Source organism: Oryctolagus cuniculus, chromosome 4 (assembly GCF_051225735.1).
Source record: "Oryctolagus cuniculus isolate XC-2025 breed Fujian yellow rabbit chromosome 4, ASM5122573v1, whole genome shotgun sequence".
NCBI lineage: Eukaryota > Metazoa > Chordata > Mammalia > Lagomorpha > Leporidae > Oryctolagus > Oryctolagus cuniculus.
The window spans coordinates 167163593-167307331 of NC_142870.1; the positions used below are offsets into that span (position 1 = coordinate 167163593).

At 47.1% G+C, this 143739-nt stretch overlaps 1 protein-coding gene across 2 annotated transcripts; it reads left to right on the forward strand.

The window, feature by feature from the left end:
• The first annotated feature begins 22122 nt into the window (after positions 1-22122).
• TGFBR2 (transforming growth factor beta receptor 2) lies at positions 22123-109825 on the forward strand. 2 transcript variants are annotated; one of them, XM_070071692.2, is made up of 7 exons: positions 22123-22277; positions 58159-58327; positions 64912-65102; positions 88883-89682; positions 91188-91329; positions 104164-104291; positions 107192-109825. In XM_070071692.2, the coding sequence occupies exons 2-7, from the start codon at positions 58170-58172 to the stop codon at positions 107369-107371; spliced, it is 1599 nt and encodes a 532-aa protein (XP_069927793.1). In that variant the 5' UTR covers positions 22123-22277; positions 58159-58169; the 3' UTR covers positions 107372-109825.
• The last annotated feature ends 33914 nt before the right edge of the window (positions 109826-143739 follow it).

Here is a 143739-nt window from a genome sequence, read left to right on the forward strand (position 1 = left end):
GTGTACTAGAGCAATCCCTTGTGTTTGAAGACAGAATGAGTAAGGCGTTTCTGCTGCTTGTGGCCTGAAGCTTTCTAAGAAATGACACAGAGGCTAAGGGGCTTTGGTCAACCTGGGTGAGCAAAGGCAAATAGCAGGAGCTATCCTATGAAGGGCAAGTTTTGGTGACTGGTATAAGACAGAGCAAAGGGATCTCGCCCTCAATGAAAGACAGAGGGTGTTTCCATGATTAGCATAATTAAGAATATACTAGAGGGGTCTGCGCGAGGTGCAGCAGGTTAAAGCCCTGGCCTGAAATGCCGGCATCTCATATGGGCGCTGGTTCGAGTCCCGGCTGCTCCACTTCCTATCCAGCTCTCTGCTATGGCCTGGGATAGCAGTGGAAAATGGCCCAAGTCCTTGGGCTCCTGCACCCGCGTGGGAGACCTGGAAGAAGCTCCTGGCTCCTGGCTTCCGATCGGCGCAGCTCCGGCTGTTGTGGCCATCTGGGGAGTGAACCAGCGGATGGAAGACCTCTCTGTCTCTCTCTGTAACTATGTCTTTCAAATAAATAAAATAAATCTGTTTTTTTTTTTTTTAAAGAGTATACTAGACATTTGTTTCTATGAGGTCTTATTTGATAACCATCTAAGAAACTTTCGGAAGTTAAACTTAGTGAATAGGGTTCATATCCACTGAAGAAACGGCAAGATTTTTTGAGAGAAATGGGGTAAGGGAGACAAAGAGTTGAGTCAAGCATCATTGCCACCATCTTAAATTATGACGGAGAAATAACTTGATCTCTAAAGGGATTTTTTGGGATATGGGATTCCTTGGAATTGAACTTGAGTTCAGGAAGTGATAAGATTGATAACCCAAGGATCTTGAGGATATAGATCAAAGCAGTAAGAGCTCAACCACTGGGTCCTACACAGTAGCCATTCATCACAGGTGGCCCTGGAGCCTACAAAATGTGGCTGGTCTGGGGGCAGATATTTGATCTAGCGACTAAGCTGAGTTGGGACACTCTGTCCCTTATCAGAGTACCTAAGTTCAAGTCCTGGCTCCACTTCTGATTCCACCTTCCTACTAATGCACACTCTTGGATGGCTCAAGTAATCGGGTCCCTGCCACCAAGTAGAGAAATCTGGATCAATTTCTTGCCTTCCAGCTTTGGCCTGGTCAAGACCCAGCAGTTGGGGGCATTTGAGGAGTGAACCAGCAGATGGGACCCTTCTCTGTCAGTCTGTGTTTCTCTGTGTCTCTCCCTCTCTATCTTTCAAATAAATTAAACATGGTTAGTTTGAACTGACAAAGGCTGTAAATGTATAACATACAATGAAGATCAAGGGCTCTGTACAAAAAATAATATGAAGTATCACTAGTAAGTTTTATATTATGGGTTGAATTATAATATTTTGAATATGTTATATTAAACAACACATATCATTAAAATTAATCTTACCTGGAGCCAACATTGTGGCTCAGTGGGTTAAGATGCAGCTTGCAATGTCCATATCCCAAATGGGTGTCCAGTTCAAGTCTAGTCTACTCTGTTTCCAATTCAGCTTCCTGCTAATCTGCCTAGGAAGGTAGTGGAAGATGATGTAAGTACTTAAGTCTCTGCCTCCCATGTGGGAGACCCAGATAGATATCCTACCTCATGGCTTCAGCCTGGCACAGCCCTGGCTGCTGCAGACATTTGGGGAGTGAAGCAGCAGATGGAAGATCTTGCTCTTGCTCTTTCTTTCTCTCTGTCACTCTATCAAAATAAATAAGTAAATAAATAAATCTTTACAATACATAAAGTGACTCTTACTAAAGTTTTTAATGGCTAATAGAAAAATTTTAATTACATACTTCGCAACTCTTTTAATCCAGTTCTTTCTTTTTTTCCCTTCATGGGCCTAGGTATGATGGCTGGAGCTCCATTTGCTATCTTGTCACTATAAAAGCAAAAAGTAGAAAAGTAGCAGGTGTTTCTGTTGTAGAGCCACCATACTAGCCCTGGAAGGGCTATCTCCAGGATTATTTTATATCAGAGAAAAATCTCTCCTCACATTTTTAATTCTATTATTATTATTACTTGCAGTTTTGTAACTATTTGACGATAACCCATTAGTTCTCTTTCATATCAACTGTAGATTTTTGAAAATGGTGACAGGTACATAAGAAACCAAAGTACTGAACTTGTTTGATGAACCTTCAACGGCACTGCAGTTTCTGGACAACCTCATCTGGATGTGGTATCGGACATTCCTTACTGCTTGGCCCAGACAGCTGTGTTGAGCCTAGTGTCAATCACACATTTGGAGCCCCAGCTTCTTCATAGCACATTTCTATCTCTGTATAATGGCAGCCTTTCGCGCCACCCTTCTTTGTGGAAGCTATCTGCAGGGCATAAGTTGGAAAGAAAGAGCATGAAGGATTGTGGGAGATGGACAGCAATGGCTGCACATAAATTTTTCACATTTTTAAAAATGGATAAATGTGTGCAACAAAAAATCTTTGTGAGTCACAGGCCTACAAGAGAGGATAGAGGCCAAGATTGGAAATGAGGAATGCACAAACAAAAGGAAGTGAATCAGGCCAGACGGGAGTAAGGACAAGAGGAGGGAGAGGAGGAATCTCTTTCAGAACTATGCCAACTTCCAGTAAGTGCATAATCAGAGCTGGCCCCAAGAGGCTCTCCTCTTAAGTTCCTTTAGGAGTGTTCTACAGCTTTCAGGATTAAAAACAGAACTCCTTTATAATCAGACTTGGGATCCCAGTTTGGTCTCACTTCCTACCACTCCCCCTACTTTGTTTTGCTCCACTATTCCTTTTGAACACTTGTGCAAACATGACTTCTTTATCAAAAGGGCAAAGTCGAGTGGAAGAATCGGAGATGAAACAGATAGGCAGAGTTACAGTCATTCAGCTCCAGCTTGTGAGCAAGACCAGGTAGTTAGTTATACAACTATCTGGTGTTGAGTTTTGATTGCGACAGGTTGTAAAACTCTTACTGTAAGAGTAGAGCCAAGTTTTCACAAGGACAAATAGAAGAGCCCGTTTGTTCGGTGGCTTTGTGCTGTTAACTTCAAAAGCAGTCTTAGGGCTATTAACTCACTTTCAATCTAACAGTCAAAGTATGAATTTGTTCACAATTGTCTCTTGCCTGTGAACTTCCTATATGGCATATGGATATCAGTTTTTGAAACAGAATATTTAAGATGAATTTCTACTTTTTCATTTCCAAAAAATACGTAACATTTCCCCAAAGTAGAGCTCCCTCAAATAGTTTGAATTTAAAGACTTGAACTCTTTATAAAAAAAAATCTTAGGGATGGGCATTTGGCATATTGGTTAAAATGCTATTTGGGATGCCTGCATCTCACGTCAGAGTGGCTGGGCTCAGGTCCAGCTTCCTGCTAACACACACCCAAAGATTCAGCAGGCTACGGCTCAAGTGCTTGGGTCCTCATCACCCAGGGGGAGAGGCCTGACTTGAGTTCCTGGCTCTTGTCTTGGACTTGGCCCAACCCTGACTGTAACAGGCATTGAGGAGTAAAACAGTGGGAGGGGTCTCTCTTGCGCGCTCTCTCTCTCTCTCTTCCTCTTCCTCTCTTCTCAAACAAATTAAGAATAAATTAAGAAATTTTTACTGTAGCCGGCGCCACGGCTCAATAGGCTAATCCTCCACCTGCAGCGCCGGCACCCCAGGTTCTAGTCCCGGTCGGGGCGCCAGATTCTGTCCCGGTCGCTCCTCTTCCAGTCCAGCTCTCTGCTGTGGCCTGGGAGTGCAGTGGAGGATGGCTCAAGTGCTTGCACCCTGCACCCGCATGGGAGACCAGGAGGAAGCACCTGGCTCCTGGCTTCGGATCAGTGTGGTGCGCCGGCCGCAACGCGCCAGCCGCAGCGGCCATTGGGGGTGAACCAATGGAAAAGGAAGACCTTTCTCTCTGTCTCTCTTTCTCTCTCTCACTGTCCACTCTGCCTGTCAAAAAAAAAATTTACTGTAAATATTTGCCAAGTTCATTCATTCATTCAACAAATATATCCAAATTTTAAAAACTCAGTGCCTTCATAAAGAAAACAAAAACATTATAATTAAACATGTGTGCATGTTAATAGATCATTTCACACAACATTTCATATGTAAGTTAAGGAACTGAGCTCCAAGTGTTGTGTGACTTCACTTTCCACATGGCGCATTTCAGTGTCCCCGTCTCAACGGCAAGGTTACACTAGTCTCATTTCTTTTAGAAGTTGAGGATTTGTATGTATGCCCAAATCATTATTTCACTGATACCCAAAGAAAAATTAGTTGTACATAGGAAAACTCCCTTTTCTTCCTATGTTAATATTAATATTTGACCACTTACTATAATTTACACCAAGTAATACAGTATCAGTTAGAACCTTATAATATTTCAAGGCTAGAACTAGAAAAAGGCATATGTAATAAATGCTGTGATTATAATACAGAATGAATTCTATAGTTATTTTACTCATATTTTCAATGTAATCTTTTAACTGGAATATATTTTAATTTAAAATGCAATTAAGATTATATCAGTAAGAATGCTTGTATGCATACAACAGAAAGCCTAGATCTGATCAATACAGTAAGGTAATATATGGACCCATGTGGTTGGGAAATTCAGAATTAAGGCATAATCCAGGTTTGACCTAGAGGTCTCCACTGTCATCAGGTCTCATTTTCCCTTGAGGAGTCATTGGAATATGCACCACCAAAGAAGATAAATCTGTATTTCTATGGTATATTATGCATTTGCTGCTAAGATTTGGACATTGTTTGAGTGCGTTCTCCATGAATTTATGTGTGGGAAGCTTGGTCCCCATGTGACAGTGTGAAAGGCAGTAAGCCTAATAGAGACAGGGCCAAACGCACAATCGTGGGGGCACTGCCCGTGGAAGGGAACGCTGATGTTGTGGAATGATTTCTAAAGACATGGAAACATTAGGAAAGACCACACCTGGTCCCTCCCTGCTCTCGGGCTTCCTGTCTCACAGTGCGATGCATGCCTTTCCCACATGCTCCAGCAGTGATGACACCTGCCATGGGAAGACACAGTGAGGGGACCCTTGTCAGGGCCACCACCGTGTTGTTCAGAATTTCAGCCTTCAGAATTCTGAGCTGAACAAACCTCTTTGCAAATCACCCCGCCTCGTGTGTTCCATAACAACAATGGAAAACTGACTAATGCACTTACCTTGGCATCGTGCTCATACAAAATTACGAAAATATATCATCTCTAGACCAGAAGAATCCATGGATTGCATTCCATAAAACTAACCCATAAACAAATTGTAGCCTAGGAGAGGAGACAGCTAACTGAGCAACAAATGAAATATTGTTTGATAACTACTGTGAACAAAACCAGATTTGATCTCTGCCCCACACTTGTTGTGAGGGCTTAGATACATTCCCTCAACAATAAAATGGGAATGATGGCAGTAGATCATTCATGAAGCGTTCAGCTACAAGTAATACCAAACCTAACTGAAACCGTTTGAGCAGTAGAAGCTTCAGTTACCTAACGTTAGAGAAGACCAGAGTGCATTAATGCATCCATGCGATGAGATCAGTAAGAACTGGATTTCCAATAAATCTTAAAAAAAAAAAAGGGGGGGGTGGCGTTGTGGTGCAGCAGGTTAATGCCCTGGACTGAAGCGCTGGCATCCCATGTGGGTGCCGGCTCTAGTCCTGGCTGCTCCTCTTCCAATCCAGCTCTCTGGTATGGCCTGGGGTAGCAGTGGAAGATGGCCCAAGTCCTTGGGCCCTTGCACCCACGTGGGAGACCCAGAAGAAGCTCCTGGCTCCTGACTTCGGATCGGCACGGCTCCGGCCGTTGCGGCCAACTGGGGAGTGAACCATCAGATGGAAGACCTCTCTCTCTCTGTCTCTCCTCTCTCTGTGTAACTCTTTCAAATAAATAAATAAATCTTAAAAAAAAAAAAAAGAACTGAATTGTCTCTGGCTAGGTTGGTGTTTGCTTTCATCATTCCTCCTTGTATTTGTGAAATAGCTACAGGGGATCCAGCTGTTTCCTCCTGTAACTCAGGCTGAAGGCCCAGCAAGGGAAGCCTTGGATCTCTCTCGCATTTTCTCCAAGTAACAAAACCCTTTGTCAGAAGCCACTCTTCTCCGTTCTACCCAGCCCCAGCTCTCGCAAACTTCCTCTTATTTGGCCACAATTGCACCACATGCCTGTATCTTAATCTCCAACTGGTGAAGTCGGGGACGGGGCATGATTGGCCCCAAATAAACAGCATTTTCCCTCTGAAATATTGTAGGGAAGAAGCTGCTTTCTTGCTCAAATGTGTGGAAACATTAAACACACACACACACACACACACACAAAACAAGCAAACAAAAAGACTTGATCAAAATCTAGAAGGAGATTCAGGAAGAAAAAAACTATGTGAAAAGGGTGTTGGAGCAAGCATGGTCAGACAAACTTGGGAAAGCAACCAAAAAACCTACTAAACCATCCTCACAGTGAGTTTACGAAAGGAGCTTAGCACAGTGGATAGTATATGCAACAGCTACATAAATGGTTATCTAAGAACGGTGTGATCAGGGAAGCCAGCCACAAGACGAGCCACGCTGAGCACGGAAAACAGAGCCAATATGAAATTACCTAGATGAGAAATAGCAAGAGACGAAGACAAGCCAGAGGCTATGACGGTGGAGGAGTGAGACAATTAAAGAGACGCCAAGTGCTTGGTATGGGGTGTGGAGGAGGACTCTAGAAAGACTTTGAGTTTTCTGGCATGACAGTGCCAGTCTCTGCAGATGTAGTATCATTGGCTGAGGTGGGAATACAAGAGAAATCCCCATTTTGCCTGGTTATGGATGGAAATGATGGGTGTGAGGTGTCTTTGGGACATTCCCATGCAGATCTGACTACAATACAAACTGTTAACACTTATTTATCAGAATACCATTCATTCAGTCAGCAAATATTTATGGTACAACTCTGTGCAGTTGGGATAAGCTCAACCATTGACTGGCATTCTCTTATGCAATTTTCCCAACAGTGCTTTGAGATAGTTGCCCAAGGATCTCTAGCCATTGCATGCATCCATTCACTGTTGCCTCACGGATAGTTAATTACTTTGTTGGCAGCCACATCCTCAAACACAGACCTGCATTGTATGTGTTAACGCAGGAATCTTTTTAATCTATCTCCTCTTATAATTAGCATCAGCCCTTCATGCGCATGAACTGTTTCTCATTTCATGTACACTGGAAACATAACAATGAAATTCTTGAAAATCTATTGATTGCAATAGGTTGATAAAATATCAAACTAAAATACTTGTAAAAAATCTTAATGTTACATGCACACACCCATATTTAACATTTAAGAGTATATGCAAGTTATAAAATTTTCATAAACATCACATTTGGTTCTCAAGGAAACGTTGATAGGCATAATTGTTTAAACTTTCATTTTGAGACTATTGTAGATTCAGCTATAGCAAATAATGTAGAAAGAGTCTAAGTACCACAAATCCAGTTTTCTAATTTAATACTGTTGTAGAACTATAGCACATATCACAACCAGGATAGTGACTCTGGTGCAGTCAAGATCGCACTTCTATCTTTTCTCTATGTTGCCTCTTTACAGTCACAGCTACCCCCTACTGCCTTCCTGCTCCTTAACCCCTGAAAACCACTGAAATCTGTTTTCCATTTTTATATTTTTTGTTATTTTCAGAGTGTTACATAAATAGAAGCATACAGCATGAACCATTTTGAAAGCAGCTTTATCCCCTGGACATATTCCTCTGGATACTTATCCAAGCTATTACATGGTCACAGTTCATTTTTTTTTAAGATTTGTCAATTTGTTTATTTGACAGACAGAGTTACAGAGAGAGAGAGAGAGACAGACAGAGAGAGAAATCTTCCTTTTGCTGGTTCACTTCCCAAAATGCTGCGAAAGCCAGGTCTGAGCCAGGCTGAAGCCAGGAACCTGGAATTCTACCGAGTCTCCCACATGGGTGGCAATGGCCCTCAGAACTGGTGCACCTTCTGCTGCTTTCCCAGGCACATTAACAGAAATCTGGATCAAAGCAGCGCCCGTTTGGGATGCTGGCGTTGTGGGCGCCAGCTTGACCTGCTGTGCCCCAGCGCTGGCTCCAGTTGATTCCTTTCTATTGCTGAGTACTAGTCCTTCAGTGTGACTTGTTTAACCATGTACTAGCTGAAAGACATCTGCATAAGTTCTGATTTGGGGCTATTGTGAATAAATGCAATATAAACATTACTGTCTATTTTTTATGTGAATACGCATCTTCATTTTTCTGGAAAAATTGCCTGGGAGTGGAATGGTTGAGTTGCATAGTCATTGCATGCTTAGTTATTTGAGAAACTGAAACATTGTTTTCCAGGGCATCATGTCATGATGACATGAAAGTCAGATACTGTTATGATCTCACAGGTCCCTGGGGCTCTGTTCATTTTGCTTTGTTCATGGTTTTACATGGTTTATTACTTGTTACAGTCTTTGTTACTTGTTACATTACTTGTTACAGTCTACAGGTGTGATTGTTTGATTGGCATGAATAACTGCGGAAGTATCACCTCTCTTTTCATCCTGACCCTCCTTGCTAATAAAGAGTCATCTTGAATATTCCATCTATGTACGTTTAGAGCCACATTGGATGGTGCTATGCCATGAAGTATAACTTAGAAAACTCTAAAGGAAAATGGAAGTGTTTTGTATTTACTCATATCTTTACTCTGCACTGTACTTTCTGAATTTCCAAAATTTCTTCTTTTGTCATTTTTTGTGGGAAGCCAGCAGGCACCTAATATTTTTTTAAAAAAATGTTTTATTAATTTATTTGAGAGGCAGAGGCAGAGAGAGAGAGGGGTGGGAGGAGAGAGGGTTCGTCCATATGGTGATTCACTCCCCAAATGGCTGCAACGGCCAGAGCTGGGCCAATCCAAAGCCGAGAACCAGGAGCTTCTTCCCTGTCTTCCATGCAGGTACGGGGCCTACACACTTGGGCCATCTTCCTCTGCTTTCCCAAGCCATAGCAGAGAGCTGGATCGGAAGCGGAAAAGCCAGATCTTAAACCGGTGCCCATATGGGATGCTGGCACAGCAGGTGGTGGCTTTACCCGCTATGCCACAGTGCCAGGCCCACACCTAATACTTTTAACTGTCTTTCTTTTGGGATCATGCACAAGGCGGCGGCAACCATGGGGCTATCAGGTAGAGCCAAAGTTGAGCTTGAATGAGAAGACACCCACCTCTAGGGGGCCACTGTTCTCCCCCCACCCCCATGCTCTTTTCCCCAAGGACGGCTGTTCAGGGCAGAGTGCTGCATTGGGGTCTTCCGTGTGGGAAGATACCATGTGCTAATAGGTCATCATCATGTGGATGTGATACAGCAATGGCTTGGGGCACTTTGGCTCCTGAGAGCACTCTTAAGCTCCTTTGGGAATGGATGTAAATATGCCAGGGTGTACTCCAAGCCACCCTGGAGACTGGGGTGACAGTGGGACTTCAAAGAGAGACATGTACTCAGGCAGAAAAGAGACCTTAAGACAGGAGGAATGGAGGAAAGAATATGGCTTTGAAGCTTGGTTTTTACTAGCTGCGTAGTCTTGGGAGAGTCACTAATGTCTTAGGACATCATCTGTAACATAATCCCCATCCTTACATCATTAACAATAATTATAAATAACAATCCCTTCTACCATGTGGTTTTTCATGAGGAGTGAGTATGATCATGCGTAGAGAGAATCTTATGATCTGGAAAACACTAAGACAATATTAATTTTATATCGAACTAGACATTTTACACTTCTAAAAGTAGAATGTTGGGGGTCTGTGCTAAGTCTCTACCTGCGGCACCAGTTCGAATCCCTGCTGCTCCTCTTCTGATCCAACTCTCTGCTATGGCCTGGGAAAGCAGTGGAGGATGGCCCAAGTGCTTGGGCCCCTGCACCTGCATAGGAGATCCGGATGAAGCTCCTGGCTCCTAACTTTGGATCGGCGAAGCTCTGGCCATTGCGGCCATTTGGGGAGTAAATAAGCAGACAGAAGTCCTTTCTCTCTGTCATTCCTTCTGTCTGTAGCTCTAGCTCTCAAATAAATAAATCATAAAAATAAATAAATAAATAAACAAATAAAACCAAAGAAAAATTAAAAAGAAGTATAATGTCTCTACAAAATTGTTATTTTTTCATACAAATGTTTACGTAAAGGACTTGTGATGAAAACTTGTATCAGTTCTAGGACAAAAGCACAACCTAGTTTTCTCTACTGAGAGAAAAATATCCTAGGGAACATGAGTGTTCCCCATAAAAGCAGTAAATATGTTTCATTGGAGCAGCTGGCTGAGATGAAAGACGCAGACTATAGTAAAAGATGCCTATAAAATCATTCAAATAAAAAATAAGGGTTATGCAAAGAGCCTACCATTTTGATTGTCTTTCAGGAATTTGTTCTGGGTGTGGAGGCAAAATGATAGCAATAGTTTTGAAAGGCAGGCTCTCTACCTGCTTCCTCTGGTATCCTTAAAAAAAAAAAGGTAGCATTTTGATAGCCTTCAGGTGAGGAATGACTCAGTGAGTGGCAGATAGCTTAATTGTATTATGACAGAGATAAGCATTTACCTTGGCAACTCCATGCAATAAGCAATGAGCCAACTTCAGGAAGGAGGCAACTCTTTGAAATGCCTGAAGGCCCAAGTGGCACATACCTTCCCCCTGACTCTGCAGGTTAATCCTTAGTGACCTCTTGAGCCTTGCCCAAACAATGAAGCAAGGGCATAAGCACACACCTCTGATCCACCAAAGCTGAGTGTTTTATGACCAAATATTCTTTGCAATGGTTCTCAGGAGTTAGTTTCTGCATTTGCAAACTGCTGCTGTGAATTGACCCAAGTGAATTTTCCATTGACAAATATTTGGCTAAGTTTTTTAGATGGGAGAAGTTAAAAGTGGGTGAGAACTCTAGGTCTCCTCCCATTCTTGCTACCAGATATCATTTAACAATTGAATTCTGCCACATGAACTAATGTTTATTAGCAAACTAACAGTGACTCATTGTCTAAACAAATGAAGACTGCTCTGGGTACGTTCACACACTCTGAGAGCATTTTGTAGGACATGGTCACTTTGGAAAAATATGAAAAAAAATCTAGCAACAGTTAATATGAGATCGAATGACAGTATGTTCCAAAAATGGCTGAACATAGTACTGGGCACCTAGGTCTAGGTCTATGCAATCCTTTAATATCCTGAGCACCAGTTACGCACCAAGGAAGTCATTTCTGACCTCCATCATGTCAGTCAACACACCCTCTGGAGCTGACCAATGACAAAAGAGGCTGAAGCAATGGCCAAAGTTGCCTAGTGATGCCGTGTTTTCATAAGAGATTTCCAAAGTCTGCCACTGACTATGAAATATTGATTTTTGTTTAGGCTACAAAATTGTTACCAGAATATCTCCAGTATTTACTAAATAAAATTGGCACACAAGCATTTCGTATGCTCCAAGATGTGTGGTACCATGTTTAAAATGTGCATTAAATGCAGTTCTTAAAGTGTTTACTATTGGCCGGTGCCACAGCTCACTAGGCTAATACTCCGCCTTGCGGCGCCAGCACACTGGGTTCTAGCCCCAGTCGGGGTGCCGGATTCTCTCCCGGTTGCCCCTCTTCCAGGCCAGCTCTCTGCTGTGGCCAGGGAGTGCAGTGGAGGATGGCCCAAATACTTGAGCCCTGCACCCCATGGGAGACCAGGATAGGTACCTGGCTCCTGCCATCGGATCAGCACAGTGCGCCGGCCACAGCGCAATGGCCGCGGCGGCCATTGGAGGGTGAACCAACGGCAAAGGAAGACCTTTCTCTCTGTCTCTCTCTCTCTCATTGTCCACTCTGCCTGTCAAAAAAAAAATAAAAAATAAAAAAATAAATAAAATGTTTAAAAAAATTTACTATCATCATTTTTCTGACATCAACTAAGTAAATCAATCTTAAGAGATGTCATAATTTTTTGAGAGAGACAAACTCTCTCCTATTTTCTGGTTCACTCCCCAAATAGCCAAAGCCAGGAATGAGGAATTCAGTTCAGGTTTCCCACGGTGAGCGGCAAAAATCCCAGTAACTGAGCCATCACTGTTGCTTCCCAGGATGTGAATTAACAGGAAGCTGGAATTGAGACCTGAGTATCATAACCTCCAGGCCAAACACCTGCCCTGAGACATGACTTGTAACTAAATGAAGCTATTGTTAAGTGACTTGGTACTTTCATGACATGAACAATTGCAAACAGTGTGTTGTAATTAAAGTAGTAATGCTATGTTTGATTAAGTGACTAACTTCCAAAGTTGGTGGTATGGTTTGGCTAATAACTGAATATTAAACTGAATGATGACAGTGCTTTAAAAGGAATATTGAGGGCCTGCATTGTGGTGTAATGGGTTAAGCCACTGCCTCCAACACTGCCATCCCATATGGGTTCTGGTTCCATTCCTGGCTGCCTAGCTTCTGATCAGTCTCTTTGCTTATGGCCTGGGAAAGCAGTGGAAGATGGCCCAAGTCCTTTGATCTCCTGCCTTCATGTGGGAGACCTAGATGAAACTCCTGCCTCCTTGGCTTTGGCCTGGCCCAGCCCTGGCTGTCGCAGCCATTTGGGGAGTGAACCAGCAGATGGAAGATCCCTCTCTCTCTCTCTCTCTCTCTCTCTCTCCCCCTGTATCTCCCTCTCTCTCTCTGCACAACTCTGCCATTCAAATAAATAAAATAAATCTTTAAAAAGAGAGACATGCAGAAAGAAGAGAAGACACATTCAGAGGAGGATAAACTTGTCCAGAATTTCTAAGGAAGCAAGTTTGGAAAATGTAAACTGTTGTGTTGCAATTTTCCTTTCCTAAAAAAATTAAGAATGTTTTATGAAGATGAATCTGACTAATGTAACTGTCAAGGCTGTAAGTTCTCTCTCTGGTAGTGGAATCTACCCCTACTTGTTTCCATCATCCCCCCCCCCTTTTTTTTTTTTGACAGGCAGAATTAGACAGTGAGAGAGAGTGAGACAGAGAGAAAGGTCTTCCTTCTGTTGGTTCACCCTTCAAAATGGCCGCTATGGCCAGTGCGCTGCACCGATCCGAAGCCAGGAGCCAGGTGCTTCTCCTGGTCTCCCATGTGGGTGCAGGGCCTAAGCACTTGGGCCATCCTCCACTGCATTCCCCGGGCCACAGCAGAGAGCTGGACTGGAAGAGGAGTAACCAGGACAGGATCCGGCGCCCCAAGGGTGCCGGCACCGCAGTTGGGGGATTAACCAAGTGAGCTGTGGCACCAGCCTCATTCCACTTTAAGGAGCATTCTAAGCTGGTGTATAATTATACGAAAAGCATTTTCAGCCCTATTTTGTAGCTGGGATTGAGGGTGATGCTGATTTTATTTCCCAGGTTCACAGCCTTCAGAGTCCCAGTTCTTTTTTTTTTTTTTTACAGGCAGAGTGGACAGTGAGAGAGAGAGACAGAGAGAAAGGTCTTCCTTTTGCTGTTGGTTCACCCTCCAATGGCCGCCACAGCCGGTGCGCATCGCGCTGATCCGAAGCCAGGAGCCAGGTACTTCTCCTGGTCTCCCATGGGGTGCAGGGCCCAAGCACTTGGGCCATCCTCCACTGCACTCCCGGGCCATAGCAGAGAGCTGGCCTGGAAGAGGGGCAACCGGGACAGAATCCGGCACCCCGACCGGGACTAGAACCTGGTGTGCCAGCACCACAAGGTGGAGGATTAGCCTAGTGAGCCGTGGCACCGGCCAAGAGTCCAAGTTCTTGAACATTACAGATTACAGAGCTTAGTCACAGAATCATAGTCTCATTCATTGGTATTTATGAAGCCATCAACTTGGATCAGGCACAAGAAGTGAAAGATGTGAAAGACACAGAGCCTGCCTCCGCATCCTCACGGCCTTGTCCGGGAGACAGAGATGGTAGGAGAGAACAGAGCTGCTCAGAGGACACGTCGTCTAAGCTGCAGCCAGTCTTGCTGTGATAGAATTCTGTCTCTGCTGCTCCTTAACCTCTCTAATTCAGTTTCTCCATCTGTAGAATGGGTACAGTAATACTACCTACCCATGGGATTGTTGGACAGGCTAAAGGCATTTTGTCACCAAACACTACAGCACATAGTAACACACACACTGGACATCACCTGTTGAGATCCGCCTTCCACAAGGGCATCGCTGTGTTTCACTGCATGCCAACTCAGACACCAATTCCTGTCAAACCAAGCAAACTTTTCTCAGCTTTCTTATGTATTGACTTTCCTCCGCCCCCACAGCCATCACTTTCGTTTAGATGCCTGTCATTTTACACTTGTTTTCCTGACACAGTGTATGGCTGGGGGTGCATCTTCCATACTTTCTAATCCCTCACTTGAAAATCATACCTAATGGCCAGGGATCATCTCTCTTCTCCAACCAAAGTCTCCTTCAGTGCCTTTTCATTGTCTTCATTCCAACATGAAAAATTTGGCCTCTCAGAACTCGAGTTATCCTGGGCCCCCTTTGCTTACTGACATTTCCTATTAGTCTATAAACATGAATACATGCTATGTTGAAATCACAAAACTCTTGCATTTGCATATTGGCCACGTACGATCACATTTAACACACACAAATACAAAAAAGTAGATGTAATTGATCATTTCACAAGCTAGCTGAAGCAGCTATGCCATTCTTACTTCTTGGTTCATGCAGCTACGAATTTGGTACACAGGTTGACATCACTAAGGTGACTAGGAACACCTTCCTCTTTCAGCTTCATCAGCGAATTCCTCTGTATTTGTCAGAAATGATTGTGGCTGGCTCTGAGTTTATATAATATCAATTCATTATTTCTTACAATTCTTCAATCTGGCCTGGGATAATCACTTCGAGGGTTCTGCTCCCCCGGTGTTTCCTGGGCCAGGAAGTCCAAGATGGCTTCTTCACTCACGGGTCTGCTGCTTCGGGTAGGCGGACAGGAATAGCTGGCTGGACACCTCTTTTTCCATGTGGCCTCTCACATGGCACGCATGAGTTCCTCACAGCAGGGTGGCGCAGGTGCTCCGACTACTCACCCGGAAACAGTCTTCTAAAAGAGGAAGTTCCTCTTTGAGGTGGTCCCAGGATGGGCACCACATCCCTTCCACTCTATTTGGTTGGTGAAAGCATGTTCTGACTGTAGCCTGAGCTAAGGGAAAGTGCCAAAGGGCCTCCCTCCGACTTCTCAACACAGAAGCACAGTGAAGGAAGCAAGAGACCATAGCTGTCTTTCGACAGCGTCTACCACACTCCAACAAAGTCCACATCAAGGGAGTCACTGTGTTGACTCAGAACTTCCACTTTGTGAAAACTTGATCTTCTCTCATGGTTGAAATGTGATCGAAACGTCTCCAATTCTGATGAATTTTAATGAAGGCAACAAAAAGGAGTGAGGGCAGAGTGTTTTCAGGTGCTTCTTTCTTACTATGCAGAAAAAAAATATGTTCCCGTAAGCCCTCATTGGGTTTGTTCCTGCATCTCTGGCCAGAACTTGATCATACACTCCCATTAGAAAAGGTTGGGCCTATCCTTATGATGTAGCTGCCCCAAGTTGTAAGTAAAATTGGACTTCTAAAAACAAAGTAGAAGAGGAAGAATGGATCTTATTAAGGAAAAAATGGGGTGGGCCCTAGTGTATAACTGAATTTGCAGATGACTAAAAATTTCTAAATTAAAGACATATTGTCTTCCTGTTCTCCAGCCCACAAAAAACACACCATGGTCATTTCTGCCTATGAGGATCTTCATGTTCTTACCATCTGCATGCTTATTTAGCCTCACTTTTCATGAGTCATCTCTTTTCAAATCCCTTATATATTTTAGCTATTGCCTCCAAAGTTCTGGATGACAAATCATGCCAACGCACAGTAATTTAAACAATGTTTACTTATTCCTAACACATGTATGAGTTGGCTGGGGATAGACTTGGCACGATGGAGATTGTGCTTGGAATGGTTAAAAAAAGCAGATTTTTCAGAATACTTAGATGAGTCTGCATCTGTTCCACTGTCTCTCATCCTTGAATCAGCAGGCTTCCTTCTCAATGTCATGGCAGAATTGCAAGCATGCAAGCCCATTCAAGCAAACATGTCAAGCTTTCACTTGCTTCATGTCTGTTAACACCCCAATGGCCAAAGCAATGACACAGGTCACTAAGGTCAAAAGGCAGAGAAATACCCTTTGCTGTCAATAGGAAAAACTACACAAGCAGAAGACAAAGAACATGGGTTCACGCAGGAGTGCAGAATTGGTACTGGTGATCCAACTCCAAATCCCTTTAAAGGTATACTCTAGGCATTCTGAAATCTGCATTTTCAACCACTCTGAGCTTGCACAAGTCCTTGTCTACGTTGCTGACCTGGGTCTGTAATGTCCTCCTTGCACTTGCATTTGACCATCCTTCAGCACTAGGTCTTCTCTTGCTCTCAGCTTGGAGCAGTGGCCTCTCCTGTCTCTTCTTGTAGTATCATTCTGACATTAACAGTATCATGTTTAATAATGCTATTTATTTATCTATGTCTCACGTTAAATACATACTCACATAAAAGTAAACTATAATCCTTGAGTTAAGGTTTGGATTATATTTTCTGGTTCTTCATATCTTTAGAGTATTGGGGCCATAACAGAGAATCAGATGCTAACTGGAGGAAATTCTATCTTCAAGTCAGCAGGCAGCCATTGAATAACTGGTATCCTGGTATTTTTGGGTGGGACCATTCTGGCAGCAGTGGAGGATGTAGTACAATGGCATGACACTAGAGCATCAAGAACATGTGGAAACTGAAGTAATCCCATGTGAAATCCAGAGAGATGACACTTAACGGGGTCAGAACTGTGGCGTAGCAGGTGAAACCACTGCCTTTGATATTAGCATCCCATATGAGTGCAGGATCATGTCTTGGCAGCTCCACTTCCAACCCAGCTTCCTGCTAATGTCCTGGAAAAAGCAGCGGAAGACTTTTCAAGTACTTGGGCCCCTGCCTCCCAAGTGGGAGACCCAGCTGAAGCTGCTGACTCCTGGTTTCCCTAGCCCAGCGCTGGCCATTATGGCCATCTGGGGAGTGAATCAACAGATGGAAGAGATGGAAGATCTCTCTCTCTCTCTCTCCCTCTCTCTCTTTCTTCCTGTCTTTTTATAACTCTGACTTCAAATAAATAAATAAATATTTGAAAAAAATGAGGAAACCCTTGAGGCTATGTCAGTGGTGGGGACAAGAAACAGAACATAGTCAAGATTTGTTTAGAAAATACTAACTACATAGAGCCCAATGCCTAACTAGTTCTGGGAGGTAAAATAGAGACAAACCCTTAACCAATTTTATGTTTCAGATTTGGGTACCCAGCTGGGGGTAAGAACTTTTTCCTTTATACAGGAAATGTACAAAGGGGTTATACATTTTGGAATTCAATATTAGAAGGATGAGCATGTGATGATAGTGGAACATCTTTGGAGAGTCATGTAGGCAACTGCATTCATTGTAGCTTAGGTGACAAGTCACAGGTTCACCATTAGACTTGGAAATCATCGTTTTCTTTTTTTTTTTTTATTATTTGACAGAGTTATAGACAGTGAGACAGACAGACAGAGAGAAAGGTCTTCCTTCCGCTGGTTCACTCCCCAAATGGCCGCTATGGCCGGAGCTACGCTGATCCAAAGCCAGGAGCCAGGTGCTTCCTCCCAGTCTTCCATCGTATTTTTGAAGTGAATCCATAGAAGTAAGTATGTTCTCTAGGAGGACTGAGAGAAGGTACAGAGACAGGCGAGTGAGTAGAAGCATGTGATGGGGAAACCCTATAAAGATATTGAGAAGGAGCAAGTGGATAAACAGGCAGCAAACAGGGCTTCTTCTTCTGCTAGGACATCCCTAAAAGTCTCCCACAGGCTGGGTGACTTAACAGAAATTCATTTCCTCACAGCTCTGGAGATTAGAAGTCCAAAATCAAAGTGTCAGAAAGATTGGTTTCTCTGCAGAAGACACCTCCTCCCACTGTCTTCACGTGGCCGGCAAAGCCAGGAGCCAGGAGCTTCATCCTGATCTCCCACATGGGTGTAGGGGCCTAAGCAATTGGGCCATCTTCTACTGGTCTCTCAGGCTCACTGGCATGGAGCTGGATTGGAAGTGGAGCAGTCAAGACTTGAACTGGTGCACACATGGGATGCCAGCATTGCAGGCAGTGGGTTAACGTGTTATGCTACAACGCTAGCCCCGTTCTCTTGTGATCCCAGTTAACCTCCCTTGGTTAACAAAACTCTCAGGGAGGTGATGGATGGCCACTGACTTCTTCCTGGTGAATCTGTCTCGTGGCAGATGGGGCAGTTCAGAGAAACACGTGTTTGCATTTGCTGCTGTTCCCCACAGGTCTTCTGCCCAGGGCCATCAGTACCCAAGTGGCATAATTTGGGGTGGTATTTCCTGAACACTCACACCAGTCAGGGGTTTGGGATCAACCTCCTGATCAATCTAATCCTGAATGCAGATCCGAAGCTAAACAGGCCTGAATTCAAACCTGGGCTCTGTCTCCCACTAGCTATGTGACCTTTGCCACATACTTAATCTTTCTAATCCTCAAATTCTTCATCTGTAAAGAGAAGATTAGCACAGCGCTGCAAGGACATGCTCCAAAATGTCAACAAAGCTTATCTTTGGGTAATAGGGTCAAGAATCCTTTTTAATTTCTGTCTTTGGCTTATCTATACTTCGTATTTTTTCTACTTACAATCATATATATTGATTTTTATATGAATATTTATACTTCCTTTGTGATTAAAAAGTTATTTCTTTCAAAAAGAAACATTACCACTTTCTGTAAACAGATGGCCTAATTGGACATTCTGTTAATATCTGTGAAACACCGCAAACAAGGGAATGGATTAGCAAAATGGATAGTCTTATTTTTCCCACTCATAAAGACAAGAAACACATATGGAGTATTTGTAATCCATAGAGTAAGGTTCTAAGTTGCAAAGAAAATTTGCTATTCTTTCAAGGACTTTATAATTGATAAGGTGGAATTCTTAAACTATAAATGGATGACCATAATGCATTGTATGTCAGAATGGGACAAACCCCCAACTTCATCCCCACCCAAAAATAGATTCAATAACTTCATACACCCCAGGTCCTCTGTCTGGGAAAGGAGTGGTCCTGTTAGGCTCCGGAAATCTCAAAATGCTTCCCGGAAAAGCCGGCATCATGGATAAACCATAAAGGAAGCTTGACCTTCACTGATTAACTGTGGTCTCAGTGGTCTTTGGTTTGCTTCACACAAAAGGACAATGGGCCAAGAGATAAGAGCTGAGAAAGCTGAATGACTGATTTACACAGAGAGGAACCTCCATGTCAACTGCTTTAGCTGCCAGTTACTAACCTCAACAGCTGCACAAAGTTCAGGGTGGTGGAAGTTCTTCCTGCATTACAACTGAGAAATGCAGAGCTTAAATCACCCACACTTGAATTCCGTTCAGTTGTTTGTATGTGTGTAGCCTATAAAACTGAAAACATTAAATTGTCAAGTTGTTTGGCTCCATATGACAGTCCTTGGTGTGTGTGTTTGTGTTGTTGTCATTGTCGCTATTTGCAAATGGCCCACTTTTTGCACGTGTTTTAACTTCCTATGTGAATACCCACAAAATTATAGTGGTAATGTATTTTGCTTCCATTTCATAGAAAACTGAAGATTAAATTAGAAATGCCAAGGCACATGAAATTAAAGTGAACATGAGTGATGTAGGATGAGAAAGACCACCTTAAACTTCCCATCATGGAGTCAAGTACCTGGGACCCGGCCTCCAATCATGTAACACATCTGTTTGTGATACCAACAGAAAAGAAAGCCTTGGGAATCCATTGGGCATTTGTTTGCTTCAGGTGTTTTGGTGAGTAGAGAAGTACATTTATGGTGTCCAGAGGAACTTGGGCAAATCTAGGGAAAGAAAAAAAGCCCACACACTTCTCCATTCTTAGGAAAATGAGGTATTGTTGACATCACCCTCTGCTGAAATCTCATGTTTATATTTCAAATTATTAGGTAACAGAATGCCTCCTCCAGAGCTGTACAGCAACTAGGACAACTGAGTACTAGTGTCTTTTGCCTCTTCATTATCTTAGCCATCCAATGATTCCACAAATATTCATTAAACACCTGTTCTGTGTTAGGTGCTGGGCTACAATAGTAAGTTAAAGGAAATTTACAATGCCTGCCCTCAGGAAATTTGAAGCTGAGCGGGTGGATAGGAACAGAAATGAAAGAAAGACACAAATAATTAGAGTTGCAGTGAGTTCTACCAAAAGAAGGGCCTGTGGTGCCAAGAGAACTTAGAATAAAGGATGTACTTATGAAAGTCGGGGGAAGACCATCTATCAAGGAAGTCGTGATTCAATCAGGGAAGAGCTGCAACCGGCCGGGTGAGTGGAGAGAAGAGGAAATCCACCCTGGGCACGAGGACAGGGAGGCGTGTTCATAGAATGCAGAGGACTCTGCCTGCAAGGAGGAAAATCCACAGGAAAGGGTAGAGGAGAGGCGGGGGCTTCAAGTGCTGCTGGAGGATCCGGTTTCTAGCTTCTCTCTGTCTCATAAGCAGTGGGCAGCCATTCAGTGATACTGACGAGAGGGCTGTTATAGATGGGTTTGCTGGGCAGCCATTCAGTGATACTAACGACAGGGCTGTTATAGGTGGGTTTGCAGATCGAGAAAACTGACTCTGGCTCAGGTTTGAGAAACTCAATGAAAGGACCCCTGATGCAGGAAGAGCAGGTGGAAGACTCCTGCCCAGGGGGTGGCAGTGGCTCATTCTGGGTGGCTGAGGAGGCCGTGGGAAGAAGATTTCTCCCTCAGTCGTTCTCCAGTGCTGCGGTGGCTCCAGCTTTGGCAAGATTTCTGATGGCCAAAAAGATGCTCAGCCCTCCTGATGGTGCTGCACTCCCTCTGTCCTGAACAGGAGACTTTGGGACCTGATGTGTTCCTAGGGCACAGGCAGAGACAGCGTTGCTGCTGGAAGAATCAAAGCTTCAGGTTCCAGCCCCAAGCAGACTGACAGGGTCGAGTTTGGAGCTAGGTGTGTGTTGGGGTGGGGGGGAGTGGGGGTGCATTTGCCTTTCTCCTGGCGAAACTGGCACCTGCTTCTGCAAACTATCTCGCCCTCAGATAAAGCAATTTGTTGTAGGAAGTGCTGGCAGAGTTGACCAGATGGCTGCACACATTATGTCTTTGAGACCTGGGGCTGGGCTGATCCCATGACCCATGATACAATCAACACACAACTGAAAGAGAAGGGGGCTTCTAAGAGCATTTAACTACCAAACATGTAAATCCAGTGCCTTGGACAAACCTGGGTGCCCTAGCAAGCAGAGAAATCTGAACGTTGACACGGTCCTGTTTGGCACTCTTAGGCATTCTACACACCCAAGGCCAAGTATTCTCTTCTGTCAGCTCCGTTCCTGGAGCGCAAAGGGAACCATTCAGGTGACTCCCAAGCCACTTTTATTTTACATTTTCTGCCAAACTTAAAAATAACGTTCTCTGCCATTGTCGCTCTGTGATGAGTGATCATTCACAATTATCCACCACCCACCTGCAGAGAGAGATGGCTCAAAATGAGGGGCAGTACAGGGGTGGAAAAGCAGAATTTCCTTCTGAATCGGGATCCACACCTTAGCAAGCCCCCCGGGTGCTCACCAAGCACATTCAAGCCTGAATGTCATCTACTGCGACACACATCGCACAGGGTGATGGCACAGGCACGCTGGTACTCACAGCGAACACAAAAGTTTCCTGGAACAATACTAATGAGGGGGGAAAAGCGCTCAGAATTCACTAACTGGCTTTCAGGACTGCTTGGAGTCTCCACTTGCAATTAGAAAGAGTGGCTCTCAAAAACCCAGGAACAAGCCAAATAACGCGGTGGGGTGGTCGGGGTGGGGCTGGGGGCGCTTGGTGGTGGGCTGCGGAAGGTGTAGATACCTGGCATGCACAGACTTTGTGAAGCCCGTGTCCTGGCTCGCTCCGGGGAAGAGCCCGGGAGCCAGGAACTCCTGGGCGGCGTGGGAGGGCTGCGAGGGGCAGCGCACACCGGGCCAAAGTCCGCGCAGGAGCTGGTCCGGGGGCCCTGATTGGCAGGCCCTGAGCGAGCGAGGACTGGAAGCAGGGAGAGAGCGGAGGCTCTGGGCGGCGAGAGGTCCTGCCCAGCTGTTGCGAGGAGTTTCCTGTTTCCCCCGCAGCGCCGGGTGAAGTTGAGTGAGTCACTCGCGCGCACGGACAGACTACACCCCGCGCGCGCACCCGCTCGGGCCGGGCGCCGGCCTCCTGCGCAGCTCCCCTCGGCCGCCGGGGGCCTCCGCCGGCTGCAGGCCCCCTCCTCCCGGCCGGCCGGCGCCACATCTGGCCCGCACATCTGCCGGGGCCCGCGCGGCTCGGGGGTCTCGAGAGGGCGCGGGGTGGGGGTGGGGGGTGGTCCGGGGAGGCGCCGTCCGCTGCGCTCTGGGCTCGGTCTATGACGAGCGGCGGGGTCTGCCATGGGTCGGGGGCTGCTCCGGGGCCTGTGGCCGCTGCACCTCGTCCTGTGGACGCGCATCGCCAGCACGATCCCGCCGCACGTTCAGAAGTCGGGTGAGTAGCGGCCAGCGCCGCGCCGAGGGCGCCGGGGGCCCCTGCGCTGCGCTTGACAGTCGGCCGCGGGCACTGCGCGCTGGGGCGGAAACGGGGAAAGTGGCCCGCGCAGCACCCACGCAGCCCCAGCGAGGGGAAAGTTGGTTCGCAAGGGGGCGCGGGGCCCGCGGGGGGGGCCCCTTTGTGCGAGCCGGGGAGGCGCTGTGCCGGCCGCGGCCCCGCTGAGCCCCCAGTCCCGGAAAGGGAAGTTTGCGAAGTTGGTGATCCAGAGGCGGCCGGGCAGAGGCCGCGCACCTGGGCCCCGGGCGATGCTGCGGGCCCCTCGAGGCTGCCCGAGCCCTCCCCAGCCCCCAGAGGCCGGTTAACCCCGGCTGGAGCGCCTGAAAGTGGCCCCACGGCCCGTCTCCCACCCATCGCCCCCTACGCGCCCCAGGCCGGTTCTTGGCCCCGGGTTTCCTGCATGCATGCCGGAGAAGCGGTGATTTGCAAAGGAAAGTTTTCGGGCGCTGGAGATGGACAGGTAGACGAGGCCTGCTGGGTTGCCCGGTGCAGGCGTGGGTGCCTGGAGCGAGACGTGCCTGCCTCCAGGGAGCTGACTCCTTTCTTTGCAGTTGTCACTCGGGGCCGGCCGAGCAAGCGGTGGCTAGGGTCCTAAATGGGCCGCCCACCTGATCGCTGTCTCTGGAGCTTTCCAAGGGGGGGGGGGGGTAAAAAATTGCAGGAATTTGGTTCTTAACGACTTGTTATGGAAAGTGCAGAAGCCCCCAGACGTCAGAAGCTGGAATGTTTGCGGCTAGGAGGCACTTAGCCTTCTGCAGCTGGCGGCCCTGCTCCGGGGAGCTTCGGGTTTGGGCGAGCCCTGTCCCTTTCCCAGGCCTCAGTTTTCTCATCTGTAAAATGACGTGGTGGGAGCTGGATCGTCTCACATCCCCTCCATCTGTGACGTCTGAGCAGCGCCTGCACCCTCGCCCCCCCACCCCCCCGGCACCCTTGGGTGACTGGCAGATACTGCGCATCAATTTTGGTGGAAAGGTGCATGAAAGACCAGCTCGCCCAGAGGCAGGGGGTTTTACTTGCCCCGTGACACAGGCATGCGTACCTGTAGAATTGTCTAGACTAAAAGGCAAGACGCTCTAAAGGGTGCATTTCAAAGTATGGAGGAAGACCGGGAGCTTTGGAGTGTGTGGCTCGTACTGAGGGTGGCATGGAGATCTGAGTTTTTAATGGACTCAGAAGGAGCCCTGTGGCATGCAAAAAAAAAAAAAAAACCTTCTGACACAGATATGAATTCTATGGTTTATGCAATCACAAAGCTTTGCTCTTGGCTGCTTTCTTACACTGAAAAAACAGAATGTTCCACCGTCTCTGGTTTGACTGCAAACTCTTAAAAACTGAGTTATATTTTGCTAATAACTTCTAAAACACCGCTAATTTTCTGTCTGCATTAAAAAAAAAATCCTCGTTGAAACGTTGGTTCAGATGACAAAGATTAGCAGGCCCTGATTTTGTTAGTTAACTTTTGTTTACGAGGATAAGATTTATGATTTGCAAATTCCAGACTCAATAGTTCCGTGAGTCAGTTTCATTTCATCTATACACACACTTTTAAACAATTAGTTTAAACGCCTGCTGGCTTTTTATTTGGTTTTTGAACAGTTGTGCAGAGCCTAGAGATACCATATGGTGATGGAATTGAACTTTCAAAATGGTTGCATGAAGGAATCATTCTGAATTTTACTCATTTGGTCAAATTAAATTTTTCAAAGATGGTTGAGGTCTGGAGACAGCTCTAGAGTGAAGATGAGCAACTTAATTCCACTTGTATTTTAATTTTCCACTGAATAGTTTCAAGACTGTTCTAACGTAATCAAAAAACCGTGAGAACATTTACAAAATATCTTAATGTAAGACAAAATATAAGAGTTGGTTTACAGCCACCTATTAGGTCACTTCAAAAAGCTACCTTTGTTTCACAGATGTGGGCACAGAATTTCAGTATAGAACAAATTTTGCTGAAAACTTTGTAGGAAATATTGTTTGACTTAGTAGATTCACCACTCTTCCTAAATGCTCAAAATGAAGAAATCACTCTTTAGGGGAAAGCTTTGAGTGTCTGACGACTCATAGATCTGAAAAACAGGACTTTAACTTTTCAGAGATTCTTGGTGTGGACTTGGTTATGGTAAAAGCGTCGCTGGGTGCGTATTCCTAGAGCCACTTGAATGGCGTGCTGAATTCGTCAGGGCCAGAGACTAGAATCATCAGGCCCAGAATCTGATGTTTGGTCTACTTGCTCTTTTCCCCATAAGGCACACTTGCACCTCTGCACCACTTCCTCTAATGACATCTGATTTTCACCGCGTTACGGTTTATACAAAATACGAGCCCCATTTTGGATTCCTTGCCTTCCGCTGGGCTCAGCGTCCCTGTAGTCAACATGACCTGCTACATGGTTTGCATTTTGCTTCGCTGTCCCTTCGGTGTTTTTGAATTTCTGCGAATTTAGCTGTCATGATTTTTTTCCCATCAGTCATGCGGCCTCGTGGATGCTTTTTCTTCCTTCCCAACGATGTGTATTTATTATCACTCTGCCACGCAGATGGGCGGACCTGCCAGCACCATCCCAAACCAACAGGACAGAACCTATCTTGGCCCTCACTGAGTTAACCAGGGCTGTGTGTTGCAGGCTGAGAGAAGTATTCATAGTTTAATGCAGTGTGCTTGGAAGCGTTATTGGCTGCCGATGTTTTTTTTGCTTGACCTCATTTCTCAGTTGATTTCACAGGGAGGGTGTGTGTGTTGAATATTCCTTCTCCGTGTCTCTGGATGTTTATTTGGATTGATTTATTCTCACTTTTCTATCCCTGCCTTGTTACAGACCCTGCTTAGACGGGCTTTTAGTTCCCTTTTCCATTCCAGGGCCAGCAGGGTGGAGGCAGTGTGTCCATGCTAAGCCTCTTCTTGGAAGATGGGCTGGGAGTAGAATGTAGGGCGCAAGCTTTAGGAGCAGACCATCCTGGGGCCCCAAGCTGCCTCCCGTTTACTAGTCCTCAGTGCTCTCATCTGTAAAATGGGCATGATGAATGTAGCTGCTGTTGGGAATTCCTCCATTGGGCCTCACAAGGGGGCCTCCGTGACCTGGCTGTCACCTGACTCAGCTCCACATCCCACCAAGGCCCACACTTTCCTGGTTAGCCCCCTGTGCCCAGCCCCCTGTTCCCTGCCCCCTGCATGTGTGTCTTGTGAAGAAGGTGGGTTGCCGTCTTTGTTCAAGCCTTTAGCTGCTACCTGGCTGGAGCTCCCACCGCCTGGCTCCTTTTCATTTTGCTTTTAAGGCAATTCTAGTGTTGTCTACTCAAGGACACTTGCTGTGACTCTCCCAGGTAGGACTAAGGGCTACTTCCTTCGCTGATGACAGTGGCAAACTGAAATAACAAGAGAGTTCTTTAGAAAGTTTGTGCAAAAATGGAATTTAAAAGTGAGTTGACTTTGGTGCAAACATTTTTTGAATTCCATGCAGCTTTTTTGTAATATACATTTTCATGAACTTTTTGAAGACCCCTGGTGTCTTTGTGGGATGCCCTGCACTTTAGACCTTGAAACCTTCAGAGGCAAGAGGTCTGTCTGTTCCATTCTCTGTCTTCAGGGTCTCCCACCTTGTCTGGTGCCTCAGTTTGCACCCCGGAAATGCTGAGTTATACCTCCACGTCTTCCTGTGGACAAAGTGTAACAGGCCAGGCTTTTAGAAACCACGAAGTCCTTAGCAACTGGGGGTTTGGTCTTGGTGATGAAAATCTTCACTTTCAGTTCAAATTGTTTTGGTCCCGATCAAAATGTGCAGCTTGGCCATTTTTATATTATGTAATTGGTTCCTCTATTCCCATGAAATTCGGAAAAAAATAAAGTTTCAACTTGTGACAAACATCATGCAAAGTTGCCAGAAGTTTTCCCCCGCCTCCTTTAGCTCTAATTTTAAACAAGTCTAGGCCATTCAAAACCATTGTCAAACTTTTAAGAAGTTTTCACCGCAGGAATCATCCAGTAAATACTGAACTCTCTCTTGTTTCTTCTAGAAAGCTGTCGAAAAGAGATTTCATTTAAAAAATGAAGTGCTGACATCTAAATTTAGGCTTTAAGCATTTTTTTTAATCTAGTTTTCTGTTTGGGCTTCTAAGCAGTGAAGCAGAGTTGGTCAAAGGAAGTGTGGCCTTGTAGCAGCCACTGCCTACCATAGAGCACCCTGGGTATGATTTAGGCCTGCTGCAAACCAACAAAACAGTTTAAAGCAAGGTGCAAGGGAAAGACACTTCCGGGCTGCCATGGGCCTGAAGGAGCCACGTTCCACGTGAAAGCGGAACCCCAGCACCGGCGCTCCAGCTCTTTCCGCGTGGTTTCAACAGAGGTGACTTGTGACGCTGAGTGGCAGCGTCCGAGCAGGTGTGCCGAGCAGAGCAGCAGGGATGCTTCCCACCGCTCTCCCCTCCCTCCGTTCCTGGTAACGTCGCTCCCAAGTACTTGTTGCTTCCAACAGAGGCAAGAGAAGGATTACTCCACCCCTTTGCCTGGCACCTGCATCAGGAGGGTTGAGAATGCTACATGCTCCCTCCGATTGGCTCATCTCGGGGAGATGTCGGGGAGAGAGGAGGGAGGGTGAGCCAACGTTTGAGAAACTCTCTCCAGCCAGCCACTGGGCCTGGCTAACTGTTATAATTTTAAGTAGAAGTTTGCAAGATAGACTTTATTGTCTGTTTTGGAAGTGGGAAGATGGCCCCTTGAGATTTGTGTGTGTGTGTGTTGGGGGGGTGTTTTGGGCTTGTCTCGCGTTCTGCTTGCCTCTTTTTCATGGTCTGTGTGTGTGTTGGAAGGGACGCGAGGGAGGGGCAGAAATACTGTATTTGAGAGAGAGGAAATTTGCCATTTAGCATCGTGAGTTCAGTGCCCCTGATTGAACTGATCGGCTTTGCTTACGTGATCTGCCTCTTCCTGACATCCTTGTGCCATAGAAAATCAAGACAGGGTGGAGTTTCTTTACACAAGGGAAGCAGACCGGTGCCAGGCTAGTGATGGCCTGTTGGTAGTGGGACCCTCTGCAGGGGACCCAGAGTGTGACCATTGACAGCAGGTGGACAAGGACCATTTTCCGAGACGTGTGTTGTCAACCACAAATTCCCAGCACCTAAGAGCAGAATCAGTGCACAGGCCTCAGGCAGGTGCAGATGAGGGCCGGAAGAGCTGAGTGTATCCAACGAAGAAGAAGGGAACAATTAGACTTCTGAGGTCCAGCTAATTTTTAAACATGTCGGTGGTTAGCAGTCTCCTGCCCCGATTTGCAGCAGGACCGCTTCCACCGTTCACTTGCCACCATCAGCTTCTTCCGTCTTGGCACCCAGGGCGGAACAGCTGTTCCCTAGGGTGTTGTCGACTTCGTTGACTTACTGCACCCTGCTTAGACTCTTGAGGGTTCCCTAGCATCTGTGTTTTGTTTATAGGGTGGAGGTTATAAATAATTAGGAGGGATTTAGCTGGTGGGAATCTAGCTGGGCAAAGTCAAGATATGCAGCTCTACCCCCCACTTCGTTTTTTCCCTTTCTGATGGCGTGTTTTCCTCCAATATTTTTTCAGCTCTCCGGCCGAGAGATAGGCCCTAGTGTATGGGCAGAAGGGCCCTGTGTCCTGGGATTTGGGGGGTATTGTGCTCTTGCTGTTCTCTAGCCAAGGCCACATGCGTGGGGTGAGAAGACTCCTGGGGGTCCCATTCACTGTCGTGTCCCCTTTCTTAGACCCTGCTTTGGGTGCCTAGGTACCTCGATTTCCCTGCCTAGATGACTGTAAACTAGTGTCTGTAGCCTACAAAGACTTTGGTGCACCTGAGCTTGAGGGACAGCTCTGCATCTGTGTGCATACGTGTGTGTGTGTGTGTGTATGTGAAAGAGAGAGAGAGCGCACATGCTTGGTTGCCCATGCATACACGTCTCACAGTGTCCGCTTCATGCAGAATGGAGAAGTGATGCAAAAGGAGGAAGGCAGTTTGCTGATGAGAGTTCAGCTCAGCGCTTTACACCACACAATCCTGAGGAAGGATTTTGAATATCCTGAGAGTCCTAAAGATTCCCTGATCTTCCAAGATGTTGGGAACTTAGATTTGTGAGTCAAGGTAGAAGAATAAAACTTGTTTTACTGAGTAAGTTTGCCAGCTGACTTACAGCCATAAACATTTGACCTATGTTGTGTGGTCCTCTGTTTACTTTTGCCCTGGACCTTCCAGTGTCAAGGGTGGGTCAGGCATCAGCGCTGTGCTTCTGTGGGGTGTGGAACAGGAATTGGATTTTTTGTTCATTGTAATCTGTTCTCTCTGTTGTAGAGGGCATTGTTCATTAATGAAAAAGCAAAGAGTTTTCCCCCTAACTGTAGTGTTGGATATCCTTTGAGAAATTTAGTTCTTCATAGTTTGTGGTTTCTTTTAAGGGAACTTTAGCTCTACCCACCTGACTTGTTCTATCTGCTTTTTCACTTACACATTATAATTTTTTTGAGATTTTCCACTGCCTTAGTTGCATTTCCTCTGTGTCTTGCAACCACTGGAGCAAGGTGCAGCTTAATCAGAGTGCTTTGTTCCTATTATAAATATTTCATTTCAGCAATCCCTGGCCTTCTTAAGCTTCCTTAAAAAAACAAAAAAGGCAAGAACAGCAGGTCAGTTTGGAGAAGTCAAAAGCCCTCCAGTGCTGTTCAAAGGCAAGAAAAATCCAGGGTCAAGTGTGCATATTCAGCATGGGCCACAGTATGCCTTTATCTCTGAAAGCTATAAATCATTCCAAAGATTCATTGATTGTGTCTTACAACTGCTTTGTGGATGTCTACCCATCACCCCCAAACTTTGCAAAACTTTTTTATATAGAGAAATCAAATTAGCCTTAGGACCCTGGTCATTTCTCTCCAGAGAATTGCTGGACAAGTTTCCCAACATTAATAGCAGCTGCCACATACCGAGATATTGCTACTGCCTGGATCATACCGAACACTTGGTGTGTATTATTTAATCCTCAGAACAATTCTAGGAGGTAGGTTTTACAGTGTTCTCTGTAAGTCCTCCAGAGAGGAAGACATTTGCCCAAGACTACCCCATTACAAATCATTACAATGGGGTTGAAACCAACTGTTTTGGGGACCTAGATGCCTAATTAGTAAGCTGTGCATTTACTGAGACTAGGCTGCCTCAATTGAAATAGACCACTTATCTATTGTATTATACCAAGGGTGCTGCAAGACTCCAGGGTTTAAGAGAAACAATGATAATAGCTGAATTTCCCAGTGATTGAGTATTTTTCATATATTATCTCATTTAATTTCCTCGGCAAAATAAAATAATGCTTGATTCACAGACCAGCAGGTTGAACATCAAGCCTGTCTTGTGACTTGGTGAGAAAATAAAATATACATCAAGTGATACAACCTTGGCTGCGTCTTGGAGCGGTTATGCCTTTGGGGAGCTTAAGCACCCTAAGTGAAACAGACAGTTTATCTGCAAGGTTTGGAGGAGTTCAAGACTGCATCTCACATGGCAGAGATATGGACGTTAGCCTAGATCATACCATGAACTGCATAGAACTTGCTCTTCAAGGCTCCTCCCTAGGATAGGCCCATCGTCTGGCCCCAGGGAGGCCTTGGCAATGCAATTAACAAGCCTCAAGTCAAACACTAGTTCAGAAATCTTGCAATGCCCTGAATCCTACAGCTCATGTATAAAAGTATAGACATTCCCCCAGATTTGGAGGCAAATTGAAAAAAAATGTATGTGACATTATCTGTAATGAGTTATGAAGGGAAAAAAATCTTGTCCAATTGTTCAGCAAATTAAAAGAAATTCTCATCAATTGTAGAGGAAAAGCTGAATTATTTTTCAATTTTCCTACTAGATACTATCGCAAAATGCCACGAAAAGAGGTGATCAAAAATAATGCAATCAAAAATTATGGTAAACTATTTCAGAGGTATGCCGAGCAGTTAATGGATAACAATAGCTTTTTTTCCCCCAGTTTTTATTTGTGGTATTTGAGGAGCAAAATGTGAAAATCTTTACTTAATATATGCTAAATTGATCTTCTGTATATAAAGAGAATTGAAAATTAATCTTGATGTGAAGGGGAAGGGGAGAGGGAGTGGGAGAGGGGAGCGTTGTGGGTGGGAGGGAAGTTACGGGGGGGAGGAAGTTATTGTAATCCATAAGCTGTACTTTGGAAATTTATGCTCATTAAATAAAAAAAGTAAAAAAAAAAAGAAAACATAAACTGTAATTTATAAGATACCATTTTAATCCTAAATACTCATTTTCATATGTACATTTCCATTCTTAATTTTCTCTCTCCCAAAGAGTGCCCCTGAAACTCACAAGCTCCATCTTCTTCCAGACCCCAGTCTATGCCTAACAGTGGGATTTGATTGTTGGTTTGGGAAATAAATGAAAAATGCTTCCTCCTCCTTCCCGCCACGGCAGATGGAGACTGAAGTCTGCGTTGTTACGTCACCGCACCAAAGCTGTCCCCCAGGTTTAGCTAAACCCTTCATCATTTTTCCTACTTGAGAGCCCACTGCCAAGTAGAGAAGAAGTTGTAAATATGTAATTATCACAAAACCTAGATTTTGAATGAAAGGTAACTGAGAGCTGACCCTTAGCTTCAGGTACCTGGAACCTGGTGTCTGGTCGACCAGGCTATGTCCTTGGTCCCCTAGGTCTCACTTAATGGTTTGTGTAAAAACGACAAGAATTGGACTAGATGGAATCTTTGTGGTTTTTTTTTTTTTTTTCTGTACTAAAAGTTTTCATTCCCTGTGTTAGTAGAGAAAATCATTGAAGTTGATTTAGAAAACGTTTACATGATTCTTAACTAATGAAGGTGGAAAACTGTCCAAAAGTCATAGCAGGTAGGAACTGACAAATACTGAAAACATCTGCTAGGGGGTTGTTAGAGATGACTACTACTAAAAAGAGAAAAAGAAGCTGTAGTTATTTTGAAAATTTCGTATACTCTCGGTATAGGAGCATAGATCCTCACCAAAAACCCTGTTTATTTCAGCTCGGCTCGCCCCTTCTGGCTAAAGACAGGTCTTGCTTGGTTTTGGCGGTAGTAGCATTTCTCTTTGGTTAATTATGTGTTTTCATGATCCCCTTCCTCTGAAATGGTGCAAGTGCCTGTCAAGGTTTTTCTTAAGGTAGAGAATTTTTGAAAAGCTTTGCTGTGTGTAGGAGAAATAAAAACCCAAAGGACATTCTGTGGGTTTTTTTTTTTTTTTTTTTTTTTGGAAAAGAGAAAACTTGTCTGGATATAATTAGTGTTCTGTTGCCTTCCAATGACTTTTCCACCAGTTTTCTTAAAATATTCCCCGAAAAGACAGAATTTGCTACAGATTGTCAGTTTTCAGATGGCTGTTTTAGGCTAAGGAGCTCTTACTGAGTGCCATAATTGCATTTCTGTAGTTTGCAGATACCTGTTAGTGCAGAGTAGGAATTGTTCAACTCTTCTTTTCGGAGTGGCAGTCTTACTATCCATTGCTTTTTTTGTTTTATTCTCTACAGCCCATAGCACTATGCAAAAACGGACCATTTTTACCATTTGTCCTTCTAATACGGGGAGACTTCAAAAATTTTACAAAAAAATGGATTTAAAAGTTAAATTTATTTTTGGTTAAAAATATTTGAAATCCATGTCTACGAGAGTGTCTTAAAAAACTTCATGGAAAAATGTGTATTATGAAAAGATTATAGATGAATTTCAGGGGGTTTTTTTTTGCACTAAATTCAAGTTTGCGTGAACTTTCTGAAATCCCCTTTTATGAGAAAAGAGAAAAAAACAATGGTGACATCTTTTGTACTCACTATTCTAGAATCTCTGAAGTTGCATTATAATAGAATAACTCCTAGCAACCTTGGCACTCTTCTGTTTCTATAATTTCTACCAGTAGCATGAGCTTCTGGTCTAGTTCATATTACCTCTCTTATCACCCGTCTCTTCCACAAATGAACAAAGGGCCAGTGCTTTCCTTTGCAGCTCTTTCTCCCATCACCTCCAGCTGTGGCCTTGTTTGTTCTACTTTCTGAGTCCCTCAGGAACTTCATCACTCTCTAAACAGTCACGTTATAATTTGCACTTAGGTCCCCCATCCTGAGCTCAAGCATGCTGACCCCCAACACGATGGCTTGTCACCATCTAACCAATGACAGCCACTCCAGATGGTCTTGAATCTTGCTGATCGTAGGAAGGGCCTGGTGCCATCAGCAGCAGCAGCCTTGAAAGTGCTGAACGTTGGGCTCCTCCTTGCACCTCCTGCCCCCGAAATCTGCATTTGCACAAGATCCCTGGCTGATTCCTGGACACCTTGTTGGGGAAGAAACACTGCTTTCCTAGCATTAAAGCATTTTCCAAGGAGGAGGCAAGTGATCTGTGGTGATTTTAGCGTGTCACCTCGAGCTTGTCTGTAGCAAAGACGATGAGGTTCCCAGGGGAGTTGAGCTTCGTTTCCTGAGTATTTTGAGTCTAACTCAGCTACAAGACCTACTCTGACTGCATGTAGCCAGCACACTAAAACTAACAGAGAAGAGGGTGCACCACGAGTGGCTTTACTAAATGAGTCATTTTTAATCCGTCTGTTTCACCAAAGCTTGCTTTATGGGTCTTCCATCTACCGAATGCCTGTTCCTTGACCATGAACTACAGACCTCAAGGATCAGGTTTTCCTGCTGAACTCATAACGTCAGCTGTGTTTACCTCAATAGGCTTTTGCTGTGACACAGGTAGGCCTTAATTCACGCTGGAGCTGCCTTGGCATTTCTTTAAATATATAACCCTCTCTTCTATACAAAGTACGTCATCCAGCAAATTAACAGCAATAACAAAAAAGAGCAGAAAAACTTTTCGTTGCAACCCATAACTCATGTCATTTCCTGTTGCATCAAATCTAAAGTTATTCATCAGAATATGTTTAAAATCTCAACATCTGGAATCTCTCTATCAGACATTTATTTACCTAGTTGCACAGAAAGCATAGCCATTTGGTTTCATTTTTGCTCTTGAGCCACACTTCCACTCTCTTGCCACTACACAAAGCTGAGCTCTGTTTTATGTTGTCTATAAGACTCTCCTAATTGGCTTCTTCCCAGGGACAGCATTTGTCACTTTTCTTGTCAATCTGCAGGCATAGCCATCCATTGTACCTCCTCCCAGACATCATTTTGAACAAGTGTCCCATGCCAGAAAGCCGTCAGTGGTCCTCTCCATGAATCCTAAGCAGTCAAATCCCTTCCTTTTTGAGGTCAAAGATGGCTTCAGTGTTCCTGGCTCCTAAGACAGCACCCTGCACACAAATGAGACATAGGACTGGGTTGATCAGGGTGAGTCTCTTCCTATCTGCATTCCACCGTAGGCAGGCCTCATGCCCTGGTTACACATGAGCCAGACTTGCTCATACAACCTTTTGCTTTCCACTCTCCTAACTTGTGATGGTTCTGCAGCCCCCTGAATTTTCCCTTTCCCTACCACAGCTGCATCCTTGGAAGTACTGCCTGTCCCAAGTGTCACCTCTTCCAGTGGGTCTTTCTTTATCATCCATCCTGATTCCCCTTCTTATGCTCACAACCTCTCTACTTGGCCTGGCTCCCACAATCCTTGGGCCTGTTCACCAATCCACCCATGTTTATATGTTAACTCCTTTTGCGAGAATGAAATCTCTTTGAAGGATAAGTCCTAATTCTGTCCTAGCACTGAGCACACCGTCTCACTACATGTGTTGGTTTGTGTGTTGTACTTGTTGCTGTTGGTCGTCCATTGCTTTTCAAGGCAAAAGAAACTGTGGATCCAAGACAAGGGGTAGAGATTTTTGCTTCTAGACTGCATGCTTTTTGCCACCAAGAGTGAGTGTCTTTGGCTTCCTTGTCTGCAGCCACCTGTAGAGTTGTTTAGAACTTAGGCCCAGGGGAAATCTTGAATGATCGGCTGTGTGTAAGTTGCTCTTTACAGTGAGGTTTGCTCTGTCTGCGGTCGACACTTCCGTGAATTTAGGGGCGCTGCACTGTGTGGGTTTTAAGGCCTGTTGTTTTTCCATCCACCACAGGCCACTTTTGATTCATTTATCCTTTGTGTGAATCTTTTGCAGAGGGCTCAATGCGTTATGGCTGTAGGAACTAGAACAAGTCATTAAACCATCAGCCTGTCTGACTCAGGACCTCTATTTACCCACTGCTTTTCATTTTAATGAATCATGGGTTGTCTCCCACCATTGGGATTGTTGGAGAAGGGGTAGCCAAAGGAGTGTTGGTGCAGTGGAGAGGGTCCGAAGACAGCCATCTACCTCCCAAAGGCAGGTATCTCAAATTGCAAAGGTGACCCCTGGCTGCACTTTGCAGAGAGCTCTGTTGAAATGACAGGTGCTGGGGTGGCGTTTGGCACAGAATCAAGGTGCCAGTTGGGATTCCCCCATTGCATATTACGTGTCTGGGTTCAGGTGCCAGCTTAGCTCTGGATTCCAGCTTCTTGAAAATGCACATTCTTGGAAGCGGCAGGTGATGGATCAAATAGTTGAGTCCCCACCGCCCATGTGAGAGGCCCAAAATGAATTCCAAGCTCCTGCCTTTGACCTGGCCTGACCCTGGCTATTACAAGCATTTGTGGAGCAAACCAGCAAATGGGAGATCTCTGTCTCTCTGCCTTTCAAATAAAATGAAAATAAAAATGTAAAAACTAAAATGACAGGTGGTAAGGAGACTTATACATGAAGCCTTTCTTAGATGGGCATTTAAGTGCCGAGAGTGCCCAGGGTCTTGAAGCCCTTCAGCCAGTGGTCTCCATCAGTTCCCTGCAGGCCCACCCTGAATGGACTTGCAGTCCAGACACTAGGAAGCATGTGCTTCGTGTACAACCATGGCTTCCAGGCCCTCCTCGTGCCTCCCTGCCAGCCGGGTCGTCACCCACAAACCCCTCTTCTCTGGGGATCCTGGAGCCACCATTGACTTCATTGTGGTACATGCAGACATGGATGAGCAGTTCCTGTCCTGCTGTACCTATGGAGAATAGGGGATGACATAAGGGTTTTGATATTCTTGGGATGTAATAGTCTGTGACGCTGATGAGCAGTGGTTGAAATTCAGTACTTTGAGTTTGATGTGCCACTGGTTAGCTTTCAAAGCTACTGAAAAGATTTAACTCCCAAGAGTTGAATGATGATGGTGAGGATGTTTGTAGCAGTTATGTAATCACTTAGATTTATTCGGGGCTTCGTAATACATTTTCACCAACTCAGAGTGTTGCCTGCTACTAGTTTATTAAAGAGATGCCCGTGGTGTTTCACGGCACAAGAGACAAGAGTTTCTTAATATTTCGATGTTAACTTCTTGAATAACTGCTGCAGGGACAATTAACTTTAACCCACCCTGAGCCAAGCTCGTGGGTATAAATTCTTTTATATAACAACAGCCTAACCGCGGTGGCCATTGGAAGGTGAACCAACGGCAAAGGAAGACCTTTCTCTCTGTCTCTCTCTCTCACTGTCCACTCTGCCTGTCAAAAAAAAAAAAAAAAAAAACAGCCTAAGGATTGGATATCTGTTTAAATTGTATTCTGCAAGCCAGAACAGTTTTGTTCATCTCTGTAGCTTTCTTCAGACATTCATCTTTAAGAAGTTCTGGGAAAGGAAGTGAAAAACAATACTTGACCTCTGATACAATGTGCTGTTTTGATTATGATCAGTACTTTAATAAAATTTATCTTCAAGAGAATCTTTGGAGGGGGCCCCTGAAAAGCTTGGGAAATTCTGGCAGACCCAGCGTCACTTCTGTGTAGTTCTTTCCATGTACTCCACATGACCGTGGAGGCTACGCTGGCTCTTGGGCTCTGTAAATTGAAGTGTCTCAAAGTTACAAGAACACAAGGAGGTCAGGGTGGTAGTTGTTGACAGCATTGGGGGAAGCTCCTTTGAACCTCAGTTTGCTGTGGGCTTGTGTGCATCTCACCCATGGTGACCCGAGATGCTGTAGAAGGTTTTGATTTTAGTGGCCATTTCTGCTCAGGGTCCTTTTTGATGCGTATTTGTCATGCCTTTCATTGTTACGATAGCTGTTAAAGGGAACATCACAAGCAAAATAAAAGTCACAAAAATAGTTATTTGCTTGCTTGTCCATGCAGATATCAGATATACTAATAATAAAATGCAGATATCAAACATACTAATGCGAGGAGAACAGAAAAGAGAAGTGATTTGAATAATCTGACTACCGTAGAGACTTACGGGGGGAAGGGCAGCAATGGGAAAAAACAAAGTCTAACCTGGTAACATTGAAGAAAATGCATTGAGCACATGGAGTTTAATGATCTTTCTTCGCCCCTTATGTTAATAGAGTCTTTCATGGGGCCAACATTGTGGCCCAGCTTACGTTGTGCTGGTCTGCAATGCTGACATCCTATATGGGGGCTAGGTCCAGTCCTGGCTGCTCCACTTTCAATTCAGCTCCCTGCTAATATGCCTGTGAAAGCAGCAGCAGATGGCCCAGGTACTCAGGCCCCTGCCACCCATGTGGGAGACCTGGATGGAGTTCCAGGCTCCTGGCTTCAGGCTGGCCCAGCCCCGGCTGTTGCGACCATTTGGGGAGTGAACCAGCAGACCTCTCTGTTTGTAACTCTGCCTTTCAAATAAAGAAAATAAATATTTTTAAAAAATAGAGTACTTTATTATTGGGAGCACAGCTCTGCTTACATGTCGTGTTTAATCTCGTAAATAACCCTCTGAGATGGGTATAACTAGCCCATTTTACAGAAGTGGAATTGGAGGCCCAGAGAGAGGAAGCCATCTATCCGAGCTGTAATAGGACCATCCGTCCACTGAGGCATTGTAGAGTGTCATGAATTTATCTTTTCATCACTTTACCAGTTTCAGTCACTGTGCTCTCTCACTGCTTAATTTGTAAGTAAAACTGTGATAAACGTCTGTGGTCCCTCGTGTTTTCAGAGCTAAATTGGGGAAGAGGCAGTGGAAGGGCTGACATCAGAAGTCACATCCTTGCCTTGAGCGTTGGAAACCCTATTTAGCTTAGACTGGAGAATTTCCTCTTTCAAGTCACTCTTCTTGGACAGTTTAGTCCACCCGTCTTACTAGAGTTCAAGCTTTATAATGAGTCATTTTCCTTTTCCCCTTTTCTTGTGGGGACAGCTTTTCTTTGAAGCACCATGTGGTCTGGCTTCTTGAGGGTTCTGTCACTGTTGCCGGTAGGCGAAGGCTGCCGCGTATAAAGGGTCCTGCCAGTTGTTCTTATGCTATGGTTTGGCTGTTCCTCAGAGTGTGAAGATGCCCAGCATGATGAGGCTAAGGGCTGTCTTTCCACGGAAACAGCACTTCAGCATCATATAGACGGAGGTCAGGTGCTAGAAGGAAACCAAGGCAAGCCTGTCTGATGGGCAGAACCCAAGCCACACAGATACGAATATTTCGTCAGATTGTTTTATAGAAAAGAAGTGACCCATTGAAGAGTAGCAAACTGAGCTGTGTGACTGTGGCATTGGCAGAGGACCTGTTGAAGGAACTGCATTGAATTTTCCAGCTTACCAAGCTGGTGTGGGCTCCTGCTTTCCACAGTGTGTCCTATATGTTGTTATTCCCACACTATCAAGAAAGGATTTTCTATTTATTTGAAAGTCAGAGTTACAGAGATAAAGACCCACAGAGAGATCTTCCATTTGCTGGTTAACCCCCAAAATGGCCACAACAACCGGGGCTGAGCCAGGCCAAATCCAAGAGTCCAGAGCTTCTTCCAGGTCTCCCATGGGGTGCAGGGGCTCAAGGACTTGGGCCACATTCTGTTCCTTTTCCAAGTGCATTAGCAGGGAGCTGGATCAGAAATGGAGCACCCTCAGGTGATGCCTGGGCAATAGTTTAACCCCTGTATCACAACAAAAACCCCAACAATTTGATTTTTTTAATATTTATTTATTTATTTATGTTTATTTCGAAGGCAGAACAGCAGAGAGGCAGAGAGAGAGAGAGATATTCCTTCTGCTCATTGACTCCCCCAAATGTAGTCAACAGCCAGAGCTGCACCAGGCCAAAGCCAGAAGCCTGGGACTCCATGTGGATCTCCCTTGTGAGTGGCAGGGACACAAGCACTTGGGCCATCATCTGTTGCCTCTCAGGGTGACATTCGAACGGAGCTGGTTCAGATGCAGAGTCGCCAAACCAGCACTCCAGTATGGGATAGGGTTGTCCCAGATGGTGGCTTAACCCCCTGTGACACACACCTATGTAGTTCATTTTAAAAAGAGATTCTATAGTAAATCTTCCAGAATTGTACTGTTTATGTAACACTTTTACACAGTCACTCGGGATGAGGCAAACATCACTGTGCCAGGAAAATACTTTGAACATTTCAGAAATGGTTCTTCTTTAGACTTGGTGTATGGATGGAGCTCAGCGTGTATTTATTTGATGGCATTACAAATGTCACAGAAATAGGAAAAGACACTAAATTAGAAGATTCTATTGACTTAGGATTTATCTTGTTCTGTCTGACGTGATCTTCAGAAGGAAGGACTTATTGATAGCTGCTAACACTGATCTCAGTCCCTGTTTCCCTTCCTAGCTGTTTGGCCAGATTTTATCTGAGGGAGATGGGCTTTCTCACGTTCCTGCTGTCTAATGAGAGCAAAACACATCAGAACTACAGCGTTCTTGGGAAACCTGCTCCTCAGATGTTTCAAATAGATCTTCCTTTAAACTTATTGTTCCCTTGGCAATTGACACAGGATTTCCACCCTTTAAACAGATAGGAACTTGAGAAATCTGTTTTCAAAAGTTTGTCTACAAATGATCTTCCAGGCAGAATTTATACAGGGGCAACCACCTGTCTTGCAGCCAGTTGGGCTGCTGATCCCTGCCTCGTTCCACAACGTTATTAGAAAGCTGTTTGGGTTGGGCTTCACTGTACCTGTGTGTATTTCTTAGTAAAATTCTATTACACTGCCGTTTACAATGTTCCTAGCAAAACTGGAAAGAATCACTTGGAGGCCTGTCCACCCCTGTCCAGAAGTTCTATCTCTGACAGCTATGTTTTTTTCCTGTTGAGTTTTCCACTCCTTATAGAATAAGTCCTTTCCTGAACTCTGTTGATGTTTTCAGTCATAGCTGCACATTTGAATCATCTGAGAACTTTTCAAAAAAAGTTGAGCCAAACCCTTAGAAGTTCTGATTCATTGCCCTGGGGGCAGGCTCCAGCTTCAGTATTGTTTTGAAAGATCCCCAGATGTTTCTGGTGTGATACCTGGGTTGAGAAGCACTGATGTAGCTTCTCCCAGGTACGTTACAGAGAGATCGGGCGACTGACTTGATGTCCCACTGCAAAGAAATACCATTTGCCAGGCTTAAAATCCCCCATGTGTTGATTTTAATTCCACTGTACCAAATACGAGCAAGAGTTTGGAGTAAGCCTTGGGGACAATACAAATCTTAGCTCTAGAAACTCATCCGCAGCCTGAATAGAGGCCTATTTAAAGGCTGTCTCATGGTCAAGGCGGTTCAGAACGAAGGTGGAAGGAGCCACAGCACTGGGAGGTAATGTCAGCTTTGCGAAGGAGAGGACGGTGGCCCCGGGTCTGCAAGGCTGTGTCGGACTCACAGGGTTGCACCACTGTCCGCTTGCCAGCTCCAGGACCATTCTTTTCCACGTGCTTCACAGACACAGAGAGGAAGCTGGGACGTGCCTGTAGGGATGGGTGTCCCCTGGCCCCATAGAGACAGCCTCTGATGCTATCAGTCACAGCCAGCATGGCGACGACTGACGGCTAAGACAATGTGCTGCTGATCTTGGCCTCATGGTCCACCTGCGAGATCTAGTGGGAAGGTGGAAACGCAAGGGTAAAGAAGGCACGAGGAGTTAATAGTAGAGCAGAAAGTAATCAGATGACAGGGCCCTAGGTGCAAAGCCACGGAGTTTGGGCTTCATTCTCTGAGTCACTGGCCAGTTACAGTCAGGCAGTAACTTAACAAAACCCTGTGGAGCCAGGAGTTGCAACGTGAAGGTAGGATCCCTTCCTTCTCCCACAATGGCTGTGCAGTCAGCAGCAGCCTGGGGGGCACATCAGAACCTCCCCCCACATCAAGCCAGCCCCTGGGCCCTAGCTCCTGATCCCACACTAGGGTCGGGGTTCAACCTGAGGATTTTTTTTTTTTTTTTACAGGCAGAGTGGACAGTGAGAGAGAGAAACAGAGAGAAAGGTCTTCCTTTTTGCCATTGGTTCACCCTCCAATGGCCGCCGTGGCTGGTGTGCTGTGGCCAGCGCACCACGCTGATCCGAAGCCAGGAGCCAGGTGCTTCTCCTGGTCTCCCATGGGATGCAGGGCCCAAGCACTTGGGCCATCCTCCACTGCACTCCCTGGCCACAGCAGAGAGCTGGCCTGGAAGAGGGGCAACCGGGACAGAATCCGGCACCCCGACGGGACTAGAACCCGGTGTGCCGGCGCCGCAAGGTGGAGGATTAGCCTAGTGAGCCATGGCGCCGGCCTCAACCTGAGAATTTTTAAAAGACAACACGTGAAGCCGTGAGGGGAAGCTCTACATCGTGCCAGTGTTTCCATGATCCCCCCAGGTCAGCCTTAGCTTCTGTCCAGACCTCACTCCATGCACAGTAGCCTGTGCATGCCTAAGGAACAAGGTGTGGAAAACAAACCAAAGACACCAATTTGTTAATTCCAGAGAGTGCCTGTAGTTTCCCGGGCGCCATCTCCGACCTTTTCCCCATTCAGGTGCCATCACAGAGAGATGCCTCCTGCTTTGGCATTCTGAAGACTCCAGCCTCAATGGTCGACGTTTTGTTGTATCTGCTGCCATGATGATGGACTTGGGACTGGAGAGAACGGGGGTGACTGGACAAATGATAAGCCACAGCAGGGAAAAGATCTCCAGTAATCTAGAGACACCGCATTTAGGGAACTTGTACTTCATAATCCTTATCAGAACATTGGTGCAAAGGATGTCGCCGTCTTAGCCACACTGTCGAAGAGACTGTCTATGGTAATGAAAATGTCTCATATCTGTGCTGTACAGGGTGGTACCCATTAGCCACCTGCGGCTTGAGCCGTGGCAGGCACAACTACACAGCTGAATTTTAAATATTTCTTTACTGAAACAGGCACAAGAGGCTAATGGTTACCATAAGGGATGGGACCATTACAGAGTCTATTTTTTACTTTAAGATTTACTTATTTGAAAAGTAGAGTTACAGAGAGAGAGAGAGAGAGAGAGAGAGGTCTCTCATCCACTGGTTTGCTCCCCAAATGGTCTCAACAGCCAGAGCTGGGCCAGTCCGAAGCCAGGAGCCAGCAGCTTCTTCTGGGTACGGGGGCCCAAGCAATTGGACCACTTTCCACTGCTTTCTTAGGCGAATTAGCCGGGAGCTGGATCAGAAGCAGAGCAGCCGGGACTCGGACTGGCCCCCAAATGGGATGCTGGTGCTGCATGAAGGGGCTTAAGCTACTGCTCCACAGCACCAGCCCCCAGGGTCTGCTTAAAATCCCCATTCTCCTCAAGTCCCAAACAGGCACAAGTCATTCTGTAGCATCTGTAATGACAATGGCACAGGGTTGTTTTTTTTTCTAACTTCTCCAATTCTGTGCCTTGGGATTATAGGCTGTTTCTATCCCGGAACGCTAATGTTTATGGAACTTAAGTAATACACTCTAATTATAATACTTTATTAGAGGAAGATTCCGCCAGGCTTCTTCTTATCATCTGTGTTTTTAGTTTTCGTCTTAAAGGAGCTGTAAAACGTAGTATTGACTTGAAGGAGAAGAAGTTGCTTTGGGTCTATGCACATAGAAAGGTAGGGACTATAAACAATTCAAACTCCTGAAAGTACCAGGAGAAGGGAAGTTAAAGCAGCAGGTCGAAGTCTCCCAGGAGAAAACTGGCCCTGGAGGAATGCTTTTAATTGGGCGTAGCTTTCTTCAGCAGAGGCCATCCAGTGATTCCCCTGAAGGCAATGGGATTTTCCCCTGTGAATAAATTCTCCCCGCTGTTGGTCACCTCTCTGCTATGTTCTCCAAGAAATGCATCCGGATTGGCATGCTGTAACTTAGCCCCGCTGAAAAACCATGAAAAAAAATCCAGTGTTTTCTCTAAAATATTAATTTCCTTGCTTTAGGCTTCCGTGAGCTTTGACTGGAAACTTAATCTGTGTGACTCGGCCCTGCATCATGTGTCAGTCATTGGAATGGGACTTAATAAGAATTACTTGAGGACTTACGAATCAGAGGAGCCTCACTTTTTTTTAAACAGCCTTTTATCTTAGGCGCAGGGATTTGCATTTTGAGAGTTTGTGCCAGCTGACTTGAGCCCTCCTCACAGGCCTCAGCTTGTTGCAAACCTTGTTCGGTCCATTTCTTGCACTTCTGGAACCTTCTGCTGCTGCCACTCACAGCTTAGAGTTTTACCCTGCAACTCCAGCCCTTGTCCCTTTTGTCGCCCATCCCTGCCTCAACAGGGAGACCCAGCAACCAACCATCCAATACAAGATGCAATCAATCCTTCAGCAGTTGGATGGAACTTTGATTACCGGCGGCGTCCAGGCCGGGAGCCGTGTCCCTTCCCTGGGAGACGGCTTTTCTGCTTCTGTCTGACTTCTCCTTGCAGATGTCTGCACACTTCCATTTCCAGACCTCTTGGGAAGCAGAGGAGCCCAGGTGTTTGGGATTCCCTTTGATCAGCATTGTCCCATAGAACTTTCTGTGATGGTGAACATATTCCTTCTCTCATCTCGGCCATGTGGTCATGCAGTCACTTGGCACTGAACAGGTGATTTCCCTTGACTGGAGTTCATGCAGGTTGGCACACAGCAGCGTGTACAAGAGTGCTGTGCTCATAACTCTCCTGGTTGTGCCCTCACTTCAGAGGGGCATGTACTGGGGAGGCCTTTGCACCTGCCACTCCACGACCCTGCAACTTGTGACCCAGCTCCTGCCAGGAAAGAAACTGGCTTTGACTTCTAAACGGACTTCCTTTGGCTGCTTCTTCTCACTGATCAGACCTTGAGCTTTTTATCTTTAAAAAAGCCAAAAAACAAAACTCTACTCTATTGACACCTTGCAAAAATGAATTTAGCATTTTTTAAGTTGTTCTAGTTCCTCTGTATATCTGGATTCCTTGTCTATCAGCTGCAAATATGCATTTTCTTAACAGAAAAGAGGAATTGATCTGAAAGGGTAGGGGGTTTTTCCTGGAATGGAAGGATGAGGTAGGACACTTGGCTTCAGAGGACTTAGGGGCGTGGAAAGCCATCCATGACTGCTTATTAGGCAGCAGTTGGCATGCACCAGGCAGTGTTCCAGATTGGGAGAGTACAGTAGCAAACTAAACAAGTGCATGTGCATGAGCTAACAGAGTCTACTAAGACGTCAAGGGATGGATATGGGGAAGGGCCATATGATGGCAGATTTTTGTAATTTTTCAGAGGGTTTTCAAGAATGGCCTCATTGATAAGATAACAATTAAGCAGAGATTGGAGTCAAGTCAGGGGATGAAGAGGGCAGATGTCTGGGGTAAGAACATTTTTGCTGGAGGAAACAGCTGATTCAATACCCTAAAGCCCAAGTGTGCTGGTCATCGCTTTTCTCCTCCCTACATCCCCATGGCCTCTCACATTAGTTTCTTTCTGTAAAATTCATGTTGGTAGACACTTTTTTAAAAAAAGAATTATTTTATTTATTCAAAAGTCAGAGTTACAGAGAGAGAGAGGTCTTCCACTTGCTGATTCACCTCCCAAATGGCTACAACGGCTGGGGCTAGGCCAGTCCAAAGCCAGGAGCCCGGAGCTTCTTCCAGGCCTCCCATGTGGGTGCAGGGGCCCAAGTACTCAAGCCATCCACAGCTGCTTTCCCAAGCCATTCACAGGAAGCTGGAATGGAAATAGAGCAGCTGGGACATGACCCAGTGCCCCTATGGGATATTGGTGCTACAGGTGGAGGCTGAACCCACCATGCAACAGCCCGGCACCTATAGACACATATTTTCACACCGGACTTCACAATCCAGCATCTACTGACGTCAGTAAAAAGACTAGACTAAGATTCTTGGTTGCCTCTGGCCACGCAGCATCCATCTCAGCTTCTGCTCCAGCGTCAGGTAGGTTTAGTGTGTAAGGTTATTTACATACGGGACAAATTGAAGGTGCCCACGTTGAGTGCATACTACAGCTCGCATAAAAAGTGTCTTCTAAAGAAGCAGAAGATGTTGCATTGACTTTGAATCAAAGGGAATTCAAGGCATCTCAAAGTTTAGGTTATGAATTCCACCTTATCCCTGGTACTAAATATTATGTCAGTACACAAATATGGCCATTTCCCTTGGACAAAAGGAGCCAGCTGTTATCCAGTAGAGTGTCAGAAACATACTCCTTGGAGACTGTGTGTGGCTCTGGTTTGCCATATTGAAAAGGCTCCTGGGCTCTTTCTTGACCCTCTTGCAGCCAAGTGAAGATAAAACAGTGTCGTTATGGAAATGCCTTTCTTTCTTCCCACCCACTCTGTGAAATGACTGTGCCCCCTCACAATTGACCTTGACTCTTTGTCTCCACGGGTGTAGTATTAAGGAGTGGGCTCTTTGAGAGGTGAGTGAATTAGCCCATAGAAAAAGCTGGGAGTAACTAGCATAAGCCCGTTTGTCTTACTGCCTTCTTCCATGTGTTCATCCTCTCCGGAGGGTGCGGCAGGTGCCATCTGGGGAGCAGGGAGCTGTGCTCCCCACCACCACCCTGCCCGTCCCAGCACTATTGCCTGCCAGGAAGTGATCTTGTACTTCCCAGCCCCTAGAAGTATGAGAAATAGAATGTCTGTTCTTGTTAAATTACGCAGTTTCAAGGATTTGGTTAAAGCAGGCACCAACTTCAGTCGGATTCTGAGGACTTGGAGGAGAGCTAATTTTTCACTCCTTGGAAGGTTGCAGCCTGCAAGTCTCAGCCATTGACCTCACCAGGGCCCCTTAGTGCAGATGGCACGCGGGTCGTGACAGCATTGAGTACTGCCCCGGAAAGACAGAGATCAGCCTCACGCTTTCTCTCATCGGCCCTGTGGGAAAACAAGCCGAAGTGCCCGTGTAAGGGCAGATTCTCAGATTTCCTTTCAAATTTCCTGCCTTTTATTGTCATTTCTTGAAGTCTTAACAATGCACGAAGCTTGTTTCTTTTTCATTTCACTTCCCCTGCTTGAGAAGCATGAAGGGGCAGGTTTCAGAGTGTTGGGTGTTATCTTAGAAACCAGAGTGAATCTGAACTTGGCCTTTGTGTCTGATCGGCCAGCTTGCCAGCGGTCCTTTGACTTCTGCTAATCAACTGGAAGTCTTCCTAAGATCTTTTAAGAGTGGATCACTGCTTTCACGTGATGTCGAAACCCTGCAAGGTGTGGTTTCCGCTTTCATTTCCTTAAAACCGACTTTATTTCTTAATTTGCATTTGGGGGAAAATTAGCCTTGAATAGATGGTATAGCGGAAAGAGCTTGATTTTTAAGTTTGGCTTTTAATTCAGTAAACATTTCCCGAGCCCCTGCCATCTAGCAGACCCTGGGCTGAAGCCGTCCATTGTGGAACAAGACAGAACATGGTCCATGTCTCCTGTGGCCTGTAGGCTGTTGACAGTGCCAAAAACTCAGTGAGTTATACTTACAAACTTTTTGGACAAATTCGAACAATAGTAATTCTGCACCCATTCATCAGACATCATCAAGGCACCACTCATGTAATGGGATGCTTTTACTCGATTTCACTCGATTTTATTATCAGGCATCATTTAGAGCTCAGAGAATATATTAAGAATCATCGCCTAGGCACTTCGAATGCTGAAGGCAGTTTGTTTTAAATGCTTACAATAAGTGTCTCTGCTGTGTATCGGTTTCCTCCACACCCTCCATGAAATTAGAGGACATGACTACAAGATTTGTATGGAGAGTGGTCCTTTGTCACCTGACATGGTTTTCCTTCCTTTTGACCTTGCAGTATGCAAATGACACTGTGCAGTTGTGTTCTTGTTGTTGCAAGCTTTGCAGCTGCAGGGATCAAGTTTAAGTTTGTGTGTGGGAGTGCTGGGCAGAACTAGGTCCCTAAACAGCAAACTAAGACATGGCAAAGAGTGGCTTTCCCAATTGACTGAGAAAACAAACAAAACGAAATATACACCACGTGTGCTTAATGGACCTGAAGTCAGATTTCTTATCGATTGAATCATTGCATCTCGTTCCATGTAGCCAGGACTTACAGATCTAAGCCGGACATAGTGGAATTATTCTGCTTTCTTGGTGTTTGGGGGTTGAATTGTGCATACATGAAAGGGACTGTTAAGATCACCGTGTTCAACCCACCTATTTGATTGGAGAACAGGCGCCAGAGGGGTTTTGTCAGTGCCCATGAAGTCAGCCAGTGGTTGTCAGAGCCTTCTTTTTCCTAAGATTTATTTATTTGAAAGGCAGAATGTCAGAGGGAGGGAGAGAGGGGGAGAGAGAGGAGAGAGAAAAATAGAGAGAGAAAGAGAGAGAGAAATCTTTCATCTGCTGGTTCATGCCTGCAGTTGGGCTGAGCCAAGCCAAAGCCAGGAGCAAGGAATTCCATACAGGTCTCCCAGGGCCCAGGCACTCAGGACATCATCCACTGGCTTCTAGGTACATCAGCAGGCACTGGATTGGAAGCAGAGCAGCCGGGACTTGAACCTGTGTCCACATGGAATGCTGGCATCGCAAGCAGTGTCTTAACCTGTCGCGCCACAATGCAGGCCCCTGTCAGAGCCTTCTTACTGCAGCCTACCTCTCTTCTCTCATCGTGGTGCCTTTCCATCCAGCAGAAAGCATACAGTAATATTACATGAATGATTCTCATGTGTTCCTTTAAGAGGCAGAGGTACAGAAGGAAACAGCACTGGTATCCACTGGCTCACTCCACACATAACCACAACAGCCAGATGTGGGCCAGGCTGAAGGGAGAAGTGTCCCATGCGGCTGGCATCACTACTGCCTGCCAGGGTGTGCATTAGCAGGAAGCTGGAGTCGGGAGCCCGTGTGGGACACAGGTGTCTTAACCAGCATCCTAACCCCTAGGCGCAACGTCTGCCCCTCATAATTAATTTTTTTTCATAATTAATTTTACATTAGGAAATAACCTTGCAGAGAGGAGATGAAGCGATCCTGCTTCCCACATCCCTGAATGGCATGCAGCACTCCGTAAGTAGGTACAAGGGGACTTCAAAGTCCATGGAAAATGGAGTGAAAAGATGTTCAATTTGAAATCCGTACAGAAGAGTCTCCGAAAAGTTCACCGAAAACGCATAGCATGATAAACATGGATTTCAAACTTCTTTGTGCCTAAATAAGCTCCTTTTAATTCCATTCTCCCACAAACTTCTTTGAAATACCTTCACGCTTAAAAATCTAATACAATTCTTGCTTATGTTCCTTTAAAAATCGCTCATCAGCTGTGGATCAAAGCACACTGTTTTTGTTTCAGTAATAAAGACAAGCCTAATTTTATTTCAATATTGCAGAATTCCACAAGGCGTGAGGCGCCTCGTTGCCTCCCCACCACTTCATGCTAGATTTACTCATTTTGTTTATCATGTTGCCAGATCACACAGGAAGTGTCTCAAAGCCAGAACAGAGCAGCCCTCGCCTGATGAATGTGCAAGAGTCAGCAAACGATCTGAAAATTAAACTTGATTCTCAAGTTACCGCCTATTTGCGAGCCTTAGACTGGTGGTGAACGGTATTTTAAAACTAGACTCATGTAAGCATCCAGGCGCTCTTGGGAACTGCAGCGTAACAATGATTGATTCCATTCTATCACTTGGAAAGCTTTGGAGTATGGAATAAAATTTATTATATTGCAATTTGTCTATTCTCTCAAATTTCCTGGAAGGCTTTTTATAAGTCATCACACTGCTGCTTTCTATTGATGAGTAGGCATAGATGCACCAAGCCCTTAATTATCTTGTCATTCTTTGCTTGTAATTTTCTTCAGCGTGGGAATTTTTGTAACATTTTCTACCACCGTCTCTACTAGGAGAGTGTTGTGTGGCACTTTGTACTGTCCAGGGGATTTTCGCATGTGCTTCCCGTGTGTTTGGTCTTGAACTTGACCCCGAAAGGCACTGTGTCATAGAGCAGGAGCTTGGGGTTCCAAGGACAGTGGCTTGCCTGTTGGCCCACAGTGAAAGCTTGGCAGAGCCCATACTCAACATTTTCAGTCTCCATGCTCCTGGGCTGTCCTCATTATCATATGTCTCCCACAGTAGGTCAGGGGTGCCAAACAGCCAAAGCCCTCTGGGAAGAAATTCTCTGCTGTGGCCCAGGAAGGCAGTGAGGATGGCCCAAGTGCTTGGGCCCTGCTCCCGCATGGGAGACCAGGAGGAAGCACCTGGCTCTTGGCTTCGGATCGGCACAGCACGCTGGCCATAGCGGCCATTTTGGGGGTGAACCAATGGAAGGAAGACCTTTCTCTAACTCTGCCTGTTTAAAAAAATAGAAATTCTCCACTCCTCCTGCCCTCTCCACATTCCCTTCAGCTTCATGCTGGCATCTTTGCTTTCGGCCTGACGTAATGTCAAGCTCCGTTCCTACACTTTCGTAATGGGATGTCTATTTTACTGTTGAGTGTCAGGACGGATGAGTGTGCCTGTGGCCATTGGCTTTGTCTCTCAGTAGCCATCTCACTGACTTTGAATCCATTGTTTCAGCTCCTTGACCTTTGCTTTCCCCATGACGAACACAATACTTGCAGGATTACCTGGCTTTTTGTGATCAGTAAGTAAAATAAATCATCGTAACACTTAGAACCGAACGCAGCATGTGTCTGTCTTCAGTGATGGTGATGATGGTAATAGTTCTTAACACACAGATCTGAGTTCTGAAGTCGGTGACCTCTTTCCTTAAATGGAAATGTGATTATCCACATGAGGGAGTTAAAGGCTTCTTAGAAAATATCCATAAAAGGGAGTTAAATCATGACTTTTTACATTCCAGTTAAGTCTCTAATATTAGGAGAGAGAACTGAATGAGCCCATTAAAGTACCATTAATTGTAAAAATTCTGGTGGCCCCCGGGGTCCAGGCAGGGAGGAAGGGACACGAGGTGGTGGCAGGGAAGACAGGAACGTGGGGATACAGGCACCACTGTCTTGTCATGGGGTGATGTAGGCCTGCTGTGGCCACCTGTTCGTATTTTCTTAAGTAGAGTGTGGATTCGATTTTTCATATGAAACACCCTGACCTTCACATGTGGTTTAGGGGCAGGCATTTGGACTGGCAGCTAAGCAATCAGTTGGGCAGCCTGCGTGCCATACAAGAGTTTGATTCCCAACTCCGCATCATGATTCCACTGTCTCCTAACGCAGACTTTGGAAGCCAGCAGGGTGTGGCTCCGGGAACAGGGTTCCTGCTCCCACTTGAGGGTCCCAGAATTCCCAGCTCCCAGCTTTGGCCTGGCCCGTCCGAACCTGTGGGAATCTGGGGAGTGAACCCCTGAATGGAAGGTCACTCGTTGTCTCTCTCACATACACAAGTCAATAAGAGTAACAATGCTTGCTTCACATTTTCCAAAGAGGGTAGGGCAAACTTGACATGGCCATGGACTTGGGCCAGCTGCCGCGTCCACCTGGAGCAGTCTCTGCTTTAACTTCTCCCGGCCCTGTCTACTCCCAGGGTATTTGGTTGTCAGAAACCAAGCATCTGGGACCTTGTATATCACCATTTAAAGGGCTGCCTTCCCGGAACCCAAGAGTGTTTCCAGCTCCTTTTATGCGGGAAATACGGGCACCCATCTGCTTTGACCAGTATTTTCACTTACGTAATTGGGAAACCTTTCAGGCACCGAGGCACTGCAACAAATTTTGGGGAAGGGCTGGGGAGCCTTCATGGAGAAAATCAGTGAAAATCTCAGTCTCACAGGAAACTGATATTCAGACCAAATTCCAGCTTAGCTGAAGCAACTGATTCAGCTCAGACGCTTATTTTTCTGATTCTCTATTAGCTGCTCCTTTTACAAAAATCCCCTGTCACCAGACTGGGTATTCGTTTCTGCATTTTCCATTATGCTGCCTCAGCACTTTGAGATGAAGTATTGTTTAAGTCTTAAATGAGTAACTTAATTAAAAAGCAGATCTTCATTTCGGCCTTTTCCATCTCTAAAGTTCTTTGGAGACAGAGAAATAATTTGTATACGTGCTTTTTCATGCCCTGCAGAAAAGGTACCCTTTTCCACAGAGCTTGACACGAGAGCACTTTCAGGGCAGCCAAATTGCACATTTGCTTAGATTGGCTAATTTTGCTGGTAAGTAGCAAATTATTTTAGCTGAGCTGGAATGCTATACAACTTCATAAATCATGTGCTCATTATCTCGCCTCTATCAAACTGTGCCATTTACCAGGGTTGTTTTCACTGCCACCAGGAGAGTTATTTAATCATCTTTTATTTGCAGTAAGCTGTGGGTCATCTTCCTTGTCGCTGTAGTACTCCATCCAAGTCATATCAAGGGACATGGAATTGATTTCTCAGTTGCTGTCACTTTACATGAAGTACTACCTTTACAGCACTTCTCATCAGGAGGGTAAAGTTGCTGTGTTGAAAGTTCAGGCCGTCATGCCACATTCTACCCCTCTAGTTGGCACATGGCCCCATGTGCACTGGGGAGGCTTACTTCTTTCAATTGGATTCCTCTTTTCTGCAGTCCTGGCTGTTACCTTCTGATTTGGGGCTCATCTCACTGTCACTGCAATCAAGATTTGCCACATCAACACACTGTTCACATTCTCAGAGAACGACTAAAAGCGCCAAGCGTTGATGCTAGGTTTTACTCCCCCAACCTCAGCTCTGGGAAGTGTATTCTGACCACATGATCCCTGTTAAAGATGAAGGAACGTGGTTGAGAAAGTTAAAAACATTCGAACATGAGCCAAATGCTAGGATTCTGAAAGATTGCTCTTCTCCACACTGTAGATGCTTCCACCTGTAGGAAGCATTGTAAATGTTTAGGTTTTTGTCTCCTGCTTTGTGAGCTGATTCTGGGATACAGATCAAAAAGAAAAAGAAAAAAAAAGGAAAGCAAAGAAAGGAAAATTCAGCAAGTGTGGGAAGATTGACCCAAAAACCGTGTGTGTATTTAGGAATCGTTTAGAGTTAGGGGCACTGGGGAGTGTTCTGTTGGGAAGAAAGGGTGCGGCTAAAACTCTAGCTCAGTTATTGTGTGTTTGTCACCAGGGAAAGCCAATTCCTTTTCCATTCAGCTATAGCTTGTTTTATTCTGTAGATGTCATCTTTACACTTTCCTGGTAAATTACACTGCAAAAAAATCTAGTCTAAGAGGAGAGTCAAGTTTTCAGTTTCAAGTACCCCATTGAATCAGTCCCTTTGGAACATGGGTACCCATTCCTTAATCCCTTTGTTTACTTGCTATGTGAGCACAAATGTATATGCTTCTGCAGTTTTCCTTAAAGTGAGTGTAATGAATAATTAAACTCACAGGCTGAATGGCTCTATGAGGTATCACATTTATTCTGATTCAGACAGAATCGTTGTATTGTGAGTTTAGGTGGACCGAGTGTGATATTCTGTTGGGCTGCTTCTGCTGGGACTTTTCCTGGCCAGCCCTACTCTTTGCCTTCTGTAAATCTAGTGGTAGCCAAGCCAAAACGCCTGTGCACCTAACCTTTCCTATCTATGAAATGAAGCATTAGACCCTTAGAACATCTGGGCCCTCCCATCCTGCCCAGCCCCTCCCCCCCACTCCTCCCCTGCCAGCCCTCCCTTGATGAAGCAGGTATTTGCCCTTGCAAACAACACTGCCATGTATTAATCAACAAGGATCAGTTTCTTACAAGTGAAAGTGCTAGGTGAAAGGCTGTTTGCATTTGTAGCTCCGGTAGCTGTCATTGACATAGACTTCTGGGAAGTGAGACCAGTTTACCTCCTGCCCACACCTGGCTCAGCTCACCGTGTTAACTGACTTGCAACTCTTTCCCCGAAAGATGTAGGGGAAAATGGTGTGATGCATTTCTCCCCTGCATTTCTCCTGTTAGCAATGAGGTTGACTTGCTTTGGTTTTAAAGAGTTTATTCTCTGGTGATGTGGATGGCAATGAGTATTTAAAGCAGTCTTTTAAGAAAATCACGGTGTAGAGAACTGGTGGGACATGCCATTTGTTTCCAGTGGGTATTGACAATGATTCAAAACGGCATTAATTTGGCTGGCATTTGTTGAATACTGTTTTACGAAGCAGGAATTACAAGGCATTGGAAGTTCAAAGAGATTCTAGAATATTGATTCTGTCATTGTGGAAAGCTTTAAAAATGTACTGTCACTACAGAAACATTTGCATGGAAGCGAGCATTGGTGCCTTCAGGCCACTACTCTGCTGCTTTCCTGTGCACGCCGGGGTCTCCCTGTTGGCTCGTTGAGGTTTCACCTGCACTGGTCCTGATTTCACAGTCGTTAAGCTGCCACTTGGAATGCATCCATATCAGAGTGCCTGGGTTCAAGTCCAGGCTCTGCCTCTGATTCCAGCTTCCTGGTCGTGTGTACCTTCAAGTGGTGGCCCAAGTAGTTGGGTCCCTGCTGCCCACGTGGGAGACTTGGGTGAGCTTCCTAGCTCCTAGCTTTGGCCTGCCCCAGTCCTGGCTGTTCTGGGTATCTGGGGAGTGAATTAGCAGATGGGAGATGTTTCTCTCTCTCTCTCTCTTTCTCTCTCTGTCTTTCTCTCTCTCCTCCCCTCTCCCCCTTTCAAATAAACAACCAAGTAAACATCACTTTTTGTTTGGATGGCTGTCATAATTGGCCAAAGTATTAGGCTGGCGTAGGCATGTCTTTCTCCCATGGGGAGTCCTACAGGAATTCTCCTGGACTGCCTGACTTCTTTGTTCCTGGTGGAGGACGTGTGCCTGTGCCACGGGCCAGTACACTTGTCCCACCTGCTCTGGAGGGCTGGGGCGGGGGGTGCTGGTTGCCAGCGGCACAGACCACGGCGGCTGTCTGCCAGATGGTTGCCTCTGTGTCTGACTCTGAAATGCCAAATGCAATTAAAAACCTCCTTTCAGAGAACAAGTCTTTCAGTCGCAGGCCCATATGGTGATCAGTGCCCCTGGGCCTGCGATCATGTAAGAGGCCAGGCTCAAAAGCAGAGCAGATGGAAAGGACTGTAAGAAAAGAAAGCCCTGTAGAAAGGAATGGGCATGGTATTGTGTTAGATTCAAAATCAGCAGTGGCAGGGCAGCGATGGTCCAAGTCTGGGTTCTGGTGCAGCGAGGGTAGACCAGCAGCACCTGGGAGCAGCGTCCACTTCCTGCCGGTGGTGGTCAGTTTCAGGTGTACTTGGCGGGGTTGTAGCTGCTGGTTGTCTAATCAGACACTGATTTCGGTGTTGCTGCGAGGGTGTTCCGTGGATGACAACACAGCTGCAGTCAGTTAAGGTGGTTACCCTCATTCATGTGTGTGTGTGTGCGTGGTGGGGTCTCACCCAATCAATTGGAAGCCTATGAGAGCAAGAACTCAGATTTCCCAGGTGAGAAATTTCGCGTTAAAACTGTAGCATTGATTCCTGCCTGGGTGGCAGCCTGCCCTGTGCGTTTCAGACTTTTGCCACTCCCACAGCTGTGGGAGGCAGCACACGAGCCTGCACTGGCAGGTTGAAGATATTCCTGAGGGTTTGTGTGGCTAATAGTTGAGATGCCCTGTCTTGGCTCAGTGGGTCCCATCACCAGTTGCCATGGATTATTCTTTGCGATGCTACACTTAATTGTGTCCATGTCAGTGGTCCTGCTATGAAATGGAGAGCACTAAGCAAGATGTCTGTGGAATAAATAAATTCTTCAGTGCCTTTCCCAGTTATGCCACAAAACAGCAGTAGACGGATGCATGAATTCAGATACATGAATCCTTTTCTGGCCAGGTGTTTGAGAACATTTTACTAGTGATTCTACTAGTAGTAGACACCCTTTCAGACTAAGAAGCCGTACCCAAAATTCCTGGTGTTCATCTTGATCAAGTCTGAACCTTCTCAGGCTACTCATCTCTGACCCTCTGAGACCGTTGCAAACATAGACACAGTTCAGCACTTACTTAATTCATCCCCTCAAGACCTGGAACCTGCATCTGTGGACAAAGAGTTTGCGGAACACGTGAGCTGGAATGAGGAAGGCCGTATGACTTGGAGTGAAGGCCTTGCTGTTACTCATGGGCTGGGGGAGAAGGGAAGTGTGATAGGGGCCATGTGATCCTGTCATATGCCAGCAGCTGCTGCCCGTGGTGTCCTCCTTTAGGGAATGATTGGCAGGTGAGACGTGGTCGCTGGAGCCTCTTTCGGGAGAAGTACAAATGATTTGCCTGCTAGGGTAGCACATTCCCTGAGGATGGCCAGCTTCCTCCCCCTCCCCCTCCCCTCCCCCTGCCCTCCCCCTCCCTTCTCCCCCTCCTACTCCCCTCCCCTCCCCCTGCCCTCCCCCTTCTCCTAGTGGCCCCTCTTTGTCTCTTTCTCCTTGATTGTGTTTGCAAGCATCAGATCTAAACCGACACTATCTACAGGTTCATGGCTACCTCTGCTGCTCCCAGCACCGTCTCCTGTTTTCATTCTGTCTCATCACTCCTGCCTCCTGTCACTTCTCACACTGGCGGCTTTTGCTGGAAAGCGAAGGGTTGCTCTCCATCTTATCTCACAGGTGTTCTGGTGTGCGTTGCTCACGAGGGAGCTTCTTGGAAAGCTACATCTTCACCAGTAAATAGGTTGTACTGTGCCTGAATGGGCAGCGTGGGGAGGAAGGCTGCCACTTTGTTTTGTGCCTCTTTGTGCTTTAAAACGTTGTTCACTCTACCTTGAGATGCAGGGAGACAGACAGAGAGAAATCTGTCATCTGCTGGTTCATTCCCTGAATGTCCACAGCAGCCAAGGCAGTGCCAGGCCAGTGTTGTGAGCCTAGAACTCAGTCTAGGTCTCTGATGTGGGCCAAGTAGTTGAGCCATCACCTGCTGCCTCCCAGGGTGTGTATTTGCAGGGCGCTGGGACCTGAACCCGGGCACATCTGATATGGGGCGCAGGTGTCTTAACCACTATGCCAAATGCCCGCCCTGTGGTTTTTGTTGTTCTTGTTGTTTCTGTAACTAACTCTGGGTCAGGTTCTTAACCTTGTGTGTGAACGTTACAGTCACCCGGGGAAGCTTCGTCCTCCCCTGGTGCCCATCTGTGTCCAGGGTGATTAAGTCAGCATATCTGGGAGTGGGACCCAGGCTTCATTATTTTGCAGAGTGGCCCAGAGGACGGCTGCTCTGGAGGCCGATAACCTCTCATCTAAGCCCAAAACCCTAAAATGCTGGATGCCTCAATTCCAAGTCATGGAGGTTCGACTTCGTAACTAAAACAGCAAAGCTATCCAATCAGCAAACAGATATTTGTCCAAAACGTTCTCTGTGCTCAAAAACAAAAACAAAATAAGTAAGCAAACCATGGCCTCACTTTTTTGTTGTTTGTTTGACCGTGTGTTATAGCAATATCTCAAGGGTTAAATCAGTTGTTTCATAAATAAATCCAAATATAACCAGTGTAGAAAAAAATATATATTCATTGTTGTGTTAGTTCCAAATTTAACACAAAGTTCAGAGAGCATTTCTAGCTGTATTTTTAGCTAAGCATAGAACTCTTGGCCTGGGAGACATTGAGGATTTCAAAATAGTTTCTTACCTAAAAATATACTTCCTGAAATGAACTTGAGGCCTGAGAGGGATGAATGGCTTTATTTTTTCCTTCTAGATTTACTGTTACCACAAGAAAGCGAATCTTAAATTTATATGTGTTTGTATTTTTGGAGACCCAGGAAACAGGTGCTACGCCCAAATGACAAAGAGGGCTGCAGGGTGCAGTATCAATGATGGAAATTTCACATTCACAGGAGAGTAACCGAGGAAGTGGATGGCACCTGTTCCTCACCGGGCAGGAGTGGCCTCCCATAGGGAGAACACGGGAGGCCTGGCTGAGACCTCAGCAAGGGGGATGCCTTGCAGAAGTGCCCCTACCTCCCCGCGGGCCAGCAGCTAATCTAGTGCCACATCCAGTGTATGTGTTTGCTTTTCTGAATCGGGCATACAGTATACATGCTCATTCATGTGTGTTTGTTGAGTGCCTGGTAGCCTCGTCTTACTTCACTTTACCCCCCCCCCCCAAACTATGACTTCATTCACCTCCGGCACCAAGGAAACAGATCTCATTGTGGTGATAGGAATGGGGTGTTACATGTGTCTGTGGCCTCATAGCATCCATGTGTTTTGCCTTCAGTATCCTATTGAATGAATATAAATGAGCGCTGTGTTTATGATTGTGTTCGTCTCTTATCTAAGTGAAGTTATTTCTTGTCTCCTTTGGTAGAAAAGGGCAAATGTCAACTCCTTCTGTGTAGGCCTGGGGAAGTACATTCGCGCGCTCATTCATTCGACACATGTCTTGGGGTACCTTCTGTGTGACAGGCACTCTTCTAGGCACTGAGATACAATGTATAGACAAGATAGGTGAAGTCTGATGGAGCTGCATTTGGTGGATAGATTTTCAGCAAACACGTGATGCAGAGACTTTGCGTGGACAGTAAGAGTCCTGTGGTAGCACCTTGCAGGTGGCTTTAGGAGGAAACGCTGGTAGTTAATCAGGGACCACAAAGATGACTGTGGAAGGGCTGAGGAAGGAATGGACTTCAGTATTTCCGACACGGGCCCTGCGTCCTCCGAGGAAGCAAATGTGGAGTAAGGGAACGAAGGGCGGTTTTGATTTGCCATCCTACTGTGCCTCCCAATGCCTGGGACTGCGCCTGGAGGCCCTCAGTGAGTGTTGGTTCATCCACTGAGTTCCCCCAAGAAAACAGACAGAAGTCAGACCTCACAGAGCCAGCCCCTTGCGAAGGAGGTCCTTCTGGGCACAGGTCAGGAAATTGCTGGATGATAGCATAGTCTCGTGCCTCCCCCCCAGACCCTTTCCTGTGGGTCGGCTCACTCCCACGTGACCTGCGCAACAGCTCGGTGGCGACCTCTCTGTGTCTTTGGGCCGGGACTCTGGTCTGGCCCCACAGCCTCTGCACTGCCCTCTATTGTGGGTTACCCTGCTCTGGTCTGTTTCCTTGTCTACCCCGCGAACCTACAGTTTCCTTAAGAATCCTTTCGTTTGTGCTCCAAGTGCCCAGTGCTGTGTAGTGGACCAAGCCGTGTTTTGTTATTGAATGATAGGCTTTTTATAGAACAAAGTCTCATGCTGGTCACTGGTAAAAGCAAAAGCTGTGCAAACACCCTCTCCCCGCGTGGTCACCGTACAATGGCTTTTATTAAAAGCCGCATACATGAGGGCATTCTAGTCTGATAGAAAGGGGTCATTTTGCCTCTCTGTGTATTCATTCTCATGACGTTAAGTTCACTCGAAATTGCATAACATCTTCAGGAATTCTTTGGCAGCCCGCCTGGCAGTTGACTAATGATTGTGTCTTTCTCTTCCCTCAGTTAATAACGACATGATGGTCACGGACAACAATGGCGCCGTCAAGTTCCCACAACTGTGCAAGTTTTGCGATGTGCGATCTTCCACCTGTGACAACCAGAAGTCCTGCATGAGCAACTGCAGCATCACGTCCATCTGTGAGAAGGCACACGAAGTCTGCGTGGCCGTCTGGTAAGGCTGCCTCGGATGAAGTCACACTCTCTGCCTTCGCTCCCTCCCACGAGCAGCGTGTGCTGGTGGCACCAGTCAGCGTCTCCATCCCTTATGTGGAGACAGTCGTCCCATTTCCCTTTCCCCAGGACTGGCTCTTTTCACGGATTCTGTGTACTTTCCATGGGTACCTGGTCCATGTTCCCATAGACACACCCATGTCTATAAGAGGGTACTTCGAGAGGATTGTAGATAATGGTCATTATCTTTTAATTCCATTTTCTATGGACTTTTTTAAGTGCCTCTGTGTGTGTGTGCGTGTGTGTGTATGTGAAAAAGAGAGAGAGAGAATATACTTTAATACTTATATAATAATACAATTAATCTGGAAACTCTTCCTTGTATCAAAAACTGGAATTGGGGGCATAGGCGACAAGCATTTGGCCTAGTGGTTAAGACACCAGTTGGGGCACCTGTACCCTGGCAGGCATCAGGTGATGGCTCAAGTACCTGCATCCTGTCCTGAATCCCTCTCCCCCATGCAGGGGAGCCAGGTAGGGCTCCCAGCTCCAATCTTCAGCTCAGCGCAGCCCTGGCAGTCGTGGACATTTGCGGAATGAGCCAGTGCATGAAAGCTCTTTCCATCAGTCTGTTGCTCTCCCCTTCTCTCTGTTTCGCTCAAGCTAATTAGTTAACAATTAATAATGAATTCTTTAAGGAATAAGAATTTCCCACTTGCCATTTAACTGAGTCTTCCTCAGGACCCCCTAGTGGCACCACCAGGAGCTTTGTTTTTCTGTGTTGTGGCAGAAGTGGAGAAGAAAAGTTGGGGGGCACCTGCCACATAGGACAGCTGCTTGGGGAATTAGAGGAACACCCCCCTGCTCTTTCAGAAGCCCTGGTTGGGTCATTCATAACGGTTGAGCTATGCAGGGTTCTGCTCCTGAGCCAAGTTCTGCGTTGTCTCTTTTCTCTTGCGGTCTCTGTCTCTGTCTCTCTCTCTCCTCCCCTTCCCCATGTGTACACATACATCTTCGCACATGAGCAGTTGGTACTCATGCATTGCTTGATAAATTCACGGGTTATGGACGCAGAAGTGTAAGCAAGCGATGAACAGCCATGATCGTTAATGGGATTCGTTACGGATGCAACACCTATCAAGCTTGATGCTGATGTTTTGAGTCTATTGGTTGTTTAGGAGTAGTCCATATGTCTCCTTGACAAACAAGTATTCAAACCTGACTTTCTCGCCTCCTGAGGCTTTCTGCAGACTGTGCACATTTAGCCTTGGTGGTAGATATGGAGACTTTGCAAATTTTCATCCGTACCAAGGGATGAGCTGGTTTCTTAAGAACTACAGGAGTGTTAACAACAAAGACCTGTCAAGGCAGCTTGCTGTCCCGCTGGTGTTTCATTCCTGTCCAGGTCTGGCCAATGCTTTCGAGGAAGGGACTCTGGCAAAGAGTGTGTACAGAGAAGAGGGCTCAGGGATCATAGGTTTAGAAAGCATTGCTATCAGAGGGGTGGCTGAGAGAGCTGAACGCTCCGCAGAGAGGACATGGGTTCCGTGGAGAGAATGGGACTCAGGGTGCGCCTTGTGGGGCAGCCACAAAAGCCGCCACTTGCAATGCGTGCATCCCGCGTCAGAGGGCCTTGCACCACTGCCACCTCTGCTTCCTATCCAGCTGCAGGCCGGTGTGCACTATGGGAGGCTGCACAAGAAGACTGAGTACTTGGAGGCAGTTCCCAGCTCCTGACTTTGGCCTGGGCCACCCTGGCTGTTGCAGGCATTTGGAGAGGGAACCAGCAGATGAAAGCTCTCTCTCCCTGTCTCTCTGTCTCTCCCTTTTGGGGTCACTCTTTCAAATACATAAAATAAATCTTAAAGAAAGAAACGGAAATGTTTAATCAACTTACTCTGCAACACTCTAAAGGTAGAGGAAGCAGCAGCAACATTTACAAGGGTCTTTAAAAAGTTCGTGGAAAATGCGCATTATGAAAAATATGATGCATAGATTTTTTTAAAAATTGCAACAAAGTAAACCTTTGGTTCCTTATTCCATATGTATTTTGAAATATCCTCATATAAGAAGGCTTGTGCTCAGCCTCAGTTTAAACATTTTCACAACCAAGGTTTACCAGCAGGAAGATCTCCTTTCCTGGGACAGTCAAGTGGATTTCAGGGAGGGGCTGGGTCCTGAGCAGAAAGAATAGAGACCCTGCCCTAGACAGCTCCAACGCTTCCTTCTGTGGCCCCGTCCTCTGCTGGTCGTCTACGTAGCTACCCACCGTGGTGTGAGAGCGTAAGCAGGAGCTTCTAATTCAGAATCTTCTCTGACCCATCATACAAGTCCACATGATTGAAGATCGATCAGTTTCCTCCAGAATACAGCCTCTGCTGGTCTCAGAATTCATGGGTGTGTAGGGAGACGGAAGCTCCTTGTTTTCACTGTATGCCAGCCATCAGGAGTAAGCACGGTGAGAATGGCTCTAGCCTGTCTTGGCAAAGGTCAACACTCCATGGAGTGGCACCTTGATGATGAGCAAGGGCAGGGTAGGGGGTGCTGGGGTGTTACCTCCCAGTCCCCCTCAGGACCCAGGCACGCACTCCTTGGGAGTGTTGGCTGCCGAGGGATCACCCCAAAGTCCCTCTAGGAACTTCCTGTCATGGGCAGCCAGCACCCTGTGGCTGGCTGATGCAAGGGTTCAAATTAATGGCTACAGTGCTTCAATTTGAGGCATTTTAAAAAATGTTTACTTTGAGGGCCGGCGCTGGGATGTAATGGATTAAATGCATCCCATATGGCCACCAGTTCAAGTCCCAGCCCGTCTACTTCCTATCCAGCTCTCTGTTGATGTGCCTAGGAAAGCAGCAGAAGATGGCCCGGCCGACGCCGCGGCTCACTAGGCTAATTCTCCACCTATGGCGCCGGCACCCCGGGTTCTAGTCCCGGTCGGGGCACCGGATTCTGTCCCAGTTGCTCCTCTTCCAGGCCAGCTCTCTGCTGTGGCCCGGGAGTGCAGTGGAGGATGGCCCAAGTGCTTGGGCCCTGCACCCCATGGGAGACCAGGAGAAGCACCTGGCTCCTGGCTTCGGATCAGCGTGGTGCGCCGGCCGCAGTGCGCCAGCTGCGGCGGCCATTGGAGGGTGAACCAACGGCAAAGGAAGACCTTTCTCTCTGTCTCTCTTTCTCACTGTCCACTCTGCCTGTCAAAAAAAAAAAAAAAAAAAGATGGCCCAATTCCTTGGGCTTCTGTATCCACATGGGAGACCCAGATAAAGCTCCCAGCTCCTGACTTCAGCCTGGCCCAGATCCGGCTGATGTGTCATTTGGGTAGTGAACCACTGGATGGAAGATACACACACACTCTCTCTCTCTCTCTCTGTGTCTCCATTTCCCTCTGTAACTTTGTCTTTCAAATAAATAAATACGTCTTTAAAAAATGTTTATTTTAATCTACTTGAAAGGCATACCAACAAAGAAACAGAGAGAGATCTTCCACCTGCTGGCTCACTTCCCAAAAGCCCACAATAGTCAGGGCTGGGCCAGGCTGAAGCTGAAGTCCAGAAACTGTGGCTCCCAAGCAGGTGGCAGGGACCCAAGCGCTTGCATCATCACCTGCAGCCTCCAAGTTGCATTAGGAGGAGACTGGATTAGAGTCAGAGTATCCGGGACCAGAACTAGCACTCCAATACAGGATGCTGGCATCCCAGGAGCGACTTGATCCACTGCACCATAGCACTGGCCCTTGGGACAGTTGCTAAGGGGGCATCCCAGCTTCAGAGCTTCTGGGGGTCGGGGGAGGCCTGTGCTGCAGCCTGCATGTGCTGCATGGTGGGTCAGTCTCCCTCCACTTACTGAGGCTCTCTCCACTCCCTTTCAAGGGCAGAGGGAACCTGGCGTGGAAGCCTCACGGCCTCCATATCTGTTTCCAGGAAGCCCGCACTAGATGGGAGGCTGTCTTGAAAAATAGCCAACGTGGAACCAGCAAGACTTTATCATGGTAGTGGATCCCAGTGCTCTTCATGAACTTTAGTGTTCTTGTCATTCAGTCGGTCAGTGGTTCATTCAAGTTCTATCAGTTGTGTACCCACTCCACGTAAAATACTTCCGCTTTGGCTAGGGATGGAAGTATTTTGGAATCAAGATTAATTTCACGACAGTGTTTCTTCTAATGGATACTGACAACCTCTTCCACGGCTCAGAGCAAATGGCACAGGACAGAGAGAAGTCTGTACGTCTTCGACTGTATTTTCCCTTCCTATGACCAACTGTGTCCAGTGATGTTTTGCAAATCTAGCTCTTCCTGGCTGTGAGCTATTTCAGGAGTAAGTAGAGAAAGCAGTTAAGACTTTACCCAGACCCCGATCTTCCAGTTGTGCTCTCTCTGATTTTACTTCTTTAAGCAACGGGAGGTAGAAAGCAAACTCGAAAGAGCTGCCCAGTGATGGCAGAGCAGCTGGATTTCCTGGATCACAGTTCCTTCCCCGGCTTGTAGAAGCTATGCAAGGAGGAAGCGCCATGCTTTATGATGAGAGTGCTGAAGGTTCAGCAAGCCTTCCTTTTCTTATGGAAAACAGAGAGCAACCTGCTTCTACACACCACTGTAAGGACAGGCCAGGTGACCTCACTCCTTCCATGGCTGTATATTTTGCAAAGCTCCTGCCCAGGAACTTTGGGATTAAAATTGGATAGTCATTTCAATATGCATCATTTGCTGTGTGATCACGTCAACTTTCAGTTAGTGCCCTCAAGACCTCCTACAGTCAGGATTCTGATTGTTGCTCTGCCTGCAAAAGGAGGGCCCACTTCGCAAAAGTTTGCTCCACTTGTGCCTGCTGGAGTTCTACTTCAAGAACGCATGAACTGGCATCGAGGGCCCGTGTGCCCCTGCTGGAGTCAGCCATAGGCTGTGATGGTGTCAGAATCCCCGACTCCATTCCTGCTGGGCTGCTCCATCCTCACCCCGACTCCGGCTCCTCCTGGCCCGTAGCATCCTTGCAGGCAACACCGAGGTGATCCTCGTCAACATTGCTCTCCCTTTGCTGGGTGTGCACCACCTCCTGTTCCAGGTGAAAGCCATTTCTTAGCTCCTGCTTGTGTTTAGCTCCTTCCATTTTCCTCACTGTGAGCAGTGAGCTCGTGCAGGGTGTGTGTAGGGGGCTTGTGCACATGTGTATATTGGCAGATGCGTGTGTTCATGACCATGCATTCAGAATTCTTCCTAAGGGAGGTGACACTAGCAAAACTCACTGGACCTATCACTTCATCTAAAGGCAAATTTGCCCACCCCTTGGTTCCTCCTCTGCCACTTCATGTGTGTTTTGCATCTACAAAGGTGACCTGCAGAGGGTCAGAGCCACCTTGGTGTGGGACAGTCATCTGTGGTCACGCATTCATAAAGGAACAGTGGGAAGTGGGGAGAGGGGTGACGCCCTTTTCCCAGAATGCAGGACTTTTATTTCAGTCTTTGCAGTTGCAATAGTGGACATTAATCAATTCATTAAATGCAATGTCCGTTGGGAGCCAACTTAGAGCATTTCCCAAGGCCCAAAGAAATGCCGTGTGAGAGATTCTCTGAGTCCTCAGCTCAGTTAGTCCCCAAATAGGTGATGTGGAGGGAGACTCCAGGCAGAAATAATCAGAACTATTTCCCTGACCTGTAGGTGACAAACACCCTGTACTTCTGCCCCACGTGCTTTGGTTTTCCTCCACTGCTCCTTTCTGTCGTTGGGGGAAAATCCAGTGCGTTATCTGGGACAATGCTGCCCATTTTCTCGGCAGAGCCAGCTGCTGACATGGCATCTCTCCCTCATGCGCAGGGCCCTGTGACCCAGCAGACAGCGGAAGAGGAACTGCCAGGGCTCCCCAGGCCTGCCCTGTGAGAGCAGTCGAGCTCCCCAGGACCCTGATTCTGCTGATGAACTAGGGGAGGGAGGGAGCCTTAGCACACATTCAGGATGCACGACTGGAATTATCTCCAGTACATCGGGATCTTCTTTTTCCCATTACTTCCTCCTTAATGATTTTATTTTTCAAAAGATTTGTCTATTTAGGTATGCCTTTTAAAGGCAGAGAGACAGAGAGAGGGAGAAACAGGAGAGAGCGTGAGAGATCTTCCATCCTCTGGTTCACTCTCCAAGTCCCTCCAACAGCCAAGGCTGGGCCAGGAACTCCATCTGGGTCACCCACCCAGGTGGGCCTCGGGCCATTTTCTGCTGCCTTCCAGGCACATTAGCAAGAAACTGGATTGGAAGCACAACAGCCAGGACTCGAAACAGCCCTGCACTGTTAGATGCTGGTGTTCCAAGTGGTGGCTTAGCCCCTGAGCCCCAGGGCTGCTCCCCTTAATGGTTTTAAATCAGACCTTAATTTCTCTAGCAGGACAGTCTCCCAGGAAAGCCATCAGGGTTATCCCCCACTGGGTTCTGAGACAAGGACAAGGGAAATGAGAGCAGGTGCAGGAGCCTGGGGGCAGCCTGCTCCTGGAGAATGACAGTGTTTATTATTATTTAAATGACAGTAGGGTCCCCTCTGTCCTCAGACCTCATTCATCCGTTCTCTCCCTCTCTCCCCTCAACCCCGTGCTCCTCTGCACTCCAGGAGGAAGAACGATGAAAACATAACCCTGGAGACTGTGTGTCACGACCCCAAGCTCGCCTACCATGGATTCCTTCTGGAAGATTCTGCCTCTCCAAAGTGTATCATGAAAGAAAAGAAGGTGTTTGGGGAGACTTTCTTCATGTGTTCCTGCAGCACTGACGAGTGCAATGACCACATCATCTTCTCTGAGGGTGAGTTTCAGCCTCGCTGTGTGCAGGCCTGGAGGCCAGCTGTCCCTCTGCGGGGCAGCCACCATTCTCCTGGTGGCAGGAGGCATATGGAGCAGCAGGGCTGGTTATGCCCTCACCAAATCTGGCTCGCCAGAGCCGGTGTTGTCATTTGCCTTTGGCGGACAGTGCCTTTCTCCTAGAGCAGTGGGTCTTGAAGTGCAGCCCCCCGGGGCAGAGGCATCAGCATCCCCTGGGAACCTGTTAGCAATGCAGTGCAGATTCTCAGGCCCCACCCCAGACCCGCTGGATCAGCAGCTCTGGAGGAATGGGGAGGGCCCGGTGATCGGTGTCATTGCAAGCCCTGTAGATGGTTCTGATTCTGCCCAAATTGGGAAACCACCCCTTTGGAGGGGCGCCAACAGGTCCTGGAGGGGGACTTGAAATGAACTCAGGTTTTGCATCCATGTTCCTAGGATCTGTCTAAAGGGCACAGAGGAAAAAAATGCAGTGGGAAAATAAGGAGCCAGCGTTTCCCCCGTGGAGCCAGGGGAAGTTAGGTGGTGGCCTATGTCTCTGAAGTTCAGCGTTCACTCGGCTTCCCAGGAGGGCGCACACCACACCCATCTCCATTGCAAAACCTTCTCAGGGGCTTTCATCGCACAAGTGCATATCCCTTGTCAAAGCTGAAACGGGCACAGGATGTAAAAATGAAAAAGGAAAATGCATTTCCTTGTCCGCTCATCCTTACCTGGTTGACACTTGGCTGCGTGCATGTGTGTCTCTCTCCTTCACGGTCTCTCTCCCCACATCCTCCCTGTCTCCTTCCTTCAAAGTCTCTCTCCCCACACCTCCCCTTCTCCCTCTTCCCTCCTTAACCCGTGTGTTCAGCCATCCATCTTTCAATGCAAATATTTGATCATACTATATCTTTACAACACTTTTTCATTCAACCACTTTATACTTCCTTCTAGTACTTAGAGATACACTGCACATCTTCTAATTATCGTTCAGTTATATAACAATAACCTAATAAATACAATGTAATGAATAGAATAATATGTTTTATCTTCCATGACTAATCTAACCATTCCCCTGCTGGTGGGTTATTTAGGTTTTCCACTTAGTGCTTTATTGAATATGTTTGTTTAAAAAATAATCTTGTGTTTATGCGAATTTCCGCAAGGTGGGTGGCTAGGAGTGAAATTCCTGGATCCAACGTCATGCATATTTCAAATATGGAGAACCACTGCCAAGTTGTTCTGTTCTGCAAAGGGACGTATGAGTGCCAGAGTCCCCCCGAACCATCTCCAACACTAAAGGCAAATCTGTCTTTTAACTTCGCCAAAACGATGTCGCCTTGCTTTTAGGCATGTAGATTCAGAGTGGGGAAAGTTAGACTGAAATAGGTCTGATTCAATGAAAAGAATCCGTGCAAAACACAGGACCGTGTTTGCACGCCGGCCTTGTTCCTGCACGTGTTGCCACTGAGTGAGTGGGGTGTTCCCGTGTTCCGTGTGTGGCACGCAGCAGCCGACACATCTGACGCTCTCTTTTCCTGTGTCCGTCACCTGCTGCTGGCATTGTCTCCCCCTGCCCAGCTCCCCACCCATGCAGCTTCTCAGGGCGTTGAAAGCAGGTGTGCCTCCTCTTTCGGCACAACTTTGCAAAATCCCTCCTCCTTCCTACCCCCTCGTCCTGTAAGCATCCTATTTCTTTGATATTCCCTGTGTGACTTGTGTGACTTGAAGATGTGACTAGATAAAGTCATGCTGAAGAATGGTGACCCTTGCTCTCCTGGGGTGACTTGTCAACTTTATCTAGTAGTTCACCTCCCAAAAGAAGGCCCGGGCACGTGTGCAGCCGGGTATACAACGTGCTGTCCATCTGTCTACTGGATTGTCCGCAGTAGAAGAATGTATTTCACCCCAAGGACACGTGTTGATAAGTGGTCTGCAAGTGTGATGTTTCTTTATCTACTGACACTTTCCTGACTCCGGTTTTTGCGTGTTTCAACTCAGGTGACAACCGTGGGCGTCCATTCACATTTTTCCTCTTATTCATTAGCGGACGAATATTTCCTTCCTTCTTAGGCAGAGTCATCAGCACACTGGCATTTCTCATTATAACTCGGGAAACCCCACACAGCCAGTGACTCAGGTGTCTGGGTGATTCCGGAAACTTCTGGAGTGTCCTGCAGTGGGTGGGAGGGGGGGCGTTTGCCATTTGAACCTCTCTCTGCTCTGCAGTGGAATCTCCCCCCCCCCACAGGAAACAGCACGTTTTAGGTGCAACATTGTGGGTTCCATTTTTCCTCCTACTGCCACCACCTCTTTTTTTATACCAAGAAATGAAGTCTCCTAAAGCAGTCTTGGTTTCCCCACTCCAAGTCAAACCAGGTAGCAGACCTGAAGATGGGGAGTTAGAGTGTGCTTGCACTATTTATTTATTTATTTATTTAAAAGGCAGAGTTACAGAGAGGCAGAGGCAGAGAGAGAGAGAGAGAGAGAGAGAGAAAGAATTCTTCGATCCGATCCGCTGGTTCACTCCCCAGATGGCTGCAACAGCTGGAGCTGTGCCGATTCAAAGCCTGGAGCCAGGAGCTTCTTCCGGGTCTCCCATGTGGGTATAAGGGCTCAAGGACTTGGGCCATCTTCCACTGCTTTCCCAGGCCATGGCAGAGAGCTGGATTGGAAGTGGAGCAGCTGGGTCTCAAACTGGCGTCCATGTGGGATGCCGGCACTGCATGTAGTGGCTTTACCCGTTAGGCCACAGTGCCAGCCCCTATTGTGTTGTTCTTAGGACAGCACTCTGTTCTCCCTGCCAGGTTTCCAATCTGCAGCCACGCCAGGGATGGCAGCCACTCACACCTTCTGCTTGTCTTCAGTGTGTTAAGGAAGCAAAGTTGAGCCCCACGTGTGCTTTGGAAGTGCAGCTCTTCACGATCAGGGCCACTGTCAGTGAGAGCTGATGCTCAGAGTAAACCAACTGCTGTGTGCAGCGCTGTCCACACCTTCCTGGCCATGACCTCATGTCATCCGCTGGCCACCCCAGGGGCACCTGCTATGAACATCACTTCTCTTCATCTGGGATCAAGCAATTAGGTGGTGACAGAACTCAGATTTGTAATGGGCTGTGTATGGCACCAGTTGGGAGGCAGGCCAGTCAGCCTGCCTGCCTGCTTCTCCTCCTCCTCCGCTCTCTCCCTCCCTCCTTCCCTCCCTCCCTTCCTTCCTTCCCTCCCTCCCTTCCTTCCGTCTCCCCTCCCTCTCTTCCCTCATTTTACTTCCTTCTTTTTCTCTCTGTCTCCCGACCTGTGCCTGTCTTTCTAAACAGATGATCTATGCACACTGTAAAATAGTCCAATGCTACAAAACAGGGTGCATTGGGAAGTAAGCCTTCCTTCCATTGTGTCTGCCCATCTCCATGTCCCTGGTGGCGGTCGTTACCAGTTGATCACGCAACCTTTCGAGGGGATGTCTCTGGAGAGAATTATGCGTGAATCCAGAATGTGGTAGAGCACAATGCTGACGCTTTTAAAAGTCTGACGCCTTGACATTTACTTTACAGAAAGTGAAATTCACCCATTTGAGAAGTGAAGCCTGCTGACTTGTGACAGGTGTATATAGCTGTGTGGCCACAGGCGCGCTGGGGACTGGATGCAGCATTTACAACCTGACCGCCCCTTTGCAGTCAACACCAGGGAGTTATTATTCTTAGTCTCAAATGTTGTTTATTTTCTTCCTGTAGTTTGTGAACTTCCAATTCAAATACTTAATGTAGGCTATAGCCCCCATCCTCTGGACCCAGGCTCGGATGACAGGGAATACCGAAACCAGTGTTAAATCTCTCTAGCCTGGGCTTTCTCGGCCACTCCACGTGGCTTCTTGGTGAGGCCTGGCAGACGGTGACGGTGCAGTGGGGCCCACAGCCTGCCTACCACCACTCCTTCCTGGCTTTTGGAGGTCAGCTTTTGGCAATGGCTCGTACGCCTTGGGTCCTGGTCATCTTGTCCAAGTGCACTTCTTTCCGCACCGGAGAAATCTAGAGCAAATGCAGGGAAGATGCGCCGAGCTGATCCTCACAGGGTTTAGCACGGGAGTGAGGTCGGTACACCCAGTTGCGAATGAGGAAGAGGAGGGAAGAGAGGCGCACAGAAGTCAGGTGACCTGCTGTCAGTCCTCTGCAGGGACCGCGGGTCGCTGTCTACGCTACACTCTCCACTCAGCGTTGCTTCCTCGTCTTGGGTTTCAGGCCTGCCTTCCAAGGGCATTAGCAGGGGCCACGCGGCATTGCGAGAGAAGGGGTCAGGGCAGCTCTCCCTCACGTGCTGGTGTACTGAGTTCCCTAGAAGCTGTGGTTTGCGGAGAGGTGTTGCTAACCCTTGTTCTAGAACAGAAGCATGGAAGAGGCCCTGCTTTCAACCAGCTGCCCACTCTTAACCCCTGAAATGCCCCAAGGGGCATCTGGTGCCTGGTGGTTCCCAACTCCCAGAGGGCCCAGGAGCACTGTCGAGGAGCAGCTGAAATGAGGCCAGAGACAATCTCATGCCTGTCCCGTCCCTGAAGGTTCTCTCTTGCCAAAAGATGTCAGAGTCGATCTCTGCACTCACCAGAATTTCACTGCGAAGCGAGGATGTTTGGGTTGATCATGGTGGATGGCCTGGTGACAGCAGCCCATCAGACAAGGCCTGACAGGCAGCAGGACTGAAGCCAGTGTCACAGTGTCACAGTGCGGGAGAGGAAGAACTCCGAAGGCTGCCCTGTGGGCTTGCAGAGGATGGACTTGCTTTGCAAAGCAAAGCGAACCTGGAAGACTCAGCCCCCAGCTGTATGCATTTCAGAGTTGGTTTCCAGGCACACTGAGGACAGTGGACTTGCAGAGTCCTGGGTGTGGAGCTGATTTCAGCCGTTCAGGGAGCGAGAGCCGCAGGCTTTCTGGATGGCAGACCTCTTTCCCAGCCGCTCAGCTCCGCCCCTCGGGGCTGGCGACCGGACACCAGCATGCTTCAGTCCCCTTGCCTGGAAAATGGAAATAAAATGGGGGTGGAAGACGTTACTGTGAGGATGAGATCGAGTCATACATGCCAAGTGCTCATGGGAGTGCCTCGCACTGTCTGGCTGCTGTTAACGTTATGTGGGCTTGGTTCAGGGGGCTGAGCCTGGTGCCTGTCTGGACCCTGAGGTCTGGCCCAGCATGGAGGGTTCGCCGCGGAGCTCTGGCCGCAGTGTGTGTTCCAGCCCCATGTCCAGACCCTGAGGCTGGGCCCCGCAGGCTTTCAGAGGGGCTTGCTTTGTTTGACTCCCCGCCCTGTCCGCCTTCTCTTTTCTCTCCACACGCCTTCTCAGAGGCCTCGGGAGCCTGCTGAGTCCAGGACTGGTAATCAAAGCCAGCCACACCCCTGGCATTGTTGGATAATATTACAAATTAGGCACGCTGTTCCTGTTTTGACGCAGAGTCACAGCAGGAAGCAGCTAAATAAAACTGGAAAGCTCACAAGAGCCTTCCAGATCAGTGATTAGGGAAATCGCAGTCCATGCTTGCCCTGGGGATGCTTTCTGTTCCCCAGCCGAAAGCTTGCTTGGGGCCGCGTGGCCTTCCTTTGACTGGCCGCCACTGACGGATTGGCACTGGTGACGGGTGCTGGGTGTAGGGATTCAAGGAGGTGGTGCTGGGGGGAGCCGTGCAGGGTGGCTGGCACATAGAGGGGCCTCCTGTCTTACCCTGCGTGAGCAGCGCACTCTGTGCCAAGCTCTGCACTTCTACAGCTCAGTCAGGCCAGCATCACTACCGAGCTTGGTAGAAGTGCACACCTCCACACCCGTGCCTCACAGGGTCCTCAGTGGTTGGCACACTGGAGTACGAGAATCCCGCACGTGCACGCACCCGGCTGGGGAGATGGGAGTCTTGTTAACTTTGTGCAAGTAGCTCTCTGGGCTGACAGGTCCAAGAGGAATACCTTCCGTGTGGAGCAATGTTACTTAGAAATGACCTAAGTATACTTCACTCAGTGCATCCGTGCACTGGGGTCATTTTCAGCCGCTATGTGAAAATTCGTTTGCAGAGAAGTCAACATGGATCTACATACAGAGATCAGAGGACCTTCTTGGTGAACATGTCTCTTGATTCCATAATGCTCATGTTAGCTTATCTGTGGGTTTGTCCCCTAATATTCCCCAAAGCCAAAAGACATTCAGGAAGGTTTCCAAGATGTGTTTTAAAGATCCTGATCTGAACTGGATACAGACAGCTCTGGAGACATCATGGCATTGGCCTTAAGAAGCGTGGGGCTGACACAGTTTGTTTCTCGGCTGTTTGTTATGATCATCTGCAGGAGCTGGATCCATGGAAGGCCAGAGAGGACCCAAGGAGGGCATACCTCTCAGCCCCTTCCAGCACCCCAGTGATTGGCTCCCTGGCTATCATACTTTTCCTCCTTGGAACTAAACTGATTATTCTAGAAAATGGCAGGCAATGCTGTGGCCTTGTAGGAAAGGGAGTTAGCACTGGACTCAAGTCTTAGATGTTCAACAGTTTGCTTGCAAGGCTGGAGGCCCACGCCCGCCTTAGCTGAAGTGCAGCAAGGTGGCCTCAAGCCCAGGGACCCCGCCGTGGAAACTCTCGGATCATAGTAGTGACCATTGCTGCCCTGGATTGAAGCCCTCTGTGGGTGTGCTCACCTGTGCCAGCCACTTGCAGGTGTGTCATTGTGTTTCCTTGAGTCATAACTTTTCTATGCTGAAATGAAACCCATGGAATGAACTCATCCCAAGGCTTGACAAAGAAATGGGTCTCCCAGGACTACTGGGGATTTCCCAAGAGCTCACAGTTGGCTCCCCACATTCTGCCCACAGGAGAACCATACAGAAATCAGAGTCTCTTCCCTTCTCCAAGGAATGCCCTCCCTCCCGTGTTCCCATATCAGCCTCACACACACAGGAGGCTTTGCACACAAGAGGCTGTCTGAACTGTTCACTGAACAGCAGCCCAGGCTCACCCTTGAGCAAGTCCTTGGCAAAAAGCACAACCTGAGGCTCACCCTGTCCCCCTGTCTCTGAGAATCGATGCTTGCAAGTGACGGCCCGTGGGATACTCGTCTTCCAGTAGACAACATAGGAGAGAGTAAGAGCGTGATCTTCCGTGCGAGAGGACCTGGCGTCCCCACTCTGCCTGTCCTTGGGTGAATGACTTCACTTCATTTTCCCTATTGAAAAACGGGCATCGAAACAATAACGACCCTAAATAGGGTTTTGAAGAGGATTTGTTTATGTAACTTGGTGCCCAGCACCGAGCACGTGTTCAAAATGGCACTCTTGTCTCAGGAGACTTGGATGTCTCCCCTTTGAGGTTAGCCCGGTACCAACACCATGTGCTCCCCCGCTCCTGGGCCTGTGCGTGCTTAGGTGTGGTGCAGCCCTGTGAATCAAAGGGATGTGTTCACTGAATATAAGGCTGCTGGGGGGCTGCTCCCTGCACGAGGAAGCCGGGAGAAGTCCTTCCAGCAATCCATCTTGGAAAGATCGCTCTCCCCCTGAGGACCCGTTTGCTTCTGGTCTTGCGGACACTTGGAGGCATCTGGAACAGAGGTCAGCAAGCTGCTTTGATGAAGGCCTTGAGCACTCATGTGTTCAGCTCTGTAGGGTGTGGAGTCCGTGGTGCAGCCAGCTCTGCTCTGCTCTTGAAGCAGCCACACAGAGGATGTGAGTGGAGGGATGTGGCCGTGTTGATGCAGTTTCATTCACGGAGCAGGTGCCAGGCCAGCCCTGATGGAGACAAGGAAATGAGAATGTTTATGGATTTCCCAGTTCAACACTATCACTAAAGCTGAGTCAAACCCAGTCTTGCTTCACACACGCATGTTGTACACAACTACCTCCCTTGCTTACCTGTCTCCTCACCTTGATACTTCATTTGTCATAATTCCAGCTCCTGTTTTGACTTTTCCACTGTGTCTGTTTGTCAAGATCTGTAGTGGTTTTGGTCCTTTTTTTTTCTTTATATGGAATAGGACAGGACTCTAAATAATAAATGCATTAGTTGCATGTAGCTAGCTTAGAAGCCACTTCTGATTCCAAGTTCAACCTACGCGGTTCAGTAGGAATGGAGAAGTACTCGGTGCCCGGGTGGTGTGTGTCGCTGAGCTGTGAGCTCTGTGGCTTTACAAGTTAGTGTGGGGGTGCAGCTCTCTAACCTGAGATGTTGAAAGAAGTGGGGAGAGGAAGACTTCTCTAGCGACAGTCTCATTCCCTGCTCTCTCGTTGTTGTAGAATTTCTTTAAAATGAAAACAGCCTCTTTGGTTTGCAAGCTCGACCAACCCTGGCAGGAAGACAAATGATTTTTTTACAGTATCAGACACGCGGTTTCCTGTCTATGTTTAACTCGCTAGCAGAACATCTCAGCCAGCTGGTTCCCTCTGGGCCCATTGTGACCTTAATGATGTGGCCTCAGGCCATCCAGCGAGCCCATTCTGTGTGCTGGTCACAGGCCCGAGTGCTTTATTGACCGGCGTTGCTGACGGAGAGTAAGGAAAGACTTTGGCATGCAGTCCCCGCTCTCCCAAACCTCATCTAGTGTTTGTGCAGCTCCAGTATCAGGGAGCTGGCTTCTTAGGGGGGAACTCTTCGTTCTTGCCTGAAAGACATGAGACGAATAAATGGTGCTCCGGCAGCTCTGGAGGCGTCTGGTCCTGCTGCCGTTGAACCGTACACTTCCTTCTCAGAATAGCTGCTGGCCAGCTGTGCCTTTTCGTTTCGAAAGAAACAAACCAGATTTACTTCCCGATCTAAATGCAGAAGGCAAAAATAAAGAAAGAAAGAAAGAAATGGAACTATGGTTGAGAAAAGTCGAGGAAGAGAATTGTGGATTTAAGGCCCAAGTCTGGTCGCGGGGAAATCATTATTTGAGGTGAGGCCTCCTTCGCAGCTGAGGGAGGCTTGGGTTAGCACGCTCTGAATCTGGCCACGTGCCCACGTGTGGCCAAGGGAACAAAGACCGTGCGTGCCAGAGAGCACTGTGACTCAGCCCAGTGAAGCGTAGAATGTGTGTGAAAAGGCGGAAGATAGAGCCACTTGGCTTTTGTAGATTTTTCTCTTTTTTTTGCCATAAGCAGCAAAGTAAACAAGGATGTGCAGAGGCCAGTTGTGGTCCCTGGTAGAGAACTTTGAGCCCCACTCTGAGTCATGGCACATGTCCACACTGTGGACACAGACTGTCTCCAGATCCGTCCACTGGGTGCCAGGCCCAGGAGCGGTGCGTCCCTCAGGCTGACTTAGGCTTGGTGATGCTGCTGCAGTCTCATGTCTCTCTGTGTCCGCCCATGAGTCTGGGCAGATGGGGTCGACTGAGCTGTGCTCTGCGGGGGTCCCATTGTCCCCTCAGGGGAAAGCACACCGGGAGCCAGCTGAGCACTGGGAAGCTGACTTTATCCCCACCCATGACGGAGTCCAGAGGCCACGGTAGTTCCGTTTGGACATCTGGTTGCTTGACCTCTGGCAAGTCTCCTCTGATCCTAAATCACTTCTCCACGTTGCTAATTATGTGGAATCTCAATTTTAGCAGCAGTAATTATGCATATCTAAAAAAATAGTGCTCACTTTAAAGAAAGAATTCATGTTTGCTTTTCTACTTAATAACTACACACACATACACAAAGTACTTCAAAAAGTCCCTGAGAAAATGTAATTAAAAATAGATCTACTCTGCAGCAAAATATTTAGAAATCTATGCATAGTTTTTCCATTATCTGCATTTTTCATGAACTTTTTGAAGATCCCTCATAGCATGGATTTTAAAAATGTTTTGCACCAAAATAAACTTTTAAAAATTCAGGTTTCCCGGAAAATTTTGAAATGCTTTCATTCACGTTCTTCTTGCCTTGTTGGGGGATTTCCTTGGTTCCAGGGTCAAGAACAATTGATCCAAAATTTAATCATTAAAATTCCTTGCATCTCCAGGCTCCAGCCTGTTCGAAATCCGTGCTTCTCCCGCCAGGCTGCTGTCTGATGTTCTCAGCCTCGGCTGCACATTGGAAACACCTGAAGAGCTTTAAAACCCACTCATTAACTGGGTCTTATTCCTGCAGTTTCGGACTTCATTGGTCTGGGGCCTGGTATCAGGATTTTTTTTTTCTTATTCCCCAGGATATTCCACCATGCAGCCAGCACTGGGAGCCACTAGACTCAAAACAGTGTGTTCTGCCAAACCTTTTTATATTCTCCATCGTGTTCCGCATAGAACCTGGACAGGGACAGTAACAATTAGAGAATGGCAAACACCACAGGAAGTAGGCGAAACGCAGCTGTCTGAGGTTAGAGGAGAAAAACAAACAACTAAACACCTGTGTCACCCCATCCCAAGCAGTCGCGGGATTCTTTCATTTAGAATATTGTGTTTTTTATAGTTTACAAGCACTTACTCCAGACAAGCCCAAGGGCCTCGCTGGGACTAGGCATCTGAGGTTTCAGAAATGATTAAATTACACATTACTGAGACCTGCGGCGCGACTGAAAGGTGGGATGGCAAGGGGTGCATGGTTTTAGCAGGTGAAGATCCTTGGGGGCGTGGGGGAGCTACAGAAAACTCCAGTTCAGGTGCTCAGCCAGGAGAGATGGGGGCTCTGGTGGCGTGAAGACCGCATGTGTCCAGTCTGCTTGGTGGACGAGATGCCGGATTACCAGGGAGGAAGCTGCTAGCTGCTTCCAGGTTTCCTGAACACACAAAGAGCCTGTAGACAGCACAAGACGTTTATCCAGACACGTGGCCAGAGCTGAATTACAGAGTCAGGGCAGGTGGAGATCCTAACAAAACCCAAACTCAGGATACTGGAACACAGAGAGGAAAGGAAAAAATAAATAAATAAACCAAACCTTCTCCAAAGAACACGGCAGGCTGCAGGCTCTGGCCGTGGAGTGACAGTGGGGTCATTATTTCCTGGTCCGTCTTGACACCTTTCAGGGATCTGGTTGTGTTGGACTTCCTGTGAAGTCCCAGGGGCAGAAGCAGCAGGAATCGCCATCCCCCAGGAGGAACGTGAGGGCTGAAAAGCACAGGACTGAGCCGGCAAGTGTAAGATCAGACACAGGTCCAGGTGCGGACAGCACTTCTCAGATGGCTGGCTTGACAGCTGTCCTGGTGGTTAGGACTGGGCGGGTTTAGGGGTGTGTCAAGGTCATTCTGAAATCAGCATGCTTTGGCTGAAAGAATCAACAAAATAAAAACAGAGAAACAAACCATTGGTAGTCTCACTCCACGTGTATTGGAAGAGGGGGTGAGGGTCTCAGGGTCGTCTTTGCCAGAGACTGAATTCTGAGCATTGTGGCTGGGTCCAAAGGAACACACCATCAGCAATCTTGAATAACAAGCGTGGCTTCAGAGTAGATCTCTCTATACTAAGAGAAAAGAATCTAGCCTGTATGCTAGGGAGGAAGATTCTAGGGTAGGATAACTGTCACATTTCAGGATCTGATAGATACATCTTTTGAAAAGTAATTGAAGCAAACAGGGCTGTTCAGCTGGAAAAAGAAAGGACTTCATAATCCCGATGTTTAGACTGTCCCCCTAGCACCACAGTTTTATATACTGGAATTGGATGATTGCAGAGGATTTGGGTCCCTGCGCTGTTAACATTTCAGGCAGAAGTTTTACCTCCATTTCTCAGGAATATTCCAGAAGAGGTTGTCGTGCTGGATTAGATTAAGTGTAAGGCTCTTCTTTTTCGGGGAGGGCAGTAAGACAGAGCCCATACAAAGGAGACTGGAATCGGGTGGCAGAGGTGGGGACAGCTTGGTTCTGAAGTGTGTGCCATTGGAGTAGAAAATCAGATGGACTGCAGAGAAGACTTCTGTCTTTTGGGGAAAAATGTTCTCGGTCTGTCCAGAATGTCCGACAGTACTGCCTGTGTTCTGGGAGCTAAAGGAAATTCTATCCTGCTGCTGTTTAATTACAATGATGTTTTTGCTGTTTGCCTGAATTTGTTTGCTGTTTATCGGGATGACGAATGGGGAATCATATCTCATTCTGCACTCCTCCACCAGTTAATTGAATAAAAACTTCTTATGGGCCATTTACTCAGTGGGCTGGTACTGAGTACAATAGTGCCAGAGCTTTGCAAATAATTCCACTAGGGAGTTTCTTTGCAAGAAGGAAGCGTTTCTCTGAGAGCACCAAGAAACTTATTCTGTTGTTGCTTATAGCAGTCCTTCTGAGACTTGGTGTCTGAAGGAGCCACCTAGGGAACCTTTATTTTTATTTCATATATATCTATATATCTACATATATATATATATATATATATATAAGTTGAAGGGCTGAATGACAGAGACAAACAGATTGAGATATCTTCCACCTGCTGATTCACTCCCCAAGTGTCCAAAACAGCCAGGGGTGGGCCACGTCCAAACCAGGATCCTGGAACTCACTGTGGGTTTCCCACGTAAGTGGCAGGGACCCAGGTCCTAGCACCAGCACTGCTGCCTCGCAGGGTGAGTATTAACAGGAAGCTTAAATTGGGAGTCGAGGAGGCAGAACTCGAACACAGGCCCTCTGATATTGCATGCGGGCATGTGCGGGCGTGTGTGTGTGTGTGTGTGTGTGTGTGAATATCCTCACTTGGTGTCTGCCTGTTATGTGTGTGTATATATACACATTTCATTTTATATTCAGATTTCCTTAGAGCTCTGGTGCATTGTGAATCCAGTCAAGAACTGTACATTAGCTGGTGCCACGGCTTGCTAGGCTAATCCTCCGCCTTGCGGCGCCAGCACACTGGGTTCTAGTCCCGGTCGGGGCGCCGGATTCTGTCCCGGTTGCCCCTCTTCCAGGCCAGCTCTCTGCTGTGGCCCGGGAGTGCAGTGGAGGATGGCCCAAGTCCTTGGGCCCTGCACTCCATGGGAGACCAGGAGAAGCACCTGGCTCCTGCCATCGGATCAGCACGGTGCGCTGGCCGCAGCGCACCGGCCACGGCGGCCATTGGAGGGTGAACCAATGGCAAAAAGGAAGACCTTTCTCTCTGTCTCTCTCTCTCTCACTGTCCACTCTGCCTGTCAAAAAAAAAAAAAAAAAGAATTCTGTTTATGGTAGGAGAATTTTCATATATGATTCTGCAAAAATCATTTCTGCCATGTATATTCAGCCTTATTGACACCAAGAAAACTATCCAAGCTCACTTATATGACAAAAGTATTTTTAAAACCCTGAGCAGGTTGACTGTGAAAGTCAGCAGCAGTGGGCACTGTGGAAGGGAAGGGTCTGTGGCTGTGTTGGAGACCATGAAGCGACTTCTGAGCGAATGCAAAGTTCACCTGACCAGTGAAAGCATATTCGCCTTGTCATAACTCACTAAGCTGGACATTTGTTTTGTGTTTTATTTTTGGATGAAAATTTCTTTTTACAATAGAGAAGTCAGGGTAATAGAGGCAATACTTTGCTCCTGGAGTAAGCCTATTATTTCAGAAACCCTTGGGAGAAAGGAAAGGGGGAGGGGAACTAACTTTTTTTGAGTCCCTACTATGTGCCAGAAGCTGCAACCACATGACCTTGTTTGATATTGAGGCTCCCCTGTCTGAGTCTTAGTCTCCTTGTCAGGGCAGGGAATCAGGAATCAGGTGACTGCTGTATCGGGCACATAGCTGACAAGTGGGGCCCTGCTCCCCCAGCTCTTGACAGCTCCTTTCCACACCACCCAGAGCTGTCTCCCCAGCAGTGACCCAGAGGCCGTTATCCACTTCATGATCCCCAACCATGTGTGTTCTGCAGAGAGAGGCCACACTTAGTTACAAACAAGAGGCCTCTTACAAATGTCTGAGCTTTACGAAATACATATTTGTTAAAGCAAATGCCAGATTCCTTGAGGGGAGGTATTCCCTAAAGATAAAGGTTAGTATGCAAAAACCAAAAATGGACTGGGGTGTGGTACAGCGAGTTAAGCTGCAGTTTGCAATGCTGGCATATCATAGCCAAGTGCCAGGAGTCGGCTGCTCTGCTTCCCGTCCGGCTTCCCACTAATGCACCTGGGAAAGCAGCGGCAGATGGTCCAGGTACTTAGGCTGCTGTCACCCATGTGGGAGACCTGGCTGGTAGCTTCAATCTGGCTCCACCCTGGCTGTTGTAGCCACTTGGGGAGTGAACCAGCTCATATTTCTCTCTCTCTCTCTCACTCTCGCTCTCACTCTCGCTCTTGCTCTTTCTCTCTCTCAGTATGTCTCTCTCTCACTTTCTCTTCCATCTACCCTCCCTTCCTGTCACTCTACCATTCAAATAAATAAATTTGTATTTTTTTTAAAAATACAAATTGATAAGAAAACCTCAAGGGGAAATCTCATGGTGTACTTGCCTCTGGAGTGATGGCAAAGGAGACAGTCTTCTTAATGGGGGCATGTACACACACACATTACACACACACACACAGAGGAGGCAGTTCAGACGGGTCATCCTAGCCTCTTTCAAGTACGTTGTTAGGCTCAAAGCTGAGCCTGGTTTCTAAAAGGAACTTAAAACTGAACCTCTCTAATTCATGATTTCAGAATAACTTCCCCTGGTACAATAGACATTCAGTGAAGGGCATTCTGGTTTAAAAAAAGAAAAAGCCAAGTAGGCTAGTTTTTGTGTTTCCTTGCTAGAGAACCGATCAGCATAGATGAATTTCAGAGATGGGCTCCTACTTTAATATTTGGAACAGTGTGGTAATTTCTCCACTCAGTAAAGGAGTTTGGGGCAGAAATGAAACATGTCCTAAGATCCGGACTTATCCTACCAATAGAAAGGAACATGGTGGGAAGTGTTCCGCCCACCTCGGTGCATTGCTGAGCCGGTGAACATCCCATAATAGCCAGGAGAGTTCGGTGAAGACTCCGAGCTCTCACCACGGAGATGTTCACGTGCTGGTGTGCTCTGCCGAAGCAGCAGAATGTATAGGCAGCTGGCCAAGATCCAGAGAAGGAAATGGTGCCAGAGAGAGAGAGGCTGAAGGGAAGACAGATCTTCCTGCCTCAGGGCCTTACGTTAATTACAACACTAAGAGGACAACATTCACTTATTTAGCACCTACTGGGGAGACTTTACTTAGCAAGAGTGCTTACTTACTAAGTAAACAGGAGTGTTGTCAAAGCAAAGGAGGGTCAAAATCCCCCGTTGTAAAATGGAGGTGATAACAGAACATGACTCACAGCATGGATGGGAAAATAGAGTGAAATGATGTTTATGAAATCATTTGGTGTGTAGCCCAATACAACCTCTGTATTAATGATCTAAGACAGTTCTGCATGGCCGGGATTGTGTCACACTGAACGAAAGCTCTGACAGAGTTCCACAACTGCCGTGTGCCTTGTGGCACATAAAACGGGCAGATCTGCCATTGACACCGGTCAGTGCCTTCCCAGAGAAAGCTGCCAGTCTCAAGGCCTCTGTTCTCAGAAAGCCTGTGGTCGGCCAACGGTGCTTAAGTTTTTGGATGAGGGGGCATCAGAAAGTTCATGGAAGATGCGATTAAAAGATGTTTATTCTGGTACAGAAAATGTTGAACTCCATCCATGGCTTTTCATAATTTGCCTTTTCCATGAACTTCTTGAAGTTTGTGGGCATCCCGTGGGCTTCTTAAAGTCTGATGAATTCTGTGGCCCCTACTCAGAGTCAGTGATGTTTTTAAATGCATGAAATTGAACACACAGTTCAAAGAAAACCAATTATATTGACATACAATGAGCAAATATTTTTAAAACTGAATTCATGATACAGTACTTTGTATGTTTGTGTGTTTGTATAATAATTCTTTTAATAACAAAATCTAGCAACAGAGCTATAAAAAGACATGAAATGTTTCATGGATGAATATAAATAATGCCAAGACATCTATTAGACAGCTGTAGTTTGTCTTGGTGACCAAGTCATAGGAACAACTAATTCTAGGACATGTTACATTTTAAAGTTTAAAGAAAAGAAAGAAATATAATTTTTGAGCAAAATTTAGAAGCACTGAATTCTATTCATGAACCCAGGATCCAAGTTGGCTATCATAGTTTACAGCCTCATTTTTTAGAAAGATGTATGCTTGTTTATGTATGCATTTGAAAGGCACAGTTACAGAAAGAGAGAGAAAGAGAGAGGGAGAGAGAGAGAATATCTTTGACCTGCTGGTTCACTCCCCCTTGGCTGGGATAGCCAGAATTGGGCCAAGCTGAAGCCAGGAGACTGGAACTCCATCTGGGTCCTCCACATGGATGGCAGGGGCCCAGGCACTTGGACCCTCCTCTTCTGCTTTCCTCAGTGCAATAACTGGGAGCTGGGTTAGAGTAGCCAGGACTGGATCCAGCACTTCAGTATGGGGTGTGTGGAGTCAGAGCAGTGGCCTAGCCTGCTGCATCACAGCACTGGCTCCCTTGAGTGTCAGGGTTTTTGTTGATTTTTGATATGAACCTTGGAGAAATTCCATCCAGAATTATATCTAGTTTGATGTTACATAGCAAGAAACTATTCCTGGAAGTTTGCAAGGATATCAGTTGTGTCTTTTTTTTATTTTATTTTATTTTATTTTATTTTATTTTATTTTATTTATTTATTTTTTTTGACAGGCAGAGTGGACAGTGAGAGAGAGAGAGAGAGAGAAAGGTCTTCCTTTGCCGTTGGTTCACCCTCCAATGGCTGCCGCGGCCGGCGCACCGCGCTGATCCGATGGCAGGAGCCAGGTGCTTCTCCTGGTCTCCCATGGGGTGCAGGGCCCAAGCACTTGGGCCATCCTCCACTGCACTCCCTGGCCACAGCAGAGAGCTGGCCTGGAAGAGGGGCAACCGGGACAGAATGCGGCGCCCCAACCAGGACTAGAACCCGGTGTGCCGGCGCCGCAGGCGGAGGATTAGCCTAGTGAGCCGCGGCGCCGGCCTCAATTGTGTCTTGAGCCCCACTGTGTGCCAGGTCCTGGGATAGGCTCTAAGAAAAGGTTGTTGAACTCTTGCTCATGGAAGGTGGTTTCTTCCAAGACAGGAATAGACCCATATTTGCAGGGACACTTCTCAATGGTAGGTCTCAGTTAAGAACCCAGAGGAATTGTCCACACACTCAGAGTACCCATCAGATGCATTATCCAAGAATCACTGATATCCCTTAGTACACACTCAGGCCAGCTCCCAGTAAGGCAAACCAGCTTATCAAGTTGGAAGCTTAGGTAAAGTCAATGTTACTTGGCTGTCACCAATGTGAAGTTTAGAGACCCTGGTCCTGGGTTGAGGAGCTCTGTCCAGTCAAAGCTCTCCCCACCTGTCAGCTTTGCTATTGCAGAGCTGGTCTTGGGCAGTTACTTAAACTGTCTGATCTTTAGCTTTTTTACCTATAAAACAGGATTTAAGCCATAGCAGTTTCTACCTTAGCGGGATTATTTGTTGCCAATAAAATACGAAAACTGTGCAAGCCAGGTACACACTAATTGTTCTGGGGGATGCTAAAAGAAGTACTTCTGGTTTCTAAGTAAAGAAGTACTTCCTGTTGATCTCTAAGTAATGGAGAAGCATTTCCTGTGGGTGTCTAAGTAATGGAGATGCACACTTGGCCCTGCACCTCCCACTGGTGGTTTTCCTAGTAGCAGCCCCAAGGGTTAATACTGCGAGAGGGTGTGGGTGGCTCCTGTTTATATAAAACCACATCCGCAAGCTTCCTTCCAGGCAGGGCTGCTTTTGTTAGGGGTTTTTACTCCTCTTTGAAGTTCTGAGATTGACAGATGCTATTCAATAATCTCCCCCCACCCTCCCCAAGCACACAGGCACCAAGAGTTGTTACATGTAGGCTTTCAAAAAGAAATCACCAGAAATTTGAAGGGAAAGTAAAATTAGGTTTCTGACATTGAACCAGAGATTTCTAGAATTTTCTCCAGTCAGTACCACACCTGAACATCAGGGCATTTCTGTTGTTGTGTTTGCCTTAGTCTGAAAGGAATAGAAATGAGCCAGGAAGATACTCATATATGGCCAGGAATTATAAAATAAATATACCAGTGATAAATGAACAGTTCATTTGGCTGTTTTAAGGAGTTGGAGACACAGCTAAGTAAGTATGCTGTTAATGTTTAAAATTTTCTAATTTCATTTCCTCATATGTGAGAGATTATTCACATTGGAACAAAGAAGTGAAGTCTGTCCAGATTCTTATACTGTATTCCAAGTTATTAAAATAATAACTGTAGGACTGAGGTGTGCAAGAGTTTTCTCTCCAAGGCCAGAGAGCAAATACCCTGGGTTTTCTGGGCCAGATATGGATCTTTATTTCATGAACCTCTTTGGGTTTTTAAACAATGCTTCAAATTAAAAAAAAAAAATTCTTAGAGCACAGGGCTGTACACAGCCATGGGCTGTAATTTGCCACACCTTACTCTAGAATCTAAGAAATGAGAGTAATAGAATTCCACAACCATAACCTTCATTAAACTTCTACAATAAAAATGTGCTGATTACCACCAGGTACTGCTTCCTGCATCAGATGCAGGGTGCGTCACTATGATCCAAGTAGTCCCGGCCACTCACTGTATAGCGCTTACTTTGTCACCAGAGAAAATCAGATAAACAAATGATTGATAATTGCAAGGCATTTAATGTAGTTACAGACGTGGAAAATTGAACCAAATTAAACAAGCAAACCCATTCTATGAAGAATAGAGGTGGAGCTCCATGGAGGAAACACTGGGATCAGCTGTTGCCTCTGGGCAGTATTTTGTCTGTGCCCTTTTTGCCTTCCAAGTTCACTCTTTGCTGCACACTGGGGACAGTCCATGTGTCTCCACAAGAGCGTTCTTTTTTCTTTTGTGTTTGATTTTGTTTTTAATTTTATCTATTGAGTTTTATTCATTTGAGAGGCAGAGAAAGTCCCCGTGTATTGGTTCCCTTCCCAGATGACCAAAACATTGGGGAGTCTGCAGGGCTGAAGTTGGAGACCATGAACTTCAAGTAGTGCTCCAAGTGGGTGGCAGGGACCCAAGTACTTGAGCCACCATCTGCTGCTTCCCAGGACGCACATTAGCCAGAAGCCAGAATCGGGAGCAGAACGAGGGCTGGAACCCAAGGACCCTGGTGTCGGATGAGGTCACTGCTAAGTTGTAGGATTTGAGGGTTGGAAGAAGGCGAGGAGGCAGTTAAAGTAGAAAAGACTTAATTTTAGAGGGGACAGAGTAGGGATGGATAAAGAGAGGGGGAGCTGAGCCTGCCCAGACAGAGGGCAGGAGGTTTGAAGCCAAACTTAGCTCTGTGTGAGCAGCAGGCAGAGTCCCTTCCTAAGCTGCTTGGTGGGGGAGGTGCAGATAAAGTGGGTGGGCGACATGCAAAAGGTGCCTTGGTGGAGTTTACCGGGCATTGTCTTAGTTTGGAATGTCCCAGGTGCGGGGGCTTTCCCCAGCAGTAAACATTCCACTCACCTCTAGTTCTCTGTCCACACCCAGTGGCATGATGGGCTGGATCAGGCCTCCTGTGGCCTAGTAAGTTCTAACAGGCACTCCAACTGGCATCCTAACAAGTAGGCAAAAATGCCCCCTTCTGGGATTGCCTTGTCCCACGGACACTTCTGCCTCCAGACCTGCCTGTCTTATTCTAATCTAAGCCTCACAGTGTAAGATTTTGTGCTTTCAAGAGTTACTCACCCAATTCTACCCCTTTTCCTATTGTTTTTAAAAATATTAATGAATCATTTCCATAACGATAATGTTTGTCCCTTGGTTGCTAAGGTTTAGATGTTTTGTGATTACTTCTCAAGTCTCGGTGGCATCAAGTAGACTTGGGACTTCAGATTTTCATCCAGAATATGTAGTCCGTGGAAATCAACATTTCCACTTAGACTTGCCCTAAGCACAGGTGGTAAATCCTCTTGGACATTCCACAGGGAGAGGTGCTAGCTGTCTTTCTCACTGTGCTTGTTACGGTGGTGTCAAACCCACGTGGCTGACAAGGCCCCTTTGGAAGATGATGATAATCCCTACTCCTCTGGGACAACATTCTCACTCCCTTTCCTTTTGGCTCCAATACCCACTGAAGGTGGAAGTTGCCAACTGAATAATCCCAATCCTGTCTCTGACTTGAATCTGTTTCCGTGCCACCTACCCAACCTTTCCTGTCTGTTCCCCAGGACAGAGCAATGCTGGGAGAATTGTTCCCCTCAGGTAGATCCAATATTCTTTCTCCTTAACATAAACTCCTTCACCCATCATTGACTTTGCCCTCCTCAGAGACCACCAAAAAGGCAGCCCTTGTCCCGTGCCTTCTGTGTTCTGCTAAGCTTGTCCACACTCCACCATCATAGACTGCTTCACACCGTTAGCTCCCACCCCAGATTTCCACATATAAGGAGATGTCCAAAAGTTCATGGAAAGTGGGATTAAAAGGTAAGCTTATTTTGGTCAGAAAATTGAAAATGCATGCATATCAGGAATATCCAAAAAGTTAATGAAAATGCTTATTATGAAAAAAATGCATTGACCTCAATTGTTTTGCACCAGAATAAATTTAATCTTTAAAAATTATTTGAAAGGAAGAATTTATTTATTTATTTAAAGAGGGAGAGACAAAAATAGAGAGTGGGAGAGAGAGGCTCTTCCATCTGCTGGTTTACTTCCCAGTGAGTTGATTTCAAAATCCAGGGCTGCTGGGGCTGGCGCTGTGGCACAGTGGATTAAAGCCCCGGCCTGCAGTGCCAGCCTCCCATATGGGTGCCAGTTCAAGTCCCAGCTGCTCCTCTTCCAATCCAGCTCTCTGCCATGGCCTGGGAAAGTGGCGGAAGATGGCCCAAGTCCTTGGGCCCATAAACCCACATGGGAGACCCGGAATAAGCTCCTGGCTCCTGGCTTTGGATTGGCATTGCGGCCATTGAGGGAGTGAACCAGCGGATGGAAGATCTCTCTCTCTCTCTCTCTCTCTCTCTCTGCCTCTCCTTCTCACTCTATAACTCTGACTTTCAAATAAATAAATAAACCTTTAAAAAAAAATCCAGGGCTGGGACAGACTGAAGCCAGGATCCAGGAACTCCATCCAGGTCTCTGACATGGGAGTTCAGGACCCAAGCACTTGGGCTGTCCTCCACTCTCTTCCCATGTGCATTGGGAAGAAGTTGGATCCTAAGCAGAGCAGCTGAGACTTGAACCGGTGCTCCAATAAAGGATGCTAGCAAATACAAGAGGTGATTTAACCCACTATGTCACTATGCTGACCCCAAACTCATCTTTTCATTCCATTTGGCATGTACTGTCTGAAGGATCCTTGTAATGCTAACCATTTGTACACATGTCCCAACCCCTCTCCTGGGTACTCTTTGAGGGCAGTGCCATGTCCGTGGTAGACACTCAGAGATACGTTTAACGCATGAATCTGGCTTCTGAGTAGGAAGCCTGCTTTTTTTTAAATTTTTTTAAATTTTATTTATTTATTTATTTATTTTGACAGGCAGAGTGGACAGTGAGAGAGAGAGACAGAGAGAAAGGTCTTCCTTTGCCGTTGGTTTACCCTCCAATGGCTGCCACACTGCGCTGATCCAATGGCAGGAGCCAGGTACTTCTCCTGGTCTCCCATGGGGTGCAGGGCCCAAGCACTTGGGCCATCCTCCACTGCACTCCCTGGCCACAGCAGAGAGCTGGCCTGGAAGAGGGGCAACCGGGACAGAATCCGGCGCCCCGACCGGGACTAGAACCCGGTGTGCTGGCGCTGCAAGCGGAGGATTAGCCTAGTGAGCCACAGCGCCAGCTGGAAGCCTGCTTTTAATGACTACCATCAAGGACAGAGGGTTGACACATAAAGTAATAGAAGTCTGGCATTCTTTCTCAGTGGAAACAGCCCAGCAAAGCTCTCATCGAAGTGCAACTGCTTTTCACTGTCTCTTGTCCACTGAATGTTTCTTCCAAAGAGGAAATTTGTTTAACCCAAGCCGATCAAAGCTAGCACATGAACCAAAGTGTAATGACCAAGACACTACAGTCAGATAGCTGATGTTAAACACTATGGCATAGCAGGTTAAACCTCCACCTGCGGCACCAGCATCCCAAATGGGTGCATTTGTCTCCCAGCTGTTCCACTTCCAATCCAGCTCTCTGTTAATAGCCTTGGAAAGCATCGGAGGATGGCCCAAGTGCTTGAGTCCCTGCACCCATGTGGGAGACCTAGAAGAAGCTCCTGGCTCCTGGCTCTGGCCATTGCTTCCATTTGGGGAATGAGTCAGCAGATGGAAGACCTCTCTCTCTTTCTCTCTCCCTCTCTCTCTGTAACTCTGATAGACAAATAAATTAATAAATCTTTAAAACAATAGAGACTTTTCTGCATCAGCTCACAGAACACGTGAGTGTCTGAGTCAGACAATCCCTGCATGCTATGTTTAACTTTTCTCACTTCTGTAGCAATATTCCCATTGTTGCTACTAAATATTCTTTTTGTATGAATATACAGATTGCATACGCATTGGAAAGTGGAATACTGGTTGGAAATAAGGTAGCCTACTTCCAAAGCCACCCTTTCCAGTGTCCTCTCCACACGGTACATGACCCCAGTGCTGATATTTCAGGATACCCTGACCAGAGCAGAGCAGGCTTCCAAACAGGAGCTTGGAAAAGAGCAGACTGTGGCAGAACTGTGGAAGTCTCTTTCTTTTTCTTTGTTGGAAAAATTTATTTTATGTGTTGAAAAGCAGAGTTACAGAGGCAGGGGCAGATCTTCCATCCACTGGTTCACTCACCAAATGGCTGCAACGACCAAGTCTGTGCCAAGTCGAAGCCAGGAGCCAGGAGCTTCTTCCAGGTCTCCCACATGGGTGCAGGGGCCCAAGGACTTCTACTGCTTTCCCCAGGCACATTAGCAGGGAGCTGGATTGGAATTGGAGCAGCTGGGGCTGGAACCGGTGCTCATTTGGTGGTGGCTTTACCCCCTATGCCGCAATGCTGGCCCGGAATTATATAGTTCTATTTATTTATTTGCAAGTCGAGAGAGAGAGAGATCTTCCATTTGTTGTTTCACTCCCCATGTGGCCACAACACCCTGGGCTGGGCCAAGCTGAAGCCAGGAGCCAGGAGCTTTATCTAAGTCTACCACGTAGGTGCAGGAGCCCAAGCACTTGAACCATGTTCCACTTCTTTCCCAGGCATATTAACAGGGAGCTGGATGAGAAGTGGGGCAGCCAGGACTTGAACTGGTGCCTATAGGGGGTGCTGTTGTTGCAGGCAGTGGCTTAACCAGTTACTCCACAATGCTCACCCCGGTCTCTGCTTTTAAGATACTGTGTATGCATGCTTTCTGCAGGCAGGAGCTGTGTCATTCTTCCTGTGTTACCAGTACCCCTGCAATGCCTTGAGCTTAGTTATCTGCTGCTCGGTAAATCCTTTATCAGCAGTACTGAGGAGCTGCTCTGTGCTGAACAGAGTAATCAGAAAGACCAGTGCCTGCAAGTGAGCAGTTCCCAGGCTGCTGGGGTGGGCAGTGGAGAGAAAGATAGACACAGAGCCAGAAAACGGAGTCCTGGTTGTAAGTCATAATCAGTTAGTACCTAGGAAATTCTGTATTGTTATTGCTGCATGGGGTGATGTGAGGATGTGTAAAATCTGATGTTTTTCCAAGTTTCCCCTGGCTTCCCTTAGGAGAGTGACATATAAGCTGAAGTTTAGAGAAAGAGTAGGCGACCTGAATAGATGGCCAGAGGCAAGGAAAACTAGACAAGTGTATACTAGCACAGGCTGCAGTATCCACGGGGACTATGCACCTGCCAAGATCCGTACGTGCTTGAGGCATGGACTCGCTCCTGACAGTGCGTGACACCAGGTCCCTAACCGAAGCCAACTCCTTCTCTCCCTGGTCTTGTTTCCTATCAGAATACACCACCAGCAGTCCGGATCTGCTGCTAGTCATATTTCAAGTGACCGGCGTCAGCCTCCTGCCACCGCTGGGAATTGCCATCGCCGTCATCGTCACCTTCTACTGCTACCGCGTTCACCGGCAGCAGAAGCTGAGTCCCTCCTGGGAGACCAGCAAGCCGCGGAAGCTCATGGAGTTCAGCGAGCACTGCGCCATCATTCTGGAAGACGACCGCTCCGACATCAGCTCCACGTGCGCCAACAACATCAACCACAACACGGAGCTGCTGCCCATCGAGCTGGACACCCTGGTGGGCAAAGGTCGATTCGCCGAGGTCTACAAGGCCAAGCTGAGGCAGAACACATCCGAGCAGTTCGAGACCGTGGCCGTCAAGATCTTCCCCTACGAGGAGTACGCCTCTTGGAAGACGGAGAAAGACATCTTCTCGGACATCAACCTGAAGCACGAGAACATCCTGCAGTTCCTGACGGCCGAGGAGCGCAAGACTGAGCTCGGGAAGCAGTACTGGCTGATCACCGCCTTCCATGCCAAGGGCAACCTGCAGGAGTATCTCACACGCCACGTCATCAGCTGGGAGGACCTGCGCAAGCTGGGCAGCTCCCTGGCCCGGGGCATTGCCCACCTCCACAGCGACCACACCCCCTGTGGGAGGCCCAAGATGCCCATCGTGCATAGAGACCTCAAGAGCTCCAACATCCTGGTGAAGAACGACCTGACCTGCTGCCTGTGTGACTTTGGGCTGTCCCTGCGCCTGGACCCTACGCTGTCTGTGGATGACCTGGCTAACAGTGGGCAGGTGAGTTAGAGCTGGTGCCCGCCTCATTCTTCCCCTTGATCCGTATCTCACGCCTCTTGTCTGGACATTGTCTACACAATCTCCTGCCTGCCTGTCTTTGCTGATGGACAACATTGCTCCTCCTGTTTTCAGTCATTCCCAACCCAGATCATTCTTCTCCTTGAGCCCATCTTTGGTTCTTTTCCATTTGCAAATGGCTGTGTTTTTTGTTGTTGTTGTTGTTGTTGTTTTTTTGGTTCAGGTACTGTTAGCACTTTCTCTTAGGGTTGTATTGGGTCCTTTTTACTCTATCAACTGATACATTGGTGTCCCTTTTCACCATTGTTGAAGACCGTCTCTCTGAAGCCCAAGTCTGGGTCCACGTGGTCTCCTAAGACGTCTAGCACAGTGCCTTCAGCAGTGACAGCTGAGTGAGTGAACAACCCCACTTTTGAGGCACTCTTAGAGATGAGTGACTAACGAGCTATTGGAAGGTTTATGCATTTCCAAGACTTCTGCTGCTCTGCTGGGCCCTGTGTGTGTTCACACGGGGGCGCCCAGCGAGGACACTGCTATCTCCTGGAGCCAGGTGGCAGAAGGTACTCCTCACTCAGCCTCTGTGTCCATGGCAGCACATGCAGTGTTGGGGTAAACATGTTCAGACATGGATGGATTCATGTGCCAGGGTTATGACTCATGCAATGACCTAGTGAAAAGAAAAATGTCTTCTAATACATGCCAATAGGAAACGTTCTTCGGAGAGATCAGATCAACTCGCTTAACCTTCCTGAGAGCCCTGGAAAGATGGGGCTTTATTGTTAAATTGTCCATGAGTGTCAAACGTTTCAATGATCGGTTACCTAGACATATTTTTTTCCATTTTCCTCTGCATTCTGTATTTGTTTATTGTCACCTGTGGTGATGAGGCAGCCCATAGACTGAAAACTACATGGCACACCTCTCCAAACTATACGATGACCCAGATTTTTTTTTTTTTTACTGTGGGAATACTTTCATACACTTTAATTTAGTAGAGATTTCATGAAATAATACTGCATCTTTGGCATGCTGGTAGGTGCTGTGAGGCAAAGATTAGTATGCAGTCCTTAACTGATCAAAACTGGTGACAGTTACCAACATTTATGTCTTGGAGTTTCCAGAAGGAAAAAAAAATATTTAATTTGGAAAAGTAAAAATAAACATCTAAAATATCGCAGTTGTCTTCCAGGTTATCGGCAAGGATGTTACCGAATAATGTGATGACATATATCACAGGCTAGATAAGGCAGCTCTGAGGGTTGGCACTTCCTTATTTTGGCATGCTTTGTTTATAGCTTTAAGGAGCTTTCAAGGAGAGAATGTCTATATTTAAAAATAACCATGTGTGTTGTATGCTCTTTGGGTAGGTCTCATGATTCGAAACAGCATGGTGATTTCTGTAAAGATCACCTGCATGTACAGGGCCGAGTGTCAGTTCTGAAGATGCAGCTGCCGATACATGGCCTCAATGTCTGTCTTTGCTGTAGGTGGGGACTGCAAGATACATGGCGCCGGAAGTCCTGGAATCCAGGATGAATCTGGAGAACGTGGAGTCCTTCAAGCAGACTGATGTCTACTCCATGGCGCTGGTGCTCTGGGAAATGACGTCCCGCTGCAATGCGGTGGGGGGTACGTACGGGCCACCGTCATGGTGCAGTGGTCACCCTGCTTTGCTACAGCATGGTTCCAGGGGTTGCAGAGGAATTCAGCCATTCCAGAACTAACTACAATTACGCCAAATGGCCAAAGTTTCTGAAATCAAAAGCCACGCTTAGAATGTCAGTCTCTGTGTCTCCTTCCCTGAAGCTCTGTGCCATTACTTTTCTCTTAACACATCTCTCCACAGATAATTTAATATCTAGCAAGAGGTGATCACGAAGAGTAGGTATAAGAGTGATTCCTCCGGCGCTGTGGCTCACTAGGCTAATCCTCTGCCTTGCGGTGCCAGCACACCGGGTTCTAGTCCCGGTCGGGGCGCCGGATTCTGTCCCGGTTGCCCCTCTTCCAGGCCAGCTCTCTGCTGTGGCCAGGGAGTGCAGTGGAGGATGCCCAAGTCCTTGGGCCCTGCACCCCATGGGAGATCAGGAGAAGCACCTGGCTCCTGCCTTCAGATCAGCGCGGTGCGCCGGCCACAGCACGCAGGCTGCAGCAGCCATTGGAGGGTGAACCAACGGCAAAAGGAAGACCTTTCTCTCTGTCTCTCTCTCACTGTCTACTCTGCCTGTCAAAAAAAAAAAAAAAAAAAAAAAAAAGTGATTCCTACTTTAGCAAATGAATATTCCAATGAGCATCTGATTTTTTTTTCTTTTTGAGTTTTCCAGAATTTCAGAGCCTGGGAAAATATTTGACTCAAAATTTACTTTTACTGACATGACTTCCTTTTTGCAGACAAAACAAGCAGAATGGTTTGACATACTTGTGTAGGTACTGAAAGATCTGGTACAGAGAGGACATTGAGGGATGCCACTCAGTGGATAATGGATAATACTCCAAGACTGAGTAGTAGACTGACTTTTCCTTTCTTTTCTTTTAATCCCAATGATCAAGCAGGCTGGCTGTTACCCCCAAGTTCAGCCACCTCTTCTCCCTGTCACCCTTACAGATGTTGCTCCCTAAACGCGATCATGACTTCCCCAAATTCTCTCCTGTGTGTTTTCTCTGGAAACTGCCCTTCGAGTCCTTTTCCCTGTCAGAAGCTATTACTGCTGCTGGCCGTGAACATATAGCCATGGTTGGGCGACATCTGGGGTGTAGGTTCAAGGACAGTGTGGGATTACCCACCCCGATCTGCAGAAGAATGGCCGAGCACTGTCTTGGCTGACTGCCTGGTGAAGCCAAGCTCACCTTGATTCTGCTTGAACTTTGAATTACTTTTAACCATTCTCAATACTTAGTCATATTCATAGGGTACAATGCAGTTCCAACACATATACACAGTGTTAACCACTCCAACCAGGCAACCTGCCTTCCCATTTCCTTAACTTTTTGAATTTAGAGACTAGCAGCTCCCTTTTCCTAGCTGTTCATACAGTGGATAATGCACTAGAATCTGTTACTTCTGACTGTGTCCCTCAAGCCTCCTCACTCCATCCACTTTTCAGCCTATGGCTTTCACTGTTCTGAGTTCAGATCAATTATGTTTTTTAACTTCTGCATACAAATGAGAATATGTATTATTTGTCTTTCAGTATCGAGTTTATTTCAGTGAGCCGTATTCACAATAGCCAAGGTAGGGGATCAACCTGGGTGTCCACTGGTTAAAGAAAAATGTGGTATATGTACATAAGGACTGTTATTCACCCAATTCTACTTGACTTTTGGTTCTGTAATAATTGTAGGCTTACAGAATTGTTGCAGAAACAGCACAGAGTTTCCATGTACGAAGATATTTCCAAAAAGTTCATGGAAAACTGAAATTAAAAGATGTTCATTTTGGTGCCGAATTTTTTAGAAATGCCTGAATGGATTTTCCATAGCACACATTTTTCTATAAACTACTTGAAGAGTTCTTGTACTCAACCCAGCTTCCCTTAGCTTCCCTCAATGTCCTCTCTGTACCAGATCTTTCAGTACCTACACAAGTATGTCAAACCATTCTGCTTGTTTTGCCTGCAAAAAGGAAGTCATGTCAGTAAAAGTAAATTTTGAGTCAAATCTTTTCCCAGGCTCTGAAATTCTGGAAAACTTCAAAAAGAAAAAAAAGTCAGATGCTCATTGGAATATTCATTTGCTAAAGTAGGAATCACTCTTATACCTACTCTTCGTGATCACCACTTGCTAGATATTAAATTATCTGTGGAGAGATGTGTCAAGAGAAAAGTAATGGCACAGAGCTTCAGGGAAGGAGACACAGAGACTGACATTCTAAACGTGGCTGTAGTGTTAGCATCTAACCTAACCTGTGGTACAGCTATCAAAACTAGGTGAGCCTTAGGTGTGCAATGCTCTTCACCAGTCGCTAGACCATTTTTGAACTTCCACATCCTTTTGTTCTGCATCCCAGAACCCTGCCCTGCCTGTGCCACCATCTCCATTTGGTAGCACCTCAGCCTTGCCTCTTACACAGACTTGTTGCCAGAGAGGAGTTTAGACCAGCGTCTCTCACCTCGGGCTTCTCTGAGACTTTCCTGTTGATTAGATTGAGATCACGTGTTTTACACATCACAGAAATGAGTGGCGCCTCCGATTAGGGAGCCCCGATGATGGTGATGCTAAATTCGGTGATTTCATCAAGATTGTGTCTGCCAGGTCTCTCTCCTGCAGAGACACTGTTTTTCCATGTGTAATTAATACATACCTTGTGGGAGGACACTTTGACCTGCTGCTAATGACATGAACACCTGCTAGACCTTTTCATGACTTCACCCGCTAACTTGAGGGTCCATCAGTAGTACTAGCCTACAGCGGTTATTACTGTAACATTTGCATGATGGAGACTTCTTATTTTTTGAATTCCTTCTATATTTATTCTACTCTAAGGGAGTTCTGTCCTGTCTCTCACCACCTGTTCTTATTTATTCATTAATTATGTATTTTTGTCAGGATAGAATTGTGACTCTGTAGTTTTTAGTTAGTTAATTTGATTTGTTTGAAAGGCAGAGAGAAGGAGATAAACAGGCAGACAGAGACCTCTCATCTGTTGGTTCATTCTCCAAACAGCTGGGGCTGTTTAGATCAGCTGGGGCTGGGCCAGGCAGAAGCCAGGAGATGGGAACTCAGTGTGGGTCTCCCACATGGGCAGCGAGGGCCCAAGTACCAAAGCCACCATCTGCTGCTTCCAAGGGTGGGAGTCAGCAGGAAGCTGGAAGTGGCCGTGGAGCTGGGACTCAAGTCCAGGCTGTCCGCTATGGGCGCTGGGCATCTCAAGCAGTGTCTTCATCATTGCACCAAATGCCAGCCGAAGCTCTTTATTTTATCGGATCGTTTCCAATATTGCCATTATGTGTTATGTTGCTCAGATTGCCATAGGTTTGGTCACTGGGCCAGACTCCCAACATTTTAGCCAAATGGACTTGGTTGGCACCGGTGCGGGCTTTGATTGTCCCTGCCTGTCTGAACATATTTAGCCGTTGTGTAGGGCGGGGCTGGGTCACCTCCCATCCTGTACCTTGCTGAACCGCCCTGTGTATTCCTGGGCCCCTTCTTTGCAGACGGCTCTTCCATCTGCCTGACGCTGTCATTTTCTGGTTTCCTGCCTAAGATTTCGTCCCCCACAAGACTTCCAAAAGTAACTTTGTTTTCCCTCGCACAGTGAAATTTGTTTAACCAGGTTTCAGCCACTGAGGATAATTTTCTGCCTGGAAGCTTTGACAGTTCTAAAATGAATCTTCAGAATGGTACGAGTTGTGTCAGAGACGGTGCCGCGGTCCCTGTCAGAATAAATTTACCCAGATCTCAATGTCTTCCGATCCTTCCACTTTACTCTGCAAACGTGAGCTGGAGGTGGCGTCTCTGCCTCCCCTCTCCGCAGTGCCCCCGGCTTATTAAGGCCCAGCGCCAGCTCCCTGATGCCACTGTTATCAGGGACGGAGGCCCCTTCCTGTTGATATTTGCTGAGTGGGGAAGAATTGAGGCTAATGGGGAAGAAGTGGGCTCATCCACTTTTCCGAGGTCTAAAAACAGAGGCAGGATAAACAAGTTTTCCTACGGAAGGAACAGGAGCGGGACGGTTCAGCCGGTCTCAGAAAACCTTTCTTAACCTTTTGGAGAACAGGAGGCTTTGAGCGGGGAGGGGAGGGGAGGGGGGACCGGAAAGAGGCCATCCCAGTTTGCTTTTTTTGTTTGATCTCAAGCCCACAGCGCTGTTTCTCCCATCTCCGCTGTGGCTGCACAAGACAAGATTATTTATCCGCCCTCGCTTGCGTCCTGCTGCACAGCACTTGATGAAGTGCAGGAATGCACGTAGGAAGCCCCGTGCCGATCGCCGCCTCTGCTTTTTTTTTTTTTTTTTTTTTTTTTTTTTTGACAGGCAGAGTGGACAGTGAGAGAGAGACAGAGAGAAAGGTCTTCCTTTGCCGTTGGTTCACCCTCCAATGGCCGCCGCGGCTGGCGCACCGCGCTGATCCTGGTCTCCCATGGGGTGCAGGGCCCAAGTACTTGGGCCATCCGCTACTGCACTCCCTGGCCATAGCAGAGGGCTGGCCTGGAAGAGGGGCAACCAAGACAGAATCCGGCACCCCAACCGGGACTAGATCCCGGTGTGCCGGCGCCGCAAGGTGGAGGATTAGCCTAGTGAGCCGCGGCGCCGGTCAGCCTCCTCTGCTCTTTACAAAACGCTTTTGTTGGCATCTCTTGGGCATGTCATAAGAATTGTAAAGACAAGGTATTTTAGCTCAACTCCGTGGCAGTTTTCTTTTCGATGGAGCGTCCAGAAGGCCCAAGACAGCCGCACTGCCTCCCGGGGTGCCTCTATGTGTTGTCCATTCGCTGGCCACCGTAGAAACCTGTGAGTGATGGTGTAGACCTCAGGCAGCTTGTAGTTTATTGGAAACAGACACCTATTTGTTTCTCCTTTGATCGTGGTTATAAGTTGACATGTGCAGCTAGATTTCTTACCTTAGAAATAAAATAACAATGGGACTTGGGCGCAGCAACTAAGAATCTGCTTGAGATGCCCGAATCCCCTATATCTGAGTGCCTGGGTTCAAGTCCCAGGTCTGCTCCTGATTCCAGCTTCCTGCCGCAGTGCAGCTGGGAGGCAGCCATGGTGGTTCTAGTACCTGGGGTCCCTGACACCCACAGGGGAGACCTGGATTCAGTTCTGAGCCCTTGACTTTGGCCTGGCCCAGCCCCAGCTGTTGTAGGCTTTTGAGGAGTGAACCTGCATATAAAGTCTATCTCTTTCTCTCTCTGATTCTCTGCCCTTAAAATAAATATTTTCTTCTAAAAATTAAACATCAGATAATGATGTTATCTTCTGAGTGATGTTCAACCGTAAGATGTAAGGAAAAGGGGGAGATGTCAGAGGTAGCTTGCCTTGAGCCTTGCTTCTTCTCTGTAACCTGAAACAAACACACACATTACATTTTTTCACTGGCAGTCTCATCTCTAAACAGGAAATGTGGAATATGCTTCCCTTAGTTTGATGGATTGGGGAGCAATAGTTCATTTTCCACCCAAGGTCAACTAATACGCCGTCGGCTTATTCCCAGCAACAGAGCGCCTGATTGAATGAAGTAGCATGGGGGATCTCACAGGACAACGTGACCCCCTCCCCTGCCTCTAACACCCCCCCCCTTTTTTTTTTTGACAGGCAGAGTGGACAGAGAGAGAGAGAGAGACAGAGAGACAGAGAGAAAGGTCTTCCTTTTGCCATTGGTTCACCCTCCAATGGCCGGCGCACCGCACTGATCCAAAGCCCGGAGCCAGGTGCTTCTCCTGGTCTCCCATGGGGTACAGGGCCCAAGCACTTGGGCCATCCTCCACTGCACTCCCTGGCCACAGCAGAGAGCTGGCCTGGAAGAGGGGCAACCAGGACAGAATCCTGCGCCCCGATCGGGACTAGAACCCGGTGTGCCGGCGCTGCAAGGCGGAGGATTAGCCTAGTGAGCCGCAGCGCCAGCCTGACACTCCTTCTGTGCAGCGGCTGGAGCCCAAGCGCCAAAGCCCAGCCTTGCTGGCTTCTGCGGGCTCATCCGCTCGCTGCACTTGTCACTGTGACTGGCTCTGGGTCTCACCTCCAGGTCTGCTCATGCTGGTTCCCGGGATTGCAACACTGGGGAAGCCTCATGGGCAGTGGGGCTAGCACGCATCTGAAGCCAGCCAGTACAGTTTTATTCAGCACAGAATCCTACTACGGAGAGCTTAATGGAGGGTTTGGGCCCGGGAAGAGAGTGGTCACACAAGAAAGGCTTCCTGTTGGAAGCACGATTGATCCAGATGCAGACAGGCACAGAGATGTAAGGACGAGGGCTGGTTGATGAATCAGTGCATTTAACCTACCAAGAACACTTCGAAGTTTGTACCATTAGTATTAGTCCTGTTTCACAGATGAGACCCGTGAGGTTTCAGTGGAGCCAAGAATCAAAGCCCTGTCATCTGACGATAGCCCACAGGCTCTGACCTCCTTGGTGCAGTGCTGGCCTGACCATTAAAGAATGCATTTAATAAATAGTAACTATGATTAGCAGTGTTATCATGGATGGAGCAGTCAGAGCTACTTTCTGCCTACTGGCCGGTGATGCCAAGCCTTTTAAAAAATATTATCTATCTATCTATCTATCTATCTATCTATCTATCTATCCATCCATCCATCCATGCATCCATCCATCTATCTGAAAAGGCCAACAGCTAGGGCTTGGCCAGGTTGAAGCCCAGAGCTTGGCACTTCTTCTAGGTTCCCTACTTTGGTAGCAGAAGCCCAAGCACTTGAGCCATCTTCTGCTGCTCTCCCAGGCACATCACCAGGGAGATGGAGGTGATGGATCTGAGTAAGAGCAGCCAGGATTCAAACCCATGCTTCCGGCCAGCGCAGCGGCTCACTAGGCTAATCCTCCGCCTTGCGGCGCCGGCACACCACGTTCTAGTCCCGGTCGGGGCGCCGGATTCTGTCCCGGTTGCCCCTCTTCCAGGCCAGCTCTCTGCTGTGGCCAGGGAGTGCAGTGGAGGATGGCCCAAGTGCTTGGGCCCTGCACCCCATGGGAGACCAGGAGAAGCACCTGACTCCTGCCATCGGATCAGCGCGGTGTGCCAGCTGCAGCGCGCCGGCCATGGCGGCCATTGGAGGGTGAACCAACAGCAAAAGGAAGACCTTTCTCTCTGTCTCTCTCTCTCACTGTCCACTCTGCCTGTCAAAAAATAAAAAAATAAAAAATAAAAATAATGAAAATAAAAAAACCAAACCCATGCTTCCTTTATGGGATGCTGCTGTTGCGGGTGGTGGCCTGACCCACTGTTCCACAATGCCAGCCCCTATCAAGAGCCTGTTTAGGAGTTCCTGGGGAGACAGGCACATATGTGGGACATATCAGTGATGGCCTCACTTGCAGATGTCTCCATCAGTTGCTTTTCTCGTCCCCTCTGGGAGAATCTCTGTTAACAAAATCCCAAGGCTGCTCATTGCTGTCGCGTGTCACAGAATCAGCGCCTTAAAATCGGAGATAACTTCTGTATCCCAACATCTCCAAAGAGGCATCCATTCATTCATTCACTCAAGGAGCGCGTGTGTGTGCCTGCTGTGTGGCTCAGGTTGTTCTGAATGGAAACAGTGGAGCAGGCAAAGCCCTCTGTTTCCCCAGGGTCAGGGAATCCCAGCCAGAGCTGAGACTATGAAGAAGTAAATAGGTTGTGTGCTGTCGGGTGTGGACTGCAATGGATGTGATGATTTAGAAAGAAAAGGGAGAGTCACAGATAGGTGAGGAGAGAGGGTGTTATTTCAGATGGTTTGCTCAGCCATTGGCATACAAAAGGAGAACCAAGCAAGCAAGCCCGGCAGTGCTGGTTGAAGGGGGAACAGGTCAGAAGGAGATCCCTGGCGTCCCTGGCGTGGTACTTGTTCTGTAGAGGAGAAAAGTTGTGAAATCATTCAGTGGGGACAGACACGGCGTCCAGCCTCCTTTCACAAAGAAGTCTCTGTCCCGGCTTTGGTTTGTTTGGTGTTCAGCTAGTGTTTGTGGAGCATGTGGGCGGAGGATGGAAGCGGTTGCTCTCGGGGCCCCTTTGGCACACACAGCAGGCACGGTCTTCACGTCATCGCCAGCCAGAAGTGGCCCACAAACAAACCCATTTCCAAACCCCCAGAGTCGAGAGAGTCACGTGAAACTGATGCATAGCAGCCAGCTGAGCAAGAAATGTTTTTACATTTCCAATTGTTTTATCTCATTGTAGCCTTTCTTTTGTTAGGAATAGTATTTATTGATTTATTTATTTGAGAGGCAGCTAGAGAGAGCTCCCATTTGCTAGTTCCCTCCCCAGACTCTTGCAACAGCCGGGGGCAGAATCAGGAGCCAGGGACTCAATCCAGGCCCCCCATGTGGGTGGCAGGAGCCCAATTACTTGAGCTATCACCAGCACCCTCTAGGGCCTGCAGTAGCAGGAAGCTGGAATCAGGAACCAGAGCCGGGAGTTGAACCCTGTACTTCATCGTGGGTCATGGACTTCCTCACTAAGCTAAACACCTGTGTGCCCTAACAGTTTAGTGGGGAGTAACACAACTCCCAGTATGGCTCCTTAGAGTGTTGTCTGGTGGCTGTAGTCTTGTAAGGACAAGAATAGCAAAAGAACCCAAAGGAGTAGGGGAGGAAAGAACAAGAACGAAAAGGAATGAGGAAGCAAGCGAGCCTGGGAGAGGAGGCTGGTCCTGACTTTCCAGGGCCCGCAGTTTGGAACGCGGCTATGGAAACCCAGGGGGTACTGCTTTGGGGAAGCTGCCAGCAGCTTTGCCGTCCTGCTAAGTGGGAGCTGCACTGCAAAGCCAGCTGTGTCCCAGCTGCTCCCCTGCGGAGGAGAAGGGGTGGCATTGCTGGTCTAGGGTCTGCCCTCCCTCCGAGTACCGCAGGACTGGGAAGAGAGGGGCAGGCATTGTTCTTTCCTGAGGGAACCTACAGGAAGCTCCGAGGGTCTGGTGCTTGTGGATGGCGTCCATCGGCCACAGGGGAGACAGGGAGGGAAGAGGAAGTGTGCTGAGGCAGGCGCTGTGGTACGGACGTGAGAGGGCCACACTGCACACAGTTACCCTGCAGTCTCCCAGAGTGGGGACCCCCTGGATAAGATACCTTTACCCTCTTCCTTCCCCTTCCTGACTCATGGGCTTGGTCGCAGTGGGGCTGTGTGCTTGCTCTGCTTGGGGGAGAAAGATCTCTCCGCATGGCTTGCTAGAGAGGTTGAAAAGCACACGAGCTTCCTAAGAAGGCAGAGCAGTTTCACAGCATAGCAGCTGCACCGCGTGCAGTTCTGGATGCTCTTCCTGCAATCGGGGGTGCCCTTGGGTCTCAGTTGTCTCTGTAAAGTGAGGGTGTCGCTCACGACTCTGAAGATTGCCCCGTGGCATTCTCTGACTCGTGTGAAACCCAGGAGATAGGCTTAATAACTTGTATTCCTTGTCCTCCCAAGACTGTTTGTGTGTGTGTGGAACATTTAAGCAGTGCGGCCCCAGGCGTGGTTCTGTGCCGACTGCTGGTGTCAGAGTGCCTCAGAGTTGTCATGTGGAGAGGGTTAGCGGGTGGCGTGGGGCGGACACAGAAACTCAGGAGGAGTTTGGGGACTCTATCATCAGTTTAGTATTGCCACAACTCCCCAATGAGATTCCTTTGTCTTGTAGCCCATTTCTATTGTGTTTTACCAAAGCCTCAGTCCCTAGTGAATTGAGGGTGAAACACCTGCTCTTTCATTAAAAAATAAAAAATAGAATGATAAATGCTCATTTGTAAACAATAGGGAGAAATTCAATATCACGGGTACTCTCACCATGCAACCTACCCCAGTTTTATGAAACTAGGTACTATGAGTGGAAGAGAGATGTGCTTTTCTCCACTAACCTATATTTAGTAACCTCATAATCTTAATCACATTCACTTTCTAGAATAAAAAGATTTTAAATATTAATGTGACAAATCCGTAGCTCAAGGATATGTTATTCGGACCCAGTGGTTTTGCCAAAGTGGACTGAGCCTTCAGCCGCTAGCTGCCTGGAGCCCTGGGAGGAAGCCAGAGTAGCAAAAGCCTTGGCCAACGTCTCACTGATTGTCCCCAGCACTGCTCCCGACCCGAGACTCTTCAGTTCCAGTACATGAGTTCTCCCCTCAGAAGGACCCTTGGTACCCATCAGGCTGGGAGGCTTCCTGTCCTCTAACCTCCTCTGTCAGGAGTCAGGCCTCCACCTTGAACCCTGGGCCATGCCCTTCTGTTGCTGCAAAGCAAATATGTAGAAGAACCGAGGCCGTCAGAGGGAACGGCCTCCATCATAACATCTGTCATGGTCATCGTCCAGGTCCTCATGGGGCCCTGAGAATGACCTGGACTACATAGTCACAAAAAGAAAAACAAGCACCACTGTGCAACAGCCACAACCCAGTGGCAAAGCTGCTGACCGAACGGCAAAGGCACACACACAGGTGGGCGTTAGGTGCTCTTGCTGCACATTATGGGGCATGAGAAAAAAAAAATAGTGGTGGGTGTAGGCTATGCAAAATTCAAGAGAAGGACAAAAAAGAAAAATTGCAAAAATCCATGGTAAAAATAAAAAGTCAACATGTATTTAGTTGCTTTGGAAGCTATATAAATAGAGATTCCCTAGGGGTTGAAGAGAGGTCAGCTCAAAACCTGCACACACTTCCCAACCCCACCCCACGCCTGGTCTGAAAGACAGCCTCCCTGCCGGGGTGGCGCCTGCCCGCTGGGCTCCGACGCTGCTGCCTCCAGACTTGTCTGTCTGACATTTGGAAGGAGGAGGGAGATCCATTGGTCTCCCTGGTGTGCCCTTCCCACTGTCCTTGACCTCTCTTCCCTGTGGAACCTCCCGCAAGTCAAAGATGGGAGGCAGCCCTGGGACCCCTGGGGACGGTAGGGGAATCTCACAACTTCCCAGGATTTTATGAAAGTAGGAAGTGGCCCGGCTACCAATCTCTTTGCTCTGGAAAAAGATCCCTGTGTTTGTCTTCTCTCTCACCGGAGCAGTCACTGCTTTGTCTTTCAACAACAGTATACCCTGGGCTGTCCTCTCCCATGCTCCATGGAAACTTGCTATGGTTCATGGAGAACTTACAAAATTAAAATAAGTGCTGGGCTTATGTCAAGTTGAAGATTAGGACTTGAAATGAGGGAAACTGGCCCCTAGGTACAATTTGAGTTGTGTGTCCTATGTGAGATTCATTGTGGGGTTGACTCTGATCTTGGTATTGTCTTTCCTTCCATTGGTCATATCCTCCCCCTCTCTTCTTTAAGATCTCTTTATTTATTTGAAAGAGTTACAGAGAGGGAGAAAGATCGTGCATCCTCTGGTTCACTCCCCAAATGGTCACAACAACCAGGACCGGGCCAGGCTCAAGCCAGGAGCCAGGAACTCCATCTGGGTCTTCCCCATGGGTGGCTGGGGCCCCAGGACTTGGACCACCTTTGCTGCTTTCCCAGGTACGTTAGCAGGGAGTGGCATTGCAGGCAGAGCAGCTGGGACTCCACCTGCACTCTGATGCTGGGTGCCATCCCTGGGTGCTTGTCCAGCTTAAGACTTGCAGCGTCTCAAGAAAGGACTTCCTCCTGTGGCTTTGTGACCAGAGTGGGTGGACCTGGGAAGAAGGAGAAGGCACCTTCTTGGCAGCTGTCTTGGAACCTGGCACAGTGATCTTGGTGCAATGATTCATTGAGGAAGAACTCGCAGGAGAGGGCAGGGAGGAAGGTCAGCGGACTCGAGTTTTGGGAGAGGTCTCCCCTCGGCCTGGTCTCACGGGCAGCGCTGGCCAGGAATTGCACCAGAATCGCTCCACCAAGAGGATTTGTCCGTTATTGGCTGCTCCTGGGATAAGGCCGACACGGCCAGGAATCTCTAGGACAGGCAGTTCCCATCAGCCAAGGGCAGTCCCCCCAGGAAAGGTGAAGGTGTGTGTCCTTTTGACCCAATGCCCGCAGCAGCTGGGGCCTGGTGCTCTTGGCTGGTGCTCTAAGGGACCATTTATATCACATGTAAACCCTCTTCTATCCTAGTGTATTATAGCACACATTCCTCAAGGCATACCACTATCGCATTATTGGATTAAATTGGATTACAAGATAAATCTGGGGTTGGGGGGTTGACAGGAGGGTCACGCAGGGTCACATCATGCATTTTATACCTGGGAAGTAGGTCAGAGTAAACCCGGACTGGGAGCCAGCTCGCATTCCCAGTTTTCTACTTTTGCTTGGATTGCAACCAACTCCTGTCTATGGAATGCCCACTACGTATAAGGCACAGTCTGGGCACTGAGCAAGGAACTGAAAGACACAAACCTCAGCCACTGCCTTGGGCCTTGGGAATTTATAGTTCGGCTGAAGATGGGGATGGAAGGGGGTGGGGATGAAGGTGACACAGAAGTGTTACGCAGATCGAAATTCCACTCTCCAGGGCTAGCACTGTGGCACAGCAGGTTAAGCTGCCATCTGCAGCGCCAGCATCCCATGGTGGTGCTAGTTAGAGTCCCAGCTGCTCCACTTCCAATCGAGCTCCCTGCTAATGCACCTGGGAAAGCAGCAGAAGATGGCCTGGGTCTTTGGGCCTCTGCACCCACGTGGAAGTCCCAAAAAAGCTCCTGGTTCCTGGCTTCAGCCTGGCCCGGCCCTGGCCATTGGGGCCATTGAGGAAGTGAAAAACCAACTCTTACCCAAGAGTTGTATGGACTAGATGCTCGTGCACAAGGAGGCAAAAGCGCACACCCTTCAGGACGGTCCTTGCTCTGTCCTGGGGTGCACATGCTGCCTTGTCACCTTTCCCCACACACGTGTCTCCTGCAGCTGCATGTCCTGTTCTCAGTGGCCCTGTGTTTGCTGTCTTCACAGAGGTCAAAGATTACGAGCCTCCGTTTGGTTCCAAGGTGCGGGAGCACCCCTGTGTGGAGAGCATGAAAGACAATGTGCTGCGAGATCGAGGTCGACCAGAAATCCCCAGCTTCTGGCTTAACCACCAGGTAAGGCGTGACTGCTGGGGCGGGATCTGGTGTTCCTGGCTAGGTCAAGGGGACGCTAGAGGAGCACCCAGCACAGCTGCTGCTGCAGCCAAAGTGGTTGGAAATAAATGGAGGGGCAGCGGCTGGTGCAGTGTCTAAGCAGTGACTGACGTCACATACATACCCTGTCCTATGTTATACAGTAACACAGCATGCTCACCAGCCCCTTAGGTGGGAGAGAATTCTGGGAGATGGGACTTAAATCTCGGGGTGGGTCCCTGTGTGTTCCGGGACCGGAGAAGGTTCTGTTTATAAAGAAAACCAATAAAGTGGATGACCCTGGTATTTACTCTAAGTTCCAGCAAGCAGGGGAGTAGGCAGCACCCAAGGAGGGCTCATCAGTATCCGTCGGAAGGTTGTTTGTCACATTTTGTAAACAAGGACCCTTGGTTCTGGAGCGAAAATGTTTCTGTTTGCAGCCAGGGCCATTCCCTCCCCGGTCTTTCCCCCAACCCGGGAGTTTATGTTTCATTCCTGCTGGCTTCAGATGTTTTCCTCTGGGAATCTGCGGCTTAGGAAAGAAATTCTTGGAGTTGGGAGAGGAGCAGGGTTTGTTAGGCAGCTGGACCGGGGAGTGACTGCGGCATGCAGGATGCCGCGCACAGGTGTCTGCTAAAGAGGGCGCCATTGCTCTGGATTGGAAGGAGTTTGGAAGTGGTAGGTTTTCCTAAGGGCAAGGCAGGTTCAGATAAGAAACAGAAATAACAACACCTCTGCTGCAAGACGGAAGGCAGATGGAGCAGAAAGTCTGCCCTGGGCTAGCCTTGACCAAAGCCACTTCAGGGACAGCCTGTCAGCCGTCAGGGCTGACCCAGGTTGCAGTGGGGGAGGGGCCTGTCCTGGGTTTCCGGCAGATCATCTGTGATTCTAAAACTGCAACACTGGTTTTGCATAAATTCAAAAATCAGAAGATTCTAGAGTGTTATGTTTCTTCCAAACTCTGTAGCTTCTTCTGCTGTGTAATTCTTCTAATGAAGCCATTATTCATGATGATAAAATTCTGGGAAGAATTTGCATAATACATTTTTTCTCTTAATGAGATTTGTTGCCCTATTGATTTCAAGTTAATGCTTAATATTTAATTTAATTTACTGCCTGTAATTACAGTGCCAGAATAAAATAAATGTTACTTGTGTACCAACAATAACACTCCACTTTTAACAGGGCCATCAATCAATGCCGTCAATTAGGTGAATTTTACAATTAATTCAACATCATGAACTCACAGGGTGGGGAGGGAGAAACAAGCTTGTAGGTGTGTTGGGAAAGCTGTTGGTGTTAAAAGGCAAGTGGGGCCAGTGCCGTGGCTCACTGGGCTAATCCTCCGCCTTGCGGCACCAGCACTAGGTTAATCCTCCGCCTAGCGGTGCTGGGTTCTAGTCCCAGTTGGGGTGCCGGATTCTGTCCTGGTTGCTCCTCTTCCAGGCCAGCTCTCTGCTGTGGCCAGGGAGGGCAGTGGAGGATGGCCCAAGTCCTTGGGCCCTGCACCCCATGGGAGACCAGGAGAAGCACCTGGCTCCTGCCATCAGATCAGCGCGGTGCGCCTGCCTCAGTGCGCAGGCCGCGGCGGCCATTGGAGGGTGAACCAACGGCAAAAGGAAGACCTTTCTCTCTGTCTCTCTCTCTCACTGTCCACTCTGCCTGTCAAAAAAATTAAAAAAAAGAAAAAAAAGGCAAGTGGGACAAGTGCTGGCTCTCCAGGACGGGGTTGAGATCTGTCTGTCCCACCTTAGCCGTTGTGAGAGATCGCCATTGGCAATGCTCATCTTTTAGCTGGGAAGAAAAAACTATTTCTGGCTTATCACATTATCTATTTAGCTGTTGTCTGATTTCTTCCCCCAAAAGGATTTGCAATAATAACCACAAAATTTGCAATGCAAAAAAAAATAAATAATAAGCCAGTGAATGGAAACTTGGCACCCTGCTGGACTCATTGGATGGGGCATTTATGGGGCTGGGATAAACCCTATTAAATAGACTAGAGGCAAGCACTCTTAACATACAAAGACAGCATTTCCCAGAGTGTGATTTAATGTTGGAGAGGAATGGGGCAAGCGAGAGGTCATCTTGGTAGTTCCTCGAAGCTGCTTCTGAATTCTTCCACGAAACGTGCACTTTACGTAAAGAACCCGGCCCACTGCCTGCACACCACCCTGACTTTGGTATTCAGCCCTGTCGGAATCGAGTGGTGTTATGTGAGCCAACTCTATGATCCCCAGCACAAACAAATGCAGAGCCAGGACTTCAGGGGGAGGGGGAGGGAACAAGTGGAATATGAGGGATTTCTAGGGTGGAGGCAATATTATGCATGACACGGCAGTGGAAGATCAAAACCAGTGGAGTGTACAACACCCAGAGGGAACCACAGGGTGAACCGTGGATCTTGGTTAGGAATCATGTATCAGCTTTGGCTCGTCAGTTGCAATAGGTGCACCAAACAGAGGCCAGCTGGTGACAGTAGAGCCTGTGCGTGTGTGGGGAAGGAGTTATTTAGAGACTTGCTATACTTTTCCATTCAGTTTAGCGGTGAACCTAAAATTGCTCAAAGTAGAATAGAAAGGTGTGACCGGTATTGGGGGCCACCACCTGAGAAATCAAGCGTTGACAATGCTCCTCTCGCCCTGTATCCCAAGCAGGGGGCCCTCGTGTGTCCTGACCTGTAGTGACCAAATCACACCAGTGCGAATAGGCAGACAGGTGTCTTGAGCCGTTGCCCCCTGCACAGCCCCTGTTCCACATGGAACTGGCAAGGTGCTTGGGCAGAGCGTGTTAGTACGCTGCAGGGCCAAATGTCAACAGACCACCTTGCCACCCCCAGAACCCTCCATTCAAGTGTGCTTTGGACCCCTCTCCCTCTCCAGGGCATACAGATGGTGTGTGAGACACTGACCGAATGCTGGGACCATGACCCGGAGGCCCGTCTCACGGCCCAGTGCGTGGCGGAACGCTTCAGCGAGTTGGAGTACCTGGACAGACTCTCGGGAAGGAGCTGCTCTGAGGAGAAGATTCCAGAAGATGGCTCGCTGAACACTACCAAGTAGCACTTCTGGGACCGGCTGGGCCAAATCCAAAGAAGCCACCACTCTCACCAAAGAACAGCGGCAGCAGGAAGCTGCCCCTGAATTGGCCGATGCTTCCTGGAAAACCAAGGGCATCACTCCCCCTCCCTGTAAGCTGTGGGGATGAATGGAAAACACAGCACAGGGAGCAGGTGACATAAAGCATTCTAAACCTTTGACATTGTCATAGGATAAGCTGTGTTAGCACTTCCTCAGGAAACGAGATTGATTTTTTTTTACAATAGCCAATAACATTTGCACTTTATTAATGCCTGTATATAAATATGGAATAGCTATGTTTTATATATATCTATATATGTCTATATCTATATCTATCTATATAAATATATATAGCCATACTCTGAAAAGAGACAAGGAAAAAGATCAAAGATTCCCAGGAAATCGGTTTGGTTGGAGAGCCCCAGAACCGAGCGAGGAAGGAAGGCAGAGGACAGCGTTACCCCTTGACAGACACACGTGGTGTCCTCCCCAAGCTGGGCGACGGGGCACCTGGCGTGAGCAGAGACGCTCCGTGTCTCGGGGCCTGCTTCGGCCACGTTACACTTGCTTTTGCAATCATGATTCCTGGCACGGGGGTTCTCCTCCAGCCCTGGAGCTAAGTATGGTCGCACTGTTTGGGGACCAGTGTTCCTGGGGTTCCTGTGTGCCATTGACGCTCCTGGATTTTGCATCTGGGCTCCAAGCTCCACACAGCTCAGAAACTGCCCCATCTCTGCTAGTTTAAATGTTTCGAGGCCCCATGTGTCACCCTCATAGGCTGCAGAACAATCAGGGTAAATGTCTGCACCCGTGAACTTGCCCCACCATCTACTAGTAAGATTGTTCTTCGCTGTGTCATTCCCTCTGTACATTTGCTACCCTTCCCCAGTCCCAGCCTTCTTCCTTCCCCAAAAGGGAACAGATTTCCCACCACCGCCTCCCGCCCCAGGGCTCATTGTGTTTAGTTTCTCGCCACACTTGGCTTGAGTCTCTCGCTTTCCGTGCAAACATCCCTGGGTCCCGTCTTTCTGAGCTCCTGAAAGCTCAAGCAGGTGTCAGCCCAACTACACAATCCTGCCACTGTGAGGACCCCGTCCTCGGGCAGGCTGAACACGTGTTTGGCTTGGCCAGCACAGCGCTGAAGAAAGTTGAGCCACTTTTTAAAATATTAGTAGATTTTTGCAGAAGGACATGGATCCCTCGTAAGGATAGCAAATGGTTTCCAGTTCTCTGCAATGCACATCATTCACAAAATGAAGGTGTGGACACACTTAAAAAGCTGCTTCTCTTCTCACTGTAAACATTTGTACCCCACTCTGGGATTTCACCAAAGTCCCTTGTAAGAAACGTGCATTCAAGCCATCATTCTCTGGCTATATCATAGGATTTTGACTACCTGGTCTGGAATGAAAATTTCAAGTCAGCCTTTAGTTGGACTCACGGGGACTGCTTCGTGTGGTCCCAGGTAGCCCACGTCCCTTTTGCTTCTCCATGAAGGGTTTTTCCCTCTGCATTAAGAAGGGGAGTGCTTTCCTCCAGGAAGGTTTCCTCCTGTTTTCCGAATCTTCAGGACACCAGCCTTCCCCACACAGCGAGGGCTGGAACGTGGGACACCCCAGTCCCATTTGCAGTAAGGAAGTCTGTGTCCGTGTAGACAGGAACAAAGAATGAGCTTTAATACTCCAGAGGAAACTTGTTACTCCACAAACACAAGTGTTAATGCTGCAAGTAACAATCTTTTTTTTTTTTTTTTATCATTTTGTGTTTTTAAAGCTATTTGTCTTTAGCCAGAGGGGAATACGAGAGAGGACTGGCAGTGGGCGCATCAGCTCTGCGTGGATTGTAAAAGATCTCATCTCATTGAGGTTCTAGGATACGTGCGAAGCGTGGGGCCCAGTGGAAGCCCTAGGCGCCCTGCTCAGTGCTGCTGGGCTTCAGAGACGACCACACACTGTGCAGTCCTAGGAGGGAAGCGCTGAGTTGCACTTGCACCTTAGGGCTTGCTGGTGCCTTCCCAATAGCTGTTGCTCATTGACCTCTAGTGGTGGATTCTTAGAATACTGGTGCATACAGGGGATCTCCCGAGGTTTGAGAGCTTTACCACTTCTGGGTCATCCTCAGTGTAAACTGGATCGTGGTGTCGGATGATACTGTGGCTTGTTCTATGTTGTCTTTTTTTATTCAAGAGAAAAGACCAAGGAATAACATTCTGTAGTTCCTAAAAATACTGACTTTTTTTTCTTACTACTATACATAAAGGGAAAGTTTATTCTTTTATGGAACACTTCAGCCATGCTCATGTATTAATAGGAATGTGAATGCTGTATACTCTTTTATATCAGAAATCTCAAGCACTTATTTTCATCCTATGCATTGTTTGTCTTTTATATACATGAAATGTTTATTAGATTGAATAAAGCAAAAATACTCAGGTCAGCTTCCTGCCTTCTGTTGCTGTTCGTCATAGCGAATGTATTTGCCCCTCACCGGATTATTTTGGCAGTGTATACAGAAAACTTTGCTAAACAAACCCTCTCCAACTTTGTCCTATTGATTATGTTTGTCAACTGACAGTTTCATGTCTCTTCGAAAACTAAAAGCAAACAGGGTCACCAGTGTAAGAAGAGGGAAATGCTGGGGCCTGGCAGGATGTCCATGTGCCTGCACGGCTCTCCCCTCTGCCCTACAAGTTGGTTTCTTCCTTCCGGGATCACAGAGTGGAGGCTGCTGCTAAGAGCTTGTCCCTGCTTCTTTATTCTCTCCATCCTGTAGACTGCCAGGGGCCAGGCCATTGGCTGTGTTGTTAACTCGGGTCACCTGCTGTGCTGCTCCTTGCCTGTTCTCTTCCACCCAGCCCCTGCACTCTGTGGGGTGCTTTTAATCAACTTATCTGAATGACAAGACAATGTGCCTGAGGAAGCTGGCTCTGGGTCCTGGCTTGCAGGATTGCTTGTAGAAAAGTAGATGCGGATGTCAGCGTTCTGTGGCTTCTTCCAAGCCAGAAGTTGGACTTTAATGAGTTAGGTTCTGGGCTTCAGTTGTGACTCAGTGAATTAAGCCACCACATGCAACTCTGGCCTCCCCCTGTCTCTGCTTTGAGTCCCAGCTGCTCCACTTCCAATCCAGCTCCCTGTTAACGTGCCTAGGAAAACAGCAGATGGTGACCCAAGTGCGTGGGCCCCTGCACCCATGTGGGAAGCCCGGATGGAGTTCCTGGCTCCTGATTTCAGCGTGGCCTAGTCCTGGCTGTTGGCAGCCATATGGGGAGTGAACCAGCAAATGGAAGGTCTCTTTTTCTCTTTCTCTTCCCCCACCCCCTCACTCTTCCTTTCAAATAAATAAAAGAAATCTTTGAAAAGAGTAAAGAGGGAAGTTTCTACATACTTGATGCACTGGTGTCTGTATCAGGGGGTCTCCAACATGGCACCACTGACGTTTTATGATGGGTAATTCTTTTTTGGGAGCAGGGGATGGTCCTATGCATTGTTGGATATTTGGCAATATCCCTGACTGATAACCACTAAATGCTGGCAACACCCAGTCCCCAGCTCTGACAACCAACGATGTCTCCAGATACTGCCAGTGTCCCCTGAGGAACACAATGCCTGCAGTCAGGTCACTGGGCTAGATGGACTGGTCTTCCATGGGCATTCACTGCAACCCCGTGTTAACTAGAAGCAGGTTCATTGCTACCTACTCCTCACTTACCAGCTGTGGGACCTGGTCTCATGGCTTAACCTCTCTATGCCTCATTTCATCACAAGTCAAGTGGGATTTCACAAGCCCTATCCTCTGTCAGATACCGTTGTCACAAGGAGTACACAGGAGGCTTTTTGGAGTTGTGCCTTGAACTTGGGAAGCCTTTGGTATGTGTTCACCAGTTAGGTGGGTTATGCATATGACGGGATGCTTTCGGCAGAGGCAGACTTTGAGGAAAATCCTAGAGAGCATTAACAGCAGAGAGGAGGATAGCCAGGTCCACATGCCTGCAGGACAGGAAAGGGTCTGCCTATGCGAGTGCTGAGATTCTGAGGATGACACTCATCCATGGAGGACCGGCTGCGTCTGTAATCTTCCAGCAGCTGCGAGACGGAGACCTAATCCCATTTGATAGATGAGGGTTGCAAGGATCTCACCTAAGAGGCCAAGCCTCACAACGTAGACTCCAAGTGCAACGCCAAGTTGTCTTGCATCTGGAATTTGGAACATCTGAAATATTTGGTTCTTTTCAAAAACTAGCCAGCCCCGGGTGAAGTGTCCCCTGTCCCCATTTGTACATGATAATTGTTCTCCCCACTGTGTCCCTTGGGTCTCTGCTCACAAGGGCAAGGAAGATGTGTTTTCATCTCTGAAAGTGAAGTGCTGCAGACATGCTCTCTGGGAGAGTGACTGGCAGGTGATGCACGGAATGTGCACCTGATCTGAGACTTCAGAGGGTGCCAACGTTCAAAACATCCAAACCATTGTTCTAGAGGATCTGCTCTTATTTTAACATGTGTTTGAGAAATGATCGCAAACACTATTGCTTGAAACAGGGCCCAGTAAAACGTTGCATTGATTTCTTAAATACATTAAGTAGATAATGGTAATTACTACAGAAGAAGAGTGGGTAATGATTGAAGTTAAGGAGTTTCACCCGAGGAAGCAAATTTACACTAATTGCACATTTGTTGGGTACTCAGCAAGTGAGCCTCCTGCATGCTAGTCTCTGCATTTTTCCCTTTATACCTGCTTTAATCCTCACAACAGTCCTCTGACATAGTCTCACCTCCACTTGTAAATGAGGAACCCAGACACAGAGTGCCAGGTCTTCCTGCAGGGCCCCACAACTCAGTCATTAGCACCCGGAAACTGTCAGGCTCCAGAATTCACACTTGCACCCTGCAGGTGAGATGAGGCTGGAGAGGAAGGGCAACAGCTCAGAGCCTCTGGATGGCTCAGGATTGATTCAGCAAGGCAAACTAGGAAGGAGGAAGATGCGGTTCGCCCTGGAGGGCAGGAGGGCAGGCATTGGGAGAGCCTAGGGAGAAAAAGTCTCTCTTCCAATGCACCCTGCCTCGGGATCAAGCCCAAGAACTTCAGTCAAAAAGGAGCCAAGGTCTTCAGTCACCCTCCCCACTAGACTCTGTTTTGCTGGGGTTATTTCAGTTCCTGCTACTGCTACTCAGGAGGATTCCTGGTTGGCAATAACTCTGCGAGTGCTCTCAGTGGGGGCTCAGGCCTTGCAGTGTCAGCATCTTCTAATGGCAGGCTCTCTCTGTGGTACCTGTTTTTGTTTTTAGCCCTCTACATAAATGACATACTAATACTCCAGTCCTGAGGGAAATCCCTTCCCCAGGTGACAGGGAACTTTTCATTTTACCAGTGGGTCTGTCCCTTGTCACCAAAGCCGCCACAGTTGGCATCTGCTTATTTTGTTCCTTTTCCTCCTGAAAGAGGCTCCCTAATCATTGCTTATCACATTTCTAATTAGTTTCTTTTTTTGCTTGCATAATTATAGCTCCATACTCTATGGGTTTGAGGGCATGCCTTTCAAGCCTACTTTGCAAACTATGCTGATAAAGACAAGATTAGAAACTTGCCCACATTGCATAGCCTGCCAATCAGCCTCCCAGTGTAATTTAATTCTAATATACCTGCTGATCTTCAGTGCATTTAAAAATAACTTAATAGTCTTCTTTTCTAATTAAGCAAGAATTGCACACACTGAAACGTTTGCTCCCTTGCTCGTTCTTGAACTCTCCACATTCCCAATGCCCTCCCCACACCCCCCTTAAAAACTGATCCTTAAAAATCATTTGTGAAGGTAGCCTCTGCAGCACAGTGCTGCTAAAGTCTTCTCCTGGCCCACGTCCACCATGGTAGACAGTCAGATAATGACTGTAACCCTAGTACCATGTGGTCATCAAACTATTCTTGCAGGATCAACTGTGTAGTTAGTCATAATGCATGGTTAAAATTGGAGCCACTTCAGAGAAAGGTACCTCCTTCTTTGATGGCCCATTCTTTCCACTGGGATCTCATTCACAAAGATCTTTCATTTTTTTTGCCAGAGTGTCTTGGCTTTCCATGCCTAAAATACTCTCATGGGCTTTTTAGCCAAATCCTAATGCCTTAAGGGCTGATTCTGAGGCCAGAGTGCTGTTTAGGACATCTGCCATTCTATGAGTCTGCTGTGTATCCCGCTTCCCATGTTGGATCCTTTTCTCCTTTTTAATTCTATCAGTTAGTATTAGCAGACGCTAGTCTTGTTTATGTGATCCCTTTAACTCTTAATCCTATCATTATGATCAATTACGAACTGAAACTGAACACTTTGACTAGTAAGATGGCATTGATACATGCCACCTTGATGGGATTGAATTGGAATCCCCTGGCACGTTTCTAACTCTACCATTAGGGGTAAGTCCGATTGAGCATGTGCCGAACTGTACATTTCCTCCCTCTCTTATTCCCACTCTTATATTTAACAGGGATCACTTTTCAGTTAAATTTAAACACCTAAGAATAATTGTGTGTTAATTAAAGAGTTCAACCAATAGTATTAAGTAGAACAAAAAAATACTAAAAGGAATAAAATAGTAAGTTGTTCCTCGACAGTCAGGACAAGGGCTGATCAAGTCATTGTTTCTCATAGTGTCCATTTCACTTCAACAGGTTTCCTTTTAGGTGCTCAGTTAGTTGTCACCAATCAGGGAGAATACATGACATTTGTCCCATTGGGACTGGCTTATTTCACTCAGCATAATGTTTTCCAGATTCCTCCATTTTGTTGCAAATGACTGGATTTCTTTTTTTTTTTTTCTTTACTGCTGTATAGTTTTCTATAGAGTACATATCCCATAATTTCTTTATCCAGTCTACTGTTGATGGGCATTTAGGTTGATTCCAGGTCTTAGCTATTGTGAATTGAGCTGCAATAAACATTGAGGTGCAGACAACTCTTTTATTTGCCAATTTAATTTCCTTTGGGTAAATTCCAAGGAGTGGGATGGCTGGGTTGTATGGTAGGGTTATATTCAGGTTTCTGAGGAATCTCCAGACTGACTTCCATAGTGGCTTGACCAGTTTGCATTCCCACCAACAGTGGGTTAGTGTCCCTTTTTCCCCACATCCTCGCCAGCATCTGTTGTTGGTAGATTTCTGAATGTGAGCCTTTCTAACCGGAGTGAAGTGAAACCTCATTATGGTTTTGATTTGCATTTCCCTGATTGCTAGTGATCCTGAATATTTGTTCTTGTGTCTGTTGGCCATTTGGATTTCCTCTTTTGAAAAATATCTATTGAGGTCCTTGGCCCATCTCTTAAGTGCGTTGTTTGTTTTGTTAATGTAGAGTTTCTTGATCTCTTTGTAGATTCTGGTTATTAATCCTTACAGAGAGGCTGGGAGAGAGAGAGAAAGAGAGAGAAAGTCTTCCCTCCGCTGGTTCACTCCCCAAATGGTTACTACGGACAGAGCTGGGCCTATCTGAAGTCAGGAGCCAGGAGATTCTTCTGTGTCTCCCATATGGGCGCATCTTCCACTGCTTTCCCAGGCCACAGCAGACAGCTGGATCAGAAGAGGAGCAGCCGGAACTTCACCCAGTGTCCGGATGTGATGCCGGCACTGGAGGCAGATGCTTTACCCGCTACACCATAGCGCCAGCCCCTTTCTTGATTTCTTAATGTTTAGAATGTGGATAATGATAGGATCAACTTGGCATAGTTGCAAGGGAAATGAGACACTTAAAAATAGTTAGTTGGGGCCAGCATTGTGACCTAAACGTTTAAACTGGCATCTGCAATGCCTGTCTCCCATATGGGCGCCAGTTCAAGTCCAAGCTGATCCACTCTGATTCCTGCTAATCATCTGCTAATTAACCTGCTCCCTGCTAGTGCACCTGGGAAAGGAAATAAAGATGGCTCAATTACTTGGGCCTCTGTACTCACATGGGAAACCCAGATGAAGCTCTTGGCTCCTGGCTTCAGTCTGAACCTCAGATGTTGAAGCCATTTGGAGAGTGAACCACTAGATGGAAGATCTCTTTCTTTTTCTCTCTCTCCAGGCCCCCCATCTTCTTTCTGTAACTCTGCCTTTCAAACAAATAATTTGTTTTTTGACAGGCAGAGTTAGACAGTGAGAGAGAGAAAGAGAGAGAAAGGTCTTCCTTTTCCATTGGTTCACCCCCCAAATGGCCGCTACGGCTGGAGCGCAGTGCCCATCTGAAGCCAGGAGCCAGGTGCTTCCTCCTGGTCTCCCATGCGGATGCAGGGCCCAAGCACATAGACCATCCTCTACTGCCTTCCCAGGCCACAGTAGAGAGCTGGACTAGAAGAGGAGCAACTAGGACAAGATCCAGCACCCCAACCGGGACTAGAACCCGGGGTGCCGGCGCCGCAGGTCAAGTGAGCTGTGGCGCTGGCCTCAAACAAATAATTTTTTAAAAAAATAGTTGGAATAGGCCAGTGCCGAGGCTCACTTGGCTAATCCTCTGCCTGCTTATTTGAATGCACCTGGCTGCTGGCTTCAGATCAGTGTGACAGCCATAGCGGTCATTTGGGCAGTGAACCAGTGGAAAAGGAAGACCTTTCTCTCTGTCTCTCTCTCTCTAACTCTGCCTGTCAAAAAAAAAAAAAAAAAAAAAAGAAAAGAAAAGAAAAAGAAAAAAAGAAAGAAAGAAAGAGAGAGAAAGAAAAAAAAGTTGGAATAAAGACCAATGCATGTAAGCATTAGTTGTTATCAACACCAAGTTGATAACTAAAGCTGTGTTATATGTTTTAACATATTTTTTTGTATATGAGAGAGAAAGAGGTCCATCTGCTGCAACTTCCCCCTTGCTGGGACCAAAGCCAAAGCTGGGAACCAAGAACTCAATCTAGGTCTCATGTAGCTGGCAGGAACCATCACCATCACCTGCTGCCTCCCAGGGTCTGCATTAGCAGGAAGCTGGAATCAGGAGCCAGAGCCAGGAACCAAACCCAGGGACTCCAGTAGGGGGCACAGGCATCTTACCCTCTAGACCAAATGCCCACCATTGCTGGAATATTTTGAAGACATAAATCGTGGGTAAGTTGCTTCTCAAGGAAGAGGAGTCCTATTTATCCTGCAGATGGGAGCAAACCACCCTGTCTTGAATTCTGTTTCCCCGAGGGGGCGGCTGGGCTGTGGTGGTGAATCCAGAGCCCAGAAGACAGGAAACCTTAGGTGTCAGCCTAGCTCCACACTACCCTGTCCCGTGACATTGGTTTCCTGCTACTTTACACCATCTGAGAAACATCCATGCTCTGATTACATTAAAAGCTGGGAAAAGGGCCGGCACCGCGGCTCACTAGGCTAATCCTCCGCCTAGAGGCGCCGGCACACCGGGTTCTAGTCCCAGTTGGGGCGCCGGATTCTGTCCCGGTTGCCCCTCTTCCAGGCCAGCTCTCTGCTGTGGCCAGGGAGTGCAGTGGAGGATGGTCCAAGTGCTTGGGCCCTGCACCCCATGGGAGACCAGGAAAAGCACCTGGCTCCTGGCTCCTGCCATCAGATCAGCGCGGTGCGCCGGCCGCAGTGCGCCGGCCGCGGCGGCCATTGGAGGGTGAACCAACGGCAAAGGAAGACCTTTCTCTCTGTCTCTCTCTCCACCTGTCCACTCTGCCTGTCAAAAATAAATAAATAAATAAATAAATAAAAAAAGCTGGGAAAAAATAGAATTGAAAAACACCAAGAAAAAAGTACTCAAAGCTTAACATAAGGTATAAACACTAGCTTCTCATACACAGTGACAACGAAGGCATTTTGCACGTACATTTTATGTGTGATATGCATTCATTCCTTTGATAATCACCCAAGCAGCTCCACACGGTGCTGCATTCTCCATTTTACTATTAAGGAACCTGAGATAAGTATTGGATCCAAGTCTACACAGCTGGAGCCCAGGTCTCTCAGTACTAAACTGTCCACTCCTCCAAACGGTTTTCTTCTGCATTTATTTCCTTCACCCAACTCAGATTATTTGAATGAAGAGTGATGAACCACCCAAGTTCTACTGGCATCTTGAAGGCAAGAACCGAGTGTGATTCGGCACATCTTATCTCAGCACCTAGCACAGAGTGGAGCATGCGGCAATCTTTAGATACATTTTTGAAGGAAGAAATGAAAGCTCTTTTTTTTTTTTTTTTTTTTTGACAGGCAGAGTGGACAGTGAGAGAGAGAGAGACAGAGAGAAAGGTCTTCCTTTTGCTGTTGGTTCACCCTCCAATGGCCGCCACGGCTGGCGCACTTGCGGCCGGCACACTGTGCTGATCCGATGGCAGGAGCCAGGTACTTCTCCTGGTCTCCCATGGGGTGCAGGTCCCAAGCACTTGGGCCATCCTCCACTGCACTCCCTGGCCACAGCAGAGAGCTGGCCTGGAAGAGGGGCAACCGGGACAGAATCCGGCGCCCCGACTGGGACTAGAACCCGGTGTGCCGGCGCCACAAGGTGGAGGATTAGCCTAGTGAGCCGCGGCGCCGGCCGAAAGCTCTTGACCTTTAGACATCTGTGATCCAGCGGAGGAGACAGACACAGACAATAATTGATTAGGATGCCCCGATCGGTGATGCCTCTCTGAATAAAAGAGCCTTGGGGCAAAAATGCCTGGTTTTTGCACAAAAACTCCTGGTGTGAGTCTGACTGCTGTTGTGCATCTGCCCACGTGACTGTCACTCCTGAGTGTGTGGATTCGCTCCTCCAGCTCTCTTAGGACTGCACCTGAAGGTGCTCGGATTATCTTCCTAGGGCTGCTGGAGCAAATTGGAGTCAACGAACCAACACTTACTTTCCCATCATTCTGCAAGCTTGTAGCCTGGTGTCAAGGAGCACCCCCACCCCTGCCCCCTATAAAGCTCTGGGGAAAATCTGGACAGTCAACAGCTCGCCACATTCAATTTGTATTGACTCCAGGTGGTCCTTGGCATTTGTTGGTTTGTAGACACAACACTCTGAGCTCTGCCTCCACCCTCACATCACTTCATCTTTTTAAGGCTATATTTATTCATTTGCAAGTCAGAACCAGAGAGAGAGAGGGAGAGAGAGATAGAGAGAGAGAGAGACTGTTGATCCTGATGACATCATCTATTTTGTGTACAGCCATCATTTCCCCAGCAGGTAGAATGTTTCCAGGTCTCACACGGTAAGAGCAAAGCACAAGGGGTCAGAGAGCTATGGTTCTCTGTTGTCAGTGAATCCTGAGCCATCCAGAAATGTCCATCATTCCTCTTTGCTGGATTTTTTCTGTCCTACTTCTCCTCTGGCTCCTTACTGGAGTCTTTGTATTGCTGTTGCAAAAGCCTATGAGCCCAAGTCCAGATTTGCTGCCTGGTACATGGTGGGTTCCTCCCTTTAACCCACCGGGTGCTCAAGGCTCTGTGTGGAAGCACTGGACAGGTGCCCCCTTCTCCACAGACCACCACAATTGTCATGCTCCCTAATCCTGAGGTTCTGGACCTTGCACCTCTTGCTTTGCCTAGGGTCTACTCCTGCTCTTTTCTTAATAGGTTTTGATAGGTATCCACCCAGGGCTTGAATCATTAGCAACCCTGTAACTCGCTTACTTCATCTGCAGATCTTCCCTGGAGAAGGAGATATCTGCATCCCATCTAGCTGTTCAAAGAAAGGGAGGGAGAACAAATGATGATTTTTTCCCCACAATAATCCGGGTGTTCACATTCTCCTGCAAAAGAATCCATCAGGCTTATTTGAATGCATTGTGTATTTCCCTGTGTGATAAAGGGAATTAGAGAACCATCTGAGAGTTTCCTTGTGTCTTTGCTTACCTACGTCCTTAATCTCTGAGTGTGATGGGAGAACAGCCTCTTTCATAGCTGAGGACACCGAGCAAGTGCTGAAAACAGAACAGAATGGCGGACTTGATGTTCGTTACCAGGATAACACAAGTTCATGATCCCTCATGTGCTGTGTTACATCCTAAGATGTGGAAAATGTAAACAAATTGTGTAGCTCATTTGGTTTCCGAAGCTGACTTGAACTGAAGTGAGGATACATACAGTTTTATTTATCCCATTTAGAGAGAATATTTACATACTATGTGTCAAAAATAGCAATGTACTTGATTCTGAATGTGTTGATTACTTGCTGGTATATATCACATGATCTTTTTCATACTCTTCTAAAATTATATATTTATAAGTCAGTGTGTCTGTATACACACGCACATGCACACACGGCATATATACATGCTTGTGTGGAACGGGCAAATTTCTTATTCATGATATTGTTTCACATGGTCATTTAACAGTGGCAAAGCATAATTTCCCGCCACCTTTCTATGTTCTCAACTCGGGACCCAACATGAGACAGATGAACAAGAGAAAAACCGACAAAAGGTTATTAACACGAATGCCCCACGTATACATGGGAGATACCTGGGGAAAATTAATAACTCCCAAAGATACGGCTGAACAGTCAGGCTTAAAAAATCCATCTTCAGTGGAAGATGAGACAAGAATGCATGAGGGTGGCCAGAGAGGGGGAGGTGGAAGGAAATGCATGGCAAACAAGGGTCAGTTTCCTTATGCAGATTCAGGTCAGTACCTCCTCCACCAGCAGCCCCAGGTGGTTTGCCCAGCCTCCTCCTCCTCCTGACCCAGTGAACCCTTACAAGTGAAGATTTCCTTCGTAAATATGATTTTCCCTTAGAAAAGGGAGATTCCCACTCTGTTTTCAGAACTCCTCCTGTGTCTATTTGTCAAAATGATCCCAATGCTAATTCACCAGATTTGAGGGTAGCAAATCCTGTTCTCCTACAGTCATATTTTATGATGGCCTTCTGGCTTCCTACCACCATATTTTCCTGTGGTACATTTTGGTCTCTTACAGTCATAACTGGGGTGGCATATTCTGATATCCTACATGGTGAAAAACAGGACCAGCCTCTTTCAATTTCTAAAGCATATGCATCTAAATTTCAAGAACTAGTCAGGGAGGTAATTCAAAGCAAGGAGGAAGACAACAAGCCTCAGAAGCCAAGGCTAACTTTTTTTAATGGTTCACTTATTTATTTTCATCTACTTGAAAGGCAGAGCAAGAGAGGGAGACATAGAAAGAGACAGGGAGAGAGAGAGGGAGACAGAGATTAATCTTCCAACTGTTGGTTCAGTCCTGATGCCCACATAGGCTAGTGCAGGCCAGACTAAAACCAGGTGCCTGGAACTGCATCCAGGTCTCCCATGTGGGTACTGGGGAAGCAGCACTTTAGCCATCCTTTGCTGCCTCCCAGGACGCACCAGCAGGAAGCTGAAATGGGCATGGTATAGGTAGCCCGTGCAAGGTGTCCAGCGCATAACAAATCTTCCCAGCCAGATGAATCAATTAATTTGCAAGCCTTTATTGGGATTCTGCTTCCGGGAGAGGTTCACTGGTCCCAACAGAGTGGGGGCCAGGGAAGCTGCACGTCAGAGGTCGGGAGGGCTCCTTTTGTAGATATAGGGCATGGGGGTTAAAGGTTGAGGCATGTCTTATCCTCACTGGTTGACCTTTAGATGCCCACGGGGACCTTGGCAAGGACTTCCAGAAGTGCGGGTAAGGACTCTCCATTCCCGGAAGTGTGGGCCTTCTCTCCTGTGGATCCCGAAGCTACCATCCCAACCTCTTGATGATAGGAAAAGTGGTGCACCTCCTTAACCCTAGCAACCTCCTGTCAGCGGTTAAAGTCCTGTGCCCTCCCCCGTCACTATAGCCCCAGTGAGTGGTCGGTGTCATACAGACCTTTGATCCGGGGCATTTGCCAAAGTAGTCACGTCTGTGAACTCCACCACGGCGGACAGTTCCCTGGATTGCTGGTAATCCAGCGAAGGAACATTGGAATTGTGCTGATGTTCCTTATAACACGTGGCTGGAAAGTAAGATAGGCGGGAGGAGCGTGAACGTGTGGGCAAGGACTGAGCCGAGACCAGGACCTTAGGAATCAGGGGTAGGGCCAGGAGGACTAGGATTATGGACAAACTTAAGCTTGGTAGGCCCCAGAGCAGTGGCTGTGCAGGATGACGGCGGCCCTGGGGGAGAGGAAGGTGCCCTCTTGAGGCAAGATATGATACCAGTTTTCACGACCCAGTAGTTTGGCTGCAGTTGGAGTGGTGAGAATTACGATGTGGGGTTCCGTCCAACAGGGATGCAGTGGTTGGGACTGGGAGGATCCGAGTAGGATGGAGTCCCCCGGCTGGAGAGGCAGGAGCTCCAGACCAGCTGGGTGATGAGCAGCTGGGGATGGGAGATGTTGTTCAGCATGTTCCCTGAGAAGTGAACGAAGTAAGGTGACGTAGGGGAGGTAAGAGGCCAACGGCAGGGTGTGGACCGGCAGGTTATGGTTGATAAGGAACGGTTTTCCATACATGAGCTTGAACGGGCTAAGTCCCAGAGGCTTGCGTGGAGCTGCACGGACCTGGTGAGGGCCAACGGGAGTAGTTGTGGCCAGCCCATCTGAAGGTGGATGGAGAGTTTAGTAAGCTGGTCTTTTAGCATGCTGTTCACCTTTTCGACTTTACCTGAGGATTGGGGGTGGTATGGGATGTGTAACTTCCAGGTAGTGCCAGGGCTTGTGTAACTTGTTGTACCAACCGTGATACAAAGGCCAGCCCATTGTCCGATTGGATAGAGGTAGGCAGCCCGAATCGTGGGATGATGTGTTGTAGTAAGATTTCAGTCACCACAGCTGCCATTTCTGAAGTTGTAGGAAAGACCTCTATCCAACCGGAGAATGTGTCCACCATGGATAGAGTAGACCATAAGCGTTTGTGAGGGGGCATGTGAGTAAAGTCTGTTTGCCAGTCTTCACCAGGAAGGTGGCCTCTCATCTGGTGAGTCGGTATCTGGGGCTTTAGCTTTCCCTGAGGGGATGTCAAGGAACAGATAGAACTGGACAAATGAACCTGTTTAAGGAGATCTTTAAGAGTAGGACAGTAAAACAGAGGGGTCAGAAAATAGTAGGCAAGTCTGGGTTTATATGTAGAGAGTTGTGAATGTCAGTTAATAATGGAACGGAGTTTTGAGTAGGGAGAGCGATCTTTGAGAAAAATCCACCCCTCAGTGTGCTCCTTACTTCCTTTTTGTAGTAGTTGATGTCTTTCCTGAGGGAGGTAAGCAGGCTTAATAGAGGTTGTGAGAAACAATAAAGGGGTGAGGGGCTCCTTTGTAGGTGGGTCTTGACTAGTAAGTGTCTGAGCCACCAAGTCTGCTCGCCTGTTACCCATTGACACCGGATCAGTCATTTGTTGGTGGCCCTTGCAATGGATTATCACCACCTGGAGGGGCAGGTTGAGGTCCTGGAGAAGCTGGTGGATGTGGGTGGGATTAACTATTGGCATTCCCCATGATGTCAGGAACCTCCTTTCCTTCCATATGGCAGAATAAGAATGAGCTATGAGAAAGGCATAGTTAGCGTCTGTATAGATGTTGACCCTTTTGTCCTTAACAAGTGTAAGAGCTCAGGTCAGGGCATGGAGTTCTGCCTTCTGGGAGGTGGCTCCTGGGGGAAGGTATTGAGCTTTTATGGTCTTATTGAGGGTAACCACCGCATAAGCTGCTCTCCACACCCCATCTGCCCCCCTCACCGAGCTGCCATCCACAAACAGTGTTAGGTCAAGGAAGTCTATTGGGTAATCTAGAACATGGTCTCTCAGGGTCTGGGAGAAATTTAGTACTTCAGTGCAGGAATGGGTCAGGAAGAGGGTCCATGGGGGAAGACGGGAGCGGAAGGAGGGTGGCTGGGTTTAAGGGTGGGGAGCAGGCTATAGTAATACGGGGATTTTCGATGAACAGGAGATGTAGCTCCTGAACCCGGGAGGGGCTGAGGAGGGGGAGGAACCTCTGTCCCAAAAGTTCAGCTAAGTTGTGGGACGACAGGACCATGATAGGCTGCTGCAGGGTGAGTTTGGTGGCATCTTTGGTAAGTGTGGCTGCTGCTGCCAGAGCTCAAATGCATTGGGGACAGCCCTGGGCTGTAAGGTCAAGCTGTTTTGAGAGGAAGGCCACCGGCCTGTGTGTGGGGCCAGATGGTTGGGCCAGGAGGCGAGTAGCGATTCCGTTGTGTTCATCTGTGAACAGATGGAAAGGCTTTGTAGGATTAGGCCAGGCCAAAGCGGGGGACTCGAGCAGGGCGTCATGAAGGATCCTCCAGGCACAAGTTACGGTGGCTGGTGACGATAAAGGGCCCCTTGGGGTCTCATGAGTGGTCTGGTATAAAGGTTTAGCCAGGATAGCGAAGTTAGGGATCCAGTGTCAGAAAAACCCCACCAATCCAAGAAAGGAGAGTATGGCCTCAGCGTCAGTTGGTTGTTGGAGAACTTTTAGGGCCTGAGGCCGATCAGTCATTAGTGACTGGGTGGAGGGTGTCAGAAGGATGTCTAGATAGGTCACTGATGGAGAGGACAGTTGGGCCTTAGTGGGGGATACCCTGCACCCTTTGTTTCCTAGGAAATTTAGGAGAGCCATTGTCTGGGACTCAGAGTCCTCTTTGGAGGGGCTGAATAAGAGGAGGTCATCCACATATTGTAGTAGGGTAGAGCTGTGGGCCTCGAATGTTGAAAGATCACTGGCCAGGGCTTGTCTGAATATGTGGGGGCTATCTCGGAACCCCTGCGGGAGGACAGTCCATATCAACTCTCGGGCCCGGTGCATGTCTGGGTCTGTCCAGGTGAAGTCAAATAGGTATTGAGAATCAGGGTGTAAAGGAATAGAGAAGAAGGCATCTTTAAGGTCTAGTACTCTGAAGTGGGAGGTTTTGGGGGGAACATGTGATCACAGTGTATAGGGATTAAGCACCACAGAGTGGATAGGGGGATAACTGCAGCATTGACCAGGTGGAGGTCTTGGACTAGTCTATACTCACCTGGCAGTTACTTGGAATATAGGTGTGTTACAAGGGGAGTTAGTGGGTATTAGGAGATTTTGTTAGAGGAGCCTGTCAATGATGGGTTTAAGGCCAAGTCTGTGAGTTTCAGAGATGAGGAATTGGGGTCGGTTAGGATATGGAACGCCCACCTGGAGTTTAAAAAGGGCTGGCTGGTGGTGCGTCACCACCACTGGTGTTGAAAAATCCCATACCTGAGGGTTGACCTTTGTGGGAGAGATTGGCCATTGGGGTTTTGATGAATCAGGGAAAGGGGTGGGAGAGGTTAGAGAAGCCATCAGAGGGAGTAGGAGAGCAGCTGAAGGTTGTTGCGGTAGAATCTGGAGACTGGAGCCCAGTTGGAGAATAGGATGTCCTGTCCCAGTAGGGGGACTGGGCAGGAAGGGATTACCGGGAAGGAATGGGAGAACAGGTGGTCTTCCAGTTGACAAAGCAAGTCCAGAGTGCGCCTAGGGTGGGAGGGAGTCCCATCGATCCCCATCATGGAAATTGAAGAGGGCAGGAGTGGGCCCACATAGACCAACAGGACAGAATAGGTAGCTCCCATATCCACCAGGAATTCTGTGGACTTACCTGCTACCTGAAGCATTACCCTGGGCTCAGCGAGGGTGATGGGGTCCCCTAGTCTGGGCTCTGTCAGTCTTCGGCCATCCCCAGCAGTTGTAGCATGGAGTCCTTTCTGGAGTTGGGCTTCCGCATACAGGCGCAGGAGTCGGGCCTCCCCTGGACCCAGTTGGCCACAAGTGGGGCGTGGCCAGGTGGGTGTGTGAAGTTTGGGGCATGATTGAGCCCAATGTCCCTCTCATCTGCACTGGAAGCATGCCCTGGGGAGTTGGTTGCCCTTGACCCTTCTTGTCTCCTCCAGCTGCAGGGCCACCACCAGGGCCTGAGTCTGGAAAGTAACCTTTTTCTGCATTCTGGCCTGTCATGCCTGCTCAGATGCCTCTTCCCAAGTGTTATAGACCTTGAGAGCTATCTCTACAAGGTCTCTAATGGGGTCTCTGGACCATCCTCCATCCTTTTTAGTTGTTTTCTGATGTCAGCGGCAGACTGGAAAGTGAAATGAGAGGACAGAATTGCCACCCCTGAGGGGGAATGAGGATCCAGTTTGGTGAACTTAGTTAGGGCCTCAGTGAGCCTATTTTAAAAAAAGAGCCTGGTTTTCTCCCGGGTCCTGGGTGACCTCTCAAAGTCTATCAGAATTGATCACCTGTGGGAGACTGTGTGCATGCCGGCCAAAAAGTATCTTATCATATTGGCAACGTTTTGTCTTCCTGCTGTCCTTCCCGGTAGCCCCATCCTGGCTCCACCTCTGGTACCGCCTGGGCTCCTGGTGGGAGAGTGGGATCAGATAATCGAGCCTTGTCAGCCTCATCTCCGGCAGCCTGTTGGACCTGTACCCATTCCTCAGAAGCAAGAGAGGAGGAAAGGGTAATACCAAGGTCTTTCCAGGTGAGGTCGTATGTTTGAGAAAGGTATCTAAACTCTTTGATGAACCTAGTTGAATTTTCTGAAAAGGACCCCAGTCTTTGCTCAATCTGTACAAGGTCTTGTAGCATGAATGGAACATGGACACGCACAATACTCTCAGCCCCAGACACCTCTCGAAGTGGGAAGAGGGCTTCTGGTCATGTGACCGCGTGCACACACTTATGGGCAATGGCAATATCACGTGGGTGCCTGTCATAGGTAATGGGGAAAGGGGTTCATCACGGGTTATGGTGAAAGTGGGGTTAGATGAAGGACTGGTTTCAGGGGGTAGCTGGATAAAAGATGGAAAAGATGGTGGCAGGACAGGAGATGGCAGCGGAGCGGCAGAGGGTGGGGCAGAAGATGGTGGTGGGGCAGAAGAATGCATGTATGGGGGCAGGAGGTTCTTGGCCAGCAGTGGGGTCCCCAGGAACTCAGGAGGGTCCAAAAAGGTGGAGGGTGGAGAGTTTGGCAGTAGCATTGAAGAGGCGTCCTTAGAAGGTGGGGGCCTGGTCCTGGCCAGCAAGACCTGGGCTGTGGAACAGCAGGAGAGGAGAATAGGGTGGGAGCGGAGGTCCCAGAAAGCCTGGACATGTGGGACCTCTGACAATTTTCTTTCCCTGTGGCAGAAATTGTCAAGGTCAGTGAGGACATTGGGATCAAAGGTTCCATCAGGGAGCCACTTAGATTCGTTGGCAAGTATGTAATTAGGCCATGTCTGGGTGGAGTAGAAGATGTGGCATTTACGCCATAGGTCCTGGGCTAGTCGCAGTTGTTTCAAATTCTTTAGGAGGGAGGGCAGGGGACATTTTGAGTCCCAACCTCTGGATTGGCCAAGTCTCATGGTCTTCCTGGCAGCCTGGGATCTACTGGAATTCGGTCAAGGCATCCCCTGTCCTGAACTTCAGTAGACGGATATGAGATCAGTCCTCAATGGGGCCAAGCCAGCAACCAGGACGTCTCCACAGCTGCTGGGAGGCTAAGTGGGGAATGGGACTGGCGTGTGCATGACTCAGAAAAACGGGTCCTCTTCTGGATGGTGAGGCTGGCCAGACTTCGCAGAGACTGGGCCAGCGCAAAGGAGGGAGGGAGAGCAGAGGAGGAATTACTTACAGTTGGTCGAGCATGGTCCGTAGTCAGCCTGGAGCACCGGACAGGTTCAGGGAGTGAGGAGGCCTCAAACCCAGAGAGGGAAGGCACAAACCCTCAGCTCCTGGTTCTCGGCACCATCTGCCAGGTGTCTGCCATGTATCAAATCTTCCCAGCCAGATGAATCAATTAATTTACAAGCTTGCTTTTATTGGGATTCCACTGCTGGGCGAGGTTCACCAGTCCCAACAGAATGGGGGCAGGGGAAGTCGCACATCAGAGGTTGGGAGGGCTCCTTTTGTAGATACAGGGCATAGGAGTTAAAGGTTGAGGCAGGTCTGATCCTCATTGGTTGACCTTTAGGTGCCCACGGGGACCTTGACAAGGACTTTTCCTTCCCAGAAGTGCGGGTAGGGACTCTCCATTCCCGGAAGTGTGGGCCTTCTCTCCTGCAGATCCCGAAGCTACCGGCCAGGTGGTCAGTGAGTGACAAAGAGCTGAAAGACTGCCAACAATCACAACCACAGACAACCAGATCCGGCATGGCTGCAGGTTCCTCACACCTATTTCCCATCATGCACCTAAGCCTCACTTCCCCTCACAAATGAGACAACAAGACAACCACATTTACGCCAAATCTCACTTGGAGTCCTCATGACACCTTCCTAGGGAGCAAAGTGTTCTGAAACCCTGCCCAAACTCTATCCCATTTATATATTCAATTAGGGCATCACACACTACCCTATAAAGAGATGACCATAACTATGATATGGACAGCAGCTCCTTCTTTATGGAAAGGGGTTGCCCACATTCATGTCTGAATGTGCTCTACCTTTAATAAATCCCACCTTGCTGCACCTCTTCTATCTATGTCACTGCCCTGAATTTTTCTCACACCAAGTCAAGAATGTGGAGTAAGTTCAACTGGGAACCCTGGACCTCACAGCAGAAGCAAAATAGCCAAGACTCAACCACTCTGATGGTGCAGAATATGGGAGTCCCAAGTGGCAGCTTAACCCACTGCACCACAATGCTCACCCCCAAGGCTTACCAATATAACTAACCACTGTGTCTGGGTAACATTCCCCAGCTGGAGAGAAACAAAAGGCTTATAATGAGGCAAAATGCTCAGGGAGCTAAGGACCAGTGTGTTGCCAACCTGGAAGAACCACACAGACTGAAGTTACATTGTAACCCAGAGAACACGGTCCTCATTAGAGGGGTACCTTGTACTGTCAGCCCACAGGCATACCATGGACACTGTGTCAGAAACTCTAGAACTTCCAGAAGCCTCCAGAAGCCAGTCAAGTGAGTAGTATGTTTCTCTTGTGCTGAGAAACTACACCAGGGCTCCTCCACATTTTGGGGCTGAGAAAACAACACCCCCAAGGGTGACACTCTGCCATATGCTGAGCTGGAACAAGAACCTCAGAACCAAGATCTTGCTGAACTCCCGCCCCCCGGTCTGTCAATCACCTTTGATCTTTGTTCTTTTCCAAAGCACAGGGAGCAGCTTTCCCTGAGATCCCTGTGTCTACAGAAGGATCAGATTCACTCAGGGAACACAGCTCCCTTTCGTCTTCTTACTGGAACCTCATTCACTAAGAAAGGTGAAACTCCTACCACAGAGGAAGACGCTGGAAGTCAGACACCACATCCAGGGTCCAGGGAAACATTGTCCCAGGCCATTGTCTGTTATCCATGCTCATTCACATCTCTAAAAATGCTTTGCTGCCGTGTTAGCTCTTTCATTGCTACAATAACATATCAGGGGCAGGAAACCTTTAAGAAGACAAGAGACCTATTTGTCTCACAAGTGTGGAGGCTTTAAGAGCAAATGGCATTGAGCAGGCTCTGACCAGGGCCTCCCTGGGCTGCACCACGGCATGACTGCCAACCTCATGGCATCACACGGCAAGAGGCAGGGGCCATGTGGCATGCGTGTCCCTATCTGTGCAGTCTCTCTTGTCTTGTAAAGCCACTATGATTTAGTCACGTGGGCTCCACGCTGATGACCTCATCTAGTCCTGGGCACTGCCTAAAGGCCCACCTTTAAATACCATAGCCAGATTGCTTCCTCCCTCATCACACCTCTCAGTGGGCATTAAATTTAGGCGCATGAAGCTTTGGGGGAAACTCAAACCACGTGCAAACCATAGCATTGCCCTCTAAAATTGCCTATAGTCCCCCACTTCCAAATCTCCTTTGAAGAAGGTATTTAAGCCTCAACCATCTGGCCCTTCTGCGAGCTTAGCATTTTATAAAGCTTGTGTGCATATTAATACATACATGAACTTGTTTTGCTTTTCTCTTGTCATCCTATATTTTGTTACAGGGGTATTGGCTGTGATCCTTTATGATGGATAGAATACTTCCCTATGGTGAGAAGCCCCCATCCTTAGCAGCTTATGCCCACAAGTAGTGGCTCCAGTGGCCGAAAAAGATTTTCTCAGGCCTTATCTGTTGCTAATTGACCTAAGTTATGCAATAATAATTAGAAGATACCTTGGGGTATCAGTCATTTTCAATTAGAAACAGATTAAGGCTGTAGGTCTCTGGCCGGCTCCATGGCTCAATAGGCTAATCCTCTGCCTTGCGGCGCCGGCACACCAGGTTCTAGTCCTGGTCGGGGCGCCGGATTCTGTCCCGGTTGCCCCTCTTCCAGGCCAGCTCTCTGCTGTGGCCCGGGAGTGCACTGGAGGATGGCCCAAGTGCTTGGGCCCTGCACCCCATGGGAGACCAGGATAAGCACCTGCTCCTGCCTTCGGATCAGCACGGTGCGCCGGCCGCAGCGCACCAGTCATGGTGGCCATTGGAGGGTGAACCAACGGCAAAGGAAGACCTTTCTCTCTGTCTCTCTCACTGTCCACTCTGCCTGTCAAAAGAAAAAAGAAAAAAAAGAAAAAAAAAGAAAGAAAAAGGCTGTAGGTCTCCTCCTCAACAACCTCACTCAAGAGGCTTCAATGAAAACCGTCTCAGAACGCACAGAAGCAGCCCTACAAGCTATTCCATCAGCGAAGGGTAGTCCCAAGTCTGTCTCTTTCCATGCTTTCACCAGCCTTCATGTTTAAGACGAAAGCAACTGTATTCTTGAGGAAGGACCAGCGTGTTGCACCTGGAGCAGCCACACAGACTGAAGTGAGGTTGTGATGGCAACCTTTCCATGGGTCTCCAACAAGCAGAACCTATTGGCTTGGTACCAGGATGCAGCCCTCAAACACCATTGTGAAACACCCAGAGTTCTGAGACTGCTGGGTTCTGTTCCTGGGAAGACGCAGAGAATCTTCCCACTGCTTCTGACTGTTCTCCTTTCACGAGAGCCAGTTACTTCTACGTCCATCATGATAATTAACAAATCCTCTGCTATCAATAAAAAAACGTAGGAAATGCTTAAGTAACGGTCTCTAACGTGTGACTTTTGATTTTGTACAAATTTCCCTGGAATATTTGTTGGGCTTGGGGCAGCCACCTGTCCTAGGAATGCATATTAAAGCTGTCATGTATACACATATATGTCAGATGTATGTGCTAAAGTATTTAAAGCGAATTATAGGCTACAATTCACTGAGGTCCCTTTTAGGTAACCCTCTTTTAATGTTGCAGGGCATACATAAGCTCCTAAAACTTGAGCTTATTGGTGGTAATATTTAGCTGAAATCTTTCAAACTTCTCAATCTCCACCCTTGAAATTATCTGGGACTCAATGGACTCAGAGCAAACTCTTCCAAGACCAGGGAAGCAATGTGTGTTTTTCCCGTTCTTTCTGGTTGGGAAACAGATTCTCTTTTTGGAATTTGTTGGATGCCTTGTCACTATAGTTTCCCTACAGACTATGCTAAGTCACGATTATTGCAAGGAATATCTCAGCTATCGGCACAATGATACAGGAAATAATCATAATGTGGAGCATCCTTTGTGGTTTTGTTCTATGAGGCAGGTATTATATTAAGAATACATGTATTATGTTAAGAAATTAAGTCATTCACACGTCAGTATTGTGTTAAGAAATTAAATTACTTAAGTTAAAATCTTCACTAATAGGTACTAAATATGATTTCTTAACATGCTAACACTGGGTTAAATTTAAACATTGAAACTTCAAAGTTTTAACAGGCAATTAATATAGAAGTGCTTAAGAAAATTACAGTCAGAAGTTAATCATGTAGACAAATTATGCAAACTGCTAGGTGTGATATAAAGTAAAGTAGAAAGGAATCAGAGAAAACATACAATTTTTACACCATTTAAAAAATTAGTGTCTTACATGTGTGGCTTTCCTTATTATCTTTTCTGCACTGCTGTCTCTTAGATTGTTTCTCATTATCCCCTTTTCAGATTGATAGATACTGACATACTAAATATGGTCACATGTTTGCAATTGTATGTTTTTGTTATTCCTTAACATAGTTTGCAAAGTTATATTTTTGTGGTTCTTGTACTCTCTGGCCAAATTATTTCTTGAAAGGGTTGTTTCTCTTTTATTTAAATTTTATTTAATAAATATAAATTTCCAAAGTACAACTTTTGGATTATAGCAGCTTTTACCCCCATAACATCCCACCCACCTGCAACCATCCCATCCCCTGCTCCCTCTCCCATCCCATTCTTCATCAAAATTCATTTTTAATTATCTTTATATACAGAAGATCAATTAGTATATACTAAGTAAAGATTTCAATAGTTTGCACCCACACAGAAACACAAAGTGTAAAGTACTGTTTGAGTAGTAGGTTTACCGTTAATTCGCATAGTACAACACATTAAAGACAGAGGTCCTACATGGGGAGTAAGGGCACAGTGACTCCTGTTGTTGATTCAACAATTGACACTCTTATTTTTAACGCCAGTAATCACCCGAGGATCTTGTCATGAGCTGCCAAGGCTATGGAAGCTCCTTGAGTTCGCCAACTCCAATCTTATTTAGACAAGGCCATAGTCAAAGTAGTCAAAGTGGAAGTTCTCTCCTCCCTTCAGAGAAAGGTACCTCCTTCTTTGATGGCCCATTCTTTCCACTGGGATCACACTCACAGAGATCTTTCATTTAGGTCATTTTTTTTTTTTTGCCACAGTGTCTTGGCTTTCCATGCCTAAAATACTCTCATGGGCTTTTTAGCCAGATCCGAATGCATTAAGGGCTGATTCTGAGGCCAGAGTGCTGTTTAGGACATCTGCCATTCTATGAATCTGCTGTGTATCCCACTTCCCATGTTGGATCCTTCTCTCCCTTTTAATTCTATCAGTTAGTATTAGCAGACACTAGTCTTGTTTATGTGATCCCTTTGACTCTTAATCCTATCATTATGATCAATTATGAATTGAAATTGATCACTCTGACTAGTGAGATGGCATTGGTACATGCCACCTTGATGGGATTGAATTGGAATCCCCTGGCACGTTTCTAACTCTACCATTAGGGATAATTCCAACTGAGCATGTGCTGAACTGTACATCTCCTTCCTCTCTTATTCCCACTCTTATATTTAATAGGGATCACTTTTCAGTTAAATTTAAACACCTAAGAATAATTGTGTGTTAAAAAGATTAACCAATGGTATTAAGTAGATCAAAAAATAGTAAAAGGAATAAAATAGTAAGTTGTTTGTCAACAGTCAGGACAAGGGCTGATCAAGTCATTGTTTCTCATAGTGTCCATTTTACTTCAACAGGTTTGCTTTTAGGTGTTCAGTTAGTTGTCACTGATCGGGGCGAACATATGATATTTGTCCCTTTGGGACTGGCTTATTTCACTCAGCATGATGTTTTCCAGATTCCTCCATTTTGTTGCAAATTACTAGATTTCATTTTTTTTTACTGCTGTATAGTTTTCTATAGAGTACATATCTCATAATTTCTTCATCTAGTCTTCTGTTGATGGGCATTTAGGATGATTCCATGTCTTAGCTATTGATCCTTGATCAAATATAAGTTTGCTGCAGATGTTTGGATTGATTTCTGGTGTTTCTCTTCTGTTCCATTGTTTTATCCATCTGTTTCTGTACCAGTATCATGGTGTTTTTATTATGACCTCCGCATAATATGTCCTGAAAACTGGTATTGTGATGCCTCCAGCTTTGTTTTTGTTGTAAACTATTCCTTTTGCTATTCGAGGTCTCCTGTGCCTGCATATGAATTTCAGCATCATTTTTTCCAGATCTGAGAAGAATGTCTTTGGTATTTTGATTGGTATTACATTGAAACTGTAAGCTGCTATTGGGAGAATGGACATTTTGATGATATTGATTCTTCCAATCCATGAACATGGAAGATTTTTCCATTTTTGGTATCCTATTCTATTTCATTCTTAAGGTTTTGTAATTTTTAATTTTCATCGTAGAGATCTTTAACGTCCTTGGTTAAGTTTATTCCAAGGTATTTGATTGTTTTTGTAGCTATTGTGAATGGGATTGATCTTAGAAGTTCTTCCTCAGCTGTGGCATTGCCTGTGTATACAAAGGCTGTTGATTTTTGTGCATTGATTTTATACCCTGCTACTTTGCCAAGCTCTTCTATGAGTTCCAATAGTCTCTTAGTAGAGTTCTTTGGATCCCCTAAATAAATAATCATATCATCTGCAAAGAGGGATAGTTTGACTTCTTCATCCCTAATTTGTATCCCTTTAATTTATTTTTCTTGCCTAATGGCTCTGGCTAAAACTTCCAGTACTATATTGAATAGCAATGGTGCGAGTTGGCATCCCTGTCTGGTACTCAGTGGAAATGGCTCCAACTTTTCCCCATTCAACAGAATGCTGGCCATGGGTTTTTCATAAATTGCTTTGATTATATTGAGGAATGGTTCTTCTATACCCAATTTGCTTAGAGTTTTCATCATGAAAGGGTGTTGTATTTTATTGAATGCTTTCTCTACATCTATTGAGATAATCATATGGTTTATCTTCTGCCATTTGTTAACGTAGTGTCTCAGTTATGGATCTGTTTAGGTTTTCTATGTCTTCATGGTTCAATTTAGGTATTTTATGTCCAGGAATCTATCCATTTCTGATAGATTTCCCTGTTTGCTGGCATACAACTCTGCAGTAATTTCTGATGACTTTTTTATTTCTATGGTGTCTGTTGTTACGTTCCCTTTTTCACCACTGATTTTATTGATTTGGGTCTTTTCTCTTCTTTTTTTAGTTAGTTGGGCCAATGGGGTATTAATTTTTTTTTTTCAAAAAAAGAGCTCTTAATTTTGCTGATCTTTTGTAATTTGGGGGGGGGATTCAATTCTGTTGATTTCTTCTCTAATTTTAATTATTTCTCTTCTCCTACTAGTTTTGGGTCTGGTTTGCTGCAGTTTTTCTAGATCCTTGAGATGCATTGATATCTCATTTGTTGATGTAGGCAGCTATTGCTATAAACTTTCCTCTTAACACTGCTTTTGCTGTATCCCATAAGTTTTGATATGTTATATTGTTATCCTCACTTACTTCCAGAAAGTTTTTGATTTCTCTTTTGATTTCTTCTATGACCCACTGTTCATTCAGGAGCATGTTGTTCAGTCTCCATGTCTTTGCATATGTTCTAGGGATTTCTGAGTTGCTAATTTCCAGCTTCATTTCATGGTGGTCTGAGAAGATGCATCATATGTTTTCGATTTTTTTGAATTTGCTGAGACTTGCTTTATGGCCTAGTATGTGGTCAATCCTAGAGTAGGTTCCATGTACTGCTGAGAACAATGTGTATTCTTCAAGTGTAGGATGAAAAGTTCTGTAGATATCTGTTAGATCCATTTGGTCTATAGTGTCGATAAAATCTGCTATTTCCTTGTTGATTTTCTGTCCAGTTGATCTGTCTATTGCTGAAAGTAGAGTATTGAAGTCCCCCAGTACTATTGTATTGGAGTATAAGTTTCCCTTTAAGTTCCTTTACAAATCTTTTAAATAAACAGGTGCCCTGTTATTAGATGCATATACATTTATAATGGTTAAATCTTCCTGTTTAATGGATCCCTGAATCATTATATAGTGCCCCTCTTTGTCTCTCTTAACAGTTTTTGTGTTAAAGTTTATTTTGTTTGATATCAAGATGGCTACTCCAGCTCTTTTTTGGTTTCTGTTGGCGTGGAATATCTTTTCCAACCTTTCAGTTTCAGTCTGCATGCATCTTTGTTGGAAAGATGTGTTTCTTGTAAGCAGCAAATAGATGGGTTTTGTTTTTTAAACCATTCAGCCACTCTGTGCCTTTTAACTGGAGACTTGAGGCCATTTACATTCAATGTGACTATTGATAAGTAGTGAATTTGCCCAGCCATTTTTCCAAGATATTTCTAATATATGCTTTGAACTTCCTGTGATCTTTTACTGGGAGATTTTCTTCCTTTACCTTCTTTGCATTGATGGCTGTGTTTCTGTGTTTCTGTGTGTAAAACATCTTTAAGCATCTTCTGCAGGGCTGGGTGAGTGGTGACAAATTCTTTCAATTTCTGTTTGCTATGAAAGGTCTATTTCACTTTCATTCACAAATGAGAGCTTTGCAGGATATAATATTCTGGGATGGCAGTTTTTTTTTTCTTTTAGTACTTGGGCTATCTCTCGCCATTCCCTTCTAGCCTGTAGGGTTTCTGATGAGAAGTCTGCTGTGAGTCCAATTGGAGGTCATCTGAGAGTAATCTGACATTTCTCTCTTGCACATTTTAGAATCTTTATGTTTCACTGTGGTGAGTTTGATTACAATATGTCATGGTGAGGATCTCTTTTGGTCATGTTTATTGTGGGTTCTATGTGCTTCCTGTACTTGGATGTCTCTTTCCTTCTCCAGACCTGGGAAGTTTTCAGCTAGCATCTCACTAAATAGGCCATCTAATCCTTTCTCTCTCCATGCCTTCAGGAACTCCTAGAACCCGAATGTTGAGTTTTTTAATAGTATCCTGTATATTCTCAACAATATTTTTTAGATTTCTAATTTCCTCTTCTTTTCTTTGGTTTGACTGTATACTTTCCTGTGCTCTGTCTTCTAAGTCCGATATTCTCTCTTCTGCCTCACTGATTCTGTTTTTTAAGGCTCTCAAATGTGTTTTTCATTTGTTCTATTGAATTCTTCATTTCATTTTGGGTTCTCTTCAATATCACAATTTCATGTTCTACTAAATTCCTCATTTCATTTTGATTCCTCCTTATGTGGGGAGCAACTCGGACTAGACTAAGTTACTGGAATTAAGACTTATTCTATGCATCTGCTCTCCCACAATATGGCACTGGGAGAGGAGTAAACAGCTTTTACACAGCTGCCTCCAGTTCGACCTGTAACCTGCAGGAGCTGATCCTGCTCCTGATTGGAGGAGAGCAGCGTACTCGGCGTGTGGGTAGCAGAGTTGGGATTGGTGGAAGAGGACTATAAAGGAGGAGAGAGACAACATGCACCAGGAACATCTAAGGGGAACACCTGAGGAACATCTGAGCAGCCCCCGAGAGAGCCGGCTGGCGGTGTGCCACTCCCCCGCGGAAGTGGGGAAAGTGGCAGGGGGAACCGCCCTTCCATGGAGGTGGAAGGACGGTAGCCAACCCGGGAAGAACCAGCAGCAAACCCGGGGAGGGCCGAGCAGACAAAAGAACAGCGCAGGGTTCAGTGTCGCTCCTCCACGAAGAGGGGGAGTGACATCCTTAAGATTTCATTTTCATGATAGAGATTTTCTGTCCTGTCCTGTATGGATTTCTGTAGTCCATGCATTTGTTTTTGATAACATGTTCTTATCATAAATATTTTGAAATCTGTATCTTGCATTTCTTCTATCTCATCATCTTTATAATCTTGTATTGGAGTGTCATGTTCATTTGGGAGCATCATGATGTCTTCCTTGTCCTTGTTTCCTCAGTTTCTGCATTTGTTTTTGGCATTGTGGAGATATTGTTTGGTTTCTTCTTCTTCTTCTTCTTCTTCTTCTTCTTCTTCTTCTTCTTCTTCTTCTTCTTCTTTTTTAGCTGTGGTGGCTTTTCTCGTTATACTATGACTCTAGATTAAGTAGACTGTCTGTTTTTGGTGAATCTCTAAAGGCTTTTGGTGGGGGTGGCCAGAGAACTCTGCTCAGTTCTTCAGGGTTAAGGGTGTGCCAAAGGTGACACACCCAGGTTTGGAGTAATAAATCTCTCTCTATTCAGAAGGGAAGTAATTCCGCTCAGCTGAGCTCTTCTCCTGGATGGCAATCAGTGCCTGAGTGCTAACCCCAGTAGCTATAATAATCGTCTGCTCTGTCCCAAGGACCACACAAAGGATCTGTTCAGTCCTCAGTGTAAGCTCAGATTCTCCTGCAATGTCTCTCCAGGTAGCCAAGGCCACCCGAATTTGTGGTATCTCCCACTGAGATTACTCACATCTCAGCCACACTGTGAGTTCTCCCACCCACCCTGTTTTTTTTTTTTTTTTCACAGTCCCAGTTCATAAGCTCCACACATTCACTAGTTCTTAGTCTCCTGTTATTTCTCCCCACCAGAGTCAGGTTTTTCTGCTTGGCAGAGGGCAGGTGCAGCTGTTATGTATGTCCAAAATGGCACCTGCTATATTGTCTTGCTCACCTTTGTCAGGTGAGTGGAGAGAGAGAATCGTGTCTGTACCGGTCCCTTTTATTATTTTTTTTTTGGTCTCTCCTCTAGTTAGGCTGGTGTACTTTCTCCCATGGGGCTTCAAGCCTTGTTCCCTCTAGGCTCTTCCTGCCGCTTTTCCACCGGTGTCTCGGGCTACTGCGGTTTCGCCTCACTTCCCTTTCCAGCACTGGAGTGGAGACTCTCGGCAGCTGGGCTCCGGAGGCATGGGCGCCCATGCCCTCCACGTAGGTCCACCATGTCCCTCTAATTCCATAAGAGTTTCCTCTGCCGTTTTTTCCCTAACTCTTCCCTGAGACTACAGTAGCTCCACTTTTATTATACTATCTTTTCCTGGAGTAGAAGTGAGCTCCCTCCCTATTCTGCCCTCTTGGAGTCCTCAGGGTTGTGTCTCTTTTCATTCCTACCAATAATCCACGAGAATGAGTGCTTCACAGAATATTCACCAGCTTTGAGTATTACCGTGATGTGTTCATTAAAATCTCCATAATCACACATCGTTATTGTGTCTTTTATTTAGAAATGCTAGAACTTTGATCTATTTGTTCAGAAAGTGTAGCTTCACTGCTGAAAATTACCTGTGGTGCCCTGTAGGGGAGAGGAAGCCGTATCTTCTCACCCATTGCAAGGTTCATGGATAAGACACCTAGAACAAGAAAGAGATGAGCAACAGAAAAGAATGATTTATTTAATATGTAGTATGTGACCTGAGAGCTCTCAGTAGTACCCAGGGACAATGCACAACCTTATGGGCAGTTGCTTACCAAGATGATTGGAAAATGAAAGAGTGTGACCTCATGGTAGCAAACTGGGGGAAACACAGCAAGGCCTGTTTCTGCAAATTCTTCTTGGCCTCCAGGTATAGGGCACGACCCCTCTGAAAGGAGTCTTAGGACTCCCTTGCAGAGGAAGTCACCTAGGACTGTCTCTATGGGTTGTTTTAGGGAAGGAAAGCCTGGGAAGGTCAGAGAGTGACTGTCCTGCCCCTGCAGTTTTCTCAATTTCCTTCTGCTGAAAATATTCAGGATCCCAAAGTACGATGAGGCACTTGGTGGACTGGGAAAGTCCCTAACTAAGGGTGGTGCAAACTCCCCAGTTCCACCCAGGTTACCTAGCTGGGCGAGCCCTCAAGACCATGGGAAACTTCACACTGTCACTATGACGATGCTGCAGGTTCAAGTCTACTCCTCGGATTATAGTCTGTGTTGCAGCTGTCCTGCTGGCCTGCTTCCCCCTGACTATGGATTCCATAAATCCAACTGCTCACTCTCTGACCACTCTGGTGACTTGTTTCGTTTCCTGTGATGCCAACCTCAACCGGTCACTTCCTGTGACATTTTGGTGGCCTACGCTAGGACTTCTCTTCCAATCACTGGGAGCCAGCTACAACATGTGGCACAACAGGCAGTGGCAGCTTGCCTGAGAAAATTCACACACGCCATTGGCTCCTGACCATTCTCAGCCCTTCCTTCTTCTCTGACTCTGGTCCTCAGTGAACCACACGTTCCTCTGTACCACCTTTCTGGGATCTATTTGTCCTCCACAAAGGTCAAAAGCCTAGTCCCCTCACTCCCACAACCCTTTTGAGCTGAGCATCCCATTTGGAATGATCCTAGACTAAAAGACTTGATGCTTCAATGGTGAGTGCAATGTCTTGCCTGCTTCTCCCAGACCCAGATTGGCTACCCAGCATCAGAGACCTTACGGGGGAAGCACTGGGACTTCTAACCAAGGAAGTGCCATTGGTTTCCTTCAGTGGGTGGACACCTGTTGAAATTGAGTCTGTGCCTTTTGGCGGGACACCCAGAATTTGCAGGGGCTACCCCTCCATTGGGTCATTTCACCACTTGGAAGAATGGGACTATCACCTTCCCTCTTTTACGATTCACCCCTGGGATGCATCCTAAAGATTTGGGATCACTTTAACCTCCAGACCTTAAAAAAGGAAGTGTCTTGTTTTACTTTATAATGGTATCTGGCATCATTATAAACTTCCCGAATGGGAGATCTGGCCCTTGAATGGAACTCTTATCTACAACACGACTTCAGCTTTATCCCTTCCATAACCATCTTTCCAAATGGTCTGAGGGCCCTTGTGTTCAAGCGTCTATGGCCCTTTCTCAACTCGCCCCACACCAATTCACCCTGGCCTGGCTGAGCCATTCAATGACATGCTAACTTACATCCTGCAAGTCAGGAGGGCTTTGCTGTACTGGTCGCTCCTTTCACCAGTCAGGCTCAGCGGATATCACACAAAAACTGCAACCAAGGACCACACACTGTTTTCCCCAACAACTGTGAGGAGACACTAAGGACTCAAAGGGAGAACAGAAAAGAGAGACAGACAGACAAGTCCAATACGTGACAGCCACCATCGCTAGTTGCCTACGCATCCAGGGGCTCATGGAGCAGCCAATTGCTGTGGGACCAACACCTTCCAGGGCACCTGGTACTTGCTTCCACTGCCACCCAACGGACCGCATGCTGGAACTGCCACACTTTACCTCTGGGACCTGCCTGATGTGTAAGCAGCAGGGACATGAGAGGCAGGACTTCTCTTCTCTCCCTTGCGTAAGGGTGTCAACCTGCAAACAAGGACCCCAGCTATGGGAAACCTAGGAGAACAGCAATTCCCCCAGCCCTCTTCCTTGACAATGAGGAACCCAGTGAAAAAGAAGGGAGTCTTGTCTCCCTCCTCCTCAACTGATGGAGCCCAGCAGCTGTGCCAGCTCCTGTTACTCCTTATGAGTTCTGTGGATTAGTGGACACAAGAGCCACGTACTCTGCCCTTATCACCTTCTCTGGACCCACCTTGTGGTCCTCCTCCTCACCAGCACAGATGGCCAACCTAAGCCTGGTTTCTTCAGCTCCCTTTTTGTGTTATGTGTGTACCCTAAAGAGACCAAATCTTTACTCATCCCTTGTCCTGTCAAACCGCCACATCTCTTTACTTGAAGAGACATTTGGACAAAACTCCACCCTAACCTGCACGTGTCTGAACTCACCTGCCTTTTGTGAGCACCCCTAATACTCGAGAGCCCTGTAAGTTCTCAGTCCCTGGCTTACGATGAGACCACTGCAAAGGCTTTATTCTGAATATGGGAGCTCATCAATGTCTTTGTTAAGTTCTGATTATTTGGGAAAGCTGAGTCTTAAGAGTTAATGTTATTATCTAGAAAAAGATCCTGGGCCGGCGCCACGGCTCACTAGGCTAATCCTCCACCTGTGGCACCAGCACACCAGGTTCTAGTCCCGGTCGGGGTGCCGGATTCTTTCCTGGTTGCTCCTCTTCCAGTCCAGCTCTCTGCTGTGGCCCAGGAAGGCAGTGGAGGATGGCCCAAGTGCTTGGGCCCTGCACCTGCATGGGAGACCAGGAGAAGCACCTGGCTCCTGGCTTCAGATCAGCGCAGCGTGCTGGCCACAACACGCTGGCCGTAGCGGCCACTTGGGGGGTGAACCAACAGAAAAAGGAAGACCTTTCTCTCTGTCTCTCTCTCTTTCACTAACTCTGCCTGTCAAAAAAAAAAAAAAAAAAAAAAAAAAAAAAAAAAAAAAAAAAAAAGAAGAAGAAGAAGAAGAAAAAGAAAAAGAGAAAGAAAAAGATCCTGGAGGCCTTCCAAAGTCTTTAAATCTGCCCTACCCATCAAAATCCCAGAGGCCAAAAAGGGACAGGAGTTTTGTAAAACCCTTCAGATGTTTTCTAAAATGCTGTATGCAATTAACACAACCGATCTCCTTGTCAGTTGTCAAGCTTTGTAATTATAAAAATGGCTATTTTAAGTCTTTTGTCATCCACACTTCTGATTCTCCCCTGAAAACATTCACAATCAGATCCATGGAGAAGACTCTAATAAATGTTCATGAATACAGGCTTGTGACAGCTTTTAGATCAATGAACTAAATAAGAATTTTCAAAATGCTGATGGAAAAAGCTGGAAAATCGATAAAATAGCTAATGTAGATCAAATAAGAATCAGTTTCATGAGACTGAATTCATTAATGAAATTTGTGGATTTCTATGTCATTTATTTAAAATATTGTAGGTGCTGTGTTTCAATCCATTATCTTTTATGTTCATAAAAATGTTTCCCTATGACTTCTATGGCTTAAAGTGCTTTGGTATAGTTTTATAAACAGAGCTGGAAATATTTATCCTTTCTCCATACTTAATCCCTCTAAACTTTTGAAATCTTTATGAGGATTTTTGTGCTTTTGTGACATGTGATTGTGTGAATTCAGTAAGAATCTATTCTCCGGGCTGGCACTGTGGTGTAGTGGGTGAAGCAGCCACCTGCAGTGCCGGCATCCCATGTGGGTGTCGATTCAAGACCTGGCTGCTCCACTTCTGATCCAGCTCTCTGCTGTGGCCTGGGAAAGCAGTAGAAGATGGCCCAAGTCCTTGGGCCCCTGCACCCACATGGGAGACCCGGAAGAAGCTCCGGCTCCTGGCTTCAGATTGGCGCAGCTATGGCCATTGTGGCCAATTAGTAAGTGAACCAGTGGATAGAAGGCCTCCCTCCCTCCTTTTCTCTCTCTCTCTCTCTCTCTCTCTCTCTCTCTCTGCCTCTCCTTCTCTCTCTGTATAACTCTGACTTTCAAATAAATAAATCTTTACCAAAAAAAAAAAAAAAAAGAAATCTATTCTCATCACAGCACGCTATAGTTGAAGATATTGGCATATCTAATAATTATGCCCAGAATACCTGATTTCAAGGGTTCCTAACTTGCCGTAACTAAATGCAGTTGACATTCTTAGTAGGCCCTAAAACTCCAAAATATTAGGTATTGTAGTCAAGAAAATAAAACCTAGGTCTGTCTTGGATGCACTTTTTAACTTTGAGACTTTTCTAAATCTGAGATTATTTTATGGTAAAGCAAATTGTTATGCTTAATGTAAATAGTCAATCAACAAACTATAATACGAGTGCTTTTAGATTGTAATCCTGGTCCTTGTGAAGTAGGCGGGCATACAGGTTAAATTGATTAGGTTTGTGAGCTGGAAGACCACGCCTTCACCACGCCCCTGTGTGACCTCATGCCCCTACCTGGCCACACCTGGGTGCCCACTGGCCAATCAGGTTAGTTAACCACTCCACTTTGGAAGTGGGTTAAAAGCCTGGGACAAGGTGTGTCTGGCTCTTCTCTTCCCTGGCCTCTTGCCAGGAGGGGGCTGGCTGTAGCCCTGTGCCTCCAGGGCACGTGGCCTTCGGGCCACACGCCCCAGGCTTCCTGGCCTAGATGCTCCTCCACGTGGCTGGTTCCTGGTGCTCGGTATGAACCCAGATTTACTCCCTCTCTTAATAAAGCTCTCACTCTCCTACGATTTCTCTCACTGAATAAAAGCTTAACATGTACCATGCTGCCTCGTTCATTTATGCTGGTATTTAGAATTCTTCTCTAAATGTTAGGCAAGAACCCACACAGGCTTATTAATATTAGGAATTTATTAATAAGCATATGGTATATCATAATGCACCCCAAATTTTGGTAGCATATGTGGCACCCCAGATGGGACTTGTGGGGAACTTTATCATTCCAATGTAATTTTAAGGGGTCAAATTCTGATATCAAATGTTTTGAAGATGCAAACTTGATTTGCTCTGTTCTTGCTGGTTTTGCTATATATTTTTATTTTCAAGCCTTGTACCTATTTCCTATTAGAATTTTTACAGAAGTACAATTCCCGGCAAGATAATGCTGGCCTGGCACTTTGAGATGATGACTCCTGCCTACAGAGCAGATAGAGTTGAGTGTAACAGTGAACTCCAGGTATCCGTAGCCCAAGAACCACTCCTGAAGTCTATCTGTTGCTCAGAGGTAGCTGATACTTACTCTTGGTTGTCAAGTACATCCCTCCTAACCTGGGAGAAGATCAACAACCAGGTCAAATCCAACCTGGCAGCCAGGGACAAACAGAACCCAGCCACAGGGTGATTGACCAACAGTGTCATCAGGAAAAGATCTTGATCACAAGGAGGAAATAAAACGATGGAGCCACTAGCTTCCACCCTACACAAAATTAGACAAAGCCAAGAGGGTATAAGAGAAAGGTTCTTATGTGTGATTGCCTCCTGACAGTAACTCTCTCTCTCTCTCTCTCTCTCTCTTTCTCTCTCTTTCTCTCTCTCTCTCTTCTCTTTCTCTCTCTCTCTCTCACACACACACATACACACACATATACACAAACACATTGCTGGAACTATACCCTCAATAAAGGGCCCCTATTGCAAATGAGAGATGCTAACGGGTAGTCTCATACCAGTGGTCCACTCCCCAAATGCCTACAAAGAGCTGGGGCTGGACCAGGCTGAAACCAGGAGTCAGGAACTCCAACCAGGTCTCCCTTGTGAGTGGTTGGAACCCAGGTACTAGGGTCATCGTCTCTG

Excerpts from the sequence above, each read along its gene's own strand:
- TGFBR2 (XM_070071692.2), top strand. The coding sequence starts at position 58,170 with ATGATGGTCACGGACAACAATGGCGCCGTCAAGTTCCCACAACTGTGC. Across the intron at positions 65,103-88,882 it reads CCACATCATCTTCTCTGAGG|AATACACCACCAGCAGTCCG; the intron begins GTGAGTTTCAGC and ends GTTTCCTATCAG. Across the intron at positions 91,330-104,163 it reads CCGCTGCAATGCGGTGGGGG|AGGTCAAAGATTACGAGCCT; the intron begins GTACGTACGGGC and ends CTGTCTTCACAG.